Raw genomic sequence first — 144179 nt, forward strand, 5'->3', positions numbered from 1 at the left:
GTGTTCAGTAGCCATGTCATATCCTTTGTGTGCACCTACTGCTATTGTGCCAGCAGCCATTTTCCTATGGAATCAACATTTTTAGATGATATGTTGTTAGAATGACGCTATGAAGACATGGTAAATGTCACCCATGCGAAGCAGAGTCAGAGGGAGCCACAAAACGTGGGGAACACTGGCAGCATCTTAGGATATTGTTATCACAAAGCAATGTGAGCTTGACATTGCATTTTATCTTTTCAATTCATGTATTTCCATGTCTGACTATTCTGTGTCAGTTCTGCCTGGTCTTCTCAGCAGCAAGACAGCGAAGAAGGTAAGTAGTTTATTGAAGAAAGGCACTGGGATTTTTGGACAATAGGTTATGGTCTAGCTCCATGACTGGGACCCCCGTGTGCTGCTGCAGTATAAAAAAGAACCGACAGTAACAGATTACGATGAGCCAGCTCCATGGCTCTGCCTCTGTTCACCCATCTCACATTTGATTAGTCTCTGCTTGACATCAGGCCGGGAGCAATAAGCTCTGATCAGAACAGTGGATGAGGCAACAAGCCCGAGAGCTCCATGTGTCACTCCAGAACCAGACACTGTCTCACTGGATTCCTTCATAAAACAACTGAGGCACATGTGTGGATGCCAGATTTGTCTTTCAGGTCTACCTACCCCACCCACCAAGGTAAGGAATAAAAGGCAGGACTACCTGCAGGAAAACATTGCAGTAGCAATGAACTTTGAAGAAGAGAAGGATATACAGAAAAGTCAATTATTGGTTCAGATGAAAGTGAGAGACATTATAGAAACACCGTCACCAGAATTTACTCATAAGGTTTGGGGTGGTTTATGTTGGGGTTTTGGTTGGGTTTTTTTTTTGTTTGGTTGGGTTGTGGTTTTTTTAAGGCTTCTTTTCCACTTTCTTTAAAGGACTCTGGAAACTCTGCACAGATACTGCTGTGTGAAGAGGTGGCAGAGTCAGTCTGTGTTGATTTGCTCAGTGAGGTTGGGCCAAAAGTGCATTCCCAAACTTTTGCTTGACTTCAGTATGAACTGAAATTTTACATCACTGTTGAGAACTGATTGACCATCAAAGTGGAATAACGTATCTCACTGGAGCCTGGGAAAGTTTTGAGAAGTAGAAGGAGAAAGGAAGCTTCTCCTAGAAAAGATGTATCTCCTCTAAGTACGCTTTCCCTGGAGCCCAGGGGAAGCCAGCCTGTCCCAGCTCCTAGTCTGGTCCTCCTCTAAAGCCATTCACTTGGGTCATAGATTCTTCTGCCTTAGGCCCGCTCTTCTCCACAGCTGTATTGGTACTGGGGAGGTGCTGATGGATCTGCAGTGTGTCAAACCCAACCTGACCCTCCACTAGTTTATACCCACTCACAAAACCATTCTGATGCCAGTTTCTCCCGTAAAAAGAAACTTGACGGAGTTCATGGCAGCTGAGATGTTCTGGGGGAGAAGAATCTGCCCGTTAAACTTCCTATGAAACAAGAAGCAGACCAAGAATTTAGGTCTTGCTACTTTTATTTTTGAAAAAATATTTTTCTTTTTAACTTTATACTATGGAGAGCAGCAGCAAAACTTCTGAATAACTAATTTATCCGCTGTAAATTTCTCTAAAAGGTCATTACAGACTGTAAAGCTTAATGGCTTAAAGTGCCAGCCTTATATCACAGTGGTAAAGAACTCATTCTCTAGAGGTAGTATTTTTGAAGCTTTGCCATTTTTCTTCTATCAAAGGAAATGCTGTATTTTTAACACACTATTTTATTTTTTAAAAAAATAGCCTATATTTACGAAAATATTTAACATTCGTTTCACGCAAAATATAGTAACAGAATTGAGTGATTTATTTTTACAATGTAGAGGCAGAGAAGTTAAGTAGATCAAGCAGGAGTTTAGAAATAATTGAGGTCTATAGATCTCAGGTATGTATTTAAGTGGTCTTTTGAACTGCAGCCCATGTTCTCTGTGAACATAACTTTTTAGAGCACTTGTGATTTTCCTCCTTTACAGGACTGCTGAATTGCAGTATAAGGTCAGGCCTGTGGTCACTCTCTTCTGACACTAGCAAGGTAGGTGCAAGTGATTCTGAAATGGGTAATAACATAGAGATCTTTTGTAGTTAATCTAGTATAGAGCTGTGCAAATTGTCTTGGTTATTTGTGTGACTTCAAGAAATAAAACCCATGTGTCTAAACTGGCAGACAAAAGTCTCATCTGCTCAGAAATCTGACTTTGGAAACAGCTGCTAAATTCACCATGTGCAGCAGTGGTCTTTGGTATGGCCTGATACTGCCTTCACTGTGAGATTCAGACTGGCACATGACTTAATCACATCTCTTTTCTTTTTTGTGTGGATTTTTTTTTGTCTCCTGTCAGCTGAAAGATAAAATAAAACACATATTAACCTCCCTGATGAAGCTTTATAATTCCCATCATTGAAACATTAACCAACTCCTTAATTAAGAGAGACTGAAAGTAGAAGAATGCTTTTATGTCATTAGCTGGTTTTTGCTCCAGTCATCTGCCTCATTCAAGCATAGGATAATACGAAACCTCACGGGTCTGCTAAAGGCTTGACTTAAGTATATTGCAGACTTCCTTTGCAATTTAGTAAGAACAGCACATTGTTCTCAAGAAACTTCATTTTCTCTTGCTTGTGCTCAAGACTAGCAAAAGAAAAGTAAGAGCAGCTAGTGAGCAAGGAGCTCGAGTTAGACCCAGAGGTCTGAGCCCTAGCCCTTACTGCAGCACATATTTGTTTTTATTCCTGTGTGCCTCTTCCCTCCCAAACCAGGAATATCAGGAATTAGTATTAGACCAGAAGCTTTCCCAGGCAGAGCACAGCTGTTCTCTTTTACCTGTAGTTCCTGCAGTATTGAGCATGACGACTTCTCACTGCTGCCGAGACGGGGCGTGTGTAAGGTACCATAATTGAATGAATAACAGTGCACGTTAATGATAAACTAGCACCTCAGTGACAGTGTTGTCTGGTCCTCCTTCAGCAACGAGCTGCTTCAGCACTTTGTTCCAGAGAACGGAGGGTCAGGGAACTGAGTCTTATTCCCAGTTCTGCCACTGATCTGTGTCAAGTTTTCCCAGTCACTTGTTATGGCGCCCGTTACCTACGTGAGCACTTTTCAAAGGAGGGATCTAGCTGTTCCTCCCTAGTGTCAAGGTACTAAAAAATATGTGTGGTAAAATTCTTTGGATGACATTTCCAATCTACTGGGTGAAGTAGGCTCAAAAATTACTGAAACTTGCTTGCTTGCTTCTCTGAAATGACTCGCTGAACAGATATGATTGAAAACCATGCAGAACAATGCTTCACCACACGGTAAAAAAGTCATTTACCTAAAGTGAGGACCTTTACACTGGGGTTCATCCCTTCATCTTATTAAAGCTGTAAACCTAAAAATCCCCATAACTGTTACTGTAGGATTATAGCAGACTGTTCGAACTGCATGATGTGGCTTTGGGAATGGAATGTTTTGGGTTTTGTACTTTTCTACATTGTTTTTCTCCCCTTGTGTGATGCTCCCTCAAGCGCATGCACATGTGCAAATCTCTCCCTTGCTTTTTCCCTCCACCTCTTTCTTTTTCATCTCCAGTGACCACGCCTCTCTCAGCTCAAGTGTGAACATCACTTCTTAAGAATGATACCAAAGTCAACACCTGTTTCCTCAATTTCTTCATGTTATACCCTTGGCCTCCCAATAGTGACCTTGAGCTTCAGTTCATGCAGACAAACGCCCACTACTCGGTAAGTCTGTGTTCAGGTGAAACTGCATCACCCCTGTAGCAAACTCAGAATTAAGTCTCAAGAATTGCATACCAAGATCCTGAGATACTGGCTTTGCACCCAAAAGTCTCCTTGGCCACAGTGAGAAAGGAATGGGCTCAAGGACAAAAGTACTCTCAGAAATGTGTTGGTGTATGGTGTTCTCCAGGGTCAGTATTTTTCAAGTGCTGCTGTGTTCTTTCAGAAAAAAAAAAAAAAAATCGAGTTAGACCACGTTCCTGTGGGTGCAGCATGTGCCATACAGCAGAACTTAAAGACCAGAGAATTAACAGGGTTTGTGTGTTACAAAGCTGAAGGCATTTTTATCCTTATATGTGTGTACTCACAGAAAAACATACTGTACTAATGAAACACAACTTTGTGTTCCCAGTCATATTTACACTTGCAAAGAATGAACGTAGCTCAGTAAGTTCGTTGCCAAGCAAGCTTAGCTATGGAGTTTCTTTTTTGGTGGGGGAGAAGAGGAGATGTTTGTGGGGTTTTTCCCCACCTTGTTTTTAAATGATGTGTACAAGGTGTGCTTTAAAGAGAGAGGGTAGAGTTGCCAAAAAGCAAGTTTAATCACGGCTGTCTTGACATGGGTGAATGTGAGGATGGGGGATTGGGGAGGGGATAGTTCCCATGAGGTGATGTGCAGCATTTTGTCCCCTGAAATCTACCAAAAATTGTCTGTCTCCCCTCAAGAGGGGCCAGCCTGAACAAAAGTCCAAAAAAAAAGGCAACATGGGGGGACCTAAATAAAAGCTAATAGATGAGCTGAGCTAATATTAGTTTCCTGATATATAAAGCCAAATGGATTAATGGATCAGCTCATGCATTGCCTAAGGAAACAAAAAGAAAATCTTCAATACTTCTGTGCACATTGAGGACATGAACAATAAAGGTCTTTAGAAACTAAAAACCTAATTTGGGGGAATCAATTACTACTTCTTTTTTCTTATGCTTTTTTTTTTTATTTAAAGGAGGTTCACACAGAGGTAAAATTTGGGTAACACACAAGCCAGAAGTCATGCATCTCAGATACTACAATGATGGTCGATCTCAGTTTGCATCAGTCTTGCCGAGGCTCTTTTTAGCATTCCAGCTTCAGCTAATGGAAATCAAGCACATTATGGTAAATGTAGGAAGCAAGTACATTAATAGTGGGCACTGACATTCATTCAAATGGTAAACAATTCAGAACTGTTCCCAGTACGTACTAGATTATGTCTCATCTTACCTGCTGCTTCAGAGAGCAGCTTCTTTCACAGGTTTTTAAAGTGCAGAAGATTGTCTGCAACAGAGTTTTCTGCTTTGATAGGCAAAACTATTTACAAATGCTGCTTTGCTCACCATCAGTCCTATATACTTTTTTCTTTTTTTGGATTTGGTCGCAAGCACTTTCACTCCAGAGCTGCCACCATTGCAATGTCGATCTGTTCCTTACTGTAAAAAAAAAAAAAAGGAGGGCGGACGGGGCAAGTTTAGCGAAGGGGAGATGTGGGGAATAATCTAATGTAAAAGTAGAAAGAAAATTGAGATTATTTATACAGTAACACGTGTGTTAGAGTAATGCCTCCCTTCCTCAGCTATACGCTCCCCCATTTTCTCTCTCACACACGTATATACACACACACTTTAACTGTGCTTTTGTGTTTTGTCAGAATTAATGAGAAAAGTTCCCTTGCCCTAGGGGTAATTAGTGTCCTTGGAGTTAAATAAGCTAATACTTAGACACCTCTGGCACAGGCAATTATGTTTGTGTATTGAATAATTGATTCAAAGAGGGGGGGAAGGGGCTGCTAATCAGATCTGAGCATAATGAATTGATTTAATTAACAGGGGAATCTGAGGGTCCCTGGGAAATGTGTGCATTTATTCAGCAGCAGGAGAGAGTGCAAAGCACATAAATTGAGAGAGAGAGGGAGCGAGCGAGAGGCAGGCGGCAAGTGCTTTTGCTTTCAGTGATAGGTTCACATCTTTCCTCCCTCCCGCCCCCTTCCTTTGAATATAATTTTAGATTTAGAGTGAAATCAAGAGAAAAGCACTTTAGAAGCCTGGAAAGCTCTTGCAGTAGCAACAGCAAAGGGGGGAGACTTTGTGTGCTATCACACGCGATTAAATTAAGACAATTTTTGACAGCGCAGGTTGGGAAAGGACAGAGCTGGGGAACCGGCCCCCGATATCGTTCCTCCCTTACCTTTTTTCTCTTCCCCCCCCACTACCTTCTTCTTTTTTAATATCTAAACTGGCACTCGAGCTGCAGCGGCGGGGCCGGGGGCGAGGCGGCTGGTGCATCAGCCCAGCTCCGGCTCTCCGCCGCCCAGTGCGACCGTAGCCCCCCGCAGCCCCGCTCCAAACTCGCGTCCCGGGGCAGCGCCGGGGCGGCCGCGCCGCTGCCCCCCGCCGCCTCCTGCCTCGGCAGCGCCCCGCTCCCGGGCCCGGCCCGGCCCGGCCCGGCCCGGCCCGGCCCGGCGCGGCCCCTCGCCTCCCCCGGAGCCGCGCGGCGGCGGCTGGAGGGGGAGCGCCCCAAGGAGCCGGAGCGGCGGCGGCAGCGGCCGCCCTCGGCGCCCGGGACAATGGTGCTGGACAAGGAGGACGGTAGGTGGGAGCCGGGGGCGCGGGGCCCCGCCGCCAACTCCGCCCGGGCGCCCCGGCCGCGGGAGGCGGCGGGCGGGGAGGGAAGGGAAGGGAGCGAGGGACGGAGGGAGCTGCGCCGCGGCAGGGCGCTGCTGCCCGGCCTGTCCCGCATCGCCCCGCCGGTGCCGCGGGGAGCGGAGCCCCCCGGCCGCCTCCTCACAAAAGGGTCCCGGGGCCCGGCGAGTGCGCCCGGGACGGTGCCCCCCCACCGCCCCCCCTGAGGGCTGCCGCCGCCCCGCCGCGGTTTCAAGGCCGGGCGGTGCGGGATCTCGGGGTCTCTCCGCCCGGGCGTGCCGAGCCGGCGGCCCGCGCCCGAGCCCTTCCCTGCGGCGGTGACCGCGCTGGGGACACCGGCGGCGGCTTGCCCCGGCGGGTGCTGCGGCCAGCGGGGAAGTGCCTGACGCCTGCAGCCCTGTCACCGGGCCCGCGATCAGCTCGGGGGGCCTTAGCGTGTGTCACCACCGGGCCAACTTCGGTGGCATCCGAGGCTGTGGCGTGCCGAAAAGCCACCCCGCGCTCCCACTGCAGCCAGTGCTGCCTTACGTGATCGCGTAAATTGCCTTAAAATGTCTCTCTGTCGGGCTGGCGGGGGTGCTTTAACTCGGACAAGGGGATACCAGGCTAAAGAGGCAAGCGGGAGATGCTTTGCTTGGCTGTTTTTTTTCCCTTGTTTCTCTACCTCTTTTCCCTCCTCCCTCCCCTTTTCTTTTGATCTGGAGTTTCTGCTTCGGAAAGGTGAGAGTCCGCCTGCCACGACACCGCAGAGTCAGATGGGGCACGACGAGAAATCACGGGCTCGCTTGTGCGATCCGGCTGTGTGGGAGGGGGCCGAAGCGCTGACAACTAGAAGGTTAAATGCTCACTGCCCCGGAGAGGTGCGTGGGGAGCTCGCTCGCTGCAAACTCGTCACATGCTTCTGGGCCGAGAATCCCTCTCCCAGAGTCTTTTCTTCCTCTGGTTTCTTGAAGCCCTCTGAAGTAAACTGATGTAGTGTGATTAATGGGGTCTATAATGCTCCAGTCGAAAGCACGTGTGTTGGAGAACAGGGAAGGAACTTCTCTAACTGGTCAGCGAGAGATAACAGTAGAAAGACTTTTCTCATCCCTCACCCCCTGTGCACAAAGGTAAAAGGGTTAAGTAATGACAGAGGAATTAAGCAAGGTTAATTTCTTACTGGTGTACCTCTGTGGAACAAGGTTTGTGTTTCTCTCTGACCTCACTTTCGGGGGAGACATGCATTGCGAGAGTCCCCTGAATTTTGCTCGAATGTTGGAGGGAAAGGGAGGAAAGGCTTCTAACATCTCCATTAATACCCTTTAATAATAACAATAACTGGGTGATGACTTAATCCCAGCGACTCTCTGTCAGAGGGTGCCTGCCAACCTGTATCCGTTTCAATCTGATTGACGGGCTAACAGCAGGATGCTGCCTCCATCGCAGAAGCGAGAGGCACAGGTGAGCTGAGAGGAAAAACAGAGATCTGAAGAGGGTTTCCTAATAGGGGTATTTGGGCCCTTTCAAGTGTCGCAGACATACTCATTAAACACAAGGAGCTCGGGGCCAGCGTGATGGTGGTGTAAGGAAATGAAACTAGAACCATTGATTATCCAGACAGTTCTCAACAGCCTCATTGCAAGAGATCTTACGAGCTGCTGTATAAAAGGGAGTAATGGTGGTGATGGTAAAGAGGAAATCAGTGTGAGGTGCACTTAAAAAGGAGTAAAGTAGGAAACAAACCCCTGATGAGAGGGATGTGGAGATCAGAGCAACAAACTGCGGCAATGCCTGGGAAGCTCCGGTGCTGTTGATGTAGTTATGCTCGAGGAGAAATTATGCTCACTTTTAAAAGTGGAGAAATTTGGAACAGGAGGTGAGATTGAGAGAAGAAACTCTTTTTACAAAGAGGTTATTTTACTTTTGTACATTTCTTTCTGCCTGATTCAAATGGGCTCCACTTGCCTGCTCATCTGTGAATGTTAAAAGGGGATGCTGGACCTGCATAGGTTACAAATGGACTAAAATGGAAGCTTGTGCTAACTAAACGAATTCCTTTTGAAATCAAGCTTGAATGAGCTTGTTAATAAAAATGGATCTGTTTTACACCCATAAATGGCTCTTTTTTTTTTTTCCTTTCCAGAGTTCGGTCTGATTTCTACCATCTAAAAATCCTGACGTTGTGTCTAGTGTCCAGTTCTCCCCTTGATTTTAAGATGCTTTGCCATGCAGGTTTTTGTTTGGGTTTTTTTTGAGGGGTTTTCTTTTGAGGTCTCTGCCAGCAGTGGGGGTATTCATAGTTATTACTGCGTGGAGAAGGCAGGATTTCAGAAGCATTACCCCCCCAGTAGTCCTGGTGCATTGCAAGGAGGACACTTGCTCCCTAGTTACGTAGAGGTTGCAACGTGCTTCTTGCTTTTGCATCCCTGAAAGCTACTTGACAAGCTGGGCCATGGTCATGGCCCCAGAGGCAGCCGCTCGCTCTTCCAGCCCCCGGGTCGGGGCTGTAAAGGTGCCTTAGGGGCATGTGTTAGCCCTACTCTGACACCAGGATCACCTGTGAAGTCTGATAACTGCTATATGGCTTTGTGAGTGAAAAGCTTCCCTGGCAAACATGCTCCGTGGTGCCGAGAGTAGTAGAGAAGCAATAATACTTTTCCGTGGTCTTTACAGTTATTATTGAGGATGAAAGGGCAGGCTGAAAAAATAACAACAATAATAATGTTTTTGACTTGATGTATTGTGGCATCACGTCAAGTTATGTCAGGGAGGTAACATCATTTTGTGTGTTTGAAGCGACATAATATAACTTGACTGATACAACATGACTTGATATTAGAAAATACCATTTTACAGTGGAACTTTGGCAAATATCTTCCCGAAACAAATGTTAGGAAGTGAGAAAAGAGAGACGGGGGGGGGGGGTGAAGGGGGGGGGGAGAAGAGAAAGCTTAAGAGTGAAAAACTTCAAGACTTTCATTTTAGTCAGTTCCGCTGCGTAAATCACTGCTGAATTTGCTGTGGGCAAGCCAACCTACGCACCATGCAGCGCATTTATAAATTTCAGGATAATGAGAGTTAAGATATTTCTCAAATACATAAATGTTTTGATTGCAAAGACCAGATTTCTGCTTAAAAAAGTAAACTGACATCAGGTATCATGATTAATTCCAACAGATTGTGTTAATTGTAGTTGACTTTAATTGCTGTACAAATGTGTTGGGGGTTAGAAAACTTTTTTTATTGTTGGTGTGTGAAATGAGTAAGCAGATAAAGTGTTTAAAAATACCCGTTTGCAAGGGGAGTAATCCAGCCTCTATGACATGCTGAAGAAGTAGAGGTATAAAATTGATCTGATACTGTGTATTTTTTGGAAGTGTGTTATGTCTGCTAGTTTGCTCTGCCACAGAAGTCAGCTGCGATAGACAGTGGCTAACTTCATTTTTATCAAAAATCTGCCTTTCTTGTAATTACCAAATAGTGTAAGCTTAAATACACCATATATTTTGGGGTAAGTTTGTCCTTTTTGAAGGTGATAGGGTTGAAAAGTATGCAAACAGAAAGATGGAGCATTTTCAGAGTTCACCGTTTTCTAATGGAGGCCGATAGTATATTAGAAGTATTAAAATGCCTCAAATTTAGAAAGCTTGTGTTTTTGTTACTTTTTGCACTGATGCTTTTAACTATTAGACTTTAATCTTTTGGATAAAGTCATCTTCCTTTTTAGCTTGTGATACTTCTTAAAAGAAAATGATTATTTATGGTGGTTGCACTCTTACGCTAAAATACATATTCAACACCTGCAAACTAGTATCACTAGGAAACAGGAGTTGTTTGAACGACTAGATGAAAACAGTTCAATATAAAATGATGCATTTAACATCAAATATGCTCAAGGACTGTTAGGATTAAGTATTCTGAATGAAGGGGGAAGGAAAAGCCACTTCAGCTGGGGATAAGGAATCTAATTAAAAATCGGTATTAAGGATATATAACTTGAGCCCGCTATCATGCTTTTTAGAGTACCGTTGTATCGGTTGTAAAGGGGAGGAAGAAGTATCATTAAAGCAGGAATGAAATGTTTTCTCGGATTAAAAGACAGAGATGAGTGAAACGGTGCCGTTGATCTTGGTAGCGCAGCGTCCGATACCTCAATCCTTATGAGTGCCATCAGAGACTACAGATGACTTGTCTGAATAAGGACTGCGAGCTGCGAGAGGAAGGATGAAAGACGTGGGCCCCAAACTTGTCACTTTATATTTGGGCATTGACGGCACCTCAGAAAAGTGGAGCAAACCTGTAAGGGTTTGTACCGCGTTTGGTTTGTTAAATTCATTTTAATATCGACCTAGTGAAAATGGAGCTATATTCTCCAGAGTATTCCCTGAAACTAATACGTACGTGTGAAAACAAACCCAAAATGTTTGTACAGAAAATTAGTATCAAGTTTTAGGTCACAACAGATGTGTGAAATCTAGCTGTGGGTAGCAGGGCTGGCGTAACGCAGCCTGTGTCGCCAGCATCCACTGCAGTGCGCTTTGAGTCTCTGACCTACCAGAAGCTACTGCCTGGTTTTAACCAAAATCCCCGCTCTTACAGGAGCAAATCTGGTGTGACACCCCTGCTTTGGACCAACGCGTTGCTAAACACAAAGGGAATGGTGTTGGTTTAAGATGCAGCCTGGGAAGCTCCCTCCCGTCCTGGGCTTTCGCCTGCCGCCCTGTGGCTCAGTCCCCGGGAAGGAGAAGCCGGGGCTGGTCCCACCTGGGCAGCGGAGGGTCCGGGCTGGGCTGGGCTGGGCTGGGCTGGGCTGCAGGTGGTGCTGCTGAGCTGGGAAGGCTGCAGTCTGCCAGGAAACCCTGACAGGAGAATGAGAGGGGTCCCTGGGAAATAACGTGCATTTATTCAATAGCAAGTGTGCAAAGCTCACGAATTGAGAGACAGAGGCAGCAGCAGTCAGGCTTAGGTATTCTGCCCTCTCTGAATATAATTTTAGATTTAGATTCAGCTTAAATCCAAAGGGAAAGCACTTTATAAGGATGAAAACTGCGTAGTTGCAACAGCCAGTGTTACGAGCTATCAAATGCAATTACATTAAAATAGATTATACTGTGTAAATTGAGCCATTTAGAAGGTGAGAACCAAAGAAACAGCTCTGATCCCCCTTCTTTCTAAATTGCAGTTTTAGTTCCTTGCAATTCTGAGGCACAAAAGTAGGTGAGACTGCTTTTGTATCTGCAAAGTGCTTTATTTCTGAGTGTAATTCTAACTGAGTGCAATCTAGGTTAAAAGCTGGACAACTGGGTAATTAGAGCTCACTTGCTGCTAAAGGACGATCAGCTGTACCATAGCTCATTTGTGTTCCCAGAGACTTGTTCTCTTCTCCCCTGAGCGGAGGCTGCTGGAGAAGAAGCATCTGTCCCCGGACTTTTCTTGATTGCGGAGATGATGGTGCTGGACAAGGAGGACGGTAGGTGGGCTGAGATTGTGTAAGCCTGTGCTCGGTGTCTTCTCTGTGCTGCTAACGTGGAAACAAATAGTTTTGAAACAGATGTGCGCTGTGCGTATCAGAGTGCTCTGCTTTCAGCTTCTGATATTTTTCTTTTGTGTTGCTAAAAGCGTGCTTGCTCTTTATTTTTTTTTAATCTCTTCTCTGGCGTGATCGAACCAGTCAAGAAGGGGTTACCCCAGGCTCTGTTTGCTGAAGGACATAGCAGAAACAGCTTGATTTTTGTTTTTTTTTTTAATATCTATTTAGATTTTTCTTTCTACAAGTTACTCTAATATATCCATTTTAGCCTGTTTATTTTAACAGCTTTTATTGTAAATCTAATTTTGAGATTTTCTTTCCATTTCATGTAATTTGGGTCTCTTTAATGTGCGCCTGTATCTATTTCTCGCTGCTTTTCTTCATAGCTATAAACATAATGACAATAAGCTAATAAGCTGCTCTGGCAAAAAAAAGCACTGGCTTATTCTAAGAATTTTCTCCCTTCTCTAAATGGCAGAAGTGGAGGTTCATTTGGGAGGTAATTTAATGAATGAAGCTGAAGGAGAGCTTGACTTATTTTAGCACTTCACATATACTTATTTTTTTAAAGCTGACGAGTCCTTATCAAGGATTACTAAGGGGTACAAATTGATGTACAGAATAATAGACCGTGTTAGATAGTAGTTTGAATGACCTGATGCCTTCTTTTGCACGTTGCCTACCAGGGCGTGCAACTTAACTGCTCAGTCACCAGTAGTTTCTAGGACACATGTGGTAAGTCTAATCACAACTTTTTAATGAGTTTTTTTCTAAGGCTGCTTTGTGGCTTAGATCTTCCCTCATAGCGTGTACACTGAAAGCAAAGATTAAAACTGAGGCAAAGCAGAAGGTTTCTGTAGCCGTCCAGGTGGACTTCCATCGATGGCACTGCCTCTTGCCAAAGACCTCCACCTTGGCAGCACTTTGTGTATTGAAAGTAGGAACTACATCTTAACTTTTAACGCACATTTGTAGCTATTATCTCATTGTTTCATTTATAAATGAAAATAACCTTTATAAATGGATGAAGTGTGCTGTGTAACGGGTGTGTTTCTGGATTCTCTGATCTAAATTTTTTTTCAGAAATCTCTTTAAGTGTTAAAAAAAAGAAAAATAAAGTCACAAGCAGTTGTCATTTGGAAGTAGAAGAAATTACTGAATATTTGCAAGACTGTAGACAGGAAACAGCTTTTCACAGGGAGCCAAAGAGCTTGAAGAAATTGGAAGTCGAGCATTTTGGCAGTAGCATTGATTTTACTTGAATATATGTATTGCTTTTTGAAATATTTATGAGAAAAATAACTTGTAATTCAAAGTCACTTGCTTTACTGTGTCAGACTGGTGCTAATCATGTATTGTGAATAGTACTGAAAGCTGCCCAATGCTAATAAGTTGGAGCAATATGATTTTTGTTCCCCAACCCATATATGTCTTCTGGTATTTTAAAACTGAGTTAATACTGTAGTAGAGAATAATTAGGAAAGAAGACTTGACTATTGAAAATAATGGATGGATGTTCACTTTTAACCAAAGGTCTTCTACTGAAGTTTCTCTTCTCTATCCCTTCCTTGCCTCCCCAAAAAGGGTGAGGGGGGAAATACTACCCAGTATTTTAAATCTAGCATTTCGAGATCTTTATCTCATTATCAGTTTGATTTCTAAAATTATCAATCTGGTGTATTCATGTGCGTAGGATTTGAATCTAGTTTCTGAGATGGGATATGGGTTTTTGTTTCATTCTGATGTGAAGCACTTGGGACAATGAAAAAATGTGAATGGACTTTTCACAAAGATTTTACACCTTTGATATATGAGACCAAGCAGAAATGCATCATTATCAATGCCCTCTTGTATGCAGATTTGAGCAAATTTTGACTAAGAGGTGACCAATGTGGGGTCAGTGCCCGTGTATAAGTTGTCTTGCCCTTCTGAATTTATTCTGTGCTAATTAAATTGGCATCCGAAAACTGTGAAATAATCTTATTCAGGGAAAAAAATTGTTAAAATCTCAGGCTTCATTTCTGTTGAGACTTCATAAGTTTTGTTAACACAGTAGAACTTTAAAAAAAAAAGAAGTAGATGTGAAGCATCTGTTACACATCTTCTAGATCAGCTTTGCAGTTGACTGGACTGTGGATAAAAGACACGCTAAGTGGTTGAGTATTGCTTATGCTGGGAAAACAAATGAAGCTAACAGGGTTTCAAAGGCTTTGAAGCAGTGTTGCTCTCAGAGGTGTTCAGTTGTTTTCTTTGGCAATATAAGTTGAAGCAAGCTAGTTTACTTTATTAGAGGCATAAGGCTACTCTTGTAACCTTCGTCTGACTAAGATGAATTTGGCTGACTGACCTTTCTTTCTGGACCACACGTGTTGTGCTGGGTTTGGGGTTTTCTGTTTTTTTCCCTGCTTTAGGACTCATCTCTTTTAAAGGACAGCAGCATTTTCCATATTTTGTTAAATCTTCCTTTTCAGTTTGTGTTTCCCTATAGAACTATGTTCTGCTATGATGGAGAATGCAAATCAAGTAGAATAGCCCAAATTAATTCTTCACATTGGCGGCAGTATGATTGCCTGCATGGAATCAATAATGCATCATGGAGGGATCAAATTTTGGAGTATAATGTGTGAATAACGCTTGACACAAAACAAAAATTCAGTCATCATAATAGCAATTAGGAAAAAGCTGCAGCTTATCCCAGCTGTAATCTCTGCTAACAATGAAGCACAGACTGGTAATCAGCATGTATGGTATGAAATGCACTAATAGAAATCACGGCTCTTTGTTATGTGTATGGGGGGTGAAAGTTTCCTTTTAGCTAACTTGTACTGTATTAACTAGACATAGTACCCTCCAACCAAATTATTGAGTTTGTGCACTTGTAAAAACACTGATCAGCTGTGTGTTCGTCCTGATGTTTGCATAGACAGTAGCACCCCAAATCACGGATCCTTTGTGTTTCCAAGCAGAACTCTGATTAAACAGACTGCAAGAGTAGGCCAAGTAAATAATATATCGGAGGAGTCCATTAAACATGTACCCGTATACAAACCTTGGGGTTTATTTTTAAAAAAATTCTATAGTTTCTTTAAAAATGAAAAGAAAAATACAGATACTCAGTGGTTGTGTGCATTGGGGTTGGAGAATGGGTCTTATGTTGATGGGAGGTATTTAGGGCAATGAATATTAGGTAATTTGAAACTGGATTAGTAGCAGCAGTTGGGTTCCCTGTTGTGTAAGAGCCCATCTTACTCTGCACAGAAGGAAAGAAAAGCAGCATTTGGAGTTAGAAAAGCAGTGAAATTGATTGTATAATGGTAGTTAGAGGAATGGTGCCACAACGCCCTAGCCAGGACAGCAGAGCTGTGGGCTGACTTCACAAATGAATATGCCAGCTGCCATATGGGGGTACCTGTAGATAGGTGGATGGATATGGAGAGGTATCTACCTCCAGCAAGATAGGTCTTGACAGTCTGCTTCTGTTGATAAAAATCATGATACGCACAAAAATAAGGCACGTCCAGGTTGTACACAAGCCTAATACGAAATAGTGTCAAAGAGGCAGAAGAGCTGTTCTACGTGCTGCTGGTATCTTTCGTTTTCTTTTTAACCTCAGATATACCTATTGAAGAATCACACAAAGAGAGAGGAGGGGACATGGCAGGGTGGCTTTTTCCTCTCATGACGTGGAATTGAACTTTTCTGTTGCCTGATATTCCTGAAGCTGGCTTTTTTTTCTCCTATGCCCCTCTACCTTGGACCTTCTCTGTGGTCCATCGTTGTCTAACTTCCCATTTATAAAGAAACACTACACGTCTTCCCAGATGTCAGCTTATTCAAAGAATGCTTGATTCAAGTCACCAAAGACTCTATATTTACATATTTAGGGTTACCTGTTGTTTTTTTGAGGGGCTTGATCTTGACACACGTGGTCTTGGTGTAATTTCAGAGGTTTGGTCTGGCTTTAGTTCATGACACTGTGTCCTTTTGTGACTCAAATGTACAGCAGTGGATTAATATATTTATGAAGAGGAGGCAGAAGGTTGTAAAAGCAGGAATCTGAATCAGGCCAGAGCACACTTGGCAGCAGAATAAACCCTGAGACTCGGTTTGGCCAGAAAGGACCAAAAGACAAAAAAATTTGGAATGTTTTTCCAAAGCTGCCCAAGTGTGGAGCTAGAGGTAGTCTTCCTAGAGGTGCCTCCCATTCCTGGAAATGGCAAATACGGAGGCATGAGAGCACCATGAGATAGTAAATTGCCTAAACCTTTTCAAGAAACGGAAGGTACTGTGGTTGGAGCACTGATAGCCTAGATCTGTATTTAATGCAAACTCATCCTATGGGAAGAAGAGGGGTGAGAGGAGTTAGCACACCTAATAGGAGCACACTACTCTGTATAGGTGTATTCCTGCCAGGCAATCAGATAGTTCTTGGTGTTTGCTCAGGCTAGATGGCTGAAGGATCTGGGTAGGCATCTGTGTAGGGTGTCATCGTTCTTCGTTCCCAGATGCCGATGAGATGTGATAGTTGTCTGTTTGACATAACAGCATTCAAACACAGAGTAGGAACATTTTTCGGCTTGGGTAATAGGGCAAAAGAAGCAGCTGGTTCTTGGAAATTAGTTTGCTCTAATTTTGGTTTAATACAGTAGAAGGGATGCTTGGTACCCTGGCAGCGGACCATAATTTGTCTTCTTTGGAGTTAGTGTTAAATTTTATTATCTTTAATAGATACAATGTGAACATGTCAGCCTGTTTGTCATAGCCATTCCGAAAATGCTCTCTTATGGTAGAATCTTCGGAAAATTTCCTTTTAAGAGCAGTGCATTATTAATAAAGTAATCCATTAGGTCTGGTGATAAAGGGTCACAGCGGAGTCTGAAATACGTTTCTTAAATGGTTAAGAAATTTATCATGGTTGGAGGATTAATTGATTTCATTTGGAGGCTTTCTTAAGGTTTTCAGGCTTCGTGTTTAGAGATGGTTTTACTCTCTTTGCAAATGTGCTTGTTGCTCAAAGTTTTGCTTCGCTGTCATCAGCATGAACTATTACATTTCTGCTAAAGGCAAACTGTTCTTTTAGCATTATGACTGATTGCATCTGTGAGGAGTCTTACTTAGGCAAAGAATATGAAAGTTTATGGCAAATAAGGTATTTTACTTGAAATCAATTCAAAATCAGAATAATGGTATCAAGCATTAAGTGTTGCAGTGTAAGAATAAAAAAGGCACTGCAGATGCTGCTAAATCCTAACTATAAAACTCTAATGGGTCTATATCTTTTTAAAATTGGACAGAACTGTCATCATTTAGAATACATAGACATTGTTTTAAACCGTATAGAAATCACTGCCCCCAACTTCAATAATGTGCGTAACTGTTGCCAGGGAATGATTTATTCAGTGAATGTAGCTCCTATTCACTGAAGACTTGGGGGTGGAGGGAAGGGTAATTTAAAATGAAAGTTGTTCCCTATTAGATTAACATAATTAAACCTATAGATGGCCTGAGAACAATTCACTGCGGCTACTGTTTTTTAATTCTTAGTGTGTAAGTGTGCGTGTGTGTTTTCTCTGTCCTACAACAGGATGACTCCCGAGCTCGTTTTCAAGCACGATGTTGGGTGCTATCTGTGCAAACAGATGCTCAACTCTCCTTTCCAGTGAATGTTCTTGCAAACTAGTTTCTTCATATATTGCACATCAAAGCAGATAATGGATGCCGTTGTCCAAATTTAGAGGGTTTTTTGATTTCATTGAACGTTTCTGAATTCTTTATGCCCGCGTTCAGAGTTCCTTGCATGCTAATCAAACTCTGAAAAGTGATTCGGGCAGTGAAAGTAATATTTGCCTTCTTTTTAAACTATTGATTTCAACAGTTCTATTTTTTCTTAAAGAAAAAGTAGATGATTGTTTGCATATTCATGACTGAACTGCAGAGAACTTGGACCAGAATTAAACAATTAACCCTCTCACCAATGTAAACATCCACTTGAGTGGAAGCCAGGGATGTTCCTATTCGGTTTATTATGGATCTGAGATATAGAAATGTATTCCGGAGGACTGTGTTTCTAATAAATAAAAAGGCATAATGAGAATGTAACTGGGAAGGAAGACAAAAGCAGCCATGCTTTAAATTGTTAATGATGGTGCCAGTGGCTGCAGCTTTACCACAGCTGTTTAAATTGATCAGCCAGTGAAAATGTTTTGTTTTGGCATTTTCCCTGCATGTGCAACTCTTTCGAAGGGACTTCTGGAAGCTTTTCAAAGGGGAATCATGATCTTTTTTTAAACCAGGCTTAGAACACTAGAGTTTCCAGTATTTGGGGATCCAATATTTAAGGATGCAGTTCAGTTTTTCTTTTGTAAAGTTTTTGGCTGACAAGCCATTTCTTCCCCTAGATTTTCTTTACTATTCCTCTTTTTTTTTTTCCTTCCCCCTCCAAAAATATCGCAAATTACTTGCTACTCATAAGAGATGAGGCAACAGCACACTTCCTAGCTGTCCTTTTTTCCCCATCTCCTCTATTTTCCCGGCGCTACTGAGCTTGATCAGAAAAGCAGAAAGGTGCTATGTCAATTTGCTATGCATCTTTTGGTCAAGCATCCAGTGTGAAATTGTTCTGTAAAATGTACTTTTTCAGAGGGAACTTGCTACTAATTTATTTCCTGGTTGGCTCTACCTCGCAGCTGATGTGAGTTGACCAATACCTCTTTAATGCTTGTATCATTTCCTTCTGTTCCAGAGAGATGGGTACACATTTCAAAAGGATGCAATCCCTTCGAGTCGAGTAGGTAGGGGAAGGTTGTACTTTCTGTATATTGATGAGTGATGTGGTAGAGATCTAGGGTGGAGGACTGGCCTGAGCCAGTGAGCCTTGGTGTGTTTTGCAGGACACTCCAGCCTTGGGTTCCCACCTGAAAGAGCTTGTGAGCAGACCTACCTGGGACCTTGTGTAACGCCTTTTCCTGGCACTCCTGGTGGCAGGTGACTCGTGGATAGGCCATGCCTTAGATAACATTGAGCAACCTGGTTTCTGCCTAATGTACTTGCAGTGGGGGTGGGTATTGAACATTATTCAGAATCCATTATATGTTTATCTTTATACTCCTTTGTGGAAAATTATTTCTGTAAGTACCCTGTTATGGTTATGAAAGCCTGAACCAAGCATCAGTCTCAAACCCTTTGACCTGTCTGCACAGAATGGAGATCTGTTTTGAAAAGGACTCCTTCATATCTGTTTTTACTCCATGCCCTTCCATTCATTTGCCTATACAAAGCAATAAAGGATAAAACTAAAGTAACATAAATTGGTCTGTCTTCCTGAATCCATGTCTCGCTAATGTACCCAGATTAACTCAACTGTAAATTGTCTCCTTTGGATGTCGTGTCTTGCTAAAAGTTTCCTATATGATTCATGATTTGGATTGCTTTTAACAGCTATTGGCTAAGCAATATGGTAAATGTACAAGGTGATGCAATTGGCATTAGTGAGAGGATGCACAGGAGCATGTAATGCAGTCAATACTACATTAACTACTGATGCCCAATTACAGAAACTGGAAGAGTGGCTTTTAGGAGCATTAGGACTTGCAGAAGAGCTGAGATCACCTGCCGCTCCTTGCCTAAAAGCTTCACCCTTTATGCGCTGGGATCAAAGCAAACATTTAGTTGCTATTTTGTCATGTACAACAACGAAGGTATTTTTCCCCCCATTTTTTTTTCCAAAAAGTGTCACACTGATGCTTTTAGCACATGTAAAATCCTATCTCCATATTTCAAGAATCTCCTTCCATCTCCTGGGGCAAGACTTTATTTGAATAAAAACTCTTTAACCACCCCTGTATTTACTGTTTCGCTGAAGCTTACTACTTTAGCCATTTTTTCTTTTAAAGAAATACTAAGTGCAATTTAGAGTGTCCTATTTCAGCGTGTCAGACAAGGCTCCCCTTCGCTCCCCCCAGCTCCTTCTCTTTTCTAATCTGTATATGATTGTTTGTGACCTCAGCTGGCTTGAAGTCTCTAGAAAGAGTGTTTTAAAATACAAGCAGATACCACATAAAACAGGATATTTGAGTGTGTGACCTCTCTGCAGTCCACGTTCAGATTAAGCACACATTTTTTCCACCATTGCTTTTAAAACCCATTTGCAGTAGATGGCAAAGGACCACATTACACTAAAAGACGGTGCATACTTTTAGATTGAGCTGAGTGTGATCACAGCTTCTAAATCCATTTTAAAAATAATGAGCAATGTCACTGCTGCATGGCAAAACTAGCAACCCCCAAAGTTCCTCTGGACTTGGAGCGAGATGGGAAATTAAGCAGCTCTAAGAACACTGAAATATTTTAATATAAAAGACAGGTGGCAGGTGGCTTATTGCTCTTGTGGCAGCGTTTGTCTTTACTTCCAGCTATGATACTTGGCATATCACTGCTGGTTTTAATCCTCAAAGCATTTTGCTGGTATTAAGGAATTTGTGCACCCCAAGTTAGCATTCCCTGGAACTAAGGCCTGGGTATCTGGGGGAAAGTGCCTGACCCCCCTCCAAGGTGTGGGTGGGCTTCTGTGCACGTTGTCCCAGATTTGTTCAGTTCTGCTTTTTCTCTGCGCAGCCCTTGCTGCCCTGGCCAGCAAAAGAGGAGGGTGGGATCTGCAATGCCATCTCTTGTGTCACAGTGCTGGGCCTGGGTCCCACCTTGCCTGCTCCCCCGTGCTGAGTTTGGAGGTCAGAGCTCCACAAAAGAAGGCAGAAATAACTTCTGGATCTCCTGGGAAGGACGGAGCACTATTGCAACTGTTGCTCTCCTTGACTATTGTTGGGGCAGTTGTGTTGGTCCCCTCTCAATAGGCAATTTTATTTTTTTTTATGTCCCTGAGGTTCAGTCCAAGTATAATTGCAAACTGTTGAGGAAAAACCTCTCCTAGCCTATCTTTCTGCCATAATTATGAGCATCGGTCGTGTTCCCCTCCGATTCCTGCCACGATTATAAGTGTCGGTCGCATTCCCCTCTGCCGTTCCATGCGTGAGACAGAAAAATGAGGTAAGACTGTGCTGTAAAACATCCTGACAGTCTACAGCTGCTTCCTTAGCGACCCTTTTTTGGTAGATGGTGCCTTAACTTCTTAGCCCACTGGCGTGTTGGTGCTCCGTGCGGTTGCTCCAAGGTCCCATGGAGCTCTGCCCCATATGTGGTGACTGTCTCGGTGTTCAGCTGGCCCAGGGCTGTTTGCTGTGGCCAGGGTGGAGGGGCAGGGGCAGAGGAGGAGCGCTGTTATTTTTAAGAGTTGCTTTCAGTTCCTGAGCGGTGCTCTTTCGAGCATCGAGAAGGTAGCCTGCTGGTTTTCTTCTTGTGCTAACATGTTTAAAAGGTGGCACCAGCAGCGGAAGCGTGGGGGGAACTTGACTGAGCTCTGCCTTTAGTGCGGTTCAGTGCAGACAAGTATCCTGTGCTTGATGCACTTTCCAGGCTGTACAAACAATGCTTTAAATGTCTGAAGTACCCAGCAGGGCAAGTCAAAACGTCCTTGAGCAACTTTGTATTTAGTGTTTTCTCTTTTCCTTTGATCAGGAGGGAACAGATGTGTCTCTTATGTGAGTGTTTGCGCACACCCCCTGATGCACAAGCGTTCCCTTCCTCGTGCAGGGGCTGCAGTATTTGGGGTAGGCTCTTATTCCTCTTTGTTCTTTTTTATTACTGTTGTTTTTTCCAGGGAATATAACTTAGAACTTAGAGAGGTCAGACTAAACAGGGTTTTAACTTACTCTCGCTCATTCCCTTATCTCTCTTTAATTTGGAGAGAGTAAAAAAAAAAAAGATATAATAAGGCTCCCTTTTAAAAAATATATGCGTATGTATAATCGATTCATTGACTTGTCTTTTTGGGGGGTTTTAAGCATTCAGCCTAAGTGGGCTGCTCAGTGAAATTTGTACATTCATAAAATAGCTGATTGAAAAGCAATATTTCAGATAAATACAAGCCAGCGATCTATCAGCAGTTGTAATAAAAGCTAGGCTTCAGGCTGTGATTTTATTTTGAAATAATAAGAATTGCTTTATTCTTTTTACTTGAGTTACCATGGTAATTCTGTCGTGTAGCAGTGTTATATTGATTTAGAAAGTGGACAGTAATATTTCTTTTGTGTTATTCTGTTTCTAGGGGTTGATTTCTAATTTCCACTTGGAGATTACTTTTATAAATTTCTTAAGTCCTTCCACTTTTTTCTCTAGCAGTGTAATTTTCCTCTCACACATTGCTATTTTCTGAGCTTATTGGTTTGCTCTTATTTTAAATTAAACTTGCTGGTTTCAAATATTGAAATGACATCTTTGTCTGTGTCTGTACTTTGGTTTAGCAAAATATTACAGTCTGCTGTTTTATGCTTAATAATTTAAGGGAAGCTTTATGTCTGCCATCAGTGGTTGTTGGTAACTTATGACTAAACCAACACAGAGCTTAAACCTCTGACATTTTAATACTGTGTAATGGTGCTTCCACCCTGCACACCATTTCTTTTTTTTAATGTGCCTTGTGTGTGTGTATGCTAAAGAGAATGACAATTAAATTCTGAAGAGATCAGGAGGAGTTTTTGGGTGGAGCTGGCCCTTGGCCACTTTAGGTCTCCGTTGCACTTGAGAGAACCACTGGTTTTGTCCATCACGCAGGTACCCTCCCTGGTTACCCATCTTCCTCATGCAGTTAAGAAGCTTCATGTTTTCTGAAAGCAAAACTTGGACTTGCAGAAGTGTGCGCACATACCTGATGGCTGACACATAAAATAACAAACTGCTTTAGCTCTGTAGAGGGTTGTTATACCTTAGCTATGGAGCACTGCTCTTAGATTGCTGCTGCTTTAAGAAATGACGGTCTAAACAGGATGCGACTGTTCCTTGTGGCATCTCTTTCTTTTTTTGTGAATGAGAAATAATGCTTCTATTCCGAACCTGAGAGATGAGGAGAAACGAACCTCAAGCATCACTGTTCACAAGTGGTAGTTTAGATCCTGAAACCAAAGCCATGAATTCTGCTTTCAAACAGAAGTCGTTCAGCTTACCTTTTAGTATAGAGGGTGGGAAGGCTACTTTGTGAGCACTAAATACAAATGTCCTGATCTCATGAAAACGCCACTGAAAGGTTTTGTGGTGCAAGTATGTGATGGGAGCGGGGCTGAAGTTTTGTTCTGTTACCCTTTGGTTTCATTCTGTTTGGTTTCATGCTGTTGTGAAGCTCACAACAGTAAGAAAAGGAGTCCAGGAGCCCCAGATGATCTCTGCTGGGATTGCTAGACCAGCCTACAAGCAGGAATTACCATCAGCTGGAAATGGCAGAAGAAGAGGGGAAGGGTGGCATGAACATGCGGTGATTGATCTCAAAAGGCCTGAGGAATAAGGTAGCTGGAAAAAGGCAAGCGCAATCCTGGAATGTATTGAACAAGAAACTGCTACTAATGATCACTGTTAATAATGCTGGAGAGGGCACTGATAGACCTTGTCTATTGTGGGTAAACCATGGATCACTCATTCCGAGGGACAGTAAATCCATGTGGAAATAGGGGCAGAGAGGATGCTCGTGAAGACAGAGAGGTCCATGCTTCAACTTGTCTACCTTTGCAAAATGAAGGCTGACTGGTCTGCCCTGTATGAGGACATTGGGAAAGGGAACAGCCGAGAGGAAGGAAAACAGGCTTTTTACCCCAAAATATTGTATTGTCATTAGAACAAGTAGTCGTAAATGGCTAAGAATATTTCCAGGCTAGCAACTTGAAAGCTTCTGGGCTTCAGAAGAGTGGGTCTCTAGATCAGCCCTCCCCAGAGAACGGTGGAGGCACGAAGCTGAATTGTTTGGGTTAGAGAAAGAGATGGTATGATAGCCTCCGGCTGCAGGAGGTGGGACTCGCTAGTCCTTCTCAGTCATCAGTCCATGCTGAGGCATTTATGTCACAGTGTATGAAGCTCTGTCAGTGTTTCCATATAAAACCTATATTTTCATGAACATTCATTTATGGTGAAAGTCTGCACATAAGATCCTGCCTGAGGATACCTTTTTCTTTCCTATTAAAATTTTATAAACCCGTCACTTGGCTGGGACTTTTAGTTCTCTGTGGCAGTAAGATAGAAGGGGGGCTCTGATGGGGAAGCATAGAGGGTATAGTGTCGTTTTCTTCCCGAATGCTCCCTTTAAAAAAAAAGAAAGGCACATCTAGGGGGGAGCTCCTAGATGGGAATGGCAAAAGCCATGTCTGCAGGTTCCAAGCTTCTTTTCAATGATCTGAAAATGCATAAGCAGCTGCTGTTCCCAGGTCTCTCCCCTAGCTTTTCTGTATGCGTGTTGGTGTGCAGGTGTTGCCTGTGCTGTTCTGCTTGAAAGCAGTGATCCACAAACTTTAAAACCTTCAAATAGGTCTTGACCTATGAGGCTGTAATGACCCTTGGAGCCTTTACGGCCCATCGGGTGATGTCTGTTACACATTAGTCTGTAATAGCTCCAGAATAAATAACTTGATTTTTTTTTTTTAAGTCAGTAATTATATCTCTCCACAATGGAGTGCCATGGCTCTGCATGCTAAAATGCAGTTTTAAAGTAATGCAACAAGAGACTGTTTAACGTCTCTGACAGTCTTGGCACAGAGCACAAGTCTTCTGCTTGCTTTCTCCAGCATTTTCTTTCTCATTGCTTACTCATATTACAGCATATCCATGCTACCAGGAGCTGACATCTCACCCCAGATTCTCTGTGATACGGCAGACAAGTACCTGATACTACGGGTCTCCTCAAAATAATGCTTTGGTCTTTCCCTATCACACCTGCTTTTCAGGAAGAGCTTCAGCTGATAATTTGCACTCATCTTAGTAGGGCTCTGTGCTCAAGAGAGCAATCTTTCTGTGGTAGGAGAAAGGACTAGATGATTTAATAGCCTTTTTTAAATAAGCATTCTCTCTGTATCTGATCTTTCCACGGGATACAGTGCTGCCTGCTTCCTAAGTTGGGATTTGGGTTTGCAACCCCCTACCTAAAATATATTTTATTTCCCTAAGGTTCATTCAGTTCTAACTCTAGGATATATCTTCTGGGACTGAGTAATTGGCTAGGTCAGAAGTAATCTTTTTTTTCACTAGAGAGATGTTTACAAACTGATGCTGTAGTATCTCTTTAAAACCCACTGAGAATCTGATTAAAGGCCTGAGGATCTTCTGCAAAGATTGCCTGCTCCCAGTTGACTTGAAAGGGTCAGCACGCTGTCACAGTTTTGACGACTAAGAATTAACTTAAGGCTGATTCAAATGCTGCTCTCTGTGTATAGCATTGATTGGACTGCTTTCAGATGGCAAGAGGTAACTTTATACTGTAGCATGTGTGAACTCCATTTAGTTAAAGAGGAAAGCTGAATGAATATGGTTGCTTGTGGCACGGGAGCTCAAAGGTGAACGCGTTCTACCCCTTCTGCCCTGAATTAAATACTCTGGGGAGGGTGGGAGAGAAACATAATTCTCATGGTAACATACTTGGGATACTGACTGCTGCAGCTGTTCTTCACCAAGTGCAGCTCCTAAGTTTCACATGATCTTTTCTTCTTCTCATCCCCTACACGTGGTCCACCCTGTAGGCTTGACCTTAATGAGATGGGATTGCTTGTAGTGGAAATGGCAAGAGAGTGCTCTTTTGAATGGGGAAAAAAAGTAGAGCAAATAAAATTAGTCTGGTGCATCATTATCACTGCCCCTTTTTCACAAAATGGTAGTAGCACTAAGATTTTTAACCTGGTTTCATGTGAGCATCAGTGCTCAAAGGCATCGTGCATTAACGTGGGAAACAGCTGGTGTTGACTCGCACAAAGCTGTGGGGTTTGTGGTGCCATGCTTCCAGTTGCTATCCTTAGAGCAGCTTTTAAAAAGGCCCTGCTGAATGCAACCACCTGCCGTAATGATGTGCTCTGTGGGAAGAAGTACCAGGCTGCAAACTGGTGTATTCCAGCACTGTCAGTGCCTGCACCAAAGCAGGCAGTGCTGCTGCTCCTGCTGCAGCTGAGCCTGTCATGTGGAAGTTCTGCTGAGCACCTTATGGAAAGAAAATGGGCTGAGCTGAGGTGTGGTCCTGAGGACCTGCTTCTGCCTGCCAGCCTCTCCTCCAAGCCAGCGGTTGCCTCTAGCTGATGGAGCAACCAGGGGAGGTGCCTCATCAGCATTAAACCTTCAGCCAGGATGCAGGGACCAGCTGGTGTAAGTCAGTGAGCATCTTGATGCTTCAAAGCAAGGGTGAGGATTCCTGATTTCTTGCTTCCTGTAATATTTTGGTAAGATAAAGGCCCTCCTGGTGATACAGTCACAGCACCTAGGCCCTTCTTGGGGTTTCATAGATGCATCAGTGCTGTCTGCAAGTGAATGATCTCAAGGGTTTGATGCATCTATGTTAAACGGTTCAGATTTCCCTGGGCAATTTCTTGGGGATTCTTCCTAGTACTGTGTTGGAGTGAGTGCGATGTAGCTGTAGGCCGAGATCTTAGGCTAACCTAAAGCCTAAGTGGTTTTTTGCTTTCTCTTGCTTTTTGTGTCTTGCAACTGTTGTAATAAGTCTAGGAGGAAGAGATGCTGGAAATGCTAGCAGGCTCCGAGTTAGAGCAACCAGAGACGCCATGCTGCAGTCATGTCTTGCTCAGCTTCAATTGTGTCCAGCGCAATTTCTGTGTTCCCTGTGGGCAGTTACTGTGCAGTGCTCCTGCGTGGTGGCCACGTTTGCATCCAGAGTTACAATTTGCTTGTGGTCGCAGAAGAAAAATGTGCCCTGGTGGGATCCTGAGCAAGCCGAAGGAGATAGCAACTGCACCAGCCAAGGCAGAGGAAAGGAGAATGATTTTGATGTCTCCTGTAGGTGACCAAACATGAAGTCAGACAGTTTTCTATCTGCAAGACTTGAAAAATGACACCAGAGACTGACAGTCTCCTCCTCCCCCTGCCTCCCCTCCCAGGCTGGAGGAGCTGCTGCCTCGGGGTCACTGTAGTTTAGTTGTGGCAAGTTTCACTCTACACAACTGAATCAATTTTCTGTACAGTAAACAAAGCTCTGATTGCCTCTTGGGACAAATATTTTTACCATCTTTTGCCATTACAAACTTTTTATCAAATTAAACAGTGCATTGAACTAAGGAGCTGTTGATGTTGCAGTAGCCCCTGTGCTGTACTTGATGGATACTCAGTGTTTGCTTTTGCTTTTTTTCATCCTGTCTCTGCTTGGGCTGGTTGACTCCTTCCTCCTCACTGAGCAAGCTCCATGTGTTTAAGTCTCAAATGATGACTTGTTTCCCACCCCTCTCCCATCCCAAGGAACTGGATAAAAATTTGAGCTCAACAAAACCCTTGCCAAACCCTGATCTATACTCAAGGTTTCTCAGTGTGTGCTGTTCTCATTTAGCTTGTAAGCTTACAGCACTGACTCTCCAAAGAACACTCCTTGGTGATGCTTAAACAAAGGAAGCAAATATTTCTTGGTCTTGGCTTAAGTTTCCATTAGATATACAGAGCAAGCCAGTTGTGAAGGTTATTATGCTGGTTCCTGCTACAAGAGAGAGTCATGTGAGTTGTTACTACAGTACCAGCTGTGAACAGTGTGACAAGTCTCATTTTGTTTTAATTAAATTAATACTCTTCAAATGGTATTAACCTAGTTAAAATGTTGCTTATCAAAGCAAGATTAGTAAAGCAAGGCAGGTAAGCGCATATTACTGTTTGAAGTTGTATGAGAATGCAGAAGGAGGAGTTGATTCTGAACTTTCCTCACACCGCTTATCATATCAAGCGCTTGAGGCAACTTTAACATCTGAATGAGTTCATCATTAAAGGAGTAGTGTTGCTAGTAGAGCTGTGTTTACTCAGCATTTCCCTGCAAGCTCTCAGAGCGCTCCTTCCACTTAAGTGTTTACCCTTGAGTTTAGCGGAAATGCCTACCCAGTGAAGGAAAGGTCTTACGCATCCTGTGGATGCTGAATGACAGCATTTGCATGAAATAAATGCTGAAGATGCTTTTTATGTCCTGGAAAAAATCACTAAGACATCATGTAGGAAAAAAAACCAACAGGACTTGATCCTGCTTGTGTTTATATTTGTTTGGTACTATGCCATGTAAGGCAGTGTACTCACACAGAATAGCAAGAAATAATCTCTAAGTTAGTATGTTTGAATTAAGCATCCAAAAAAAGGTTGAGAAGGGCAATGAAAATAAAGTAACTTTCCCAAAATAGCAGCATTTTGGTAATCTGTGGTGGGATGAAATTCTGGTCTTCAGATCTCAGGCCTGAACACTCTATGCTGAATTGCAAAAAAACCCCCATGTAAGTTCGTGTGATTCTTGCTTCAGTGCCATACCCCAGGGCAGATCAGAATGGGTGCTGCCTGTCAGTCTGTTTCCAGTTTACTTGGAGAGTAAGATTTTGTGTTATACTGCATCAAATGCTAATCTGGCTAAGGCTTTCTGTATCGCTTATGCAATTTAATGTGTCATCCTCACCTTCTCCCTTGCTGGATTTACTGTGCTGTGTAATAGGTATTATGGCAAAGTCTCTTTCCTCTAAAATAGAGAGAAACACATGCTCTACTGGAAGACTGGTTGACAATGATGTTTTAAAAATATTAGCAAGGAGATATGCAATAAAGCACATAAGTATCTTTGGAAATGTTACAGTAAACTGGGTCTTTGTGTATGGAAGGAGATACTAGGTAGTCACCTAGTAAGGGAAGAGAAGAAGGGCATGCATGGGTTGGAAGGAGGACATACTGGGGTTTTTTTTGAGTTTCGGGTATTACTGGCTGTAAGTCGGAAGAACCGATACAAAGGTAAACAGAAGTTGTGTGGAACCTGCCATTTTAAAATGTACACAGAAAAATATTTCTAACTAGATAAGGGTTTGTCAACATTTTAGTCTTTATTTTACATGACTGATCAACTAGTATTTAGTCTCCTGGGTCTTGGGTGGTTTTGGCTGATTTTGCAGAGGGTGTCCCATACGAACAGGATCCGAAGAGCTGGCAAGTGTAGCATTGCTCCTCTTTGTGCCACAGTCCTGTGCAGAAGGCTCAAAAGGGCCATTTCGTGGCCAGTTCTGCTGAGGATAGCAGTGGGGTGCTTGCAACACTCAGCGCCTTCAGCCCTCGGTGGCCGTCCTGTGGGTTGTGCCGCAGAGGGAGCTGATGGTGTGCGCTGGCACAGAGCTGGGAGACAGGAGCCCTGGCTGCAAACCGTGGGCAGCTGAAGAGCCACCATGTGAGCTGCTGGGCAGCACCTGGTCAGGGTGTCTGATACCGTGACTGGCTCTGCCTCACCTGAGGCTCTTGGCGTGGAGGCTGTGCCTTGCTCCCACTTGAGACTGCATGGCCAAAAGGCATGGTTGGATGTGTGGAATGAAGAGAGGAAGAGCAGAGACCTTCTCAAGCGCTGTGGCAGAGCCCTCCTCCTGTCTGTCCCTGAGCTGGCTGTGGTGCAAACCCACCGTCTGTGCTTCACCTGGAGCTGCAGCCATTTGCCTTCTGTACCTGAGGAGCACGTCCAGTTTTATACCTCCATCTTCCCCACTTCTTCCAGACATCTGTGTGGCTCTGTGCTCATCCTGCCTCTTCAAAAGATAGAAATCTTAATTTCTCCCTCCATTTTTGAAGAACTGAGATTCTTGAGTCCTTGAATCATTTGACTTGCCCTCTGCTATGCTGCCTTTGCAGCATCCCTTTTATGTAACACCACTGCTTGCAGTATTCTGTAATACAGCCCCACTCCTCTCTCTAATAGACTGCTATGATGTCCATGACTTACATCCCTGAATTTTCATTACTGCTACAAAGACTTTTATGCACTTTAAAAGGGAACAGATGGATTCTTCCCTATTTTGGAAGAGATCATTCGTGCCTGTCCACCTTCTCAAGTTCACCTATTTTCATTATTTTAACTTAAAATGATCTGTGGAGCCTTCTGAGCTTTCAAAATTAAACTGAAGCCTGAATAAGATTTGAACTTAGATTTTCCTCATCTAATCTAAAGTAGATGATAGCTTCAAGGGAGGACCTAGAGAATAGTTCATTTTGGTTACAGTTCAAAACAGTAGTCAGTCTGTTCTTTCCCGCTGTGCTCTTTCAACATTGCTCCAAGGAATGTCACAAAGAGCCCTTCTGAGATTGAATTGGGACAAAGTCCTAATTGTTAAATTATCTTTTGCCCCCCCAAAACCTAAGGAAAATCATCTGAAGGATGTTAGTTGCATACAGAGTATTTCTGTCTCCATCCAGTGTTAAGTAGTCATTTTAGAAACCTTTTATGGTCTCTCCTTGGCAGTTCTCAATAGGCTTTTGCACTCAAACAATATGGGCTCTAGCAGGTGGCATTTTTGGCAAATGACCTCTTCTCAATACCAGGATGTTCAGAAGTTGGCCTTTCTCATCTTTTTCAGGGTTATTAAAACAGGAGGTAAAGGGCAAATGTACTACTAATAGGGTGAAGATGCACTAAGATCTTAGACTGGAAGAAAACCAAAATATTCGTTTCCAAAGAATTGGGTAACCAGGGAAGAGTGTGATGGAATAGTTGGGCATAATAACCAGCAGCACTTCTCTCCAGAAACAAATGACGCAAACTTACAAGAGTGGGTCTTCTGCTGTGGCAGAGGTTAATTATTCGAGTGGTTCTGCAACTTGCAGGCTTTTTTCTTCTGTGCTCCGCTCACATTTGCCTTTCTGACGTGAACTGCAGTAATATGTGCAATTTATGTGTCTCTGTCTGATTTTGGTTAATTGTAGTAGTAATTACTAATTTCCAACCCTTGACCCGCTTTTTTAATCACGTTTTTAAAATGATCTTTTTGTGCCATTTTAGAATTTGGTGTTTGGTTTTTAATTTAGATAAATTATGCTAAAGTGTTCTTGGGAGCGCTGCACGCTAAGGTCAAAAGCTTTATCTGAGCAGTGCCCATTTACTTTAACCTATTTTAATAATCATAGCTGCTTTCTTTAATGGGTAGCTTTTGTCGGAACTGTGCTAAATCTGTCCTGTTGAGACTGGGCTGCTGATGTAGCAGTAAAACACAGTGCTGCAGAGTGGCCCTGAGGCTTCGGGATCAGTGCCTGGGTCGGGGAGGTTCTGGGGCTGGGTTTCCCTCCCAGCACAGCTCACAGCACACCCAGCCCCATGGGTACCCTAACCTGCACCTCTGCAAAGCACCCAGAGACGGACCATGAGCCTGCGGTGCCTGGTGGCCACCTCAGGCCATATCTTCAGCATCCCGCCATCAGTGTAGCTGCACTTGCACCTCTCCAAACTTGTTTGAAAGCACTACCTTCCCATTTTCTCCATAAGTAATAGGCAAATGCCCATTGCTGCTGGTGGTGGCCAGGGTCCCTCATTACGCTGATTGCACCATGAGCGTGTGTGAGCTGTGGGAGAGCTCTTTGGGACGGACGGTAACATCAGCAGGGTGGGCACCTCCCTGCCATGCAGACTGCTGCGTCCTCTGAGCTGAGGAGGTCCCAAGGGGAGGTGGCACTTCATCCCATGGAAGACCAATGGCCAGACATCATCGTGAATGGCAAGGGCTCACTGTCAGCCTTCTTGTGGGAGAGCTCTCAACGTTTTTAGAAAGGATGCTTTTTTTTATTCCTCGCTCTGCCCAGACATAAAAAAGGGTATGTGTGTGTACAGGTAGAGAGGCGGTTTGCTTTGGCTGTTTGTGGCAAACCGTGCTAGATTTTACGCAGACCGGTTTTCCTACCTTTCTCTCCTCCTCCTCCTTTTGCTTTCAATGGGGAAAGTTTAACATGGTGTGATGGTTTCAAACTTGGAAACAGGTATTAAAGAGCAATTAGCTGGCTGGCCTCTCTGGATAAAACAGTGAAAGCTTGCCAAGGATCTTCTTGTCTTTAAACATTTGTACAAATCTCTTGTCAAATATAGAAGTAATTGCCTTTTCCCCCTTTTCTTCTTCCTCTCTCCTCAACCATTTTCAGTCCTGCATCTGGTTTAATATAATGGGTGTTTGCATGAATGGCTTAGTTAGCCAGGGTGGTAATAAAACACTTTAAATTTATTGTGACATTTGGATTTAATTAAAAAGTACACACTTAGAAAAGTAAAACATAATGTGTAGAGGGAGTCAGGAAGGTTTTTCTCCTTTTCTTCCAAAAAGCTAATTAGAGTTGTATTTTAAATTGTTTATGTGCTGCTAATCATTGTAATAAATCATTTATACTGAGAAAGACACACTCTAATGTGCTTGTGTAACTGTTTATGCTCTCAAGTTTCTATCATGAACAAATTGATCTGGAAGTGAATTTATTAACCACTAGGGAAGAAATCATTAGTGCTTTCTCTAAATATTCCCCAGGTACGCTTTTATTATAGTAGTTTACTGTTTTAACTAAAAGTAACGGTACAGGGCCTTGGTTGTAATTATGATGCAAATTGACTTTCCATCAGTTAGAAGGAGGGAAAACTGCCTTTTTGCTGGTGATATATATCTATGTCGTATATGCCAGAGAGCCTTGCAGCTTCCAAAGGGTTTTTGCTAAACAAAATGTAAACTTGTGTTTTCAGAGAAGTAGTTGCGGGGAGTTCATAGAAGTTTTAAATTAATCCAATGGAAAGTTTTACCTCTTTAATCTACCTGGCCTTTGCTAAAGGATTTTAGGACAAGGTAAGCGTAGCCTGTCACGTTAAATCTGGCAGCACACTTAGACTTATACAGCAACTTGGTGCTTTCAGAGTGCTGGAGACCACTCAAAATCTCTTGGAGATAACTGGTGTTGCCAGTTCCCTGTCACTGGTGAAGACACAGATGCAGAGATTTTCATGTGGAAAATCAGTAGCAGAACTGCAATTATAATCTGAGATTTTCTGGTTTGCGGTGCTGTTCTTAATCCAAACTTGGGAGCTGCTGGCATCCCAGCTCTTCCCAAGGGTTTTTAAGGTGGGCTTGTCCTGCGAGCCTGGAGGTGGTTGCAGTGCCACGTGTGAGGGTGTAGGGAGCTGCAGTCCGCGGGGATTTACAGCCCGCTGGCTGGGGCTGAGGAACAGCTTTCATATTTGGAGGTGTTGCTGAATTAGTTTTCAACACTTGTACTTTCCCCATGGTAGTAAATTGCTTTTCCCACCCTGCCCAATAAACTAAATCAGACCATCAAAAGCTCTGGTTAACGCTGGCAGGTTTTGTGGGTGTTTTTTAAATTTAGCTGCTATTATTTCAGTACTGAATTATTTATTTACAGGTCTAACAGGCCACGAGGCAGGGATACCCACAACATGTTGATTTATATAGTTGAGTAGATGGTTAGGCATTTTTATTTGAAGTCCTCAAAACTGTGAACTAGGTGTAACTTCATGGCGAGGTTTCGTTTTCTATGGGATACTCTTAATTTAAAAAAAACCTGACCAACCTCACAAAAAAACTCAACAACCAACGCACAAAACTAACCAGTGGGTTAACTAGCTAACTAATTTCTTGTAAAGCAGTCTGCAGCTCTTTCCAGCAGAGAAAGGAGAGTCAATATGAGTAAAATTGTTCTTTATAACACATATATTATTTGGAGGAAGTGACAAAAAGGAGCGCCAGGAGGATGCACGGGGAGTCCATGAGAGGCAGCTGCAGGACACGGTGGCACCAGGAGAGGAGCAGAGACAGGATTCAGCTGGGACCAGAAGCGAGGACTGAGCCTTCACGCAGGGAGTTTCCAAAATCTCTTGTTGTGGAAGCTGCAAACCGCAGTGCTGAACTGCCTCTGGGATTTCAGCTTGTTTCTCCTGCAAACCCTTACTCTGGCCGCGTGCATGCTCCCACCCTTCCCGTTTAAACGTTCGGAGTCGGTCCCCCCGTGAGCTGGCTCCGGCACTCAGTGGAGGTGTGTTGGCTGCTTAACAATTCACGTCAGCGTTTCCGTGGCTGAGAGCATTTGAAGGATTTGATGGCTGATGTGTGTGTGCACGTATGTGGGAAGACCTGCTTTTGCCTCGGGGAGTTAGGCACTGGAGTAGCTTTGGGCCTTAAGTATCTGCACTTTTATTTTCACTTTTTTTTTTTTTTTTTTAATATGGTCCTTAGCTGCTCATGGTTGAGTTAGTGTTATTTTTTCTCTTTAGCCTTAGGGAGGTTCAAAAGTGACGAACGCTTGTGTATCAGTCCCAGCCATATGCATGCTGTGCCACCAGCAACCTGTGGGCACGTGTGTGTATGTGCGAAGAATTTATTCATGCTTCAGTTACACAAATGCCACTGAAGTGGCTTTCCATTTCTAGATTTTCCCCCAAACAAACAGTTTTCTCTCACAAGATCAAGATGTTTATTCTCTGTCTCATTTTAGACAATATTTCTGATGTGTTGGTTTAAAATCCAGTAACATTATACACATTTTTGCTTGCAAAGTGTGATTTTTTTTTTGAGACTTCTAGCTATTCATTTTTCCAGAAACCTACTATACAGTGTTCTGCCACATTAGGTTTCCCTAATAATCCATGGGAGGATGTGATCAAGATCTATTACTGCCTCTTGATGCGGACGTCACCAAATTCTGTGAAGGAGCTGTAGTGGCAATTCGCTTTGCTGTTTGCAGGCATTTAAATCTGTATTTGGAAAGCCTTGCTGTACTACCCAGGCTTCAGAACTGTAAGGAATCAAAGGACATCTTGTGTCTTCTAGAAAATGTGGAATTTTTTCGTCGTCTTTAGATCCTTTTATGGCCATTTTCAGAGCGAAATAAGAGGCCTTCAGTCATTTCATATTCTGCTGAATCTGACACTTAGAAATGTAAACGTGTCTATCAGATTGCCATTAATTGAGAATAATAAATGTCCCTTTATATGCAGAGTCTTTATATAGAGGTGACTCCTGCTGTGATTCCTGAAGGCATTTTTCCTTCAAAGCACAAATATATCAGCACTTAAAGCAGCATTTGATATCCTCTTGCCATTCCTGCGGCCTGAGCTCTGCACTGCCGCGGCTTATTTTTCTTCTCTCGGCACTTTACAAGGTGTGCTGTATCCAAATGTGGACCTTCTCTGCCGAGGTGTCCATGAATTAATGGAACTGAAAAATAGCCAGTGGCAGTTTTACAGAAAGTCTCAGAATTGAGAACTGGCTTATCCTTCAGCAAACAGAAACAGAGGGATAGGGATCAACGCAGCCGTGTTATAGATGTCTTTAGTGGGAACAAAGTTGGTACCCATTTACCCCATTGGAGACGATGAGGACAAGTTGTTCTCTGCCACCACTTGCTGTGTAAGAACAGCTTTTGCCTGCAGTCTGCTCATGCAGTTCTGGGCTTGTATAAAAGTGTTAAAGCACCTTGAATGATACAAATTGTATTTGCAAGCTACTTAAATACGTAGCCTCGGAGAACCAGGTCTGTAGGTTTTTAAGTAGAGCTCTGTTGTAATTTCAAACTTTCTTAATAACCTTGGTGCATAGTGGCCTGGTAAGATTTAATATCTCCTGTTTAAGATTTGTTTTGCCTCCTTCCTTGTTAAAGATTCTTTGCAGCTGGGCAAGAAATTACCCACATTGACCCTTCTACTTGTAAGATTTTAAAGATGTTGGCATCCCAAAACAGGGGGACAGTGGCTTTTGTGTGATGTGGCAGGAGCTTGTCCTGTCTGTGCAAGAGTGGTTCTGGACTGCAGAAGCGTCAGGGGAAATTGCCGCTTCACAGGTTAGGAGGAAAATGAGGTAAACCCTGTTCATGACAAGTAAAACTGAGCAATGGTTTTAATATATTAAGGCTGTGTAAGAGGTGGGGGCACAGGATTGTTCCAGTTTGATCATGTGGTTTAATTCCCTTGGCTTAATTCTTCAGTGCCCTCAGAAGAGGGTAACGTGCAAGTACCCATGCCGATTCAGACCATAACAGGGTGACATACAGTGTTGCAGTGTATTGGTTCACATAAAGCTACCAAATGGAGCTGTGATGAACCCATCCATGAACTGCCTATCAAAGACTGATCATTGTCTGGTGTTTATAATGCAGAGCATCTGTCTTAAATGCGAACTTTCAAAATATGTCCCTGTGCGCTGATAATGTGATGCTAACTGTGGGATGCATATTTACCATTTTCTGTGCTCTATAACAAAAACACGAGCTCAGGGGTATATTGGTATGATAATACATTAACATAAAGTACACCTTTTTCCTGCAAAAATAGGCATTCCTCCCACCACAGCTGAAAGGCAGAGAGGATGTTGTCTGTGGAGGTTTGCATATTGTACTGCAAGTGTATTTTGACACTAGAAACAGAAGAAATGGGAAACTAGATATGTCTGGGGAGTAACTACTAATCTAAGTGTCAGGTTTGATACTGGCAGACTCTGTGGAACCAGTAGCTCAAATCTCCGGAGGGCTGGCGGAGCCCTTGACCTTCGTAGCAGGAGATGAACTGTTGTTATTGCTGAGGGTTAATCTCAGAGAGAGGGGTGGGCAAATCTTAAACACGGAAGTAGTGCCTGTTTTGCATAGATACAGGATGTCACAGAGCACTAATACACAGGAAGGATTTCCCCTGATTTTCTTGGCCGTTTAAACAGTGCTGTCTGCATGCTGTCTGTTGGCTTCACTTCTCTCTGGAGATGGCCATGTTTCATCCCTCAGTTGTCTATGGCTGCCATATGGGGGTCTCTAGGCAAAAGACATGCAGTGTCAGCACTGGGAGCATATTTTAAAAAAAACAAAAAAAAACAAAAACAAAACAAATTTTCTGATTGCTCAGGCTGTGGGAATAGTTTGTGGTGGAGCTCATTTAAAAAAAAAAAGTAAATATTTTGGAGGTACCCAATTTGTATGGTGGGTGACATCATATAAAGGTGACAAGTTTTTGCTTCCCAGAGGTCGGCGTGTCAGTTGTGAAATCAGCTGTAGGCCTTTGAACACAAGATAAGTGTCCATCACTTGAAGTTGGCCAGCTGTCCTATTGACAGACTGGAGAGAGCCTAGCAACTCCAGTGTCAGCCCAGTACCATCTTAGTGGCGGTACATACAGGGAGAGGCTGAGGGAATTGGGTTTTCCAGCCTGGAGAGGAGAAGGCAATGGGGAGATGTCACTGTCGGGGAGTTCAGAGACAACTGAGCCAAACTCTTCTCAGAGGGGAGCAGAGGCTCTCACCTGGGAGAGGAATTTGTGCCAGGCACTTCCATGGGAAAATAACCCCTGCCCCAGGCAGCTGTGGGCAGAGGCACGATGGGACGGGCATCACTGGGTGATACAGTGATGGTCCCGCTACAGCGCTGGGAGGAGAAACTGGCTCTCAGCTTCCTGGGCTGCATTGGCTTTCAGCACAGATCTGCCACTCCTCTTGTGTTGCTTGATGGACCTGTTTGGGACTGGGGCTGGATTTTAGCTGCGGTAGGTTTGGGAATGAAGTGAAAATAAGGCTGAACCTGCATAAAAAGTGAGAAGTCTCTGGAGAAGTCTTCTGCTGTTTAATTCTCCGAAAGCAGGGTGGCAATTGCACACCCGGCAGTTTCTGTGAAATTGCTGCTACAGATAACCAAAAATGGGATAGATTTTTTTACTTGAACTTCGGGGTGCCTGAAATGCAGACATCTGTTCTTTTTCACCCAATTCCTGTTTGTAAGCAGTTCAGTTAAGGACTCAAATGGATCTTGATTCACACGCTTCCATTAGGTATTAGATCCGGAGCAGAAGTTGTTTTTCCTTACCAGATTTTTGGTTCACTGTGAATTGGGAATAAGTACACTAGTGGTACGTAAAGATGAAGCAAACCAAATTAAGATTTCGATATACACATTACCACTACAAATACTGTTGGCACTCAAAAAAACCCAAAAAAGACCTCCTAGCACTTGAAGTAACAAATTACTCATCTTACGCTTTGCTGTGGTAGATCATGGCTTGCTTTAAAGTAACATTCTTTTTTTCCTGCGTTTAGATAATTTAGACACTTCTCTGAAAAGAGGTACCCCATGGAGTGCAGTAGAGTTGAGGTAGATTGGAGAAAAGGATTACATTTTGCATGTATGTGGAAGCAATGAATGTAGGCTGTAGATAAATGACATGGGTTTAGAGTGATCATTGCTGCTACAGCTTGATTATTTTTCTCAGGGACAGGTACTGGCACTCTCCTTCCTTTGAAGAACTACTGTAGTCATGTCTGCACCATATTTTATATAACATTTGTGCTGACTTCTGTTCTTCCACTTCCTATCTGCTTCCCTTTCTCACCCAAAAGTAGGGTGCTGTGATCGTGTAACTTCTGAGTCTTCAGTAGCAGCAACAGACTGCTACAACAGGTTATGACAAGGGCACCCTATGGCCTGTGAAAACACCCACATCATGTATTTTGTGCATATAAAAGCATCTGTTCCAGAGCTTTAAAAACATGGTTTGCAGAAAGGCTGACTGTGGTCTTGGGAGCAATCAGTGTTAGGAATAATGTAGGGTTGTTCAGGAGCTCTTTAGGTTAATAAGCAAATGTTTGTAGCTGTTCCCTCGATGAAAGGTGTACTGAGAGTGAGCTGGGATTGTTCCCTTGACCTGTGCAGCAGAGATGAGGAGGACATAGCAGGGCTGGAGATGTGTGCGGGGGAACCAAAGCTTGCTTCTTGTGTCCCAGCTAGATATCCAACCATATTTCTCAAGTACTGCATTCGCTTTATGAAAAGGCGAGGCAGGGAAAGAAGGAATCTAATATGATTTGGAAGTAATAAGGTGGACTTTGCAGCAGCCCTGCCCTTAATGACTTTTATTCTCACAAACCTGGTTTCCAGATATTTATAGTCTGTGAACTTTTTCTTGAAATATCAAAATATTTGTAGCTATTTTCTTTTGAGGGGGAATAAATTACCTGGTGTCATTTGACACTGGTGGGTATGTTTCTTTCTTCAATAAAGAGCAAATTTTCTTTAGATTCAGTTTCTTGAACTCCTAGGAAAATTGTATAGCATTGAAATGCTAGGAATTAATCTGAATAGCTAGTGTGAGGTAAAAATGCTCCCTCCGCTCTAATTGGCGTGGTCCGGTGAAAGCCAGCTCTCGGGCTGCCTCCCTCGCTAACTGCCCAGCCTCGTGGCACATTGGCAAAATTCCCCCATCCCTGGGGAACTATAATAGAACACTCCCTGAAGGGCTCAAAATCCTGAAGGGAAATTAGGATCTTTTTTTTAATGGGGTTTCTGGAGTGCTTATGTTCACCCAAAGGACTGTGGGCTATTAAATAGAGGGGGGTTTAAAGGTTTTTCTAATTGTCACACTTCCTCCCTCTCCCCCCCTTTTAAGTGGCTTTGGACAGTTTCAGAACTTTGATTTTAAATTTGTCTAATCTCTTGAGATATCTAGGTAGGCAAAACTATTGTAACTGAAAATGGCTCTGATTTTTTTTTTCCTTTCTTCCATTTTAATAGATATGTTTAGTCTACTTTAAAAGCTTTCTAGAGAACCTTTTATAACTGGCTAATTTAAGCTTGTCAGGTTTTAATTATAATCTCTCTATACACAAGTTAAGATGCTTAATGCTAGTGAAAAGTTCTGAATACAAAGCAAACCTGTGTCAAGTTGCAGAGCACTCTTACCGGTCTTAATTGCTTCTGCTCTGAACTTTAACCTTAACTCTCCCATCTGTCTTACACATTCCCTTCTCTCATCACAACCACTTTCTTTCTGTAGAGTGCTGAGGATCTGTCTTAATTCTGCAGGCTTTTTAGTCAGGCAAAATCCTGCCATCAGGCTGTGGATGTTCAGTTCCTTCTTTATCCCACTGCAGCATGATGTGCGTTCCTGGAGTGCAGCCCTGCTGCCCCGGCTAGAGCATGCCCTTACCCCTGCTAGGATGGGACTGCTCATGGAAGGTGGGGTACCTCAGCTATAGTAGCGCCTTGGACCCCAAATATCATGACAACTTCTGGTCTCGGTGAAAATCTCTTCCCAACAGCATCTGGAGTGGTTTTTGTTTGCAGTTTTATGGATGTTTTCTTCGGTAGTTTATTCCTTTTTTAGGACTGTTGTCTGCCTAATTTTCTAGCTATGACCCAGCCTTTGTGGCAAAGGTTAGTTGCGTCTTTTTCTTGGATAAGAACGAGTTTCATTCAAGCTTAGAAAATTAGCCTTGAAAAGACTCAGTCAGTGCAGATTCCGTCTGGAGAGTGCATTTAAAAGTTTGAATCCAAAATTGATTTGGAAGTACTCTAATCTAAAATAACCCTGATGTTAGCATTGTTGTCTGCAACTCCCGCTAGCCCTGCCGTTCCGGTTCAGCGCATTGGCACACAGTTCCCTGATGCTGTGAAATTGAGACTCATCTGGAGATACAGACTTTTCTAAAAAGGATTGCAGGGCACTTAAGACTCCTTATTTCATTAGTTCAGTGAAGGAGTTCTTTTCAGCAGTCAGGAATCTCATGATGAGGTGGATGAAAACTGAGCAAATCAAGCCGTAGGGACTCTCATGGAAATGGAGTGGAGGAAAAGCTGCTCAGTAAGTTTTTTGGCCCGGAAGTGCAGCATTTTTGGAGCTGAAGGTTAGTGGTTTAGGATTTCTTTTTAGTCTGAGGTTTCAGGCAAAGCATTAGTAGATACATACCCGGGCCAGACTTCAGGAGGTACATTTCAGGAGGCTTTTGGTTCTGCACACTGGGCTAGGTCATATGATATCTTTTTTTTCATTGTTTTTAACCAAGTGTAACCATTGCCATCTTCACGTATGGTGAGAATTAAATGGAGCATAAATAACTGAATTGAAGAGCAGACTTCCACTTTAAAGGGATCGGTTGCTGCATGGAGCAGAGATAATGATCCAGAGAAGCAGGATGCATTGAGGGAAAGAGTAAAGTGTGAGTACCATCCAAAGTGCAGGCAGCAGGTCGTAAATTCTTGTAGCGGTGGTGGTCTGAAATTCAAGGAATAGGATTAGAGAGCTACTGTAGGTTAATGAAAACAGCTCCCTTAGGATCAGCTTGAATTCAACTCAGTGGTCAACCATAAGAAGAGGAATGTCTTGTGCAATTCCAGCTTCTCATCCATATTCTGAATACTGCAATGCTCCTGAATGCTTAATAGAGTAGAATATGCTCTGTTATGGTGTATTTCATATGACTTCTAAGATGCTTTAATGCAAACTAAATGTCATGCTGACTTGCCCCAAACCCTTAGTGCTCACTTTATTCTGAAATACATGGTGAATTGCAGCAGAGTTTTCAAAGCCTTTCTGGAGCATTTCACAAAAGAAGAAACAAAAGAAAAAAAAAGTCTTGCAATTTTACTTGAGTCTTTCCTGTTGTCCAGGGTAATACTGATGAAATCCTGTCTCTATACGTCACCTCAAAGGAACTCATTATAGAATGAGTATACAACAGCTAATGCCAAGAAACCACTTTTAATTCTCATCAGCATAATTTCTTATAAGAAGGGTAGCGTTAATGGCCAGCTGTGTCTTGTGAGCCCTGACTTAATCAGTTGTGAATAACAAAAATTAGTTTGAGGCATACAGTTACTGGCCAACTGCAGCTATAACAAGTGTTTAACGAACAGTGTTGCACTGGGGTCTGCATACCTTTCCCTGTGAATGAAAGGGGAAATGGCCAAGAGCAGGACTTTCTCTGTCCTAATTGTAGTAGTGAAATGGGGTAGAGTAAAATCTGTCTGTGGAAGCAAACTGTGGCTAAGTAAGGCTTAAGCTAGACCTCAGTAAACAGAAGAATAAAAGCAATGAAAGTATTTAGCCTCCGCTTTCTCTGTCTTCTCTATCTTTGTGGCATTAAGAGAACAACAACTTTAGTTGATATTATTTGCAAGGTACAGCAAGTTCTTTCTGACAAACTTCACCCTGCCCTTTTTCTAGTCTTGAAATATTCATCTGCCTTTGTGAGAGCAGTCAAGTGAGAAGGGTGCTGTGCCGTCTGGGGTCAGTTGTGGGATGGGAAGGATCATTCCAATTTTTGGTGGCCTGTACTTTGTACAAACATCGAAGGTCTTCATTAAACTGCATTCAAGGCCAAGATATCCAGGGGCCTCCTGTATCTGAGCACCTGCATTACAGAAGTCATGGGCTTGTGTCTGGCCACCCTCAGATAGGAGCTGTAACTGAGCAGAATGCATTCATGTCCTCTTTCTGGCTCCTGCTAGAGAGGGCAAGCGACTGCTGGCTTACCATCCTGTTCAGACTCTCCTCTGCCTCCCAGCCACCTCCAGATGGGCAGAGGAGTTTGGAAGGGAGCAAAGGGAAAACCTTAGGATCTGGTAGTAGGACTTTCAAGGCAATTTCAGGCCCCTGAAGCTTGGCTAGGCATTCCTGTGTTGACTGCAGGTGCGGTCCAGATAAATCCAGTAAAGTTGCACTAGATGTGAGCCATTTTTGGTACCTCTTCTGAAACTTCTTCATGTACAGCTGAAACTTACCAAAGCAACTCCACAAATTCTGTGGCTTTCCTATGTTGCCAGCCTTTCAGGAGGTTGTATAGTATCATTCAAAACTTCAGGGCTTGCAAAAGGTTGGGGTATCATTTATATCCACATTCCGTTTCCTAAATCAGTAATTGTTTATTGGTTACTTGCACAGTGATCACCAATGCAAAACTGAGATGGAGAGTCTCCATGCCTGGAGACTTAACACAGGCACTTGGAACTGTGACCAACTCAGCCCCTCTCTTATAGGACAGGAGAAACACCGCTTTGCAATATTGGGGAGGGGGGAGAGAGGGAGACGGGATGCTCTCTTAACCTTGGTTTTAATTCGCTACTTTCATGAGACAAAATTCTAGTCTGCTCTATTTTTTTAAGTCAGCAAACTGATTATATTGTGAAAGATCAGTGTTTTCATGGGTGAGTAGTAATTACTGAGTAATGGCTTAAAACATTTCCTGAAGGAACATAAAGCTGTTTTTAAAAGTCAAGAGTACATTAAAAGGATTACCATGTAGATTTGATTTTTAGATAACACTAAAATGGATCCCAAATGGACTTATGAAAAAGGATGCTATCTCTTTAATGGAAAGTGCATGGTCTGACAGCTCAGCATGCAAATGGTCCTGCAAAGGACTGTGTGTTGTGTTTTTGCCTTTCAACAAGAAGAGAAGGAAGTAGCTCTTCTTGCCCTTCTCCTTTCAACTTTTAATAGCAGATGGATTGGTCTGGTTTTGCTATGAAAGGGAGAAGAGGCTAGGTCTTGGCGATAACTGCATCTTTCTGAATCACTAGGGAGGTGTTTTGCCCTTCTAGGTGGTCAGCAGCAATTGTATCCCTTACATGGATTGCATTAAGTAGATAGACTCCTTCTGCATTCTCTATAGGTGAATCTTTACTCGTCTCTTGGAAATGAAGAAAATATGCAAATAAATTATAGTCCTTGTATATTTATTTTACTAATCTTGTGCAGGGCATGAGCGTCAATGTTTGGCTTTGCAGTAAGTTTGGACAGGGGCAGAAGGGGCTGTTATTTTCATAGTCAAATAACTTGCTATCACTATGGTGTTTGCTATTTCAGAGTTGCTGGCACAACTTTCTGGTGATTTATGGTGTAAAATATGCTTTTGGCCTGAGTAGGATTTCTTCTAGAAACATTTAAGAGAGTATATTCGTATTTCATTAAACACAGAGCACCAGGATTCCAAATTCTTTTGTGGTATTGCACAAATTATTATAGGCTCCAAAAGTCTTGAGAAATTTCTATAAGCGTGTGAAAGCTTTAGATTGGATAGTCATCATTGCCTGCATTAAGGCCTGTGAGAGATTGCTTCATCAGTGTACACAGAGCAGAACATCAAATGGCCATTTGGCAGTGGGCACTGAAATTCTATTAAGGTTGCCGAAAGCTTAGGTTGACATTGTGTATGTCTGCAAAGAGGCAGAAGAAAAGATGATGATGATCGTGCAATGATATCATTCTATTCTCCTTAAAATATTCACATACATAGCATACCAAATCTGTCAGGGTGGTGTTAATGTTTCACTGCTAAACCTGAGCTCTGCTGCATCACACATCTTTGCATGTGTCTCAAAACCTCAGTAGTAATGCGTTAAACAGTGCGTTTTAACTGGGAGATGAGAATTGTGTAGCCTGGAAATAATTGACTTGAGCTTTTACTTCTCCAACACGCTGGCATTTTTAACTTGATATAGGGTTTTTCTATTGGATTTTCTTTCCTTTTTGGAAGAGGGAGGGACAAAATCCTCCCTGTACTTAACATTGGTACATAGCTTGTTCCTAAATGAGCTGAAAAGTGAGGGATGAGTTCTTACCTTTGTGACCATTTGACTCAGTGACTCTTTTTAGTGGTCACCTGCACATCAGTGGAATACTGAGGAATATGGGAAGAATTCCAGGTTAGTCATCCCTCATAATAATTTTCTCATCTATGGTGTTCTTATGCTGCTGGAAAGGTGGTTTGAGGGTAGTTTCTCCATTGACAGATTTTTTTTTCTGCTATAAACACTGAAGGAGGGAACTGGCCACCTAAAATCAGGACCTTTGCCAGACAGTAGGACACTAAATTGTGACTAATCGAGAAAACTTGATCAGAGTGTTCTCAGACTAGGTTGAAGGTGGAAGAAATCTGCATGTCTTTTTACTGTTCCCAGGGCTTCAGACAGTAAAAATGGATTTTACTGAAACACTACGTGTGCTAAGAATAAGCTTTGGACATACGCCAATTATGAAATATTAAAGCTCAAACAAGCATATTTTATGAGCACAGGGAAAATGTTGCTTACTGGAATGATTTATAGAAACTGTTTTGCAGCAACAATTACTATGGTTTGCATTCAATCCTGCTGCCATGTGCTCCTTTATAGCTACAGGTTGTCCTCTGGTAAAAGCAACTCTGTAATAGAGTCTTAAAGCAGGTACTGGAAGTCTTAAAACTTTTAGGGAAAATGTAAGCCTAGATTCTAACCCTAAACCTTGTGTCCTGAATCAGAACCTACCTTGGTACAGATTCAGATGATGCGAATGATTATTTTGGGTATCTTGGTCTATCTGAGCAAATGGCTCAAAAACAGGGTCTCTGCATGGGAGATTGCAGGGGGCGGGGGGAGGTGTGGGGTGTTAAGCCACTCATGAAGCTTTGGGTCACTTTTAGGCCGCTGAAACTGCCGGGGACACTAGACTCTAAAATATGTTTCTCTAAAGCTTGTTCTGAACTGTAGGGCCAAAAAAATTGCTGTGTTATTGGGAGGATGGCATAGTTAAAATAGAAGTACTGATCAAAATGTTGTTTCTCCTATTAACTGCCCTCTCCAACTACTTTTTTTGCCATGCTTGGGAAATTTGTTCACTAATGATTCAGAAGAAAGAATACCACAAATGAATTGCAAAAGCTACTGTAGAAATCACCTGCTGTATATTGCAGCATGAAACTGGAAATGAAAAAAGATTGTGGTTACTCAATGAATAATTTTGATGAATGGTCTAAGGCTTGTTCATAAGCATTTAGTTGCAAGTACTCGGTGTTCCAAATGTAATGTTTTAATTGGATACACAGATGACATGATGAGTTTCACCTTGCTGGCCATAATTCTTCAAATGAAATTCTTTGTGAAGATGCCCAAGACGACGTACTCTCGGTTCAATGGAAGTGCATAGTTTAACTCGTTTCTCAGGGTGTAATATTCATAGAAGGTGAATAATACAATAATGGGAACACAAAGTGAGTTTCTTTTTAAGGGAATGAAATTCACTGCATCTTTTTTTGGCAATGACTGGTCTTCATTTACTTAAATGGGTGATGCAGGGCTCTAATGCTTTTAAATGATATCAGATCCTCTGATAAAAGACATAAGACTGCAGCTTATTTATTGTGATGAGACAGGAGTTAATAAGATTACTCCTACTCTTCAGTTACTTTTTCATCTTTTGCAGCCAAATGCTGGGGTTTTTGTTAGCAGGCAAAAGGAAGTCAGCTCATTTAAAGAGTGTTGATGTTAGAAATAAACATTTTTTGCCTCAAATGGAACTCTGAAACCTAGTCTCAATTGCCCAACTGCCAAAACTCCAGTCTTTAAACCAGAATTGCTTTTAGCACTGGAATGCTTCATCCCTATAATAATCACATACATAAATTACAAAAAAAACCCCAACAAACAAACAAAAAACACTTAAAAAAAAAAAGAGAGAAGAAAGAAGTGGTGTCACATAAACCTGCAATAATTGTGGTCTTTGGCAGAGAGGTTGTTCAGCAATGTGGTAACTACTGTATCTGAAAGGCACTGCTCAAGCAAGAATTTCTGGTGGAGAATAAAAACATAATTCCAGTACTGTGTTGTGCAAGGTGCTGTACAACTGTATAGGAAGCACTGCTCTGGAGTGGTTGTCACAAACATTTCGTGGAGTACGTGTATTTTTTTGTGTGTGTACTTAACTGCTTTGTTATTGAACAAGCTTTTATGGTAAAAGTAGCTAGTCTGAGGAAAAGTTGGGTTTTAAAAAAAAATTAAAAACCCCAACAAAACAACACAAAAAACCCACCAAAAAACTTGCAGAGGGAAAGAGTTAAAGCCATCTGCCCAAAAGCATTGTGTAAAACATACACACAATGTTGGGGAAATAAGCCAATTATGTGTGCTTCACAGGAGGTGGGGGACTGACCTTTGTGTATAATTAGTTCTTTTATTTAAAGCAAAGATTTTGAATAGAATAACTAATTAGCTGTCATAAATGGCAAATTGAAGATTTTGGCCAGATTCCTCGGGGAGTGTGGGAGGACGTCCCTCCTCCCACCCCGTACTGTAAGCTCTGGCTCTCCTCATTAGGGTTGTTTTTAGTTCTATGCAGCGGTAATGAGGAGTGCAGTGGCGGCACTTCTCAGAGCCCCCTCTAATAAGGCCTGAAATGCAGGTGGAGAAGAACGGCCCTCAGCTCCTGCCGCTTTCACTCGGCACATGTGGGTGTAGCGGAGGGCTCGGGTGGGAGAGTGGGAGGCCAAGGGGTGCTGCGGGAAGTCAGAGGAGGGGGTCTGAAAAGTCCTGGTGATATCACCTGTGTTTTATGCTCTGGACTTAACTGTATAAAATACAGGCAAGCTGCAAAGCCTTGAGGCATATATCATTAGCCAGCAGTCCCGCATTACTCTTTCAGACCAATTAACCTTTAGAGTTGCATTAAAGAAATTAGGTGGTGAACTTCCATGCTTTCAGAGGGGACCAGTAGCTCTCTTGCAGACCAGAGCACTGTGGAGCTGTACACCATAGGACCATTGCAGATAACTGTTATTTAAAAGGTCTACCATTTAAAAAAAGTTCCCAGGCTCTCTTGGAAATGAGGCTTTATGAACAGTGCCCTTAGAGGAACCGCAGCTGATTGCCATGTGAATAGAAATATCAGTAAAATGGCTTAGAAAAATGTAGAGGTGTACTTTGTGGACACTTGTGTTATAAAGCCAGCTGAATAATTTTACAGGAAGACCCCGACTGAGAAGATACGGGCTGATTAAAGCTAGTTTGTCTGACTGTGAATAGAGGTAAAGTTTAGATTACTCACTACAATAACAGCCTCTTTAGACGCAGCCATAAATTTCAGTATGTCCAGAGGTGGTGCCTATAATTTTTTAATGTGCATTGGAGCACCGAGCAGTCAGAACAGGTTTTGTTTTGTATTTACCAGCAGCAAGTCTATTAAGTTGTAAAGGACAAAGAAGAGAGTGTAGGTAGCCAAAAATAGAAAGGCTTCATCTACTGTTTCTAAGAAAAGATAGCGATGGATGGCTAGCAACAGGAGAGGAGAGAGCAACTTGACAGTACTCTCAGAATTTGGTAATCAGTCAGCATTCCCTTTATGATCGTGTATTTAAACGGGTGAATGTCCAGCTGTTAATTTTCCAACCTCTGCAACAGTCCCTCTCATTTTCTAATCCTTGCCCGCAGATCGCACGTGGAATTTGTCGAAGGTGAGCCCTTTGTTTCTTAACAGTTAGACACCCCGATCAAATTGAACTAGGTGTCTTGGCATTTTTTGGTAAGTACTGGGGAAAAACCTACATAGAGAAATGAAGCAGCATCAGAGTCTTGCAGTGGGGAAATTTCGGAAAAGAAAGAGCAGCTCTCCAGGCGGCTTCTGCCTGCAAAGCCCAGCCTGCTTGGGGTTTGCTGGAAGGGTGGCAAGAGGAGGAGAGCGGGGTTTGGTGTTGGCTGTGTCCTCTCTCTGCAAGCCTCCAACCATAAAAGGGGTTAAGCTTCTGACATGCTGCTCTCTTGTTGCTTGGAAATGACACGGCAAGCATGCGAGGAACCCTTGCTGATCAAGTTTGGCAGTTTTTGAAATTTTGTTTCACGCCTTGCCTGCTGTGTCAACTCGCCAGCTAATTGCAGCTGCAACTTTCCGTAGTGGTGTGTGCTCCGTGCAGACCCGTTGGTTGGGATGTTGGAGGGAAGCCTCACAGACCAAAATGTAATTTCAAAACACTGAACCTGACCAGCAGAGGCTGACCTTGCTCGTTATTATCTGAGTGGGAATAGCAGCTTTGAACATCATATGATCTCTGAAATGGTACCTTTTTCATTAGAAAGCCCCCTGCTGAACACTGACCAAATACATAGCTTTTTTCTTGCTTAAGGTACTGTTTAAAAATATATATATCTGTTCCTTTGCTAGTTATTAGAAGAAAATCAAAGTGTTACATTCCCCTTATTCACAGAAGCCTCTCCTAAGACAATGGTGTGCTTGCAATAGCAGGGAACTGAGATGGCGGCGGTGAGCAAGGGCTGCCAGGGCCACAGATGGACCAAGAACCGCCACTACAGCCAGCCCACAGCCGTCTGGGCCTGCTTACCGCCGCAGGAGACCCTCCTAACCTGCCCACCCGCCCTTACTCATCAAACTAACCTCTCCTAATGGTCCAACCAGGGTTTTGTCCCTGCACAGCCGCCCTTGCACTTGACCGTGCTGCTGTTACAGTGGAACCCTTGCTCTGGGTGAGGGCAGCTGTAACTCCAAAAGAGCACTGGTTTCAAAAGTGCTCGAGGGCCTTGGGAAGTCCTGTCTGGCTGAAGATGTTGTATTTCTGAATCACAGAGATGATCTCAAACCCCTCCCATGCAACAGTTCCCTTGCGAGGGAGTTTAAGGGGCTGTGGTTATCCAGAATCTGCATTCTGAAATCTGCAGCACCTCCAGACGTAGGATCCTCAAGTTTACCTAGATGAACCCTGCAAAAAGAATTGTGTGATGACCATCCTTGTAAGAAATCCTCTTCTGCCTCTAAAAGTATGGAGCTCACATTTAGAGACCCTCTTTGGGGGAGCTGATAATGATTCACTGGTGTCTAGGGCTTCTATCTTAAAATATTATTTGTACATCTAGGTCTTAGTTTTCATAGGTGCAAACTATTTTCTTCCATCACTGGTACTGATCTTACACAGTTCGCGAATGCAAATGCATGTATGCGCCTTTCTCTGGCTCAGAATAAGGCAGTCTCTTCTCACAATGTGCCGTTTTCCTGGCATGGAGTTGGAGGGAGCGTGGGATGGAGGGTTCCAGTTTCTGAAAAAGAAATTACTCAAAAAAGTGAAGCTTCTCTTTGCTCCTAAAGTGTACTCTGCAAAAAAAAAAAGCACTGTGTCCAGAACCACAGGGCCTCTTCCCTCGTTCTCCTTACAAACTCTCACCAGGAGCACAGGACTTCTGCAGCCTGACCTCCAGCACCCGCAGTATATTCCACTGCTGACACTTCTCTGTCTCCTCCCTCTCTCCAAATGTGTGGGTGTTTCTCTGTGGCTGTGTACATAGAATTTCTCTCAGGAGCATTACAGGTTGCATACGTGGCAGGCAAACACAGATTTAAGTTTTCACTTAATCATTGCATATCACTGGTGTCAAAAGTTTGCTTGTATCAACTTTGCAAGCGGGTCTCGAGTGTGCCGCAGCAAAGAGCAGGAGGGCTCTTTAAGCCTTAACGAGTTTTTGAATGTTACTTGACCTGTCTCTGTGCTGCTGAGACCACTTTGATAACAAATGGATCAATACCTCGCTGTTTGCGTAGAGGTGTCTTAAGTGCTATTGTCGTCTGCTTGCAGCTCTGACAAAGCAATTATTACTGTAGGAGTGGTGGGTTTTACATGTGCTGAGCATTAGCCACCGTCAGGTCACCCTGGCTTTTAAGGAAAGTAGCAAATGTCACTTATTACAGTGGCACTGACTCGGTCCTCTCTGGTTAAGGGACTGTTAATAATTCCATTATCAAGCTGCCACTTTCTGGGACATCCAGCGCTTGCTGCAGAAATGGCAGCTTAACTTTGTGTAAGAGCATATAACCAGTGACACCTGCTGCTGTAGCCAGTGTCCCCTCTCATCTTCTCTGCACTGGTTAAGCCCACGCCATGCTTGTTACAGGCCCAGCGTTGTCATTTTTAGTGACTGACACTAGTAAAAGTAAAAATCAGTAACAAAGTAAAATCAAGGCTCCAGAGAAAATGGGATTCTGGCGTTTCAGTGAGCTCCTTTCTGCTTTCATCATCTCCTGTCCCCTTCCTCCCCCACAGCAAAATCCTTGTTTATTTTTCCATCTTACCTGTTGATTCCATAAAATCCTCCCCTGCCTCCCTCTTAAACCGAGAAGGGCGACAGGTCTCACACCAGTGTCAGTGCTTACCGTGGGAGGCACTATTGCTTGGAGGAGAGGAAAAAGCTGGAGACAGCAGTGTGAGGAAGGTGGCCACAGCAAGTCTCTCCCAGCCTAGTGGATTGAGCGCCCTGTCACCATCTCATACCCAGCTAGCTCATGCTTGCTTTGCAGTCCCAGCAGGGTTTTCCAGGGAGGAAAAAACTCCTGGTATTTTTATTACCTTCTCCAGTGGTACAACAGGAGGAGGAAAGCTCTGATTTGCTTGAGGACCATGGCTTCACTAGCAGCAAAGGGGTGCTGGTTGGGTTATTCTCAGCATTCCTCAAGGGCTTTTGAAAACTAGTTATTTTAGAGCAGCCCCTGGCCTGCTCTAGCTTTCACTGAGGCCTCTGTGACCAGTGGGGTTCACGAAAGAGGAAAAACAGTGGTGTGCCACATCTTCTTGTACCCACTGCTCTCCTTTCCCCATTAAGCTTGATCCAGATGTTGGACTAGGGGTACACAGAGTGGTGGCCCTTCTGATCTTGGTAATTGCCTGTGGCAGGTAATTAACAACACAAGGGTACTGGTAATGAGGGGAAAAAGCAAATGTTAACATTGCAGCCAGTTTATTCTGCTGCAAGATGTTAATTAAAAAAAGTCTGGTGTTTTTGTGTCAGCTCTACCCTTAGGAAAAAAGGGCTAAGTTCCCCCAAGTGTCACACTCCCACTCACCCTGCAACAGCAAATGAAGTTTACGTTCCTTTGACCATCGGCTTCTTGCAACATGAACTCCTTGTAATGAAACCAGCAGCAGTATTTGCTCACACATCTACCCATAGCTCACAGTGCTACCTCAAATGCAGGAAACCTATTCAGGCTGTTTGGTGTCTTCTAAACGAAATGCTTTGTTTGCGTTGCAGGTGTGCCGATGTTATCTGTGCAACCCAAAGGGAAGCAGAAGGGCTGTGCTGGCTGCAACCGCAAGATCAAGGACCGGTACCTGCTGAAGGCTCTGGACAAGTATTGGCATGAAGACTGTCTAAAGTGTGCCTGCTGTGACTGTCGTCTTGGAGAGGTTGGATCAACTCTTTACACAAAAGCAAATCTCATTCTTTGCCGCAGAGATTACCTGAGGTAAATAGAGGAACGTACTGTGGGCTCTTCCCGAAGCCTCTCGGTGTGTTGCCAGCTGCTTGTCTTTCTAAAACCTCTACTATGAAAACATGTACTTGTGCATGGTCAGCCCTGCCCAGAAGAGGCTGGCGTTTCTTCCTCTGTCTAAGCATGGCTTTCTGTTTGCACTGAATGTATTTTGTAGTCTGGGAGGTGGCATCCTGGTTTTAGGTCAAGGTAGAAGGAGGAGGGCATGACTTAACCCCTTATTATTATGAACCAACAAGAACAAACAGGGCTTGCTGAGAAAATTAGGAAACAACCGTTAATTCTTCTTGCATATCTTTGATGTTATACTCCTGCATATTGACTGAGATCTGACCAAACCTTTACCTTTTCTTTTTCAGTGATAGCTTTTAGATAGACTTCTAGTGCTTATATTGAGGAAGGTTCCTCCTGAGGGGCTCTTGTCTCTTCCACAAGTAAACAGAGCAAAACACTCCAAAATTACAGATCAACTTAAAAAAATTTTTCTTCATGAGGAAGTCTGCAGAGACTATCACTAACTCCGAGTTAGAACTACCCTGTCAGTGTGTGTTTGCAATACATAACAACACATGAGATTTGTTGCCTGGTTTGTATGGGGGTTTTGTACAAAATACTTTATATAAAGACAAATTAATTTTAATAAGACAGCAGGCCTAATGCAAACATTCTTATGAGGCTCACACTGCAAAAGACTCTGAGTTTTGCTTTGTTTTCCCTTTGGAAGAATGTACTTGATCTCCAGCTCATGTGTGTGTTTTCTTTTTTTTCCTAAAGCACTGATAGCATTTCCTATGCAACCTCAACCAGCAAACACATCTGAAGCAAAATCAAAACACGCTATTTTAAGATAGGGAGGTAAAATGCCATCTAACCTTGTGGTGTCCAAAGGCTGGCTAGATTAGTCTCAGTGATCAGATGCTTCGTGTGTTTCAATGTAAAACATATTCCTGGAAATCTTTAGTAAATACTTTCTTAGTAAACAGAATCACCGAATCACAGAATCAATCAGGTTGGAAGAGACCTCAGGGATCATCGAGTCCAACCGTTGCCCTGACACCACCCTGTCAACTAGACCATGGCACTAAGTGCCATGTCCAGTCTTTTCTTAAACACATCCAGAGGTGGTGACTCCACCACCTCCCTGGGCAGCCCATTTCAATGTCTAATAACCCTTTCTGAAAAGAAATTCTTCCTGATGTCCAACCTGAACCTCCCCTGGCCAAGCTTGAGGCTGTGCCCTCTTGTCCTATCGCTAGTTGCCCGGGAGAAGAGGCCAACTCCCACTTCACTACAACCTCCCTTCAGGTAGTTGTAGACTGCAATAAGGTCACCTTGGAGCCTCCTCTTCTCCAGGCTAAACAACCCCAGCTCCCTCAGCCGTTCCTCATAGGTCAGACCCTCCAGACCCTTCACCAGCTTGGTCGCCCTCCTCTGGACTCGCTCCAACACCTCAACATCTTTCTTGAAGTGCGAGGCCCAGAACTGAACACAGTACTCAAGATGCGGCCTCACCAGTGCTGAGTAGAGAGGGACGATCACTTGAAAAAACTTGAAAAACACTTGAAAAAAACAAGTTTCTCTTTCTAAAGGTAAGAGCTTAAGCACTGAGCCAAATAGAAGAAATAAGTCTATTAGCTGCCATATGGGAGCTGCCACCTTGCCTGTCAGCCCGGCAGTGTAGAAGAGCATCCTACCCACATGAGGATTTTCGCTCCTGTTTGAGCTGAAACTCTCCAGGGCACACATTAAATGTCTCAGCTGAAATTCTGCCACACAGGCAGCAGTCGCAGGTCCATTCTGGCTTGGGTGGGATGTGTCCCCAACACGTAAGTGAGGAGGAGCTTGGGTAAGGGTGGAACACATCTGAAGGGGGAAAGACAGGATAAGCAGCCTTTGGAAAGGTGGAAAGGGTGTGATGAGGAAAGAGTTAACTGTCTTCACTATCATGAAATAATTTTTGTACCTTGTCTTAAGTCTGAGTATTTACTAATGCCACAAGTCACTTGCTCTTGGAAGTATCCTTAACCCTGTATCTGCTAAGCTGAAGAGACTGAGCTCCAGAAGGTTCTTTAACACAGAGATTTCTAAGCCCAAATTAGCATTTTGGTTCTTCACTGACCCTCCTTCCCTTCAACTGTACTCTTTCTGCGTTGTGGACATAATTCTGATGTGTCAATGAAGAATATAGCAGCTCTTGATCTTCCCTTGTCAAGGACTGCATAATTTCCTTTCATCGTAGTATCACAATTGGGTCATGCTAAGTGCTAATCACAAGGATCCCCAAAATCTTTCAGGAGAGCTTCTTCCAGGAATAGTCTTCCTTCCAGAATGCATTGGCTGCATTTGTTTCTGGAGTGTTTCTTTATACTTGGTTATATTAAAGCACATATCTTGTTTGCACCCAGCTTGCCAATCCAGATCTCTACCTCAGTCATCATACTCTTCATTATTAATCACTTCTTTAGACTTTGTCCTTTGTGCACTTGATAAAGTGTTGTGTATGTTGTGTTTTGTTTTTTTTTAATCTGACCGGAAAGATAGATATTCAGTGTTATTCTACATGTTGCAGAACCCTACTAGAAGTACTTAGCTGGGCAGTGATTCCCATTTACATTTGATTTTTGAGACCTACGAGCTACCCCATGTTTTGTCCATTTAATGAGCACTGTATTGATTTTGGTTTGTTCTAGTTTCATAGCAAAAATAACGTGCGGTATCAAATCAGACACGTTAAAGTGCCGAAGGAGAGCAGTATTGATGCTGTTAAACTTAGAAGAACCTTTTATCCCTGCAATTGAAGAGTATTTTTTTCTTTCCTTGGATTATCCTGAGAATGCTTCTTTGAGGTGGAAAAGCTTAATCTGTGATCTTCTCGCTGGCCCTCAGATGGCACGATGTTCTGGGGCACACCAGAGGTCTGTGCTAGAGATGGGAAAGAAGCCAGGAGTTGCAGACCCCAGGAAACAGCCCACGTCCTGTCTTTGAGAAGAGAGGGCAATTCGTGACATGAAACATGGAAGGCAACATTTGGGGCTAGTGTTTGACCATGTCCACGCAGCTTCCGGCACAGCAGCAGTTAAGCGTGGTCTCTGAAGCAAACTTGTTCGGTGCCTGAAAGGGGTCCCATAGCCCCTCTGCCTCCATTTGTTGGGTTAGAATAATCCCCGCTCCACCAAGGGGGTAATCTGTCGCTATTTGTGCAGCACAGTTAAATTGTGGAGAGAAGGCTTATGTGGCCCAGGAAAGCAGGGCCAGACATTCTCCATGCTAAAGAAATTGTAGGTATTGTCTGTAAAAATAAGGGGCATCTGTCCGTATCGCAGTAGAGTACCAAACACTTCAACTGGCTGCACAATCTCCTCTAGGTCTCTGGCTGGTCTTAACCTCCTCGGATGATGGCTATGTGTACATACATTATGCTACTAGCTAATTTCAGGGGAGGCGGTTTACTGCTTCCTACTTTAAATATTTTTCCCCTATCTGAATTTAGTCCGTTACAGCAGCTTTGACCACTAGAAATATTTCTTACCTGGTTTTCATTGGGAAGAGCAATATACTTGTCATATCCCAGGAAATTTAGCCAGCTTTACATCTGCAATGTTTTCTGTTCTCGCTAATAAGTAAATTCAGGTTTACACTATTTTTGGGGGGGGGGTTCTGCTGTACTCCTGGGTTCTGTTCTCCTGATGCTAAGGAACCATTTCAGAGTCCTAGGATAAGAATAAGGGCATTGCTATGCAGTCTTGTATTTTATGGAAATTTAAAGCAATTTTTTTACTTTAAAACATTTTATATTGCCTTCTACACACAATATTTCTTTCTCAATTTTAACTATTAGTTCTATTAATAGAAGGAACTAAAGTTGCCATACCGTCTTCTCTACTGTCTGTTCACTCCTGGTAATTCGAGTTTTTCTTTTTGGAGAATTACCCATTCCCATCATTATATAATTCTTTCCCTTTAATGGTTCTAGAGCCTCTATCCACATCTTTTTTTTTCTTGTTCAACAATTCACAGTATTTGTTCTATTAGCCAAATTTTAGCAGATTTCATTCCTAAAAATAAGTTTTCATACTTCACACTGTCCTTGCACCAAAAAGGGAGTACTTTGTCTGGAGGACAGTCAAAGGAATTTATTGTTGGCCACTTCCTCTATGTGTCTTTGAGTAAGAACAAGGTGAATATTGCACTGATATTTAGTAGGTCAACCATCATGTGAAAAATTAAAAGCTAGACTGATTTTACACCCTTAAATGTAAATGTAGGTATCTTCTACATCTGAAGTCCAAAAGGAATATTGCTGTGTAATGACCAGGAGAAAAAAAAAATAGTGTTTCATCATCTCTTTATAGACCAATGTTTCTTTGAATTTGCTGTGAGCCAAGTGTGCAGTTTGGGAGTACGTGCTTCACTGCCTGGTGAGACGTGCTTTCCCCTCCCCTCGTGCGGTCTCCATCTAGGAGCATGCAGCAGGCTGGTTCCTGCCCGGGGCTGCAAAGACCCAGCCGCTACCACCCAGCATCAGGCTCCTGCGTGCCTCATCGCTGTGGAGGTAGCAGTGTATGGGTGCTTACCTGTAGACAGAAAGGACTCCTGGAATACTTTAGGCAGCTTAGAAATTCAGCAATGTGCAGGTCTGTGCCCCTGCTTGCTTCAGCCGTCCCGCAGGCAGGTGTCATTGAGCCAAGAGCCGAGTCGGCGAAGAGTGGCTCGGCCGTGCTGGAGCGGCTGCAGCCGCTGCAGGGATTGGGGTCGGGATGACTTTCTGGACTGGTGCCACTGGCGTGGAGCAGAGCGCTGGGACAGGAGTGCAGCTGGCTCCCACCCCGCTGCATCGGCGTCGCTTTGTCCGAGGTGCTGGCAGCACCGTGGGCTGCCGGCCACCTGCGCTGGTCCTCGGTGGGTTCTCAGAAGAAACCTTTCAAATGTATTTCAGGAGCTGCTAGCAGACCATAGCCCGATCATTTGTTTCAAAAGATAAACTGTCGTCATTGCTTGTGAAGGAACATTTGTTAACCTTCACATTTCATAAAACACTTTCTTGCTCATTTTTTAATCATGAAAGATGAAATTGGATCTCAAGTTGTTATCCTTGCGGTATCACCTCAGTCTCCAGCTGTGTCTAGATGTATCTTTCGATACATTTCGTCTGAGCAAATAGATTTACCATTTGTTTCATAATCATAGTTCCAGCATTCCTACCTCTAATTATTTTTGATAAGAAAATGCTATTGAAGAAACTGCTTTTGGGACAGAGAAGCTTAGCATGCAGCTCGGATGGCTCCTTGCACCCCCCACACAGCAGCATGTGTTTGTTCCTAGGCATAATTAAACATCCACCAAGCTCTGGTTCACACGGACTGTTCGAGTGTTGCATCAGGATTTCTCGGGAGGAACTGACAACTTAAATTCCACTGTGAAGTGCTGATGAAGAACGTGATTTTTTCCTTTGTACTCGGCATGGTGCCCTCACACGAGCAAAGGCGAGTCAGGCTCACTTTGACAGGTGCAGAACTGTCGCTTCTGTGTGTTTGATATGCTGGTGTTGGGAAAGTTTTTCATCGTTTAAACTGATTAGGGCCTTAATTAGACTCCAAAGAAAGCTCAAAACCTGCAAAAAATGGTGGTGAATCAGTAAGAGAGAGAACACTTTCCGGGAAGCCCTGATGCTGTTCTCAGTGAATTGCACAGAAATTCATTTCACCCAATTTCCCGTGTGTTTTGATCAATGTTCTGACCTCGGCACAGCGTCGGTGCTGCGACCCAGCCATGGCATCGGTGCCTCTGGCAGGCGGAGCAGCCCTGCGCACCCCGTCTGAGACACCCTGGCAGGACAGCCATCCCCTGGCACTGGTGCCCCTCAGCACTGTTTGTATCATGGAGGCTTGAGCTCCACCCTGGGCAGCTCCTAGTTCAAAGGAGTCAGCTACACTGTACTGGGGTTTCCCGGTACTGGGGTTTCCTGTTGTTGGACACTGGCTTTTGCTCTGCTCCGAATGCCCCAACAGGTTCATTCTGTCAGTGGATCGCTTTGGGAGCCCTTTAGATTAAGTGTTCTGTATCCAGCAAACGTGCAGGGTTTAATTTTGTTGTGGGATATGAAAAGCGGTCTTGCGCAAACACGGGCGCCCTGCTCTCTGGCACAGGAGGACGCAGGCAAATACCCTTCTTCTGGTGGCCTTCCCCAAGTCGGTAGCAAAGGCCCTAAGCCAAACAACTAAACTTGGACGTGTAAGCACAAGTCTTCAGGAACTGAGAAGTGCATGCCAAAACTAGCAGAATTTAAGTTAATCTACCAGAGACCTCACTAATACTCTGGATGTAGCTTCAGCTTGCGGAAGTTGCAACACCTTTGAAGCATCAAGGAGAGTCTTGAGGACTTTTTTCCACCAGAGGAGCATAGGTGCATGCCTGCACCAAGAGCATGCCCTGCCTGCTTTTCAAGGGACACGTTCAGCGTGGGGAGGAGAGGTATGAGTGCAGCGTGGCTGAACTAAAGGTATCTGCTCAGAGCCTAAAAACGTTGCAAAATTGAAGTGCTTGTTCTTGCATCGCAACAGGGAATGTCTTGCATGCTAGGTAGGATACCCTCACTTCCACACTTGGTATCCAGACAGATTAAGAAGGATTAATTAGGCTCTAAATACAATGTGTCTTGGCAACATTGCTGTGCTCGGTGATGTTAAAGCAGAGATTTTTTTCCTCCGTAGTAGCTGGTCCAGGAGTTTCTCACAGCTCATGCCTTTCAGGATAAACAAGCAATGCTTGATTTGTTCACTTGCTTTTTTCCCCTCCCCTTTTCTTTTTTTTCCTTCTCCACAACCTCCCAGGGGGGAAGAAAGCTTATGGGGAGCAGTTCTTCCCTGCTATGGTATACTAGCATGTCTCTAGCACTTTCAACCTTTCAGTTTTCTGACTGCTGTTTTTAAACTCCCCTAAGAGGACATTGTTGCACATGTGTTCAACAGTGTCAGAGACCACCAAGGTGGGTTTTAAGGTCGGCGGCTTCAGTTATACCATAAGGAAGGCTGGGGCAGGGTAGGAGGACTTGAACTTCTACCTTCTAAAAGTCCCAACCCCATTGTAAATATCTACTGAAAATATGGAGGGAGAGACCAAAGGACTAAAACTAAGTAAACATTCAGATGCGTTCTTCAACTGAGAACAGAAGCCCTTGAGCAACCTTGAAGTGTATGCCCAGTAATCTCTGAACTAGTGCAGTCACCCAGCCAGAGGGAGTTTTTGTACCTTGCTGGTTCAACTCCTCCCACTATGCTATCCATGAAAGCCAAACCCTTTGGCATGCAAGATGTAAATGCTTTGGGATTGAACTTGAAGGCTTCAGGAGAGGACAGCTTGACCAACTTCATTAGTATCAAAACACATTGCCTTTCCTTCAGCTGACGTGACTTCCCACTGCAGCACTGACAACGGTGTCCTGGAAAGGAGGGTGCACCAGCTAATAGGTATTTACCATGCTGAAACACCTATCACTAAGACTTTCTCTGAATAATACACAAAAGCTGATTACAGGGAAGTTGGGAACCTTGAGTCTGAAGTTGCTTTTAAGCTTATTATTTTTATGTTTTTAAGTGATGACAGGATTTCCCTACAATTAATCGCATATTCAGTACTCTGGTCAAATCAGACTTGTAGCTCAGTGTCTTTCTAATATCCACAGGTGGGAAAAGTACTGATTGCAAGCTGTTAAGAGCCATCCTCACTGGAAGACTAGTTGTTGGTTTGTTTCAAATGGTAGGGGCAAAACCTTTTCATGACAATGAGTTTCACGTATGTAAAGCAAGTCTTGTTCTACAGCAGGTCCTGATGGAGCTAGGAAATAAACAGCAACAGGCATATAGGGAAGGTGTGTGGGAAAGCCTGTTTCACCTACCAGCCGGAGACAATATGAGCATGAGGTTCAGTAGCTCTTCAAAAACTTATACATCCAGATAAAGTGGATATACAAATCTATAGAGAAATATGTAGCTGTACACAGTATCTAGAAATGTAGATATTTATCTGTAGATAAGTGTTTACTCCTCTTTCAAATCAGAATTATTACCTTTCAGTGTTGACAAAGCCTCTTGTTTTGGGGAATTATCAGTCTCAACTCAGCGGTTTAATTTTGAACTTGTCTTGTTGTTGGGTTTAAAAAAAAATCTGATTGACACTCCCAACCTATCCTTTCTGTACCACTCATTATTTATATGTGCCTGTCCTGGTTCCTCTTTTTTTTTGTCTCCTGTGAAGTCAACAGCTCTAAAATTTTCACTCTTGCTGTGGAGGGAATATTTTCTCTCTCAATTGCAAGCTGTTAGCTAGTTAGACACCAGGCTAGAGAGAGGAGAAGAAATGGGGACTTGTAGGCAATGACTAAAACAGATTGTTGTTTCTAGTGGTGACAGAAATAGGCAATCAGGTTCTCAGTTTAGCCACCCTGCACATTTTGGTCAGAGAAGGAAAAATCTGTTAAAAGGTGAACTTCTCATGTGTTCATATGAGAAGTTTCCTCCTGTTTTCCCTACAGTAAGGACCCTTTACCATTCTTTTTTTTTTTTCCCCCCCAAACTTGCAGGGTGCTGTTGACTTTACTGTAGTTTGAATTAACTTCAGGTGTATTCACAGAGCTGGTGCGGTCTGGATCATCGTGAAGACGACTACTCTTTAGCCCAGGCAAGACTACACAAAAAGCATCCTTCGATAGTTGCCTACTGCTTCCAGGAGCACTCCCTCTTTTCCCATTAATTCATTTGCATTCACTGCTGCTCCTGTATGCCAATTAGCTTTAATTTTGACTATACACACTGACATCAATGGCCAATGAGAACAGCGCATAGGAAGGTTTTTAGTGTGCCTATAATCTACAGAAAATTGTCCTTGGACAAACTCCTGCTTTTAGACTAGCTGACAACAATAGACGTGGTTAAGTTCAGGCTAAGAGCCATTAAACATAATTGCTACCACAGGGTAAAAGTTTAATTGTGCTAAATTTTAAATCTGCATAGTCTATGCTTATTTACAAGCTGGCTAGGTCTTCCTGTTACATAAGGGGGAATAAATCTGTACTTAAAAATTGTCGCCTTTTAACTTCAAAGGGACATGAAAAAAAAAGGGTTTTTTAGAAGCAGCAAAACAACTCCAAACTGAAACCGTTCTGTATTTCCAGCTTCTGTTATGCCAATGGCTCCAAGCTGGTAAGTAGATGCTGAGCATCTTCTGATAGATTTTTCTAATGCGTTTCAACTTTGTGTGCATGAATGTGCGAGAGAGTATTGCATCTCTTATGAAGGTGTCTGGGGGACAGAATGCCCATCAGTTTGTTCATGTGGGGTTATTTTAAGTTTAACCATGGATGGAGTTTGGGGTGGAAGATTTTCCTCCTGCTCCTTGTCTTCTCTCCCTCCTCCAATAATGTTAAGCTCCCCACCTCAGAAAGTTTCAGCTCAAGTCGCTTCTGGGTAAGTAGGTTTCAGAAGTGGCAGGTTTTTTTACAAGCAAACAAAAAAGGCAAAATCTGTGTTTGTTTTGCTTTTTCTTCCAGCAGATTAAAAAAAAAAAAATCATGTTCACTGAGCTACAAGTTACAGCATATTTTTAGAAGCATGGGGAATACATAGGGCTCTAAATCACTCACTGAAAAGCAGATTAAAATTAGAAAGTGGTAGAATAACTGTGAAATGTTCATCTGTTGGGAAAGGGAGGGTACGGAGGACTGTGAAACTTGATAGAAGAAAAAAAGATTAGCACGCTGACTAGCTGGAAGCTACATTTATGTAGACATTAGAAGGCAACAACGATTTCAGCTGGACAGAGCATAAGCTTCAGATCTTATGCAAACAGTCAAAGCTGTTTAACAATTGGTTTACCCCCAAAACCCCTGAAAGGAGACAGGTGAATACGATGCCAAATACATTTTTCATGTTTCTTAAGCTAACTGTTTAAATAGTTAAGTGAACATCTGTCCAAATTTCCCCATCATTTCCATTTAGAAAAGTCTCCCATTTGAAGGCTGAAGAAAAGCGCCTGCTTAACAATGCAAATGGTGCTGTCTGGGGCCCCTTTATTTTGTTTAATCTAGATTGAGCTCCACACAACTGTGATGCTAATGAATAATGGATATTTTATACTTGTGCATATAGCAGTGCTGGGCAGAGTGCAAATCTAGGATTAACCTCCCAGTTTCCCTGCCTAACGTATTGGGCTCATTTTTTGAGTTTGCTGTGACTTGGGTACTCTCAAAACGGATGCCTGGGTTTACAGAAAATGGCAAAGCCCCGGCAAAAGCTGTCAGGTTTTGCTATGCCCAAGTGAGGTACCACAGAAGGGGGGCAGCTGTGCTGGGGGAGGGAGGGATGTCTGTATTAATGGCTTGATTTGCGAGCGGGTGCTGAATGAGAGCCAGGGCGTTTCAGGGTGGAGACCTGTATGCTTTTCAGTGGCACATTTTTTCAGTCCTGTCTGCTGGTGTTAGGCAGCCAAGCACCCTACTCAGCTGCCTCCCTGCCTGCGGGAGCAGGAGCAAGCCAGAGGCAGCTTGCAGGGAGAAAGGGGCTGCCCCTTTACCAATTACTTGGTCTGAGTTTGCCAGTGCAAACTCTATAGCTGGGATTTTACCTTGCCTTTCAGCCCTCATACGATGGAGTTGTAGGGGAAGAAATTTTGGAAGAATTTTTCTGTCCTGCACAAGTGTTTCCATTTGGTTTGTGTTGTTGAACTTTCAGGGAAAATGTAGTACTGTTTCTTGATAGGAAGTCTTGGGGATTTCCAGCCAGGCCTAATGAAAGATCACTGATACCACTTCTAATGAATAATAAGGGTAGCCTTTTTTTTACAGCTGAAGAGCAAGCTGACTTTGGTAGCACAGCGCTGTGTGAGGGAGAGTTGCGTGGAGGTTTCTATAACATTTCTGGGTGTTTTAATTCACAATTACTGGCCAGCAATAATTAGTATTGATTAGCTTGGCAAATTGCAGGTTTAGAAATCGGTTATAGATTTTCCTGATGCTTCCTGTCTGCATGTTGTGGAATCAGCCAGAACCAATGGCTTGAAACAAACCACAAACCCAAATCCGTCTGCGGGCAGCGACGCGTTGCATGCGCAGAGCTCACAGTCAGCAGGAGCCATATGTCTTGAGGCTCATCGCCCCGAGAATATGATTTTTATCATCTCCTAAGCAAAGTAACTAACCACATGTGTATTGACCACAGTCTCCGGTGAAACTTGGTTTTGTCGGCCTGTTGATTCATGCGCCGGCTAGTTCATGTGCCTTCATCGTCGCAGTGGCGTGGTGCCCTTGGCACACACAGGGGTCTGCAGGGACATCTTGGAGAAGGGGGCCAGGGGAAGGATGCTGCAGCCTTCGTTGAGTCCCCTGGCGGGAGCTGTAACAGCAGCAGACATCTGGGGAGACAGATAGTGAAAGCCAAGATGAAAATGGCAAAGCTTCCAGTGCTGAAGGGCTGTCCTGGAGGACCAAGGAGCTGAAGTGGAACGGCTGAGCATGCTGTTTGGGGCTCAGTGGAAGAGCTTAGCTGGCTCCCAGGAGGGACATGGAGGCAGGAGGAGGGGGGCATGGCCAGGGAGGAGGGCTCGCTCTCCGAGATGCCTTGCAAAATGCTGTTGTACTCATCGCAAGAGAAATTGTGCTTTTTTGTTTTAAACAGCAGGTAAGTGAGGTTCTTCCTGAGCTATATTACAACGTTGCCTACTAGGGTTGGCAAAGTTTGCAGGTCTTCTGTGTCTTGCTGCGAGAGGCTGCTAGCCTATCCCTCCATTAGGTTGTGGCCAAGCACAGACAGGGCAAGCACACGCAGAGGAGGACAGACGGCTCTGAGCACCTGCCCCACCGCCGCAGAGAGGCAGACAGTTTTTGACTGAAATTTTGTGAGCCCCAAAATAGCACTCTAAGTGTTTAATGCTTTTCTCCATTAGACAGCAAATTAGCCCTGGGCTCGCAAACCAAATGAAGTTTCATCTCGACAATCGCAGCCTGCTCACCAGGCAGTTTCATCCCAAGTTCCCACACACTGGTTGGTCAGCGAAATGGAGACTGCAACTTCTATTTATTGGTGCAATACAGTATTTGATACTGCTAATTACACTTAATTAGTCCTTCCACCATTTAATTAAAATGGCTTCTAATGATTGTGCTTCTTTGGCAGGCTCTTTGGTACCACCGGGAATTGTGCTGCCTGCAGTAAACTGATCCCTGCCTTTGAGATGGTGATGAGGGCCAGAGATAATGTTTACCATTTGGACTGCTTTGCCTGTCAGCTCTGCAACCAGCGGTGAGGACACAGTTATTATACACACAAACACAAACTAATTTATACCTTTGCCTGCAATATAGGGGAAATGTTTGATCCACGCTACCTGTCTGGGGCTCACAGCCTGCTGGCATGACTCGGGCTGGTTTATTAGGCTGACCTGGGTGATGCATGTAAGTACCTGTAGCCCCTTTACTGCAAATCCCCTTGGAGCTGGTGGAGTTGGGGGGGGGCGGATCTGGCCACGATTGTACGCAGTGCAGCTGCTGCTGAATAAAACAAACCGCTTCAGCGTCCTTTCAGGATCTACCCTATTTGCAGAACACAACAGAGAATGGACCTCCTCTAGCAAACTGATGTTATTTTGCTTAAATCAGGTTTCTGACAGGCTCAAAACTGGGGACAGCAAAGAAGAAGGAGAAAGTGAAGGTACAGGAAGAAGAAAAAGACTCTATATAAGCCCTTTCCAACACTAGGAACAAGTCCTTTTAGTTGTTTTGTAATTAATAGGGCATCTTGGTGGTGTAATTCTGAGTGGAGCTTGTGTATTTCTGTTGGGTTTTACCCAGTGAAAAATGCACGTCAGGGAGGATAATAAAGGATCATGTACCAAGTTTTCCCTCAGGCTACCTGTAGCTAGCCGAATTTGGGAGGGCTGTGAAAAATCTTCCCAGCACCCAGTTTGTTGGTGATTGTAGGCAGAATGGAAGCCCACAGAGCCAGACATGATACAGTGTTGCCTTCTGATGCATCCATCCATCCTTGTCCAAGACAGGCCTGAAAGTGATTGTTGTTCTTACTGCTTGTTTAGTTGGGCTGTAGTGACTGCCCAGGGCCCAAGGGCTGTGCTGGTGTGCATGTTCTGGACTTGTGGTTGTGTTTCCCAAAGGTGAAACTAGGAAGCAATGCTTCATCCTGTGTGAAGGTGCGAGAGAGTGGTGGGAGAGAGATGACAAAACTCGTGGGAAGATGGAGAACCTAATTCTGTAAAGGTCAAGTTAAAAATTCATCATGCTCTTGCCCTAAAACATAAGTCACAGTGGGATCTCTAATGAAGCAGCCAGACTAGGTGCGTGTGTGGATTCCATCTTTCCCACTAAACTTAGGAAACCGTGCAAACTGGAGCCTGATTCTCCTTCCATGCCCTCTGACAGTGGCTTAGCTTGTGGGGATGAATGGGTTTGCGGCTGGTTGGTGCCAGTGTGCATGAGGAGAATCGGTCGAGCAGTTTGTAGCTCAGGTGGCTTTCCTCTGTCACATTATTGAAGGCAGAGGCGGTGTTTGTTGGAGGTAGAAAACTCCCGTTAATGTTGGTGGCGTCCACAGGCGCGGTGGCAGCGCTGAGGCGGCAGTGACATCTAGTGGCTCCCGGCCTTGGGCTCCTCTCTGGAAGCCACGCTACATCTCTCAGTTGCCCAGTCTTGTTTTGCCACTTTTGGATATGCTCCTGCAACAGCCGTGATTCCCCATTAGCAGCGTCTGCAGAGCTCATACGTTCCCTCCCCAACTTCACGCAACTGAAATTGCTGGTTGGTTGTGGGGTTTGTCTCCAGAGCTGGAAGCGCTGCAGGGTGCTGCCAGGCTCAGCCCTCAGGCTCAGCTTTCTCCCAAACTCCATTCCATACTAGGGCTAGAGCATCTCAAATGTCCATTCTGGCAGAGGCAAGTGATGCCTCTGGGCTGAACAGGCATGAGTGCTGGGTTGGCCTTGGAGTCTGTAGGGTAAGTATTTGTCATCAGACCCCTACTTTACCCTAGCTTCCATCATGGAAAAGCCTAGTATGGCCTAGTTTTTATTTGCAGGAATTTCTTTTAAATTTCACCCTTTATTACTAAGGCTCCAAAGCACCTCTCTCCCTCACCACACTCGGTGAAAGTATGGTCCTACTATGCCCTTAAAATAACCTCCATGCACCGTCACTGCCTGGCAGTAAAGTGCAGGTAATCCCCCTCGTTCTGGCAGAGTCGCGCTTTGATGCATGAGGGATTTGCCCAGTTTGAGGGGGAGCTAAATGTTTCTGTGAGATGGGCTGAATAGACAGCATAGAGCTATGTTTACGTTGTTATCTTTGGCTCATATCAGAAGACTAGAAACCTTTATGACTTATCCTCTAGAGATTTTGTCCCGAAAGGGCAGAATGGAAGTGCTTCTGTAACAGATGACATTGGAAGCTTAACCAAGAACAGTGAGTTTAAATAACCTTAAAGTCAGAATTGCAGAGGTAGATACCAAAACTAGTTCTGAATCAGAAACCCCACCTGAAACCCTACCTCATTCTCCAGCTATGAAAAGATTTGATTACAGAATCATAGAATTGTTTTGGTTGGAAAAGACCTTTAAGATCATCGAGTCCAACCGTTAACCCAGCACTGCCAAGTCCACCACTAAACCATGTCCCTAAGCACCACATCTACACATCTTTTAAATACTTCCAGGGATGGTGACTCCACCACTTCCCTGGGCAGCCTGTTCCAATATTTGATAACCCTTTCGGTGAAGAAATTGTTCCTGATATCCAATCTAAATCTCCCCTGGCCCAGCTTGAGGCTGTTTCTTCTCATCCTATCACTTGTTATCTGGGAGAAGAGACTGACATCCACCTCACCGCAACCTCCTTTACCTTTTACCAAGGTAGTTGTAGAGAGTGATAAAGAGAAGAGATATGAAGACCTTTCTCTAGGTCTCTTCCAGCTTACTTGCCCTTCTATAGCTAGACTGTGTCTGTGCAGAGTGTTAAATTCATCGGAGGAAAATCTCTAATATTTTTGCTGAGTGTGCAGTGTTCTCATTAGCTTCATTCTCCAACACATCAGATTTGCAGCAAGTCCTACAATGCTACTCAGCCTACCATGTTTTCATAAGGTCAACATTGCTTGTTACAACGCTGAATAAAAGTTGGTCACCACTGTAACTGGCTAATAGATCAGTATCACAAGGGTTCAGGAAATCCAGCTGCTTGGGTTGCCCTGCTAAAATTTGGTTTTGTTCAGAAGAAAATAACTCTGTAGAAATGGCAGAGTAGGTTCAGTGCCTGTTTCTTGCTGTTGCTGGCTGGAACTCCATCAGCCAGACGGGCTCTGTGACAGACCTGCTCAGAGCATGGGGACTGGCGGTGTGGCCCCACGTCTTGCTCTGAAGAGAGCTGTGGGCTGGGACACGTGAAACTGTGTCTGAAGTTGCCCTATTAAATCCTCTGTCTCTAGTTGTGATGCATCAGCTGAAGAGATCCCAGTTTACTGCTGGGTTTGTAGGACTGTCAGGTAGAAAGAAAGAAAGAATCACCCTTCCAGTGAACCAATCCCTTCTCCCAAGACTTCACAGGGTCTCAGGGTACCCCTGCTGTGCATTTGAGCTTCCATGTGCTCGTACAACCCCCCAGCTCCCTAGTTCTCCAACTCCTCCTTTGGGTCCTCTACACCCAAACCAGGTTTGGCAAGAGACAGCTGTTGATGATGCTGGTGGCAAGAGTAATTTTTGCATTTCTCTTCCTGGAGGTTTATATTGTACTTAAGGTAGGGATAAGTAGCAAAAAGCAAGCAGCTGTGTCTGTATGAGTAAACCTACTGGTGGGGAAGGTGGTGTTAAGGAGAGTGTGTGCAGTACAGTTCTTAGCATAAAAGCTGTTAATTTAAACTGAGATTATTTTTAGCTTTTTAATATACAAAAAGGGTTGAATTTCAGAACTACCAAAGCATGTTTCACAGAAGGAAGAAAATGGAAGGTCTCCAGTGAAATCCTATAAAGTGAGAACCAATGCCCAGTTCTCCCTGTACCGACTTGGCAAATTAATCAGCTTATTTGCAGGTGTCCAGTTGGAGAGAACTTGTGCCCATGTCGGACCTATAAAGGAGCTCTAAAATGATCAGTCCTGTTCGTGTAGCAGAAAATACTCAGTTATATGGAGATGCAGTGCCTGAAGCTGCCTGAGTTACAAATCTAGAAAGCATTTTAGACAAGGAGTGGGCAATGTCCCTGCCAAAGCTCTGCCTGGGAGCAGAGGAAATGGGCATTTGAGGTCTGCTAAGTCTCCTGAGGATGGGGTCATCTCCACTGATTTTCCTTCAAAGCCCAGTAAATATTCAGCCTCACCAGAGGGTGGTACCTACCCATTCCTCTCAGTTCAGAGCTGCCCATCATTGCAGTGGCCAGGGTGCCTCTCTGCTTTAGGGACATGGCACTGATTTAAGACTCAGCACTTGGGACAGGGAGGTGCGGCCCTGTGCTCTGGTCTGTCATTGCTCCACTAGTGTGATGGACAAAAAACAGCCCCTGAATTGGGTGCAAAGAGCATTATTTATTATCTTAAGAAGTAAAGATTAGTTCCTGACTCTTGAGCAAGCAGGCAGGGAGAAGAAGCTATTGGCTGTCAATTCACACCTCTCAGATCTTATATGTGGAACTTTTTTGACCTCAGTGGTCAAATAAAATTGTTAAATATCACAAGCCTCTCTGTCAACTTCAATACAAACAGAACAATTTACATGGTATATAGAGAGCGGTGCCTTTCGCTCAATGAAGATAAAGGTTAGGAGCCCAGCCACCGGGAAATTTCTATTTATTGTTCCGCACTGTACACAAGGGGGTGAGGAAGGACTTAATAGCCAGTCCGTGCCTGGAAATTAGTGTAAATACTGCCGCACCCGAGGGAACCGTGGAAGTGTGGATACCAGCAAAAGCTTCAGTCTCTGTGTAATATCGCCCGTTTGGTTTCCCAGTTGTAGAGCCAAGACCTCTTGCCTGCTGCAGGGACAAATCCCTTTGCTACTCCCAGTCTCCTCCGGCCGCAGGCACGGGACCTGGCAGAGATCGGGACCTGCTTCATATAACCACAGCCCGGGAGTTGAGCACCAGGGAAAGGGTCGGAAAACCCCAGAGCCTGTGCGGGGAAGGGGAGCAGGGGGAGAAGCCCGTGGGCTTTCCTGGGGTCCCATGCCACTGGCAGAGCTGGAAATCAAACTCTGGTCCCCAGAGTCGCCTTCAGACCCAAACTGCCTCAGATTCCCCCTGTTCTAACCTCTGTTCATACTTACACCCCTTAATTCTTTTTATCTTCCAGATTCTGTGTGGGAGACAAATTTTTCCTGAAGAACAACATGATCTTATGTCAGATGGACTATGAGGAAGGGCAGCTGAACGGGAGCTTCGAGTCCCAGGTTCAATAACAAACCCTGCTTCGCTGAAGCTCTGTGGGATGGGCGCTCAGCCGCCTGTCAGCTTGCCTGCAATATTTTTTTAATTCTTGGTCCAGAGAGGACTATATACATTGTAGTACTTTTCCCCCCCAACACAAAGCAGTTACAATTTTAGATGTACAGTTGTGCCTGCTTAGCTGAGCACTGCATTGCCTGTATGTTTGTGAGTTTTTGGGGTCTGGGGGAGGGCTCTGTACAGTCTGTTTTCTGTATATAAACTGGAACATTTATTTTATGAAAAATGTAATGCAATTTTATTACTGGTGTGAATTAAAAATTATGAATGTTTCCTGGTCATCTTAGCTGTGGTTTGTGCCCCCTGCAGTGAACGCCTGTGTTTTCCTGTGCTTGATGTCAAGCAGGCTATTAGAAATACATACACAGATCCCTGGAAGCTGCATGAATAAAAAGAGGCAGGACTTCACATGCACAAACTGGGGGACGAAATGCTGCTGCAGAGTTAGATCTCTCCACTTGAACCATGCAGAGACTTGTCTCCAAACTCCTGCTGCGCTGTACAACGGGAGGAGACAAGCTGTGGGTGGGTGACGGCTGGGAAGCATCTGTGTCGCTGGCTGGGTCCCAGCGAGGCTGCTGTGTGGTGCCCAGTTGCTGGCTCAGAGAAGTCTCGCTTTTCACCTCTATGAATTTAGACAGAGCATTTCTGTGGCCAGGAGTGCTTGTTGGCCGGCTGATATGTCTCCAGTCTGGGCTGCGAGGAACAGGCTCCCTCCAGCCCTGCCAACAGGAGCCCAGGCATTGATCAGAATATTAATTTCAAGGCTTTGATAGGCAGTGGTGTTTTCCTGTGGGGCATCGCTTGTCCAGGTCCGAGCTGCTGCGAGAGCTGATGTCAGGGTTCGGACGCGAGCGGGTACTGACACAGCATCCCTTTCTGCAGCCCTTTTTGCTTACTCTGTGCCAGGTGCTTTGACCTCCCACGTAATGAAAGTGATCGGATTTGAAGCATCTCCCGTAGCAAAGCTCTGAACTGTGTTCCTGCTGTGATGCTTTGTGCAATGATTTTCAAGGTTACGCAATTCATGTGCAACCCACTGGACTGTACCAAACACATTTCTTTGTACGGCGAGTGTCACTTTAATACAGCGCACCAGTAGCTGTAAAGGATGGCTGCAATTCTATTTATTTGGCCATCTTGCTTTTTCTTAGATTTACCCAGTTTTCCTCTAATAAATAGACACCGAGTACTTTTTTCTGAGGTGACTTAAATCAGTTACTGCTCCTGGGCCATGCATGTGTTCTCTGAATTGCAAACGCCACATGCAGGGCAGCTTGGTGCTGCTCTGCCTGTTGCATGAAATGCTTCTATGTACATCTGTATTGAATAGTGGCTAAACAGAACCAAAATGCTACCAGGCACTTCGTATGCTTCAAAATACTACCTGTCATCTGAAGCTATCTCAAACGTGTGGGTTGATTGAGTGATTTGTCTTCATAAACAGATGTTTTGGGGTGGGAGACACATTATAAAATGTGTGGCCCCATCCCCTTTTATTCCCATAAAAATGGAATAGGAATTAAAAAGCCACCTATAGCTGCTTATGGATAGGTGGAGTTCTAATTGCTATTCCATTTTAGTGCCTTTTAAGGTTGGGGGGGGTGTTGTCTTTTGAGAAACTGTGGAGTTGATACTCTTTTTGTAGAGGCTATTGCAGGCGGCCTTACTGGGGCTGCTGAAGGAGCAGCTTGTTGCCAAAACGTTTTGATTCCTTGCTTTGAAATGGGCTGCCAGCCTGCCACCCCCTCCGCCTCTGCTCCAGGGCGATGGGTGCCCGCACACCCATGGGGTTGGCTGTAATTCAACACACAGCAGCAGCGTGTGGGTGTTGTCCCATGGTGAGGGTGGGAGCAGTAAAACCAAACCAAAACCCCTCAGCAAACAAGCTGGGGGTGGGAGGGTTGTTCAGATTTAGTTCAGATTCTTAAGTAGAGTTTTGGCACCAGTTTAAAAACCAAAAAGTCCTTCAGCAAATGGTGCTTAAACCTTCTAGAAAGCAATTTTCTTGGCTTAGGTGGTCTTTGTTCAGAAGAAAGGGAGGAAGAAAGTGTAACTTTTTGGAGCTGCCTGGCTAATGCCAGCTAATGGCTCCACAGCTGTCACAACTCTCATAGACGCTGGGAAAGCCGCAGAAATGTCGCCCAAGAGCCAAGAGTGTGCTGGAGGAGAGGGATGCTTGTGTGGGAAATCCCACTCTACTGTGGGATGAATAAAAATGGCACTTTGTTGGTGTGAGCTGTGTCCTGCTGTTTACGTGAGTGCCCACGCTGGCTCTGCATGGGAGGGGTATCAGCTGGGCATGTTTGGATGCATCTGGAGACAGGGGTGGTTTGGTGGGGTTTTTTTGATATGTAGCAATGCAACAGGCAGAGTCAGCAAACACTGGCAGAAGGATGGAGCAGAAGACAGACCAGGAACTTGGAGAAAAAAATGGGTCATGGACTGGTAAATGGGACAAAATAACAAGAAAGTTGAAACAGGTATGGTAAGGTCTTGTCTCTGTAGCTGCCATTATCTGGTCCTGGCAGCATGGCGACGTGGTGTAGAGGAAGCCTGGAGCCAAGGATGAAGCACGGTTAGCAAAGTTAGCTGAGAGCAGGTAGCACACGTGAGAGTAAGGAGCACACATAGGTCCAGCGGTCACAGGGGACGTTACCAGAACAACATGGGCCTCTCCTCCTGCGGGGGGTCAAACATTAGGGTCGTGAACGTGAGGGATTATGAAAGCCTGTTATAGCTAAACATGGTGCCTATGACAGACTGAACCCCCATGAAGAGCACCTATGCCCTCCAGGGCAAGGCAGGAACCGAGCCCTGCATGCCCCAGCTGGAGCGTGGAGGGAGGCTGAGCCGGCACCGGCCAGCACCGCGAAGGAACGACTTCCCTTCCAGTCATGCACACCAAATACAAGGTCCAGCAGCGTGCTGCTTGGATGCCAACATCTCTTCTGTTTGCTCAGTGGTCCCTGACGCGGGCCTGTCTGGATCCCTCCCTCCCTATTGCTGCAGCAACACAGACACACTCGCACCGTCCCGAAACACCCTCCTGTCCAGGGAAGGAAGGGTGGGGGTTAGTTACGCTTTGGGACATGACTCACGTGTGATGGCACTTTGGGCATCTCATTGCCTCTTTGCACTTCTCCTTGCTGTGAAACGTGGGCAGTGCTCCCCCGCCGGGGTGCAGGGCTTCATTTTCGATGGGCAGCCCTCTTGATCTGTCACCGTGGCTGTAGAGCTGATTCCTTATGCCTAATGAGGAATTTCATGATGCTGTTTCATGCAAAAGCCCAGGCTCATGGCTGGGTGGGTGAGAGGAAAGCCTGGGACAGGGCACAGCTTCTTGCTGTTGAATGGGGTGCATCATACATCCCGTTATCTTATATTTAAAAAAACAATACAAGGGAGAAATTGTGCAGCATCTGTATCCTCCTTTTCTGTGTCTGCACAGCGGACAAGGCCCGCCTGCCACACCCCATGCCCCAGAGAGTGTTGAAAGTGGGATTTCTTTAAACATAAAAATCCCAGGAGGACAACACAATTGTGAATTTTTGTCTGAACGCTGCAAATTTGCTTAATAGAAACAAGTGCTGGAGCACAGATCTGCTGTTGAATACTTACTTCCACTCTATGGAGCAGAGCATGGAAACGTTTTGATGGTGTTATAGTCATCACTTGGCATAAATATTCATTCAAGGAATCAGAGCAGAGTAAATAGCATTTTAGACTCTAATCATTTAGTATTAGCAGATAGCCTTTTTACTGCTAAAGATAACCACTGCTTAAACAGTTTAGTGACCACTGGCATACAGTATGACATTTAAGCTCGTGCCTCAGTCCCCACATTGAGGACACGGCAGCTGGTGACCCCTCTGCCCAAGCCTCCATCACTCCCTGTCCTGGTTTCGTGGGGATAAAATTTATAGAATCTTTTTGCTGTTACATTTTGTTTGAGTTTGTGGCCAGCTGTGGTAGGGTGATCAAGGTCATTAGCAGTGAAAGCCAGGGCAGCTGACCCAGGCTGGCCCACAGGTGTATTCTGTAACATTAACATCACGTTCACTATAAATGGGAAAGCTGCTGGGGATGGGGGGGCTCTTTGCTCTACTGTCCTCTTTCTCTTTCTTTTTCTCCCCTCTTCTCAATGGATGCTTTTCCTGGAGGGACTTGTCACCACTCTATGATCTGAGTATAATTTTGTGTCTTTTGTGTTAGTATCGATACTGGTTTTCTTATTTTATTAAATCTGTTTAAATTTCAACCCACGAGTCTCCCTCCTTTTCCCAATTCCCTTTCTCAGCTGGGGAGGGGTCTTGGGTGATAGAACAACTGGTTATTGTTTAGCCCTGGGTGCGGGCTAAAGGGAGACACTCCCAAAGTCAGCCCAGCTGCTGCCAGCTGCCAAAGACACGCAATTGGCTTTAACTCCTGAATTATCTGCCATTTGCCTCCTTGTCTTAGATCAAAGTGGTATTTTAAGTTCATACTACAAATGTTAAAATCTAGGATCTTTTCTCTCTTTTTTTTTTTTTTTCTGTAGTCAGGTCTAATGGCTGATCACAGCACAGTCTGGTTTTGAGATTAAAAACAAGCCAGTATTTAAAGGCAATCAAAATCTCAAGCTGCTTCTCCATTCATCTTTAATGCTGGTGTAATTGCTGCACAGATTCTGGCTCTTCCGCCAGTCTTAATTTTTTTTTGTTTTGTTGCGTGCCTCTGTCTTTCAGAGGGATGCCATACTTCCCTGAGCAGCATTAGCACTCTCGAGCACGCCGCTATCGACAATCCAGCTCGCCCAATTTCATATCTTGCCAAACAAGTTAATCTAATATTAACAGTGGTTTGTTACCTTGTTGTTAGCTTAATTTACTCTACAGAAAAATGCTGTATTTGCATTTCATCCCTCTGCCACGGGCTTGCGAACCGTGCTTCCCATTGCCAAGAAGGGATGGCTCACACAGTTGTGCATGAGTCTTGGTGTGGTGTTGCCCTGCAGAGGAGGGGGCCTTCACCCCAATCAGGCATCCTCGCTAATTGGCCAGGGTGGGGGGATGTGGGGAGTTGGAAGGAGGATCTCGAAAGCCATAGAGCAGGTCCTGGAAATGCAATATTCAGAGTAGCACAAATACGGCTGCTGCTCTTCCAGTAATAGAGCTGAGCCGTAGACAGTAGTTTTCCCCAGTGGCAAACATATACAGTAAATGGCTTTAGTATGGAAATCAGCAGGCGTATGGGCACAGCGGCAGACGTTTGCAGCACCAACAGGTTCCTTAGGCTTTTAGGGGGTGCTCCCAGGCCAGGACTTTCCGCCATCGTGGCGGGGTCCTGCACCTCACTTCCAAATTGCTGGGCGGCGGGGCACCAGCTTCAGGGGGAGCATCGGTTTGCACAGCTCCATTTAGGTATCTCAGCTTACAGGAACTGAATGACTCCGTCTGTCTGTCCATCTCACTCTGATTTTAATAGCAAAACCCTGAAGGATGCCAAGGACTACTCTGGCCAGGCTGAGGCGCCTGGCAGGGCGGCCGCTTCGTGATGCTGAAGAAGGTTTTTAGTGAAGGTCTGAGAGAAGGCAGGGCTGGAGGAGGAGGAGCAGTGGCTGGGAGCAGAGTTTGGTCCTGGAGAAGCAGCAGGAGCCGTGGATCAAAGCGGGGATCAGCTGTGGACAAAAGTACCAAATGTTGGTAGATTATTGTGAGCAATTTAGAGGGCAAGTGCCCAAAACAGATCAATTTTTGCCACAAAAGCACTCTGAAACATCTCAGAAGTAATATTAACATTAGTATAAGTGTGAATATAAATATATAAATATATTGCACTGACCACATCCCCGTGGCTTTGAGGCTGGTGCAAACTCCCACAGCCATCCCAGCAAAACCTCTCTGGCCGAGGCTTTGGGCAGTGGGGCAGCCTGCGGGGGATTATTTAAGTTGCTGCTGCAAGATTTGCCATTGCTTTTCCATCATCCCTTCTGATGGCCAACCCTCCCTTCACCCCAGGCCTGGAAATTTGCTCTCCCCTGTGCCTTTACCTGTGGGAGCAGCTGAGCACCAAAGCCGGGGGCTCCCGTGCCAGTGCCTGGTGCCAGATCTGCTCCCACCACACCTGGAGCACCGTCACCTCAACATGCAAGGACAAAAGCTGCCAAGCAGGCAAACAGGCTGGAAGTTGGAAAAGGAGCATGAATCAGAGCCAGGTACACCCCCCGCCACCATCTCTAAGCCATGAGCAATTTTCCCCCCCCCCCCCTCGCTGGTGATGGAGGGGAGACGGTGGGGGCTTTGGCTGTGCTGTAAAGTGAAGGTGCTCTGGCGAGGGGAGGCATGATGGTCCTCAGCAGAATATATGCACCTTCTTTACATCCTTGCTTTGAATCTCCATCCTCTTGAGAGGAAGAATTACGTGTTTGTCCATATCTCCTCTTTCCTTTAATTCTTTAAAAAAAATGCTCTAAATGCTAGCTTGGGGACAGAGATCCTTGCTGATAACATGTGATGGAGGGCTGCTTGCATCTGGAGCAGGTCACTAGTCATTCTGTGATATGCTATAGCTAGATACTTTGTTTTGCCTTTATGGTTTTAAAAACAGGGAAGTATTTCAGAAAATATAAAAGGAATATTTTTTGGCATCTTTTTATTTTTTAATAAATTGAAATAAAAAAATAAATCTGTGAATAGGCGGTTGCAGTACTACTTTTAATACATAACTTGTTTATTTGTCTAACCAGTAAATCATCTGCTTAGCAAGTGTCTTGTTTTTATCTTAGGACGTTCAGTTAATTTTATCTTAGGATGATCCAAGCCTGTGACCCAGGCTCAGGTTTGGCCCCCGGAGACTTGAGCGGTTGGGCTTGCAGAAATCTGCGGGCCATTAGAGTTGCCCTGTGGCCACGTCAGTGTTTCTCCATGAACCAGGTTGGACCCAGTAACGAGGCCAGCGCTGGGACGGCAGGTGTTGCCCCGTGGGTGCTGCTGGCTGGGTGCCTGCGGGCAGGCAGACGGGGCTCGCTGCTCCTTTTAGCCCTCACTGGTAATGCTGCTGGAAAGAGATGTTGCTAATGCAACCTGAGCTTTTATGGGCAATTTTACTAAGAAAATGACCTTGGGAATAGCTTTATTATTATTAAATAGAAACGGGTATTTACTTAAAGGTCTTGACACCCCTGGAGAAACCATAGAAAATTGTGGGTTTATTAAATGAAAACCTTGTTGTTCAAAACCAGCGTTTACTCCAGGGCTTACCCTGCAGCCCTGCATGCAGCCTGGCAGCAGATGCCTGCACATGGAGGGAGCACCAAGGCAGGGAAAGCTGAAAAAAGCACATATTTGTCTGTCATAATTTTTTTATTATTATTATTATTTCTTAAATTCTTATCAAACACAGCCCAGAGATGCAGTGAAGCGCCTTGTCTTGGTAGCATACATGGTGCAGCAGCAGGAGCCCCGGAGGGCTGAGGCAATGCCCTCCCTCAATGCTTCTGAGGAGGGGGAAAAGCGTCCCAAATGTCCCGATAGGAACACAAAGATTCAGGACACAACACCCTCCAGAGCAGGTCATCTTGCCTCTGCGCCCCGGGGGAGGCTCTGGGAAACCCCAGCCTTTGGCAAGAAAGAAATGTCAGAGTCAGGGCTGAGCCGTGACAACCCAGGGGCTGCTGCCGGCCATGCCGCACTGCATCCCCACACCCCGGTGGGGAGCAGCAGCCTCATAAATAATTCCTCAGTGTAATGGCTATGTTGTAAAACATAAATATTTAGTGCATGCATAATAGTTGTTTATTCATACTTAAATGTCAGCTGGTGAAAACATATTTAAAAGCCTCCCTTCCCAGCAAGGCACAACCCACCGGAGGAAGCAGGAGGCAAAGGCGGCTGTGAGAAGTTGTCCTGGTTTGGCCCAAACCAGGCCAATTAGTCTTAGAGAAACCAAGGCCACTGCTAAATTCCTCACTGCTTATGAGTGAAGAGCCAAAGGGGGGTCGCACCTGCAGGGGGGAGCAGACAGGGCAGGTGACCCAAGATTGACCAACGAGGTATTCCATCCCATACACGTCATTCTCACTTTCCTATTTATCACTAACCCACTGTCTCCTGGAGGTGGGGCCCAGGAGGGAGGGGCCCTCCTGTCTCCCACTGATTGGTACCAGCTTTGCCAATTCTCCAGTTAAAAGCCTGCAGGTGTGATGGCAGGGGAGCTACTGCATTTTCCCCTCTGCCCGTGCTGGGGAGAGCTACTGCATTTTCCCCTCTGCCCGTGCTGGGGAGAGCTACTGCATTTTCCCCTCTGCCCGTGCTGGGGGGAGCAACTCTGCCTGAGGAGGATTTCCAAGCTCTCGATCTTGGTTTTGTGTATATTTGTATATATTTGATTATTTCTATTATTACTATTATACTTTTTTTCATTACTATAGTTTATTAAAACTGTTTTAACTTTCCAACCCATAAGTCTCTCTCCCTTTTCCCTTTCCCTTTCCCTTAGCGGGGGGAGAGGGTTAACAGAGAGCATCTGCCACCTGGTTAATAGCCAGCCCAGCTTTAAACCGTGACAGAAGTCACACCTGTTCTTGCCACGCTGAAGCCCAGGGCTGGGGTGACACACCCCGATGCACCCTCTGGCTGCGCCACGTCCCCGCTCACTGGGGACCAGACCTGCGGAAGCCAGCACCATCCTGCTTTTAGTGGGACCTCTCCTGCCAACTGAGGGTTTTGTACTTGTGCTGAAGCTAAATTTGGCCAAAATTGTGCTGATTCTCCTGGTACATTTGCGTAACCCACGCGGCCGAGCCGCGGGGACACCAGTGGGGTGATCTGAGCGGGGGGGGCAGCAGGGACTTTGCAGGACAGGGCTGCTGCGATGGTGGATGCAGGGATGCAACCGTGGGTGCAGGCAGGGCGAGGTGGGAGCCCCTGCCCACTGCCTGCCAGCTCATGCTCACGAGTGCAAGCGTTCAACACTTGGGAAAGGGGAAAAAAAAAAACCCCAAAACAAAACAGAAAGAAATAAATTATCAGTAAAGCAACACAAACTTATGAAGGACAATTTTTTTCCTGCTGTCAATACACACAAAGAGGCAAAAATTGGAAGCTTTTGAGGAAAAGAAACGCGTCTGAACTTCTGAGCAAATGAGAAAGTACTGAAAAGCCCTGCATTGCCGAGCTCCTCTGAGGTAACTTCTGTGCTTGGAGAGAATATTTCAGAAGACATTTTATTCTTTAGAAGATGCCAAAAATGCAAGACTTGGCACTTTAACAAAACAGAAAAAGGAAAACACATAATCTTCTTAACTAGTAAGTCTTTGAGCCCAGGATCACATTGTTGCCATATAATAAAAAGGGATGTTATGCAGTAATTTGGGCAGTTAAGAATTCTGTGCATACTCAAAATCATGACATTTCAAGGACAATAAAGTTGGCTGGCTCGTGGCCATTGCCCATACGAAGAGAAAACAAAAAAAAAACGGATTGTCAGTTGGTTATTCATACCGCATTACAAAACAAGCCTCCCAACAGGCAAACACTCTTTATTGCTTGTGTTTTTTGCTCCAGAAATATATTTTTTTTAATTAAAAAAAAGAAAAAGTTCCTGCAGCATTCATCTTACAAATGTTAACCCCTTAAAAGACAATTTTGACATACTTTGCTGCTGGCTTTTCTGCTTTATAAATGTTCTACAGACAAGGAGAAAAATCAGAAAGAAAAATTTATTTTTCACATGGCACGAGCTGTCTGTTTCTTTATGCGGAAAAAAAAAAAAGAATCAAGGCATTCAAGACAGCTTTTATGCTATTAATCATATGGGATGCGATTAATCATGTGGGATGCTTTGATTTTTGGGGCGTCTGACTTGAAATACTGCCTAGGGAGTCGTTTTCCAGATAAAACATGTGAAATCCATGGGCATGTGCCAAGTGGTGCTGCTGAACCCGCAGCCAGGGTTGAGGATGGCCCCAGTTTTGTGAGGGGCTGCAGCGTGGAGCCGGCGGCACCGGCGTGCCGGGGAGGCGGAGGGGTGGGCAGGGAAGGGCACCCACCATGGGTACGGTGTTATTTTGGATTGTGGTGGTGTAACGCCACTTTTCCACGCCCTGCTGGGTCATACAGGCTCCCCTATGGCTGCATTGTTACAACAGTATGTTCTCGTGCACAAATGATGATTTGTTTTGCTTTTCCAGGTGCTTTACGCTGCTGGTTGGCGATGCCATTTGCCTGCGCTGCTGCCTTCACTTTCTGGAGGCCCTGCTTCAGCGAGTTTAGCCAGAAGCTGGGACAGCCAAGCTCTGAGCCACATATGGCTTAACCCCACACTTTTTTCCTTTCATGGCTCCTTACTTCCGTGATTTAATTTCTCCCCAAAGAACTTTATTCTGGCTTTTAAATAAAGAATGAGCTTTCTAATAAGTCATTGTCTTGCAGAGTCACTGTCCTTTTTAGGCACAGCTGAAGCGCTGTGATTATACCATTGCTGGATAAAATTATGAAGTATGAAATCCATCTACCTTGAGCTTGATCAAAGCCCTGACTACCCCTTTGTGAGCCTCACTGAAACGCCGGTGAAGGCGGAGAGCCTCCCCAGTGTGCGTGGCTATGTGCTCGACCCTCACTGGGGCATGCTCGGGGACCACGTGACCACGGCATGAAGGCAAGATGCTGTGGGGACGGTCTCCTCCCAGCCAGCGCGGCCACGGGCAGTGCCCTGCGGTGCAACTCGCCCCAAGCCACTGCCTGACCATCACTTCGGTTTTCACTTCCAGAAGGTGACCATGACCATGACCATGACCATGACCATGACCATGACCATGACCTCCCATGTGCTCCCGGTCCCTGGTGGGTCTCGTTGATGAGGTTTTATAAACATGAGAGTTATCAGCAGCACAGCTCACCCTGATGATCCTTGAACTGTATTTATTCATTTATTTCTAATGACATAGGCAGCCCAGGGAAATTAAATGGAAGCCTTCCTCGCTCATGGGGGGAAAGGCAGATTTCTGACACGCTGTTTCCCACAGGTCATTACCCTGTCTCTTTAATTGTCCCAGGTGGTTGTGCTGGACCAGCTGAGGGTTGTTTGCAGCAAGATGCTTGGGGCTATATCTTCTGCAAGTGGTGAGGGGCTTGGCCTGGGGAGTGATGCTGGGAGTGACTGGTGGGAACAGGTAAGGCAGGGGGATGTTTTGGGCTTTTCTGGGTTTTTTTTTTTTGGGCTGAAGAAAGTGCAGAAGGTGTCCTCAGTGTGCCTGGGGAACAGGGTGAGCCCTGTGGTGAGAGAGATGATAGGTATGTGCAGGTGCCATGTAATTCTGACCACTTGCTAAGAGCTGCAATGGTATGTGAGGGAAGAAATGCTAAATCATGGGTTCATTCAAATCCCCTCAATCAAAGGACAAAACTTTGGTGTATTACAGCTCTCCTTCCCTGAATTGACAGCTGTCTGTCACTTTTAACCCTTTAAAATGTGGCCAGTGGAAGATGATGGTGCTGGACCCTCCTGGCCATGCTCACTGCTGTGCCAAACCTCCCTGTGGCTCTGGTGAGCTGGGGTGAGCCCTCCTCACCTGCACTTCACCGTGCAGCCCCGTGGGAGGGAGCAGCACCCACTTTGGTCACAGGGCTCCCCCAAAACTGCCCCCCTCCTGGCAGGGGCTGTGGGACAGGGGCATGCACTTAGCAATGTTCTTCTGCTGGGGATTCCCCCCCATTTAAATAAGCCTCTCCTGAACACAGCGCAGGGGAGAGGCTTGGCCAACAACCTTTTATAAGCGTTTTGGGGCAATTGCTTGTTGTTTGTTTGTCGAAACGCACCAGGGTAGATCCTGGACCGACACAAATAGGCTCATCTCCAATCAAGTCACTGTGTTTTTCTCATCCTTCAAGCCCCGGGTCAGCTCCCTGCTCCTCCGTAGTAGCTCCTGCTTTCTGTGCCGCCGGTTTCCACCCACTGCCTCGCTCCCTCCTTGTGTTTCCCCCTCTCCTCCCAAGCACTCGAGCATCTTTATTCATGGTGTGATCTGCTCAACCTTCATTTTGTGTTTTAATCCACGTCGGTCTCTTCCCTGGCTCTGTCTATATCTGTTGTTGTCCATATTTACCTTGTTCTGATCGCACGTTCTCTGGGACAAAGCACAATGATGACATTTTGTGGATAATTAAATTTATATGGGTGCGGTCCAGCCAGCGGGATGACCCGCACCGTGTCGCGCAGGAGGGTATAAACTGCCCAGGATTTGCATGCAGAGCCCGTCATCTGCTGTGAATCACTCTGGGATGCTTTTGCATGAGAGAAGCTGTTTAAAAATAAATTGTATTGTATTAGACTAATGGAAGACAATAAATTCGGCTGGCCTTTTAACTTAAAATTCATCAGTGTCTGGAGCTGGAAGGGGAGAAGGAGCTGGAGGACATCGAGCCACTGGGCAATTAATGGCCAGGAGCTTGCCAGGCTGCTGCGATGCCCAGTTGTGTCCAAGCGCTTCAGTGGCATGACGACAGCATGAGCATTAAACCCCTCTTAAAAAAGCAAAAACTACAAAAAAAAAAATCCTCTTTTAAACACCAGTTAACAAGACATCCCTTAATCAAAATCTGTTCTAAGTTGTACAGTGCAGAAGGATTATTGCAAGATTAAAAACCTGTGAATTATTGAAGCCTTTCAACCCTGATGGTGTATGCTGTCCCCTGCACTACAGCATGGAGAGACCCTTTTTGGGTGTCATTTCCCCAAGATCGTAACGTGTCAGCCTCATGCTAATTTTGGCCAGCAGCGTGGGACAGGGATTGCAGAATCAAGCCCGAAGCTCCAGCAGACTTTCAGTGCGTGGTTTTGGGGAGATAGATAGCACACAGTGTGCACGACCCGTCTCTGTTCTGACTCGTGGCAGAGGACAGGGCTCCTGGGACAGTGTCGCCTCGCAGGGGTTGCAGTGGGGGCACAGCAGGGAATGAACTCGCGATGGGGACGATTCATGATCAGATCCCCCGGCTTGGGAAATCTGTAGGAAGCAGCACACCAGCTGTAAAGTCAGCTTTATGGTTATTTCTGGGCGTCACCACCTGCTCAGAGCACCAGCATCCTGCTCCCCCATCCCCTCATGTCCCCCAGCATATGCTCCCTTTGGTTTCCCGCTGTTAAACCACTGCAGACAGGCTGTGGCACCAGGTTGCTCCAGGAGAGCATCCCTGCGGTGTCACGGCTCCCTGATGCCAAGCCCAGGGCTGCAGTACAGGCTCCTCGCTTGCATTAACGTCCAGGGACTTTCCCCCTCACACCCCACATGTCAGTGATGACTCCTTGCCCCGGCACTGCTGTACATTTTGGGTGATTCTGGTAATTTCCATGGAGCGAGGCCTGATTGATACCCCTGTATGTGGGAGGAGAGGTGAGCACGAGATGTGGAGAGAAAGCAGCTTATTCACAGAGCAAATAATTCACAGAGCAAATAATTCACAGTGAATAATTTCTTCAACAAACACATCTATTTCTGAGCATCTGTGAAGGGGCTGTGCTTTTCCTGAATCTATTGGTGTCCAGAATTAATGGATTTTGCTTTTTTTGCTTTTGGTTTGGGCCGGGTGAGAGTGTACCAGCCGTGCTCGGGCTATCCTGGTGAACCATGACTGCTCACACCAATTCCCGACTCTGGTCAGGGTACCCTGGTGTTCTCCCTCTGCCCAGCCACAGCAAAGGTCCTAGAAACATCCCAGTTCCCTGAAAATATGGCAAGTGCAAGGACTTGTGTGGACAGGCTTAATATTCACCTAACACAGAAGATTGTGCAGGCAAATCTTGACCACTGATGGATGGTGAAGACAAAAGCCACCTAAGCAGGGCTGCTGCAGCCTCCTGTTTAAACTCACCTGAGTGTTTCAGAAAATGTCCTGGATATATTTGCCCAGTAATTTTTAACTTCATACGTTCAACGCGCTACAACTGGTGATTTTCTTTTGCGTCTTCAGTGATGCTCAGCCGGGCAGGAGGAGGAGGAGAGGGAAGCCAAGAATGTAATTTATGGGAGGAAAAGCTGCAGCAATCAGGTGTTTTGTCCTCTGTAAAGTACTCCTGCCACTTAAGTGCCCGCTTGTTGAATGGCACTTTCAGTTGATGTCATTTGCTGGCTTCGTGAGCAGCTGCTTCCAACAGCTCGCTCTGAGGGAAAGTGTATTTTAAAAAATGCATGTGTGTGATCTGGACTCTGCTGTAACGAGTCTCAAGGTCCTGGAAACTCAACTCCCTTATTGCTGGTAACGTGACTGAGCAGCGCTCCTGAAACCTGCCTCCCTCACACCCCCAAAACGTTGCATTTACAGCAGGAGATAGGGGCCATGGGTAAGATAAAGGCTATGATAAAGCTGCAGGTATGCTTGCTTTGAACTGTTGTTGTCCTTCCTCTCATATGGACCACTGGCGGGGCTGATCTGGCCTCAGTTAACTCTGCCCATCGATGCCCACCCCATCCCAAATCAAGGAGGTAACTTGGGCAGATGGTTATTCAGCAGCAAGGTGTGATGGGCAGCACCTACATGTACATATGGTAATGGCTGACTACACTAGGCGAGTAGAATAAACTCAGATTTTATTCCCGTTAGCAATAGCTCAAACCAGTACATCTTTCCCACGGCTGGTGATGGGCTGACACAGGAGCGGGCTCTGGGGCTGCCTGCCTGCCGCAGCTGCTGAGAGGGTGGATTTGTCCCCTCAGCATCCTTCTCCGAGCCTGCCTCCCCTCGCGTCACCTCTGCCCTGGGTTTTGCAGGGCTTTCTTGTAGAGTCGCTCCTGGAGACTTCTCTGTTGTAGACCAACACTCAGAAGTGTGGCCGCCCCTCCCCAGCGCCGTGGTGGCCCTCCCAGTGCCCGTGTGCAGTTAAGAGCCATACCCAGGGGTTGTGCTCAGCGCTGTGCAGCAGATAAATCTGTACCTGCGGAGCAGGGAGACACACGGGTATTGCTGCCCTGGTAAATCACGCTGCCCAGGAGTTCAGTAGATTAACTTTCTAGCCGTCCTAGGTCTTTTAAGGGGCTCTTCCTTTTTTATTATCCAATTAACTATATAGGCTAATAAGAAATTTTATTTTATATAAAACAGAGAAAATTTTTTTCACTGCCTGGAGTGACATAAATAGACCTTTTCACATATAGCTTCAGTGTCCTGGGACTGATTTGTGGATATATATTGCTGCTCAGAAAGGCTGTAATGTACAGGTGATTGTTTGGAAGACTTCAAATTACCACCACTCATCTATATGGATATATAAATAAAAAATGAAGCTTCTCAGGAGATTCTGCATAAACAATTTTCTTAGGAAGAAAAAGGATTCTCAATAAAAAAAAAACAACGCAGTGTTTTTTATATCTATGCCACTGCATAAAGTATGGGTAGATTATTTCAGTCCTTCATTTCTATTTCAGCGTTTCTGGTCCATTTCCTCTAACATTTTATCTTTTTTTTCTTCCATTGTATAAATCCTCATACATTCTGCTCCCAGAGGAACCGGCAGGTTTGGGGTCTGGAGGTAGTGGCAGCCCTGCCTGCCCATGCTGCTTCTGAGAAGAATAGGGATGGGGAGGATTAGCTCTGTCTACCTTAATGAAGTAGCACTTCAGCTCCTAAGTCCCTCTCACAGAAAAATACACACGCACAGAAAGAGGAATACTTTTGGAAGCTGCTTGTGATTTTATCACTTTGCTGCTGGGGAAGCCCACCCAGCAACAGCTCACAGGCACCTCTGCTGCTGGGACCTGCTAAGCTCTCAGCAATCAGACTTTCTGACTTTTTTTTAAAGCTGGATACCCTAAAGTCACTGTTTCACTTTGGAAGGCATTTATATAAAGTTTGTTGGCTCTCCCAGCTCACGGCAGAGCCATGGCTAACCCGAACTAGGGCGGTGGGACTTGAGCGGTGTGGTGGGTCTGCAGCAGCAGCCGGGGGCACGTCTGTAAGGGCACCCCCACAGCAACGCCAGAGCAGCACCCAGGGCTGTGCATCCACCCGCGAGGTTTCTCCAGCCTCTGTCAGTCTGTCCTTCAGGGGCAGCTGTAAGGGGGAGTCGTATCATAGCCCTTGAGGGACCTTTTCTGCCATGAATCTGTCCAGTTGCTTTGTTTTTGAGCTCATATGAACTCTCAGGCATCTGCAACACTTATTCCATGGTTTTGTGAGTTTTTTCAAAGTTACAAGCACATTAATACAAGTTTAGATGACTTTATGTGACCTGAAAGTAGATAATTTAGTGGTAGCTAACACTCCTTATCACCAGTCAGAAAACAAGTTGTTTCTAGTCCTTTTATTACAGCAAAATCTGCCTTCAGCTACTAGCGTGCATTTCCAATATAATTAAGGTGTTTAAAAATGAGCACAACTTGTGTGGAAGAAAAGGGATCTCTATACGAAAAGAACATGCTTTTAATTGAGATTAGTTGATCCATATTCCATCTAACAAATCCTGTCCAGCGGACGCCATCCCCTCGCAGCCGGGCGGGATTTATTGGCCTCGGTGCTCACAGGGTCCCTTGTGCTGCTGCTCTCGCAGGGAGCCGCGAGAGGAGCAAGGGCAGGACGGGCTGCTGTATATCTCCCATCTCCCGGCCGACAAATGATGATTCAGATTCACACCGAGATCTATAAAAGTCAGTGGTTTATTACTGTCTTGTATTTCTGTATTAACCACCTCATTATCATCCCAAATGGAGCATAAATCCACGGGTCTCCAGTTGCTCAAGCCTGCGTGCTAGCGCTCCCCAACCTCCTGCCGTGTAAATCTCAGCTCGGTAACGGGAGGGACCCTGCAGTTTCAGAGCTTGGGAGCAGGTGCATTTATAAAGGACAAGTTGCCTCTGCTCGGGGGCAGGCCAGGCAGTGCTCTGTATTTCTCTTATGTTCCCGGGTGACCCCATGGGCATGAAGCTGTTCTTGCCACCAAGCTGTGCGTCTTGCCCCTATGCGTTTGGGAGATGTGCTGATCCCTTGGAGAATGGTCTGCCTTTGGGGTTTGGGGCTTTTCCCATGGGAGGTGGTGGTTTTGTTTAGCCCTGCAGTTGCCGATGCCAGGCCAGTTTCCGAGTGGTTGGGGACCAGCCGGGGTGAGCCTCGCACATCCCGGATGCAGCGGCACACTGCCTGCTTTGAGCACTCGCCGTCTTGCTCTTGTGATGGAGAAAGCCTGAAATAACCAACTAGGCTGGACTAGGCTGGGTTAGATCACGTCACAAGCAGCCGCAGCTAGGAACAGGGACCTCTCCAGGATGCTCCCTGAGGTGCACACGGGATTTGCTGCTTTGGGAACACCTGAGGATGACCTGTCAACCCACCCCGTTGAAAAGAGCTTTTATGCCAGGTCCATAGTCCACCACGTGTCAGAGTCAGAAATAATTTCCAGAGGAGGCACATGGCCTTTCGAGCTTTGCCGTGGTCATGCGGTCTCACCCCTGGGAGCACGTGCCATTAGCAGGAGACAGCTTTTCCTGTAGTTCAAGGTTAACAAATGTGCTTTTAAGCATTGGTGAGGAATGTTACTCTTAACAATGAGGTATAATTTTCCTAAAATAAATGAGGAAAAAAATGCAACCTTTGGACCAAGCTCTCCCAAAGGCGGCAGCTCTGTTGGCCTCGGTAGGGTAACACGGGTGTGCAGCAGCCAGGACACTGGTCCTGCAAATGAGAGCTCGTGCATTTATTGCTCGGCTATAAACTTTGTAAGGGCAGGCTGGCTTATGCTCTGAACTGGGGCAGCTCAGGCAGGGTTAATGCAGTCTGGCATCACTGCTTCCTATTTCATTGCTGTCTGATGTCAAAACAACAGTTTCCCACATTTTACTAAATGAATCTTTTTTTCCATACTGTTTTCATTATCAAATAATAAACTACTAATTTAACATCTCCAAAGTACTTCAACTGAGCCACCTCAAATCTGATGCAACTCTTTAAAAAGTTATTTTTTTAAAAATACCCCTCTCCTCAATGAAGCAGTGTGCGGCCTTTCCAGTCAGGTTAGTGCTAGAGTAACCGAAACACTCACACCTGAGCAGGACCTTGGTTTGCTGTCCCTCCTTCTGCCCAGCTGCTCCGTGTTGGCATCATTACAACGTGATGTAATGGAAACCACATGTGGAGAACAAGACTGAAGGCTGAAGCTGCTGGTATTACAATTACCTGAATCTATATGATTCTGTATGTAAATAATGGACCAGGGCATGCTGCTTTTCTCAAAGAGCTTTTCTTTTTTATTTGTCTCGTTCATTTAGTGGGAGGAGACCACATGAATGATGGGAAAAGCAAAATTATTTTTGAAGTAAAATTATTTTCTGTTTCTGCGTAATACAGGGCACTTTTTGAGTTGCTGCCTCTTTTAAAATGCGCACATCACCACCGGCTATTTTTGCTGCAAGTTCCTGTCCAATGTGAAGTGATGAGCTTCCCAGAATTTGATAAATTACACCTCTCCTTCGCAAATTATTCTCCTTCAATCTTACACCACCTCTGCTTTTGACACGTGTGCTGGAGAAGGTGACGAGATTTTAAACCTCGTTTAACGCTTGTACCCAAGAGCTGCAGAGTTTTCTGGGTTTCTCAGAGGTTAGGCACACTTCTTGCACCCTGCATGTGTGGGGTTTTTTTTAAATTATTATTATTTTAATCACAATGGTGCTGCTCCTGAACTGATTCATACACCTAGGTCATGTATATTCTTTTAAGGACAGAAAAAAATATCAGCGATGGATAAATTAGGGACATAATGAAGAGCCTCTTTGATGCTATGCCCAATGCTGAGGCTGCCATGAGGAGGTGTGGCTTTTCTCCTCCTCCTCCTTCTCCTCCTCCATGAGCTGCTGAATGCCCCTCGTTGCCTTCCCTCCAGCACTGGGTTACTCCTCCTTTGCTCTTCATCCTTGAGTGCTGAAACATCACATGGTTGCACAAGGGCTTTTGTTCTGTGCCTCTTCTTTCCCTCCTTTGGATCTCTTCTCCTCATGGAAACACCCGTTTTTCATTTGGCATATTCTGGGCTGTTGGCTTCAGGCAGGTTTTCCCTCGTTAGCACCCTTTGAAGGTACATTGGTAAAATGTCACTGTTATATTTCATCATACGATGAGAACTATTAAGTGCACATTGTTATTCCTGGATTCGTACCTGCACCATCTCTCTTTGTCTCTCTAGAAGCCTCATATAAAGATCAAATATGATATTACAGATGATGGTTAGAGTGAGCAATGATCCCTTCCCCTCCTGCTCCTATTCTTTCTTTTTCTAAAAAAATTATTTTTACCCCTCCAATGGATCTTTTCCCCATCATTATACCAAGCAAAAGCAACCGGGACACTGGCAGTATGGTCCCTTGTGGCTTTGTCGGGATGTGATGGGGGAATTAAAGCCCTGGCAGAGCGGTTGGTGGTTATGGCCATCCACGGGTCATTTCAGGAGCCTGGCTGCGGGGAGGGCTGTGGGGCTGCCCCGGAGGCTCCACGCCAGCACGGGGAGAGGCGCAGCCAGGGTTCATGTACAGCAGCTTTTCGGGTCCGAAGCTGGGGTCTGTAGCACCGACTAGCACATGAAGGAGCGTTAAACCATTACTGCTCATCACCTGCTCAGGTTCTCCTTTAGCAGAGTAATCCTCTCTTGCGGTGGCTGGGATTGCTCGTGGTTTGGGTCACTCCTCTTGGTAGCTGCCAGCTGGGATTTTGTGTGGGGAGGACCTGATAATCCTGGTTTCGAGCCTCCTGAAGGTGCCCAATGCAGGAAACCTCTGCATTGTCCTTCTGCAGAACGTAACATTTAATTTGGATTTTATCCGCAGAGAACTGCGTCTTCTGCACCACTCCATTGCCTTTCCAGAATACCTTGAGCGCCTTGGCAAAACGGTCATCTTGGGAAGCCGACAAGCTTTCCTGAAAGGATTGTAAGTTACCAGCAAACAGGAGCACAAACTTAAGCACAGGTACACTTACTTGTGTGCGATAGAGGAGGCAGAGGGCACACACCCCTTGTGCAAGCAGGTGTTAAGAGGCATGTTTCCTTTTGAAACGTAGTACCAATGTCTTTCAGCTCCACACTTGGCCTTTTTATTTCTATGTGTGTTGCTGCAGTGAAATAAATGCAATTTAATTTGGGTTCTCCAGTTTAGCAGTTTGGTATCCAGGGTTCGCACACAGGGATACAGAGGTTTTCATTCGGGTAAAAACGTGCTCCCAGTGACCTAGCTTGGTTAATTTGGCCCTGAATAAGATCCGTTGGCAAAGGTGAGCCAGTTCAACTGCTGCCTGACTCTTTCGTGGGCCGAAATCTGAACTCCAAAGAAAGTGAAAGGTCTCCATGGCTGGACCATGCAGGCTGATCCAGAAATATGCCCACACCGGTGGTGGACACAGCTGGCTGCTGGCCGCTGACCAAGCCCCGACTCCCAAAATGTGGAGCCACTGGTTTGCTCAGTGGGAGGGAGAAAGGTGACCTTCTGCTGAAATCGCTGGGTAGTTTGTGGGGCTGTCAGAGTGGGGATCTGCTTTCTTGTTGGCTGCAAAATGGACCGTTCAGGAGCATCCCCAGCCCTCAATCCCAGAGAGGATCCTAAGTGTTAGCTTACACTCATTCCATGCAGTCTGCCGGGGAAAAAGACTGAGATAGTAAATACAGGTGGGTTTTATTCTTCTCATATTAAAAAAAGTATTTAGTCGGAGCAGAAGGCCAGTTGCCCTCAGCAAGAAAAAACTTCTGCAATGCACGTGCTGGACACGGGTGTATATGCTGCTCCTGCACCCCTGCAGACAGGTGATTGCGTGTGATGGCACCCTGTGCTGGAAATGCAGGGGAAGGATGCGAGGGGGTGCATTAACCTTTGGGAATTTGGAGCTTAACCAGGAGATATTATTTGAGAGGGTCTTTTGGAAATTCACGCTCACAGGTACAATCTCATACATTTCAAAGCCCTGGTCTGTCTGTTCTAATGTAATTTTAGGCTCCTGAGGCCAAGTCAGCACCAGGAGAGGGTGAGAAGAAAGGAATTTAATCAGAAATGAAGAAATTTCCCCAAACTTTCATTCAGTTTTGGGGTATACATTTGCTGGAGGGTCCCCACCGACATGCTCAGCATTGCTCGGGTCACTGTAGACTCCTCTAGACGACGGCAACTTACCCTGACTTTGGAGCTGTCACAAACAAAAGGCACTTAACAAATGCTTCTGAAATAAGAAAACCTCTGTACTCGTCTCCTCGTCATTCATTTTCAAATTGATAAGTTAAATACTGTACTCCAGCATAAACATTTCTCAGGGACAAAGTATAAACATTTCTAGTGGAGTGCACTTAATACAATTTTGTTTGCCAAGTGGCGCTGTCTCCTCCCAAGCTATGACTACAAGAGGGTTTTATTTAAATGGAGATATAAATTAATTGCACTCAGCACAGCCTCTCGTCCCAGCTCTCTCCTGCAGCCATACCCTTGGACTCTCTGAAGGAAAGGGCAGCAGGAGCTGCTGCAGCCCAGCCTTGCTGAAATGCCCACAGGACACCGCTGCAGCCACTCTCCTGCCTCCTGCCTCCCCAGCCTCCCCTAGATAAATTTTTTTTTCCATTAGAATAGACATGACTGGATTTGCTTTCGTTAGACGGATGCAGATGCAATCCCATAAAAGACCTTCCCAAGGCAAGGGTTAATGCAATGTTTTGTGACTTGGCTATACAGTGATGGGAGATACCAGCTCTTAGACAGATGGATTAGATTAATATATGTTAGATATTTTAAGGTCTCATTCAAGAGAAAAAAGCCTAATTTTAGACTTTGACTGAAAGCCCATCTTGGTAATAGCATGGCTAATTTCCTTTCAAAATTGGCAAAACTTAAGTTTCGACAATGTCTTAAACTGGGCCCAGCTACTAACAAGTCTGAGCTTTATGAGATCTGTCTGTCTTTCTGTCTGTCCCTTCTAGGTTAACGGTTGGACTTGATGATCTTAAAGGTCCTTTCCAACCAAAATGATTCTATGATTCTCCACTTGAATTCCCATTCAGGTTCAAATTATACAGAAAGTGGTGAAACCTGACTCTCCTCTAATTCATACTTGGTTATAGGCTTTGTTGATCCCTGAAATACTTTGGAAGAAAATCAGGAAAAGTGCCCCCCCCTTGTTGAATGGCAATCAATTTTGCATTCTACACTAGAATTTTGGTGTTTCACAAAGAAAGAACTGTGTGCTGTCACAGCCGCAGCCAGGCATGGTGCACACTGCGAAGCCTCTCTGCCTCCCTCACCCTTGAAGGAAGGTGGGCAGTCATAAGGTCATTAACTGTTTTGGGGTTTGGTTTGGTTTGTTTTCTGTGAGATGCTAAAATCGCTACATAGAGGATTTTGACAAAAAGGTTTCCTCCACAGAAATCTGATCTCATTATGAAAGCCAAGGAGAAGCTTGGGGCAGGGGATGGAGGCTGGGGATGGAGGCTTCAGCTCAAGCACTGGGGGGTCCCATGGACCCTGTCCCACTCGAGGCCCCTCTGAAGCTCTGCCCTAAGCCAGCCCCACTCTTCCCTACAAGGAGATGCAATTTGTCAAGTCTGCAGAAACAAACTTGTTCTCATAAAACATGCAGCAGTAGTTTTATGGTAGGAGAGGAGAGATGTACAGCCAGGGTCTTGCTGCTCATCAGAAAAATGGCAGCTACCTTTGTACGACTATTGCTTGCTTTCACTTTTTTTCACTCCTTTTTTTTTTTTACCTTTAAGATTAAAAACCTCCCAAAGAAGGCTTACAAGGTTTATGGCAGAGGTATACAAGAAGTGAATTAAAATTCCATAAATATATTTGCTGGCTAAAATTTATATACCCTGTATTCCTTGGGTATCTAATTAGACCCAAGAAGAAAAATAGCCCTGCAAAGTGACAGGTATTTTGTCCAAATAATTTTGTAAAAATTGAGCTAAATAATTGGCCATTTTATACTGCACACAATATAATTGTTCTTCTTGTACTGGGGAGCAGTTATAAAATTATCTGGTATCCCATTCAGTCTCATTGCCATGCTGAGTACCAAACAATTGTGAATGTAGTTGCTGGGCACGTAAATTCACGGCTTTCTGACAGCTATACCGTTATTGCCACTGCTAACTAACCTTCTGCATAAAAAATGCAATCCCTAGGAAAGAAGGAGCATTTATCTAAGTGCTGACATTGAAACATTCTGAATAACTCTTTGAATCATTTGTACTATTATGGGTAGAAAATGTAATTATTGTAATCAGCCTTGAGTCTGAGGCCATGTTTTGTTTTGTTTTTTTTTTTAAAAAAAAAAAAAAGAAGGGAGAAGGAGAGAGAGGGGGGGAAACCAGATCTGAACAACGAAAATGAACCTTGATAATGGAGCAGCCTTGAATTCCACTTCATTTATCACACTAATGGATGTCAAGATGACCTCAATCAAACATTTTGTTTTCCAGTTTTAAGCAATGGAAAATGCTTTCTTTTTTTTTTTTCTGGAAAAAAAAAGAAAGTTATTTAAATTGTTCCTAGTAATTACATTAGAGTAGAAGGTCAAAGTCAATATGAAATAATATCCACCAACCTTTTGATGAGACTAGTCCAGGCTATTTACTGACACAGTTCACATATCTCTATAATCCTAGTGCAAGCTTTGTGTTTCTCCTTCCCTATTCCTTATTTTTTTATACTTAAATAGAAATCACATTTCTTGGTGTTTTTATTAGTTCTCATTTGGAGCCTCAGTAGTATTTCATCTAATATTTTAAGTGAATGATCATGTGGTTTAAACACTATCATCTCCCCGACTAGTGTATTTCAGGATAGTATATAGCCATAAAAAAAGGTACAGAAACCTAAATAAAAAGAAGTTTATGACAACAGCAGTTCATTAAAATGTCTTGATTCACCTAGGCCAATCGTGTGAGGAACACAGCATGGGACCTGAGGTAAGTCCTGGGCAAAACATTGTGAACATGTGCCCTGTATCCAGATCTGAACATTTCAGTTCAGTTATATCTCTGTGATGGACAAAAAGCATCCAGATACCAACACTTCTGCTCCCCATGACTGCTAAAACTGTTGGTTGGATCCAAATTTAACCAGGGCCCAGAGTACCCCTGGTGGCTTGTCTTCTTCTGGGTCATACAACTTAATTCTAGACATTGAGTGAAAGTATCTGTCTCCCCCTCAGAAATGGGGTTACAAGCTGGGGTTTTTTTAAGTCACTGTGCAGTATAGTCCATAATCTGCACCTGTAACAGTTGAAAGAGACACTTGATGGATGTATTTTGACTCATTTAATTTGGCAGCACGTCATTGCTGTGGATCCAGAAAGTGTCTTGAGTCATTGAGGACCTGTTTCACAGGTTTCCAAACACGACTGTGAGGGGTAGCAATATGAATTGTTTAGAAGCTATGAATGAATCATTTCATTGAACACTGGCAGTTTTATTAAAAAAAAAGAAAAATAACAGAAAAATCATCAGTCTGAGGAGGAAACTGAGAAGGAACTATCTGTGAGCATTCACCAGTCTTGGACCCACCTGTAGCTGTGACGGGTACAAGCTTTGCCCTCTTACAGACTCTTCTGTCCATGGGATGAGGCAAATGCGGTTTCACTTCTGTAGGTGCCAAATAGTTTTTCACAGGCTGCTACAGGAGGTCCCTTTTTGTAATTTTTAACCATACTTTTAATATATAGCTGTCTTGGTGTGTTTACACGATGGTCAGAGAAGGAAGATATATGCCCTAAAAGAAGACACTGTTAGAAGATCCAGGCCTCGGTTTTGAGCCACACTTGCTAGAGCAGATTATGCAAATCCTGGATTTGGACACAAGAAGTAGCCCTAAACCCAGGTGTATGAACTTAAGAGATCTGCACGCTCTCTTGCACTATATAAATTGTATGTTTTCTGTTCTCTAATGCAAGATTATTTCCATCTTTTCTACTTTTAATGGGATAATGATGTTCTCTGTTGACATTTTCCACTACAGCTTGTAACATTATAAGAATATCTTGATTTTTAATTCTGGAAGTTTAAAGGGTGCTTACATTAGCGTCTTTGGACAGCACTTGCAAAAATACTACCGTTTATTTAAGAGACAGCATGCTTCTTTAGAAAAAGATATGATGTAGTAAATGATTTGTAACAAATCTGCAACAAACACCCCACCCCAGTAATAGCATCATGCAACAGACCTCCACGGGCTCTTGCTCACTTGAGTGTGAAGCTCTTGGAGTGGTCTGTGCCAAATAAACTTCTTTGAAATGGTCAGAAATCATCCGTATGGTAAAAGATCATCTCGCCTCTCTTTACCAATAATTCAGTATTTAGAAAAATACTTTGCAAAAAAATGTGAACCGTCTTTGTCCACGCAAGGGACCTTTCCAGAGGAAGGGCAGAGACCGGCTCACCCAAGTCCCCTGCCCTCCCCAGCTGGACAGAAAGTAGTTGGATGGCAGAAAAGAGCAGGAGCAAAAAGTTAAGATGCGCAATGCTTAAAAAGACACATAAAGAGAGGCAAAGCCAGACCTCAGTGTCTTTCCTGGGAATAGCAGTGCACTGTGTAGTAACCTCAGGCTAAAAGATAGACCAGTGAATCATAATAGGAAAAAAGAAGTGTGGACATTTTTAAGTTAAGCTTTTAAGAATAAATAAATCTGTAGAATGCGACATAAATCAGCTTGCCTCTTTCCCGCTCCCTTCCTCCCCCCATCCCCACTCACTAAAGCGATTGGAAACATTTGGGTCTGGGAAAAAAAAAGAGAAAGCTATAAGTGCTTTTTCTTTCTTTTTTTTGCCAAATCATGCAGAAGATGCTGGCAGCTGCAAAGATTCAATTATACACAATGCAAAAAATAATTTAAAAAAATAATGGCACTTGAAAAAAAATTGCCTCTCCAGAAATTGCGTGGAACAATAAATCTGTTAATTAGCTAATTAATATTCAATTGGGGTCAGTGGGCTTAATAGAACCTTTTTCTGAGACCCAAGAAATTTTCCAATCACAATGTTAAGTCTGCCCACTTTCATTATCATCTGAGCGCAGGCAGCCCTTATCTGGCTGCCAGGCGCCCAGGAACAATGCAACACCATTATCATCTCGGCGCAGCGGGTGAGGGTACCACCGTCGCACGTTGCAGGCTGTGAAGTAAAAATGCTTGAGCATTTAGGGTAATTGATATATGGGCTCTGCTGTATTGTTTAGGGCTGTTTGTTTGCTCTACTGGTATTTAAGGCAGCCGAGCATCAGAAGATTGATTTTCATTGGTTGCCATTTTTTATTTTTTTTTTTTTAACAAAATCGATGACAAGTTGTCAGTGCGGGACCCGGACCAATAGCATCCGGCAAGTCCTCCCCACGGTGCAAGGGCTGCCATCGTGCTGGCACGCAGCGAGGTGCCGGGGCAGTGCGTTCCCCTTGCCTTCCACTGGATCTTGTCCGGCAGAGACACTGCAGTAATGCTTGCCTTTGCGGGGTAGACATTTAAACCCACATCACTATAAAAAAGGACACATTTAAACCAGCATCACTATAAAAAAAAGGACAAAATGCAAGATCTATCTTATCAATGGGGGCAGTGCTGCTTTTATTTTTTTTTCCAAGGGACTGCCGTTTTCTGCTTTAAGACCTGCTGTTTGTTTCTTGATATCAAAGCATGGAAGAGGGGGTTGTTGGGTTTGGGTCCCCCCCTCTTTCCCCCAGGTTAAGAGAAAGCCGTAGATGACAACTTTTGGAGTTCACCGGACTGAATACCGTTGTTTATTGTATTCCACGCCATTTCATAAAACAGTTTGTGACCAAAATTACATTTGTTGTTTAGCTGGTAGTAAATCCTCCAGGTTAGCTTTGAAAGGCTGTCTAGGTCCAAGTGGTTTGACACAGACTCCTTAAATCACTGCCCCAGGCCCCTGACATCTACCACACTCTTCTGATTATTACGTTGTAAATGAAAAATACGGTTGGCATTAACTCTACAGAATGGGGACATGATCTACAGGACACGCCTGCCCTACACTTCTTCACCGTGCTTCACCTCCACGTGCTATTGTAAGTCACACCAAAGACGGTAAAAGTTACTTGAATACTTTGCAGTTGCCTAATTCAACTGTCTAAAGTTTCTCCAAAAACTTCTTCATCAAGGAGCAATTCTTTTTTTCCCCCATTTGCACGGTTCCCTCACCAGCCCTAGGTTTGTCTGGGGGATGATCTTGAAGAGCTGAAGAAAAGGGAAAGAGGTTTTTCACTGGAAATTTGGAGACTGGTAAATCCTTTTGGTTTTTTTTGCTTCTTTCTCCCTTTCCCTTTCTCACAAAGGATCCCTGCTGATGGTATTCAGGGGAGAATATAATTACTTAAAAACTGAGAATTTTGCAAGTATTTCCCAGGTGACGTGCCTGTCAGTTATTTGCATACTTAACTTGAAACTAGAGGCTCCTGGTTATGGATGGATGGTTATGGATCCACAAATCTGCTGGAAAAGACCATTTCAGGTGATTTCTTGCCAGTAAAGCTACAAGTTAAATGATTTACAGGTGTTGGCCTTTTGTAGTAGTGGTTCCTCTGCCTGGTGCACCCCGAGGAAGTTTTCTCCTGGAGCTGTTAGGAGGATGTGGGTGTTTCTTGGACAGGGAGATTTCTCAGGAGGTTGAGAAGGTGCTGTACACAGGGAGCACCATCGGCCCTTCCAAGCCATCAGCCAGATGCTTGTATTTTCACTTCAGCCTTGCTGTGGTGTTTTTAGTTAGCTTTTTCAGCCTGACTTCACAGGGTTCACATACTTTATTTTAGGGGCACGGGCTGGGGAGGGTGAAATCAATTTTTTTTTCTCCTTCAACTTTCTTGCAAGTCACTGTAGTTTTATATTTATTTCCTATGTGCAATTATTCTGATTAGATCCTGCTTGCCACCTCTCTGCTATAGCGTGCGCATACCCTAAACCTTAAAAGGAAAATAAAAGCTGCTATTTCTTATTTTCATAAATGAAAAGATGTTTCAAGTATTGGGAGACACTGAAAGAAATTCTGCAGTTTGAAGATACTTCAACTTAACTACTAATTGCAGAGGACCAGTGGGCGTAATTTTGGCACTATATTAGCTTTGCCACTCCATGAATAATTTGCATACAAAATGCTTTATTTTGGCAATCTATTAAAGAGCTATACAGTATTTGTGGCTTATCGCATTCACGCAGGAAGCAGGATCCTTGGCCATCTCGTTAAATTCTGTTGATGCATAACAATTTAAAGCATGGCACAAGCTGGTATGACATTTAAAGATGCCTTCACTTAATTATATTACACAAATATTGGGTTGTTTATCCTTGGGAATAAAGTCTTTTTGAAGTCAAAGTTGGCATGCGTATAAAGGAGTAAATTTTAACTGATCCCTCAAGTGGGCCTCCTAGCTGCAAATTGGGGTTCTTGCATTTTTTAAATTATTTCTGATAAGAAGCATTACTCTTTGAATACAGCCACTGGAGTTTGTTTGGTACTTCCTCCCCCTTCTTCTCCTCTAATGGAAAAGATGCTCTTTAGCAATAAATCGTCACATGAAACCAGCGGGGTAATTGTAGGCTGGGGGGAGAAATGGGACAAACAGCAGCGGTTATAACAGTTTGTGGCTGCAAAAAATCCTCACTTTTGTATTCAACAGGAGGAAAAAGTCATGTAACAGTGTCTACAGACAGCCTGCATAGAAGTGGTGGGGAAATGAGGGTAAAAGAAAAATTGACGCTTTTTAAAAATATCCCCAGAAGGATAATCAGCATGAAACAAACACTGGAGTTTCAGTTTCTCTGTAGATAATAAATCTAAAGGCTGCAAATCTAAAATTCCCATTGTTCACTTTAGTGGGGTGATCACATTTTCTTCAGTGGTAAAGATACTTTTATATATATCACACACAGAAGCTGAAGGGAAAAAGAGTGAGAACAGGCTGGGCAGAGGGATCTCCAGACCAGTAAAAGGCACATATGTGGAGATCCTAGATGAGGAAAATGAAACCATCCATTTGCCAGTGTTGGGAAGAAAGTGTGACCATTTTGCTCAGTAGATGATGTAATTAATAGAGAATAGATCAAAGTTTGGCTCACTGGACAGTAAAAGGGGAAGACTGGTGTGTGATGAAAACTCTGGATTGGAGCAGGAGCTTTCTTCCATTTCCTGCCACACTTCGACCAGAAAAAAAAGGAAAAAAAAAAAAAAGAAAAGAAAAAAAAAGAACAAACAACCCACACCCCAACCCCCCCCCCCAAAAAAAAACCAAACTAGGGACCAAATCCTGCCTAACCTTACTTGTAAAAAAATGAGACGACCTCCAGGTATAGACAGACCGTCACTTAGAGGGTTACTGCACATCAGTTGAGCTGCATTTAACAGCTTTGTGTCCCTTTCTAAACTTATTTTAGAAGCAAAATGTGGTGGCTTGAAATGCCTTTATGCTGTTGGGTTGGGTGATCAGAAACATTCAGCTCACCCAAATCTTGAGTAATGTGGGAAAAATATATGATGTTTCACTCTCACCAAAACCAGTCCTACAGAATGTACTCACTATACACAGCCAGAGTGCTTGTCTGGGTAGTTATAGCTAATATTCTCCTCTGGTTTAGCCTAGATATTCACTCACATAGAAAAACTAACTTTATATCTCATTTCTTAGCATACCCATTCAGCTATTTAGAGGGTTTTTAAAAAACTGGTATATATATTACTTTTAATTCTGTAGTTTCTCTTATTCAGCCGTAGTTCTGCCAGCTGCAGTTCACCTGGGAACTACTTTGCCCCTAAAGATAAAGCTCAAAAAGTTGAAAAGAAGGGCTGGTCCTGGCATGGTGGCCTCATCTCCTTCTTAATTGTACTTTGCAAAGCTGCATTGCTGTAAATACGTAACTTGAAAAACATGCAGACCCGGAGGAATTAGCACCGCTGCACCGGAGGCAAAGCTGCTCCTTTCACTCAAGAAGCTCCTTTCCTTCACTCAAGCTGTTCCTTTCACTCAAGCTTGGATCCTCAATCTACTTTTGGCTTTGCTGTTTCCCCCCCCCTCCTCCCTCCTAATTAATTAACTAATGAGCTGATTTGAAGTAATTTTATATATCATGGACTATTGATAAAAATCAGTGTTAAGTATATTAGCAATTAGGAAAGTAAGAGGATGTTAGGAATCCTTACGTCCAATTAAGTACTATGATTTAAGTTACTGTGCTCCCATTATCCTCCGTTTCAATCTATAAACTGTCCCTTATTGATGATGGATGTGTACAGACGCACTCCTGGAGAAGATACACCACGTCTTGGACTATCTGCCAGTGCAGTGGGACGGATCCGTGCACAGGAATCATGTCCTGAGCCCCAACCAGCCAGACTGAGGCACCTGAATGTCTTCAAACACACAAGCCTGCTTAGCCTAAATCCCATTGATTCTTGGTAAGATTTAAGAGCCCCAGCTTCATCCTCAGATCACTGCAGCTTCGTGAACGCTGGCACATCTGGTTACTGCTGGTGTCCACGGTCAAAAAATGTGGGGATGCACTCCAAAATGGGCAGATGTGGAGCAGGGTCTAAGTCCTGCCAATGTCCCCGAGTCAGTGTCCCACCTGACAGCCAGCAAGGCACTGCCCTGGGGTGCTCTGTAAATTAGCTAGGCACATCAACAGCTTTTAAAATCTGGCCTTGAATCTTTGGTCCTCAAAGTATTGTGGCAGCTGCCTTTAACTGGCTGCAGCATTTCCAACGACTGGAGTACGGGTGAACAACTCCCACTGGTGTAACTTTTTATCAGGAGCTGGACATCACCTGACTTTAAGGATCTGCACTGAAGGACTGGCTCAAATTACTGTCTGAAAATGTAAGTGAGTATTTTCAGCTGCTCATCTGCCCTATAGACTATCAGGAGACTAATCTGTTACTAAAAGGAAAAGGTCCTAATTTTTAGTCCCTCAAAAAAAAAGTAAAAAAAGTAAGTTCTGCACAGAAATATTCTTAAGTATCAGAGAGGAAAAGTCTGCTTAAAAGCGGTGCTTTGCAGCAGTGGAGTGAGGTTTCCCCCTGCAACTACTTCCAACGCAAATTAACCAGCATTCGTATCCACCCTGGCAAACAGCATGGTCTTCACTGTTTCTACCAAGCGCAGCCCTAATATTTGTCTTACACTTTCTATTCATTGTGAGATTTGGTTGAATAAATTTTAGCTTCATAATAAGCATCTCTCAGAGTTAATGGAGCAGCAGTGAGGCTGCTGAGCTCCAAGCCACGCCAGCAACTCCCGGGGAATCACTTGCAGGTGCCGGTACTTGGCAATGCCCGGGGCTTGCCGAACGCAGGCGGTGACGGCTGGCATAAAAAGTTTGGCCAGTGCATTAGAGGAACTGGGCACGCTGCAAAGCCACAGCTCGCAGATCTCCTGCCCCCAGTTTGACAGCAGTTCCCCCAGTTATGTCTGCAGTCAGGGCAAGTGCCTCATGCTGTAGTTGTAACACCCTGAAAAGCCGGCAGCTGCACGACGCCATGGGCTGCTGCACAGCCTGAGGACACAACCGGCATGGCTGGGGAGAGGAATGAAAACCTGCAGCATCAGCTCATGCTCATTAATTGTTCTTTGGGGTTTTTTTTTTTCCTTTTTTTTCCTTTTTTTTCCTTTTTTCTTTTTCCTTTTTTCCTTTTTTCTTTTTCCTTTTTTCCTTTTATATTTTCCTTTTTCCTTTTATATTTTCCTTTTTCCTCCTTTTTCCTCCTTTTTTTCTCTTTTTCTTTTTTCCTTTTTTCCTTTATATTTTCTTTTCTTCCTTTTTTCTTCCCTTTTTCTTCCTTTTTTCTCTTTTCCTTTTTTCTCTTTTCCTTTTTTCTCTTTTCCTTTTTTCTCTTTTCCTTTTTTCTCTTTTCCTTTTTTCTCTTCCTTTTTTTCCTCTTTTCCATTTTTTTCCTCTTTTCCTTTTTTCTTTATCACTTAATGTAAAATTGAGAGCACCAATTTTTGTAGCTACATCAATTTTTAGCCGTAAGAAGTTAGGAAGCACAAGCTGTAGGCACTGTAGTTATTTGTCACTGATGTGTGAGCCTGTAATCCCAGCCCTCACGGCCACACCTAGACGAAAGGCAGCTGCCCGGCCTTTTCAGGTTTTCAAGAGCAGCGGTGTAAGGCACATCCACGCCATGCTAGTGCAAGCCTTGGTCCTCACGGGATCTGCTCACTGCCTTGTCTCTGCGTTTTTCAAAGCATAAGTGCGTACGTGAGCAGACCCACAAGCTGGAGAGTCATCTGTCACGGTGGCCAGGACCAGAGCTGAACGGAGCGGGTGGGACAGGTGGGAGGTGTTGGGGGGGGACACAAGCACGGGGTGACTGCCAGACCACACGGCTTGTCTGATCTTGTGCTTTTGAGGGGCTTTTTCATTTCAGTGCATGATGCCTGATTTGCAGGTAGAATTTGGGCCTTTGGGCTAATTTTACTTAATCTTAAAAGATCTCCTGAGAGATTTTTAATGGGAACTCCGTATTAACTGTCCCTACAGCTGCACATCCAAAGATTATTTAAACTTGAATGTCTTCTTAGCCTTTATAATTGAAAATCATAAGCTATCATTTCCACCCTTTTCACCAACCCCTTGATTCTTCCTTCATCCCTACGCTGTTGCAGCTGCAGTCTCTCTCTTTGAGGCTGCCTGTCTCCTCCTCTTACAGTTTCTGAGTGGGACTTTCTGCAGCAAGACATGCTTGTGCTGTTCTTCTTTTTCTCATTTGTGGGAATCATCTGTCAGTTATGCCCAGAGGCCTCAGCCAAACTCTAAACATATAAAATGGGAACCATAGCTGAAATCCTGGTAGCAACTGGATGAGCCCAACCAAGCAGAAAAAAAAAAGCACAGAGAGGTTGAATGGCGTAAGCAAGGACAGATAGGAAGTAAGTAACTGCCCCAGAAATTACAAGTCCCCTGTGACCTTGGTTAATGTTCTGTTCTTTGATCTGCCCGTCTTCTGGTGACTGCTCCTACCTGGCACTGCAGAGGGATGGATGTGCTGTATGGAGCTGGGCTGCCCATGCACTTCTTGCCTGCTGTCAGGTATGCGCATGAGAAGTGTTTTACCCCTGATATTTGGCTGTTTCTCACGTGACAGAAACCTGCTGTGCTCTTTTTGCTAGTTATGATGCCTCACACTCCCTACGTACCTGGCCTGTTTAGTTATCGCACTGAAACATGCTCTAGCATTAGCTCGTTGTTGTTCACATGTACAGAGTAACTCCTCTGAGCAATATAGTCCATGACACCTGTGGTGGCATTGCTGGCATTAAATGACAGCATTTCATACAAGCACTGAATTAAATCCTGAGTGGATATAAATGACTTGCAGTTTTCAAGCCCTGTTTAGGTCTTTTTTTACCCACCAGTGCAGTCATATGATGGACCTCACAAGGCTGGCTGGAGTGCTCTTAGTCAGAAATCAGTATGATTTATAGTTTTCTTTTTCCTAGCATGATGGGTATCAGTCATAAAACCTGAACTCCTTTCTGATTAGCTGTGCATTGGATGAGTAGGACCTGTCCTACTCAACCAATGCGCCGTTTAATATGTAGAATGTTATATTTGAAAAGTTATTATTTAAATACCTTATTTATGTGTTTTGTCATAAAGTCTATGCAATAAATTGAAAAGCACAAATAATGGGAAGATTGTCCACGACACACATTAATTTCCTCATGTTTCTATCACGTTTGTAATGCAAAGTACCATTACTGGTTACTTCACCATTGTCATTAACACTGAGAATTAAAAGTAACTGATACATAAAATGTTATTATGCAATACCTGCATTTCCTTCTCATATCTTAGTTATCTCCATTATCACAAATGCTATGCTCCCTTCTACCAGCACCCATTAGCGAAATGTGCCGTGAGTGTTTTGTGACATGTTCCCACGTAGTATGGGACAGGGTTTAGCACCATCTAGGAGGGATGCAATGATATAACGTGAATGCTCGTAAGGCTATAAAGAGCATTGGGGTGCTGCTGCTGCTGTTACAATAAATGAGATCGCTGTTGATATGGCTTTCCACAAATTCTTATGACTTGTAAAAGATTATGTTGACCAGCCAATTATGTTATATTACTGCTGACTATGAAACAAGAATCTAATCTGAATCTCATTGATGCTAATGAACGTTTTTACACTGACTTCAAAAGACACTGTTGGATCAAGCAGCAAATTATTTTCCTCCAGGGTATTGAAATTTTGATCGTGTCCCACAAAACTAGAACCTCTCAGGTCTAATGAGCAGTGTGTAACTCTTGACCCGCTACAAGGAAAACGTAGAGGCTGACATTGATGAAACAAGGCGGATCTTTCCTTCCGCCAGCTATTTGACAGTTGCGACAAATTGTCTTCTGCCATGAGCTCCTACTAGAGACTCGGTTGTTGGTACAGAGGGCAGGGTCAGCGGTATAAACTTTCAGAGCTTCAAAAAAACCTCCAACCACAAGGTGTTTCTATAAAGCACATATTTCTGGCCTACTTGAATCCAGCTGTGTGACTTTCAGGTCAGGAAGAGGAATTACAATACAATCTTCGCTAACTTTTGATTCTCTACAAAAGGTCTTAACAAAATTGGATGAGTTTTATATGAATATGTTAGCAGGGTGTAGAATAACTCTTTGCTTGCCTTCTTCTCACTGAACTGGTAGGTAGCCTTTCTAGTGCGAATAGAGCCCTTTTTTTGTAACGAAAGACTTAAAAAAATATAAAAAATGAATGGAAAGAGAAGCACAGAGAGTTCTGCATCTTTTCATTGATCTGTTATTTTTTAGTAAATCACATGTAATCGTAGCACAAAATCCTTGAAACATGATGTGACAAAAATAATCAGAAATCAAGCTCAACCTGAAAATTAAAGGCATCAGCTCACACAGTTCATGAAAGAAAGAATATCTTTTAGATGGTCTAGTTAGCATATTGGAATCTATTTAGCAATGTAGTTAGCATACCACTGCATCTGGTGCAGTGCTGTGTTCCTTATTAATTTTCAATACGTTTATTTGCCTGCTTTGTACTTCAGATCTGCCGGGTGCTGCCAGATGTGCTATGCCACCTCCTCGGACTGAATCCAGGGTTTACCATCTACTTGCCTGTTACTGCAACTCTTGCAACACCTGCGCTTACTCCAGGTAGGGGCATAGGAAATGGGCATTAGGAGGGCAGGTCAACATCCAGTGTGAATACGTGAAGCAAAAACTAATTATAGCATATACTGTATGTGACAGAAATGAGTTATTGCCTAATTATGTCTCCTGTTTTCATTCAGATGAATTAACGTTTGTTGTAAGCCCTTGGGAAATCAGACACACTTTAAAGTTGTAATGAGTGCTATCATTATTGCTTGTGACAGTCATTGAAGTATAATTATCTGATCATCTATTTAAAAAAAAAAATCAAAACTTGTTATATATGAGTTCTGAGCTGGAAAATTACAGAACAGTCACCTTACGAGCTCAACCACTCGGCTATTTTCTGTAGTGGCACTGCCATCTCCTGGAAAAACAGAAGTTGTGCTTCCAAATTTTTCACCTTGAGATGAAACAAACTTTTTGAGAGCAAGAAGTTAAGTACAAAAGCCAACAACCCCTTAAATTTAAAGGGTTAAGAGTTGCTGAGATACCTGGTTTTAATGTTAGAAATGGCTGCACGGCTCTTTGTTATCAAAGGATTTTGCTGGGGAACAAGAATGGATGTGATGTTCGGAGTGTTGTGGGCTATTCCTATCAAAAGGAGATGGTGAGAGCAGATAGGTGCTCCAGCGGTCTGGTGCTTCTTTACAAAACATAAGTTCTCTAAACACATCATGAATTGCCCATCAAGAAATGGTGCAATATTACTTAACTTAATGCCCCCAGCAGTCAGTAACCCAGAAACAGATACTTTCAGATTATGGGATTTTAGCAGTAGAAAGGTTTGTATTGCAGTTTTCATCTGAAAGAAGATGGTATTGTATTTTTTTTGTCTGCTTTTTTGGCCTTTCCTGACCCACCCTGTGATAATTAGCATTGACCATCCTACCAACTTACTAAGCAGTGGTTCTGGCTGCTGCTGAAGGATTTCCACCAACTCCAAACACACCTCCCATGTCTCTAGGTGCTGTGTTAGTTTTGTTACTTACTTTGTTTTCTTACTGCTTCCTTAAATTATGGAACTGCATTCAATTACAAAAGATGAAATCCTTTCTCACTTGAACTTATCAGGTAACCTGTGAGACAGACCATGCATTTTACACACACACACACCCAGATTAGAATGCAATTCTAATTACTTTCAAATTTACCAGGCCTTGTTTTCAGGGTATTTTCATATTTCCAGTCAAAACCAAGGGTTTGGTTTTTTTTAACCCTAATTCCTCTTACAATTACTGTCTCTCTGCTGGGGAGAAGCTATGTCTGAACTACCCACACTTTATTATCCACACTCTGCTGTAATGGTGACCCATTACTCCCACACCAGCCTCAGCTGGTCCCACTCCCATCTCAGCAGTGCTGGAATACAGGTACGTTGGCTGCTCGGTCAGCCAGCCGCACACAGCTCCAGCTGAACGTTTCCCCCTCCCATCATGCTCCGTATGCTGCAGGAATGTCGGCTTCGTGGATATCTAGAAATTGCACAGCCTTTCACTAATACTTTGGCTTCAAATCTTTTTTTCTGCCTGTGATGTATGCAAGATACTGGAGCTGCTGCAAATGAAGCCCCTAGGACTCAGTTGCCCAGCCTGTGCATAGTGTCAAACTGCTCTCTGGAATAATCCTGTGGACAGTAGGATTGTGGAAAGTGGCACTCACTTTTTTGACTGTGGTCAAAACAAAAGTCATGTCTGGTCTGTTGAGACTTTTCCTTTTCCTTTTATTAGAAACACCTAAGCTCCTCTGCAAGATTTTTATATGATACCTTGTCATAGACTTGTTAAAATTTTTGTAACTTCAGACTGTCCTTCCTTTTTAAAATCATAAAATAGCACCAGGATTTTATTTTCTTTTAAATAAATTCAGTATAACCAGTTGATACTGCTACCAATATCTATGAGGAATTTTTTCCCAACTTACAAGAACACATTAAAGTTTCAAGTTTTCTCTTAGACAAGAAAACTTTTCCTGTAGTACTGTAGGATATGTCCGTGCCAAGGTTGGTTATGTGGCAGTCTCCTCCTGCAACTGGATCACCGAAGGATGAGGAACATTTGTATGTTTGCAAAGAGAAGAGAGGCACCAGACTTTTTTCCCTGCTCCGAACACATTTATTCCCTTCAGCCGTCAATACTTTTCTCTCATGCTTAGGGCAATGTTTGATACCAGTTTCGCAACAAGCTTACCTGGAGAGAACATCAGCAATGCAGAGTTTTTACCCAAGACAGACTGCAAAACCAAACTGCTTCTGCTTTTTCTAAGCATTTAGACAGGCATCTGCCAAGATCCCTCAGTCATGAGCTACTGCAAGCAGCATAGTTTGAACTGGCCTCGTAAACAGGGACAGTAATTCCTATGACAATCCAAAAATATATTTCTGAAGAGCTCAGATTTTTTTAGCAAGCTATTATCCTCCCAGCTCCTCTGTATTGAGTAGCCAATAGCAAATTTAAGAGGTTAAGAGTTGCTGAGATACCTGGTTTCAATGTTAGAAACAGCTGCATGGCTCTTTGTTATCAAAGGCCCCAAAGCAAAAACCCTAGCTAGAAGGATCTTCAGCTCTGAAAATCTGACAGTTTACGCTGCTGACCATTACAGCACTCCCTTTTCTCACCTCCCACAACACTTCTGACATACTGCCAAACCTACAAACACATTTTCTGTATCAGCAACAGAACCTCACCACATTCACAGTTCTGTGCGTCTCAGGTACAGGACCACTTACCTATTATTGCACTGTTTTTTGCCGCTAAAAGTGCATCCCACCTGCTGCCGTTGAATGGGTCAGTGTTACCTCCATGTTTAATTTCAATCTGGAAGCTTTAAACTTAGTGAAGGCTACGAGATGATGTCATTATTTCCTGATCCAATGGTTCAGCTTACACAAAGATATCACTTCTGTAAAACAAACTGATGGGAAATGGCACGCTTTTCAATATTCTCAGCATCAAATTTTTTCATATGGTGTCCTGGTTTCGCTGGGATAAAATCACACAATCAAATTTCTGTTAACGTTTTGTTTCAGTTCACGACCAGCCATGGCATGCAGGCTTCCATGGTGATCAAGGCCATTAGCAGTTTTGAGTTAGCCAGGTGCTAAAGCTATGAGGAGCGAAAGCCAGGGCAGCTGACCCCAGCTGGCCCACAGGTGTATTCTATACCATAAATGTCAGGTTCACTATAAATGGGAAAGTTTGGGGGGGATGGCCCTTATTCTCTGCTCCATTTCCTCAATGGTTGCTATCCCTGGAGGGTCTTGCCACCACTATATGGGGTAAGTATAATTTTGTGTTTTAGTATTGATATTGATTTTCTTATTAGAGCTGTTTCAATTTCAAATCACAAGTCTCCCTCCTTTTCCCAATTCCCTTTCTCAGCTGGGGAGGGGTCACTGCAACTGGTTATTGTTTAGCCCTGGGTGCAGGCTAAATGGAGACATATGGCAAATGTTTTTAATAAGCTGAAAGCTACAGTTTGAGACCACCAGCAGTTCTCAAATGAAGCTTGAGGTTTTCCTTAGCACTTCTGATGCTGTTTTGAACTTAAGCACTCATTGAAATGCTTCATCAGTGCTAATGCCACTCCAAAATTAATGATTTTTTTCTCAATACATAAATGTCTTTCTCAGAAGCTTCTTTTCTATCACATGTATTATGTACAGGCTGGTGTTGAAACAAAGTGTTTCAATCACAGCATCACCTCCATCCTCCTTTTCCTTAGCTCCTCTGCAGTCACTGCTACTTCACATCATGCTCAACAGAACTAGATATGTATTTATTCACCCTAACACAAAAAATAATGTAATAACACAATCTGCTCTCTTTGTTCATTAGCTGATCGCCTGCTGAAGGAGGCTACAAAAGGGCTGAGCTCAGGAGAAACTCTCTGGGCACAAAAAAATACCTTCCCTTGAAACTATAAGGCTGGTGCTTCTGGTCTGTCAGCTCAGGCTCCCCAGGTGCAGCAGTTGGGCAGATGTGAGAGGCACAGAGAGTGTTTACAGAGAAATGGGTACAGATTTTCTACTGGACACTGCCACAGCCATCCTGCAAGTGGGTCTCGATGGAGCAGACACCATATTGGTGGGGCTGAAACACAAGACTGTTCTGGCAATTGCATTATTCCTCAAACTGATACTGACATCAGTTGAGTTACAGGTATCTCCAAAACCAATGAGGCCTCTTTGCACTGGATGATGATTTGCCCCAGTCTACACAATCTTTCTCTTTTTTTTTTTTTCTTAGCAAACACTGTGTAGATGTACATGTGTTGTAGATGATTATCCTTCTTAGCAAACAACGATTAGATCCTCTGTGACATATCTCTCTCTGTCTTTAGTCAGGCAAAAACACACCAGCCTATGAGGCATGCACTGGTTGGCAAGCTGAGGCTTCAAAACAGTTGATTGATTTTCTTAGAAGCTCTTTCTTGCCTGTCTTCCAGTAAAGCCTTTTGCTAGAAGCAAAGACACTGAAAAGGGCAGCAGGTTTATAACAGACCTGCTTCCAGGTATTTCAGCCTGAAGCTGTGTTCTCCAGGTCATGGCACTAGCTGTGCTCCAGTTAGTTCAGTCTGAGGGATGGATCAAGCCATATGTCAACAGCTCGCACAAATCCAATGACTAAATGACTTTGCTGGTGCCATCTCTGTAACATCACCAGAGATGGGTCAGTCATATTTGCTCACAGGGATTGCCTTTTCTGTTTGTTTTGCCAGATTTTTTAATTTGTTGAGCTCATTGGGGAAGCTCTTCCCCAATTTTGAACTCTTTCACAATGACAGTTCAAAATCACATGTATTATCATAGAATTTCCATTTTCATTTCTTTCTCAAGGTAATTTCTTTTTTTTACTTCTTTCAACCCAGCTTTCAGCTGGGTTTCTGAATCTTGAGATCTGGAAAGCAAAGCTTTATGAACCTCACCTGGCTTGTAATGCTGGTACTCTCTTTTGCACTTTCTGAGTGAATTGATGCACTCCACAGACAGGGGTTTGTGTTGCTTCTCAGTTGGTAGCATTCATCTGTCTCAATATTCACATCTAAAGGATGTAAATCTATCTCTGGGCAAAGCACCCTATGCACCCTTTATTGTCAAGGAAGGAAAATATAGTGTCATCTATCACATCTGAAAGTAGACCTCCACCTATGATCAGGTGAATTTTACCTTAAAAGTGCTGACTTCCCACTGATCAATACAAACATGTCTCGGACACAAGTGTGTATGTCACAGGTATCTGAAGGTAGTGATGTGAATCCACTTCTCCAGTCTAATTCTCACACAACCCCCAGCTTTTCCACTGCCTTGTTCTCCTTGGCTTCCCACAGTAAAGGATGCTCCCTGTAACTGGCAATGTGGACTCAAAATAATTTTCACCTTTTGAACAGTGACAGTCCTGCAAGTCACACTGAGCAAGGAACACGCCTTTAGAGAGCACACTAGAAATGCTGATCCCAATTATCTCTGTACTGGAGTTCTGGTGACTTCAGTGAGAATTTACATGTACCCCAAGCATGCTGGGCTCCATCCAGGTGCACCTCCTGAAGACATGAGCTCGAGCTCATCATACATGTGACTATGCGTACAGCCACCAACAGAGGCAGGCTTTGGGAGGTTGGCACCATCTCCCACGTTCTCTAAGTGAGGCTTTGCATCATAGCCAGCCCAATAAACACTCCCTAAATTATCTGTACCTGAGCCACAATGAAACCGATTCAGGATGAAGAACTTTTATTTCTAAGGAAAATGAAAGTTTTGCCTGGTAATGGATAAAATTGTAGTTTAACGGGCCCTAAAGGTGGCTGGCACGTAGTAAATGGGCCATGTTCTCTGGTTCCTACCACACTAAATGCATCTTCTAGCTGAAAGAAAACAGTGATTATCAGAAAGTCAATTGTCATTCTGCCTCTTTAGAAAAATTCCCATTAAAGATAAAGCCAATTTTAATTAGATTAAGTATCCAATTACTGTAATTACATTTTTAAAAAATTCACATCATGAGGATGACCCTTTTTAAAAGGGTTACAAGAATAATTAGTGTATTCATATTAACCAAAATGTATTGGATAATATTTATACCCAGAAGGAAAAGTACATTACACATATTTCACCTTTGGGGAAAGCTTGCAAATGTTTTGGCAGTGGTATGAATATTTATAGGCAAGAGCATGCTTTAGCAAGATTATATGAGGAAGCATTTATATGCTCACAAATTTTTACCCAAGGGTAAAGTATACATAAAACGTAGTGCAGAGATTATGGATATGCAAAGTACGATTTAAGCGGGGAATTTATCAGTTTGTTTAATTAATTGGAGCAGAATACTACTTCCCTTATTTTTTTTTTTGTGACAGAAGGGTCCACAGAATTCAAGTCTGAGCTTTCTTTCTGCTGATCAATGACAGCAAGAAAGATGCAGGGAAAGGGTCTTCCCTCTGCAAGGCGTCACCTAGTCCACAGGTTAAACCATCCCCTATAATGTGTTCCTGATCACATTGTGCAAGCAATCCCATCTGTCACCTGATGTTACCTTATCAACTCACCCCAGAGTTGGAAAACATGCAGGCAGCCTCTAGTCAACACTGCTCATTTAGGGGCAAATCCTCCAATTCTCAGTACGGGGAAGACTTGAAGATATGCCAAACAGGTTTGCTCATGCACAGAAGACAAGAAACCACATCCTTGTTCCAGGCTACCCACAGAAGGCACAGAGGATGTGACCCATTTTTACTGCTTAGGTACAGCACTGGCTTAGCGTACTGCAAGGACGCTAGCTCTGCAAGCTCTGGTGCTGTGCACAAAATCCTCGCTGCAGACTAACGAGCGCAACACACCACAGAGGTCTGCCCAGCAACTACTACTGATGCAGCCTAACCATTGTTTTTTGTCTGCTTTACCACTAATTGACAGATTTGGGAATTACCAGGGCATTACATTCTTCCTCAGTAAAAAGCTCTCAGGTTTCCTACTGCTGTTTGCATTTACCTGATACTGAAGCATTTGGCCCTTTACTACTAAGATACTCCTCAATGAGAAGTATGCTTGCAGCATGCACATAGACACCTTCCTAAGTTAGGTGAGACAAGCTTTGATGGCACAGCTTTTGGCAAGACCTAGACATGAGGAGACTCTTGAGTCATTTGTTAGTTTGATTAAGTTAAGAAATTTGATCCTAATTTACATTTATATAAAAGATTGTTCATTTTTATAGAAATTTATATGTGCCCAGTTGAGAATGAGCAAAGACAGCCTTAAAATGATCCATTCAACTGCTTTCACATTAATTTTTTCTTCACTAAATTATCAGCAATCATACTCAAGCACTCATGCCTTCCTGTTTTTCAGAATTGTTGAATATTGTTGTATATAATCTGTGGTCTGGTATTCATTAAGGCATACACTGTGGCTCCAAGTTGCTCTTCATGCAGATCTTTACCTACACGTGTGAAAAGGGTTCTAGCTTCTAAAGATGACCTTCTCCTTAAAAAGGAAAAAGTTACAAAAGGTTGCAAATATTTGTACAAATGGATGGTTGCTTCGATGCTGATATTGCCAGCGTGGATAGTAGTGTGAACGTGTACGACTTCCACAACGCACACTGTTATTTCCTGTTTTTTGAGCTTTCTTGCAAAATAAAGTAGCCCAAGAACATCCTTAGGAAAAAAGCATTTAAAAAAGAAAAAATAAAAAGTTTGATTCATACAGGATAAATTGTCTTTAAAAACTTTTTCAACATTTGTCCCACGATAATGAGAAACTGGAAGAAATAAGCACAGGAAAGCAGACAGGCGGGTAAGTGAGAGAATATCAGGATTAAATAAATAAGAAGAAAATGAAATTAATTTCTAATGTTCTTTTTCAGAAGTTCAAAAAATATCATTTCTGGAGATTGCTATCGATACCTGCTGAATATCTATTACACTACCTGGAAGGTATTTTGCTATGTGTTGTTTCTGAATACTATAAAGGCCGTATTCCTATCAGTGTGGAATCATAAATCAAACACGATATTTACGAATACTAGCACTTGTGAAGGACATCATTCTGTGAAAATATCTCTTTACGTGATGGCAAACAAAATTCGAAGCAATTTAAATACAGTGAAGCCCACTTCACGAGGCTGACCTTTTTGAGGCCCATATGAGCAATCAGTACATTTGTGGTACTCAGACTGTGGTCTGAAAAACACATAATCAGATCAGAATGTATTTATGGTATTTTCCCTTTCCAGAAGGTAAAATCATCTAAAACATTCTCTTGATCTTTGTTAGGATCCTGTTTTCACAGTTGTTTTGTACGATTAGAAACGGCTTCTACAGCAAGCTGAACCAGAAGGATTTTACCTGCTACTCCCACAGGCAAAGGACTGGACCTGTCCTTTCTGTGAAGCCCAAGACTTGTACGCTAGGCTTCTCCTGCAGGAGTTCTGTATTTGGCTGTAGAAGAAAAATGGGTTTTATCAAGTCCTCCTTTTTCTTTTTTTTTTTTTTTTATACATAACTTGATGATTGAAGACTTCACAAAGAGTCACTACATCTATACAGTCTCTATGTACAATCCCAGTATTAAATTCCTTGCTTTGGCCTTGAACTGCTGTAGGCTTCTTGAGTAGCCATGGCCCAAGTGCCATGCTGGGATCAGAAAGCCAGTGATTCCACATGAAACGCTAGTTGTAGAGCATCGGTGCCCCCATTCCTCCTTGGCTTTGAATGCTGTGGGGGAAAATACTGAGAAAACTGCCATAAGCATTTACTTATTTCTTCCAGTGACCATCTTAGGAACAAGAGTGGAAAGGCAATCTGCTTCATCCAAACCTAATCACCAAGGAAGCCCCCAAATATCAGTGTTTTGAATCAACAGCCTTGATGACACCCAGAGCACTTACAATGGTGAAACCACCCTTTGACATCTGCAGGTAACACCTAAAAAGCCTCAGGTGGTGGTGCTGCTCTCCCAGTTGCTGTTTGACCTCCCTGCACATCCCAAGAATTACAATGGAAAGAGAAGTGATCCCCAGGAGTGCTGTGCCAGGCCAGTGGTGGTCTCCCTGTGGTCCCTGTTTTGCTTTTGGCTTAAGGACTGATGCTTTGGGTAACTTCAGGATCCTCAGCCGCTGAAGATGACTGTCCTAAGCAAAACTTAGGACTGTATGACTGTACTACGCTAAAAAGCTTTTTCTCTTCATGGTAGTACATCATTGCCAAAGAACAATATATTTTTCATGACAGATTGAGTGAATTATTTGTTGTTAGTGGACTGAGGACACATTTCTGATCAGGGAGATGCTCCTTTTGATGCCCCTACCTGCTAACTTTGCCACTGCAGGCATCAAGAGCTGCTGGCAAGTTTAGGAAAGAGGCCTAGACACTGAACCGATAGTTCCCACAATTCTTATTTCCAGGAGCAGAGCAGGGAGTCCCAGAAGTCCTACTGCGAGGTGCCTGAGAACTGGTGAATGAGTGGTGGGTGAAGGAGCTGTGGAAGGAGACGGCCAGCCAGCCAGGTTAGTCTGGTAATGGTTGGTGGGACCTGGTCAAGGGCTGCCGTCTCCCTAGGGCGGCACTGCTCAGTAAGAACGATTTCTGGAATCATCTGCCCCATTTCAGCTGTTCAGACAGCAGCTGTCTCTTTTGTAGTAATTTAAGAGTCTGTGGTATTCTGCCGCCGTAGGGGTCTGCAGCATCAGTCAAAGCAATTCTGATCTCAGCTCAAGTCTAATGAAGGGTAGCTCTTGCGTAAACTGAGTTAAATTCAGTAGTCACAGCCCAGACCCCATCGAAAACACTCTGATTCAACTACAGTAATACAGTGCAATACAAATATAATGGAAATACAAAACCGTATAATTTAATTTTACATGACTGGCAGCTTTTTGCTTAAGTCTGTGAAAATGAACCAGTGCAAACAATGAACTTCCTTCTCTACTTCGATCTTTTACTGTCAGTATAGTGGGAAGGTGGTTTCAGGATGACTTTGCATGGCAGCAACCTAAGCAAATGCATTGACAATATGCAAATTTCAAACTCTCTCTTGAAAATATATGCACATACATAATATTTAAATTTTTTAGTTGCAGTAAATTGAATTAATTTTAAATATCCTCTGGACTCTTTCTACATCCATCCCATGTGCTCAAAGGAGGGAAACAATCCCACATCGAGAACAGAAGTGAGCCATAGCCTCATCAGCTTTTTTAGCCAAGATGCTTTCTCATCCCTCCAGCAGCCTTACTGCCAGGTAAAGCCCTGGCCCCTTCCCAGGCTGGGGAGAGCACTGGTTACCACACTGCCACTACCGAAATGGGCCCTCAGCATGGCGGGACACCACAGAGCTTTCAGCACCCAGGGCCCACCTGCTCCATCCTGCCATCACTGCCACCAACTGGGACCAGTTGTGACCCCACTGAAACCCTTTGCAGGGGAGAAAAGGCACAACGTAGATTCCCCCCCGCAGTAAGTTTGCAGTGCTACAGCCAAGGGAGGACACAGAGTCTGAAAACACTTATGGTGGGATGGGGAGGAGGGGACCCGAATGCCCCCTACTGCCCTGGCCTGCGTTTCTGAGGTTAAGGGCCGTTTCCATCAGGGCACCACCCAGAACAGAGCCCGGGGTTCCCACACTTCTCCACCACCTTCCCCGCAGAGAGGCCGAGCTCCCCGTGGCCGCCGCCGCCCGCCGCCCACCGCCCGCCAGACGGCGCGGCCGCCTCAGGCCCCTGGCCGCGCCGCCGCACAGCGCATGCACGCGCCGCCCGCGCCTGCGCAGAGACTAACGGTGCCGTAAGGGGCCGGTAAGGGCCGCGCAAGGGCCGCCATGGCGTACTCGACGTGCTGCAGGGTGGCCATGGTCTCCTGCCTGGTGCTCTGTGTCTCCCTCCTCCTGCCGCGGACCTTCTTGTCTCGGGGCGGCGGGAGGCAGGAGCCCGGGGCTGCGCCGCTCGCAGCGCCCGCGCCGCCCGAGGGTAAGAGGCCGCTGCGGGCCCCACCGGCGCCGGCTCCGCTGAGGCGAGGGTGGGCAGCCCCTCGCCGCCAGCGCCCCGCGCCCCGGTACGCCGAGGCCCGTGTTTCGGCTGCTGCTAGTGGGCCGAGCGTAAAATGCGGGAGTGGCTGAGTGGTGAGTCCGGGGCGGGGCGGGCTGCCGCCGGCTCGGCAGGCGCTCTGCGGTGGGCCGCGCTGCCGCCCTGGGCCCGGCCCGTGAGCGCTCCGCCCCCGGGGTGCTGCTGCCGCCGGGCGGGCTGTGGGAGAGCGGGCCTTGGCTGCACGGGCGTCTGGAGGGTGCTCTGCCGCCTGGGATGGAAACGTAGCGTGGTTAATCCTTCCCGTGAGTGTTATCGGTAACACTCATGCGCTCTCCTTAATGACGGGTGGAGTGTCAAAGGCTGAACTTACTGTTCTCACTGTGGCTTACCTTTTTGTTTTCCCTTCAGAAAAAGATAGTGGAAAATCTTCCAGATTTCAGTTTATTTTTTTTTATGTGAGTGGGGTACCAAAGCTAGTGAAAAGAGACATACTCATGCCATTTTTTTGTTGTTGTGATACATCACTTTTTGTTTGAAAGCTTCATTGTTTTGTTATTTTCTGTATGGAATGCTTTTGTTGTTGCATTTGAAATAAAAGTTCATTTGAATCATCTTCATTGTTTAGTTTCCTACTCCAGTGTTTTAAACTTGGCTTTCATGCACCAGATTCTCATAATAGATGTGCCACATGAGGATTCATATAGACTCAGATCCCGTCCTTGCAATCCCTCGAGCTATGTCCTTCTTGCCTGCCCTCCCACTCTGCATGTCCCCTCTTAAGTTCTAGAGGCATGGGTTCATACAAGCGTCTCCCATTCTTCTTATGTCCATTGCCTTTTACTATAGATTTTTCTCCCCAAGGCACTTCACAAAAGTAACTACTATAATAGCCCCAGCTCTTGGCAGAGAAAGAGTTTTGCCCAGCGCTGCCCGCAAGCCAGAGGTGAGGCTGATGAACGCACAGAGAACTTAGAGGTTGTGCTGGATCCTGTCCCACAGGGACTCATGTTCAGTGACTTTTATCTTCTGCATCCTTCCAACAGCGTGGTTCTTATGTGGCCGTACGCTTCAGTGACATTGATTTCATCTGACCAGGGTTTTTTAAGGACATTCAGGCTGAAGTTACTGCTGAAACAATGTTATGTTGAACTGAAAAATATGACTTCTGTGCTACAGCTACCTTTTCCTGGTTGCTGTGTGTATTCTTGGTCTTTGAGAACTTGAATATAGGTTCATCAGCACTGTAGATTTACAGGTTTATAGTTTCATTCCATACTCTCTTTAACACTGAAAACCTGAATGGTAGCTGATTTTTTTTGGTAGCACATCAAGAGCGGACTGTGAGGGCATGGTGCTGGTGCCTGCAAAGGCAGAGCACAGTGAGGACTGTGGAGTCACCTGCCTGAAGCAGGGATGGGAGCAGATGCTCTGGGAGGTGGTACCTGTCTCTCCATTAGCTTCTGCCACTGTGCAGCTCCTGACTCGGATCCTGGTGTGATATCAGATGGTGGAGTTTGACAGTTTTCCTACAGCAGTGCAGTCTTAGGCAGTTGTCAGTTAATGTTCTGGTGCTTCTTTCTTTGGCTGCAGGATGGACTGGATTGAATTGATCTGACAGAAAAACTAGCTTAAAAAAAAAAACAAAACAAAACAACAAAAAACTTGCCCCCAAATTATTTTCAGTAACTTCTATCTGATGAATGATGTTCATACCTGTTCTAGCACAGCCTGCTTTAAGCAGTGCTGTCATAAGCTGACTAATCACAGCCACAGTTAAATGCTTCAAATAGGTAACATAAATACTCTTTCTATCATCAATAGGCAGCATAAATAGTCTTTCCATCAGCCTTCAGGAGATCACAGCTAGTGTGTGCCTGGTGCAGAGCGAGCACTCGGCATGCTCCTCTGTTGCACCCCAGCACCTGTCTTTGGCTGAGGATGTAATACCTCACCTCAGCTGATCCGTTTCAGATGAGAATTTATAGTCCGTATTTACGATTTGATAGCAAGAATTTCATTATACCTGCCCTGTAGACCAAACTTTATTTCACCTGAAGTTATTTTTTTATTGGCAGAATAAATCTTGATTGAACAGTTCAATTCATATCTCTGTCATTAATTGTCCTCTTCAGTGAACTGGTAACTGCATGTTACCTGATGGGAGTTTCAGGGACTTGAAGTAATCATGATATTCTTGAAGTTAATCAAGTGCTTATTGTAGTCTTGGGAGCAAAATGCCTCTGAATAAAACATTCTTAAAGTTTACCACCATTTGTCAGAACTCAATGTTATTTTGTACATATCAGTAAAAGAGCAAAAACTAAATGAATGCATACTGTTTGTCCAGTTCATCTTGCTGTTAAACTCTCTGCCAGAATCAGAAGTATTTATAAAATGATTTAGAAGGGCAAAATATAAATGACTGCATGTGTAAAAAATCTAAAACATGGGTCTTGTGATAGTGTATAATACTGAAATAGAGAGCGACCTCAACAATGAACTGAACGTGAATTTGTAGTGTTATAAAAAGGATTAATTACTCAGGCTTTCTGTAGGCAGAGGTGTTGGGGAAATTAGAAGGTGTTAAAGAGTAGCAGAATAAATGATATAGTGGTGTGAAAGAGAATTTAGATTAAATGTCAAGAAAACAGTTTCTTATACTGAACATGGAGGCTATGCAAGAAAAGCTAGAGGACACTTTCAGTCTAGAGAAGATCAAGTTACTTTATCATGGAGTCTGTGTGTCTTTCTGTGTTTCCCATTTGCAGCTTTAGAACCCTTTGGCCAATTCATCTCATTGGACAGAGAGAAAATAAATGTTTTATGAAAATACACTGCTGAGAGGGGCTAAAGATTGATTCAAGTGTCCTGAGACGAAGGCTTCAGTATGAATGCCTCTATTGGCATCTGCCAGAGTGGGAGGTCTTGCATATCCTACTTAGCAAAAGCTTTGCGTAGCACACACATCTTCTTCAAATACCAAGTCCAACAGAGCAGGGGAGAAAAATGTAGAAAAAAACGAGTTCTGGTTCTCAGAGAAGTGTATTTCATTTTTGATCTTTCTGACTGTCTGGAAAAGTGTTGGTTTTCTTTTCCAGTCACTACGATGAACATTTACCAGGAAAATGTAAATGGCACCTAAGCATCTGTAAACGTGGGAGTCAGAGTACAGTTTGAAGATAGGTTTGAGGACTGGAATTTGCATTGCTGAGGCAGGAGGATAGTTCTGTATCCCACTGTCACGTGCTTTTTCAGAGAAAGCTTTTGCAAAACAGCTAGCTGGTTTGTTCTTGGTCTGTGTGTTGTTGTTTGGTTGGGTTTGCGTGCACAGAAAGGAACAGTAAATTCCTTACTTGGAGAAAACACACTTAGTATTTCCAAACCAAAGTAGTGTACCCATAGTTTGGGGATGGAAATGAAGGAAAAAGGCAGGCTGCCTGCTGCAGAGCATGAGCAGAACTGTGGGTTCTATCCTCCTAAGGAGCAGCTTGGTTGAGATGTGAGGAGCAGTGAGAACAGCATTCTTTGCTTTGCTGTCAGCTTCACAAGTCACACGTGCTTCCTGAACTGCCATTTCCCACCTCTAACCCTCCTCTTACGCTTCCTGGGGTCTGAAGAACATGCACGTTTTATAAATGAAGACACATATCAGAAATCTCCTGAGGAATCAAGTGCAAACTTAATGTAGCAACAGCCCATATGTACTGTATGTCAACTGTATGTCAAACTTTTTTTTTGTATTATACGTGTACGTATGTATCCCAGCATTTTACAGCTGGTCAGATGTTGCAGAAAGGCATTATTTAGACTAATAGTTGCTGAATTGTACAATAACTTAAGTTTAAATAACTATAAATAGTCAAGCTGGGCTCAGTAGTAGTTCCTAAACCCCATTAGGAAGAACACATAACAGCTTTCTTGGAAAAAAGATACTTGGGTGGTCTGAATATGATCAGCTGGTTGGCTGTTGTATTAGGTGTGCTATAAATATACTTTTTAAGATTTGCTTTTCTCAGTTGAGTGTTACTATTGTTAAAAGATTTAAAAAACCACAGTAATTCTAATGTGATACTGCTATTAAGGACTTCATCTACATTCAGAAACCTACAGTCTCTTAAACAACACAAACATTAGTTGGGGCATAATTTCATTTTTGGACTTAAAGCTACGGAAGGGACAGGATAAGACAAAACACGTTCTGCTTGCCCTGTAGGTGGTTTGCAAAGTTGATTTGAAGCATTAAACTGACAAATTATCAAAAGTATTGGGTAAACCTTAGGTAAAAAGATTGCACAGCTGGGTAGGGTGTATTGGGTAAAGTTACCACATGCAGCAATCAGGTCTGCGTGAAGCTCTCAGGGTGTCGCAGGGGAATTGAGAAACGTTTCAAAAGGAGAGCAGCACTGTGATGCCCTTCAAAGCTAAATGGAGGTTGGTGCTCTTCCCTTCCCACAGCATGGAAGATGTCCTGTTGACGTATGCGCCATCAGCACTGGCAACTGGATGGTGCAGCAAACAAGGACCCAACATATGTCCTTCTGGGCTCATGTACAAGTGTCACTTGATTTTATTGTTGGAGAGTATGTTCTTGTCTCCATTTGAAAGTGGTTTGTTTCATCCCTGGAAATGTGGAATCCAGTCCCATCACCTACTAGTGTGCTAGGTTGTTGCATTTTTTTAATAGCACGAGGTATGTTGTTTAGTTGACAGTGGCACCCAAACTGCTACGCATTTCCATTTATGTACTGTGTATTTGACAGCTTTTTGCATATGGTGCTTTTAAGTTGCCTGTGCTGTCAATTTCCTCTATATTGTCAATTTCCTCTATATTTTGCATGGGTTCTTCACAATAAAAAGCTATGGAAAATAATATATTTTTTCTAAATAAGGAAATCATTACAAAATTTAAAAAATAAACAAGGAAGATTTAAAACTAGGAGCCATGAAATTCCCCTTTAAAATTATTTTGATAATGAAATGACTAGTGTGTGTCCCTTTGGCCTGATTATCTTTAATTGAATTGAATTTTTTTAAAGCACAAATGAGGCCTTGTGGATAATTTAGAAAGCTATTCCCTTTAAATACAGTTTCACCTTTGGCAATTATTTTCTGCTTTCTTCATCTCTTTTTTTTTTTGTTAAAGAATATTTGCATGAGTATAAGATGTTTTGTGAATGTTTATCTACCCTGCTGTTTCATGCCCACCTCAGAGATACAGCTCTCTACATGACATCCCACTTGTTTTCCCAGTGACCTATTGCTATAAGGCATTCCTGCTGGAGCAACGGGCCTTTCTTGTAAATAAGATGCTACGCTTTCCGTCGCAGACTTTCAATAATTCACTAAAATTAAAGTGCAGCTTCCTCAAAGTGAAGCCTGAGCTAATCTGAGAGCGGTTTTGGTCAGCGGTGGTATACCTGGGCAATTTGACTACAGTGCCCAAAGAGCGCATGCCATTGCCTAAAAGAAAAATGTGTTTTTAATAGTAGAACTTCACGAATTATTGCTATCACTTCCTAATGTGTATTTACTGTAATTTTCTCTGCTCAGGAATTTAGCTGCCTGTGATGGTGTTTCCCAGCAAGAGCAAATGTTAATTTAATTTAATTTTCTCCCGTTTTGCTTCTCTTAAAAATATTTGTAGCTGGGTACTTACAGAAGTAAAGTTAGTTATTTTCAGTGCTATTTGAAACCTGGTTTTCGTTTTCTTTGTGCAAGTGCGTGCAGCCTGCCCCAGCACCAGCGACCAGTGCCCAGGCTGCCAGGCTTTCCTGCTACATGTGCAAAGGAGGGGAGATGTGCAGCTGGTGTCAGGGGCTGAGGTGCAGCTCAGCTTGGCAGTCCTCATCTCTGGTGCTTCCACCCAATGCCTCCCACCACCAAACTCAGTGGCGGAGTAGCTGAGTAATCATTCAGTTCAGTCCCAAACGGTGGAAGGGAGTGGCAGGGGCAAGTCCAGGCTGGATATAGAGATAGAAAGCAGGATGTCAAATGCACGCAGGAGTCAAATAGTGAATTTCATGGCAAAATTGTTGAATTGATGGGAGCAAGAAAATAGAATAATGCGTGAGCTTACATTTATTGAGATTCCAGTGCCTTTCAGTTGAATGAAATCATCCACAGCACCATTTCAAGCGCTCTGCAGCCTTACTCTAGCATTCATGCATCCATTTATGCTCACTCCCCTTTCTTGTTTTAAATTACCTCTGCCTCTCTCAAGGCTAGAATCCATTTTTTTACCCTCTAAAATGCCAAAGACCATATGTCCCAAGCTATATTCAATCTCCTCCCTTACATTGCTTAACCCAACACCTTTTAAAGGAGAATGGCTTGAGGTGCCACGACTTTTCTTTATCTTTCATTACTCCTTTGGTAAAACTGGGTAAAATACTACTTCTTGTGGCACTAGCCAAAAGCCTAATCTAGGCAAACACTGCAGTCCTGTATCAGGATGTTCAATGGGTAGTGCTTTATGCATTAACATGCCTTTGCATAACATTGAAAGATCAGGCTCACAGCAGAAAAAACGATATGTTGTTGGGGTTTTTTTGAGCGGAGAACCAGAAGTAAGAGTTTGGGTTTTCATCCTGTTAGGGATGCTAATTCATAGGGTCTTTGGCAAGTACATAGCTGTTAAACTCCATGTTTTGTTAATTGCCCTGCCAGCTTTTTCTCTTCTTAAAACCAAGAGAGCAATTGTGCATACCTAACTCCTAGCACTGCATATAGTAAGTGACTGAGGATTGAGTTTACAGACTTACTACTTACAGTCCATCAAGTTACTTTATTCATCAGTGGTGGTGCATTTAAAAGTAGAGAAAATAGGTCAGCTGCACCTGCTGCAGTTTTAGGCTGCATGTAAAAGGGTGAAAAGTAATAGAAGAAAAACAATTGTTGTGTGGTTTTTTTGCAGGGAAGCTTGGTCGCTTTCCACCAAGGACGCATTACCAGGCCACTCCCGACAGCCGAGCTGCCCCTCATTTTCCAAGGTCTCACCTTGCTGAAGCAGTTGCCAAAGCCAAGGCAGGTGGAGGTGGTGGTGGAAGCACTGGTGGAACTGGGAGAGGTCTGGTGGGGCAGATTATCCCTATATATGGATTTGGCATCTTCTTATATATCCTGTACATTTTATTTAAGGTAAGACCAACATAAATTGAAAAGTCAGGGAAATAACAACTAAAAATACCTCAAAACAGAAATGGTAGTCCCATTTCTGTACCTGTTCCATTTCAGCCTCACTCAAAAAAAATTTTTGTGCTGGACCTTTGACTGATGGTTGAAAGATTGGTGTATCCTGTGGTTTTTGCCATTGCAAAGACTGTAGCTATGAATGCAGGGATGAGTTGCTGTGATCCTGTATTGGCCGCTGACCTCTTACAATTTTTTTAAGGATTTTTTTTCCCCCCGGAAAATGTGTATGTCTAGAACAATGTTAGATTAATTTTGAATATACACATAGTATTCTTTTCTGTTGTGTGTGACTACATATTATATACACTGTATATGTCATGTATTGTGTTATGCATTTAAACTGGGAGAGAGGCAGTTGTGTACCTTCTGGAACTAAAGCACCACGTTGTTGGAGAATTGGAGTTTGTAAGGTTGTATTGACCACGCTGGAACTACCCCAGCTGAGGAACTGGTTGAAAGCCAGTTTAAAAAAGCACAGCTCAATTTCCCTTCAGGTGTGTCACACTTGATTTGCACTTCTCATAGCTTTTTGTTACACAGACATGACTTGCACGTAGGTGATGACAGTCAGCTATGTGGGAGGATGGAGAAGTGGACTTGTGGAAGTGTTTTTTCCTTTGAGTGGGGGCTGAATGCAGACTGAGCAGTGTCCAAACAGTTGAGCCTACTCTGGACAGATGGAGGCAAGAATGAGGTGAATTGGGTGAACTGATCAACCACAGAGAAGATGAAAGAAATAAATAACCTGCAGCTTCTGTATGGAGCCAGCCAATATCTTTGCTGGAGTTACAGACTTGGTAAGGAATAATGGCAGAAAGCATTGCAAGAGGGACAAGTGGGGTCACATATAATCCCTTCAGAATCTGTCCTTTATTTCACAATAATTGCCCAGTGCACTGGGTTTTACCTCCTATATGCAGAGGAATTACAGGATCAGGCTGGAACAGATAAATATTCTAAAATGAAAAAGTTCTTTTTGATGAGTTATGCTTTTAGTATGCTTAAAAGTATCATTTGTTCCAAGTGTCTTTCAGGAGTTTTCAGCTGGCAAGATCTCTGAGGCATTTTTCATGGTTGTCTGTTTTTGCTGCTGGGCATGCTTTTCTGTGGTTACATTCTGGCATATTTTAGTTTTCTGTCCTTTTTACTGTTGCCTTTGGGGCTCATGTATTACTATTGCTGTAAGTCATAGAAGGGTCATCTTTTTTCACTCATCAGCTGGCTTCCAAGGGAAAAACTACTACTGGAGAGCGGAAATGCCCTACTGCTGCACCTGGAAACATGAAGAGGAAAATCAGTGAGTATGACTTCTGAGTTGTATGTCTGTGCAGCTGATGACTCTGTAAGAGGCACAGACCAACCGGGTTCTTCAAGTTCTGGGCATACTGTAAAGCTACTGTTCCCCCCCTGTAAAGAACAAGCCAGAAGCTTCTGTGTTGGTATGAGCAAGAGTTAAAGGGAATTACTGCAGCGTCACTTTCTAATCTCATTTGGCTAATGAGACTCTGCGATAGTAGCCTGATCCCAAGCCCCCCTGGAAGCAATGGCTTTTTGTGAGGTTCACTGAATTAACTGTACAGATTTGCTGAAAAGCTATGTAGCTAATGATTAAAAATGGATAATAGGATGTCCATCTATAATTATTCTATAATCTGTAATAGTGTAAAGATATTATTAAAAGCTAGCTTCATTTTTTTGAATTTGTGAATTCTTAGCCATCACCAGGCACTTCCCTACTTTTTCCCTTCCCTTTTTGCAATGCTCAGCGTTTTCGCGAGTGCAATAAAGAAAGAAACAGTATTCTGAAATGTTATTGTGATTCTACCTAAACATCAGTGGGATGGATTCAACTATTTGTAGACATTTATTAGATAAATTAATACGCTTACTATTGGAGATTGGATGAGTAGTTACCATAACAGCATTTAAATGTGTTGTGTTTAGCTGGCTAAATTGTAATAGGAAAGAAAAGTACTTAGGACTTTCTATAAAGTGCTAGCAGTAAGGTACTTCTCTTAACATAACTGTAATTATCTTGACATTAATGTGTATATTAGGAATACCTAATGTACTTAATGCTATAGATCGTATTTTCAGTGCACTTGTACTGCATTGTGCCTGGCAATTTTGTGCAATTTATTAGCAACAGTAATTGTATTTTTTCCTCTAATGCTTGGCAAGAGAAACTAACTTTGCAGTAAGTTAAATATTTACTGTCATTATAACCCAAAGAACTAGTGATGAAAATTATTCCTCTTTCTAGAGCTCTTCATTTGTATTGCTAAAGCATTAATGGCAAGCTGTAGCAGAGCAGGGACAAGTCACTGGACTAGGAACCTGAAGACTGAGTCACCACTTAACATAGTGACTTGGAGGGAGAAGCTTCCTTTCTCATTGCCAATTTCCCTTCCCCTATTTTTAAAGTCTCAGACATGCAAAATAATGACATCAGATACATTAAGTAACGACTTTCTCTGCAGAATAGAGATCTTTCCAAAAGCAGGATGTTTGTGGATGGCTTTCTCCATTCCTACTATGTTGGAGTTCCATTGTGCTTTTGTGCTGCTTAAATGGGTGTGCCTGTAGCAGCTGAATATTTAACTAACCCAGGCCGGTTTAATTTTATTCTGCAGTGGGAAACAATGAAGTCTCAGCTATAGGATTTTGAGTGTGAGCTACAAAAGCCAAACAAGGAGCTGAAGCATTTTTGTTAATGTCCATGCTGTTGCATCTTTACTGTTAACCCTTTCAGCTAAATTAAAGCCAGTACGGTGTTCCTGCACATATACATGTGTGTCTGCTATTGTACTATGGACACATTTTTTGAAAGAAGTGCACCCATGGGAATACAGGACCTTGCTCCCCAGACAGACACCATGTGGCTAGCTGTTGTGCATCCTCGTAAGCCTGGCAGACCGTTAGCACTCACTGCCTACTCTGGCACACCTGTGCGGAGTTGGATGCCACCAAGCCCACGAACTTTATTCTCTTTGATAAAGATGTAGTTTCTCAAACCTTAGACTCATTAGAAAATGCTCAAGTAACCTTTTGTCTCTGTTCCCAAGGACTTAACAGGGAAATTCCATGAGAACTCTTAATTCTGCAGTAGACAGTAAACAACTATGGTTTCCTTAGGTGGAGGGGGGAAAGTATTTTCTTTTCCCTGACTTAAACTTCCAGGGCATTTACAGTGGCCCACTCACTCTGCTTACTGGGAGGTTGCTCGGGAGCCTTTGAAAGAAGATGCTTTCTGTGTGTCCTATTACCATTTGCAATAGTCTTCACCTTCTTACACCAGGAAAAGTAGGTAGAACGCTTTAAGCTGCATGTTTTAGTTTCCTCACAGCCAGTTTGGTTTGGTATAGCGTATGCTACCTGTGATAATGGGACAGGGATACGTTTCCAAAGCTCCTGCTGACAGATTTTGGGATTTTGTTTGTTTTACAGCTGACTATGAGCTCACCCAACTCCAGGAAAAACTGAGGGAGACAGAAGAAGCTATGGAAAAATTAATCAACAGAGTAGGACCTAACTGTGACAGGTATGTTTCAAATGACAGCATTTTAAGGAGGGATTCTGCTCTGATTAGAAATTAGACTTTCTTACATTGGCAATATTAAAATAGCATTTTTATTACTATTTCAAATTGTAGAAATTTGATTTTTACACATCACGCTTTTTGTTCTGCATTTTTTTCAATGTCTATATTTAAAATAAATCATTTTTTCCAACTTCATTTTCCTTAAACAGAGGAGCAACTATCCCTACCCTCCCACTTTGTATAGTGCGTTATTTGGAAGATAATAACGGGTATGTATAAACAGAAAAAAAAGTCTACATTTAAAGTATATAAACAACCTGTCTTACATGACCAAAGTAATATTCTGACTGATTCCTAAAAGAGACCCATTTGTTTTATGTTATTTTGCAGTGCTATGGATTATGTTTCTAAATAGAAATGCTGTTATAATCTATGTAAATGCCTGTTAGAATATCCATAAAATATTTCTTTAAGGGCAGAATTGTATAATAATCTGATTACATAACTTAGTTCCACCCTGTAACCAGTAAATCCATGCATTTGCTTCTAAATAGAAAAGAAAAACAAGAGTTGCAAGATTAGGATTTAAAAGTTTGTTATGTTTATTAATGTTTGCTATAAATCTGAGATCGCTATTCTATATTATAAAGAAACACTAGAAACAAGTCTATGTTTTTCAAAAGGAGTGTAACACCACATCAATAGGACAATGCATAACTGCAGTGTTTGAAAATTTAAATACCATGAATATTAAGGTGACGTTTGCAAGCAAAAAAGGTAGCTGTTCAGGTCGTAATGCATGTTAACATTGTTTGGATCAGTCAATGCCTGTTTTAACCCATCCTGTAGGAACAATTCTGTGCCAAACTTGCACGTTGTGTTCCTTTACACTGCAAACCACATTCTCCTTGAGCGTGTAGTTTTGCCCACTTTGCACCGTGCCCTCTATTGTGGCTGCGCTCATCTCAGCAAGGCGAGGTGCCAGGCTTGCCTGTGTTAGGCTAGGTTCCAGTGGGAGAATCCCTAAGCTGCCCTGGCAGTGAAACAGAGGGATACTATTTAGTGAAACAGAGGGATACTATTTTGACTATTACTCATCTGTTTTGAAGAGCTAACACAATGCTCTACGCGTACCTTTAAGCTGCCAGAAATAGGCTTATGAGCTGCCCAGATATTGTGCTGACTCTCAGGATAGGATATTTTTTTTCTGAGGAAATGGGTTTAGGGTCCGATCCAATATTTGTTCCGCTCTGTGTTATTGGCGCAGAGCCATTATTTGGTAGAACTTCCCTTCTTTGTTAAACAAAACTATTTATATAGATGGATCTAAAGGCCTCAGAGGAAATAAGAATTGGAATCTAATAAAGAATTTTGTATGTAGTCTCTTTAAAGAGAGGGGGAAAAGCACTTCTAGATGGAGCAAATAGCTGTTTTTCAAATACGCAGACTTTGAAGCTTTCTTAATCTATGCTGTGATACTCATTAAGTTAGTAATACTGGATGAATGTCTTAAAAGAAAACGTATGGTTAGAAAGCGTAATTAGAGCACAGAGTACAGATGCTAGGCTTATTCAGTCTACATGTTGATGGATTTAAATAAAAAGGAAAGAGGAAGAGAGCAAAAATTACTTGAGCTTCATTTATTAATACACAGTTAACAGAAGTCCTTATGACAGAAAAATCAGAGAAAGAAATAACTGGTATCAAATTTAAACTGAAAGACCCCAAGTGAGACCATGGCCCATTATACCAGATGTGGCAAAGAGACTCCCAGCCTGCCAAGTGGAGTATTAGTAACCAAACCAAAGGACGTATTTTTGCATTGTCACAAAAAACGATGTATCACCGAAAAACACAGTGTTTGTAATAGTGCTGAGGTCTGAGCTCGTGCCTCAGTGCCCTCTCACTACACTTCAGGAGCGTTCTCCTCCCAGCTGAACTGCTCCAGGATTCATCCTGGCTTTCTCCTTATGGTGAAGATTCTTAGAATCCAAAGACATTCTAATTTTGTGTGTTTTCTTCAAAAAGACATTGCTTTTGAAATCTGGATGAGTTTGGAAGGACAGTTTATTCTCAAATAAGGCTGTACCGTAGAAAGCCTGTTTCAAGGAATAATGTATACTGTGCTATGTGATTTTATTTCGCTTTCTTCTGTAGCAGGTGTATGTGGTGTTTTCTTGCCGTGGCTTGTCCTGCTTATTTATTTTTCTTTCAAAAGCATTTGATTGAAGTGAGGATGGAAGACCTCCCAATACTATTAGCTGGTTTTCTCAGATGGGATAGCTAGTGTTATCCAGCCCTGTGCTGTAGAAGGTAGGCAGGCAGGAACTTGGATTTGCTCTTTCTTTATAAGTCTCGAAAACCAACCTCCAAACCAACCAAGGAGACCTCTTTCCAAACCAGCATAGCAGCTGGAATTGCTACAGCCCTAAGTACAGAAACCCCCTTGCAGAAATGCAAAACTTTAATAAAGTACAAGTACAGATACTTTTAATAAGGCCTAGCATGTATTAGCAAGGACTAGAAGCAAGGTAACAAAAGCAAGAGGAAGAAAGAACTACCTGGCCGGCTCCTCAGCAACGTAACCAAACCTAAACTGAGAGACGGACAAAGATAATGGTTACCTAATGCACACACTTAAATGGGTAGTACATAGTACCTAAGGATATAATGATTCACAGCTCTGAGAAAATCTAGCACTCTTCCCACCTCTTTTTTCAACAGGTTATAAATTTAAATTATGCAGTTTGTAATTTATCATTGTATCCTATCACTAAGGAGACTGCAGTATCTCCAGTTTCTAAATGTAGACCTTTATAGTGCGGTATCTCTCAGCAGAGATGAGGAGCCTTGCTGGGAATTTGATGATTCAGAAATAGAGACTTGATTGATGGTTATATAGGGCTCTGCATTAAAAGCATGCATATTGGGTTTTTTCCAGGCTTTTAGCAAGGTGTTTCAATGTTGGGACAGTGATATAATGGGTACAAAAGATTTCCCTACCTATTCTCGCAGATGTCTTTTACCCATATTCTTTTCACTACTGTCTGTGAAATTTGGTATTTTGAAACCACTTTAAATTGAAGAATACTTTTGTAAATATTTTTCTCAATGGGAGCATTGTACAATACTCTCTTGTAAAAAAAAAATCTCCATTTCTGGTAATTGGGTGGAAATAATGCAGCTCAATTATCTGTTTTTAAAGTCCTGTTTATCAGGCTGTCAATGGGGAAAACTTACGTTTTTACCATAAAGTGAGCAAATGTGATTGGGGGGGGGGGACAGGGGGAGGGGGAGACAGGTTGAGATTGAGAGAGAGAGAGAGGCTGTACTCTGTGGAGTGCTATTTTTGGGCTAAAGCTGCATTTTAATAGTGATTATTTTAAGATCACATAAGCAAAAAAATACTGGTTGACATGTCTGAGATACCCTATTAGATTAGGCATTTTCACTGCAGTCATGATAGCTCTTTAGGAAATGTTCTTATCTCAGTGTAAGAATAAGAAACCTTTACTTTACCTCTTAGTGAGCACTCTGGGAGTCTACAAAACGTAAGGATTGCCACTATGACAATAGCTGTGCTGGAGCTACAAACACACAGAGCAAAAATAATGAGCTTTTCTTACACTGTAAACCTTTTGCATCTGTTGTCCTCTTCGTAAGTGCATTATACCCTGGTAAATCTCCCATACGCAGGCAGCCAGATGTCTTATACATTGCCAGCATCCTACAGTAAGGCTTCCTAGAGGCCTTAAATGAAGCAGAAATAGTGCAGAGGCTTTGGTTTCTCCCTCTCTACAGGGAAATTTGTCTTTTAAGCAAGGTATCTGGAGGAGGAATAGTCTGAAATACTCCCAGAGACCTTGTGTTGCAGTAAGACAGCAGTGCTTTCTAATGGGAGTATCCAGCATATTAGGAATTTTCCTATATGAAATGTCACAGTGATGCAGCTGCACTGACTGATCCTATTACCTGAGCTAGCATATCTCCCCATTGTGCTAAACAGACAGGCCTCTCTGTCTTTATCCAAGTGATATATATTAAAATTACATACACTTTTGTCTGTCAAAGGAGGATTAGTTTGGCAGTTCTGTTACAGCTCCTGTCAAATGCAGCTAGCTGATGAAACCATTTCTTTTTGTGTGCCTGTCAATTCACACCTCAAATTCTACATCTGCATAACCCAGGCTTTTGAGAAGATGCTGTCTCACAGCTTCGCTTGTTCTGTGGAACAAACTGCCACCGCAACTTGAGGGGACTCAGTGCAACCTCCATATAGCGTTGTGACTGCATCAGCTTTGCAAACTGTGGGGCAACGTGCCGCTGAGGGGAAGCGCAGAGAAGGGATGTTTAGCCTTGTGATCTCCATCAAACAGTTTAATCTGGGTAGCCGCTAATGAAACCAGTAGGCCTGCTCCTGAGCAAAGTGCAGTTACAGACAACAGTGTGTGCAGCTGTGCACAAAATCTAGCCCAGGGTCAGCACTTTGATCACCATCGCACAAACCAGCAGTATGATGCTAGTCTCTGGCTTTAAACCAGTACTCTGCTGCCTTTAGTGGAGTAACTATCGTGTCACCATCATTCCCATATATGTAGAGTAGCACAACATACCTATTAAAGTGCTGCTCTATTCGCAACAGTTAGTGAGAGGGAAAACTGAAGATGGACACTACAAGTTTTTAAGTTTATGAGAATTCAGGTACCTGAAACAAGGTTTAGATAGATACTAATCACCTAAATCCAAAATCATTAGTCTATTTCCAGCTCCCCTCTTCCCATCTCACCCCTAAGATTCACTGAGCAGCTGTCTAATCTTGGAGATTATCTGTCTATCTGATGGTCTGGAGATCACCAGAGATCACGTCTGACCTCACGTACCGCCCACAGTTCAGCATTCTGCACAGACCAAGGGCCACCCTCTCTGAGTACTTAGGGGCGATAGGTCCTGTCCAAAACACAGCGGACTTCAAAAGAGCACCAGAGTAGTGCCTCAGTCCCCTGGGAGGCCTGAACTGGCACTTACACAGAGATCAAACACCTGATCAAGAACAACTTGAAACTCAAGATGAAACAAGCACAACAGTCAGAACCATTTTCACCCCTAAGTACACCCAGTGTCTTTCTTATTCTGACCTACTGAGTTAGTAGAGCTCAGGCCGCCACCCTCCAAATAATTCTTTTTTTGCCATAAGATTTTTAGGAGACTATTTTTTTTTCCAGAGAAAATAACATGTAATGATTACACAATCTTATCTGTTGGAAGCACTTTTGTTACAACAGTAAGTAATTGTATTATCTGAACAGTAGTAATTACTAGAATCAGCAGCGTAGAACCAGTCAAAATTGTAGTTTACTTTTAATCTGATAAAAATCTCAGTCCTCTCCCACTCTCCCTCTGATTCTAAAGGCAAGTTAAAGTTAAATGTAACACCTTCTTCTCATTTTTAAATTTTCCTTCCTGCTTCTCCCCTGCCCCCCACCAGGCAGCATTGTTGACTCTAGATATAAACATGCTCATCTGTCCAACTGACATTTCTTAATGAGGCCTTGCAAATTTAATACCTTTAATGGTCATAATTAGGGATCATTAGTCTCTTGAGACATTTTGATCAGTCTCACAAGTTGTTTTAAATGTAGCATAGGTTCTGAATTACATTTTCTTGTAAAGCTTCAAACAAGGCATGGCCCTCTAATTCTCACCTAACACTCTTCTAAAGGCCAGAAATTTCTGTAGTGCCTTTTGTACCTTAACTCTTGCTTGTGTGTCACTTTAATTTTGCTCTCACATTGGCTGTGCCTTCCTTCCCTTACCTGTTTAAGTTTGCAGGCTTCCTGGATAAATGGATAAACCTTTATACCAAGCCGAAGTGCAGACGACATGCAGATGTTGAATAGTGATCATACTGCAGCCAGCTTTCTTCAGACTGTGCTGCTGGGACGGACCAAACAGTTGGGTTCAAACTCTGTTAACAGTTTGTAATAATAGTGGACTGAATTCTGGTGTCTAATATTTTCTAGCAGGACTCAAAATGTTACAACAGACCAGGAAAAAAGGTTACTTCAGCAACTCCGAGAAATTACTAGAGTTATGAAAGAAGGAAAATTCATAGATGGCATCTCTCCTGAGAAGGAAGCTGAAGAAGCTCCTTACATGGAGGATTGGGAAGGTAAGCAAGAGCCTTTCTTACCATTACCCTGATGAGAAAAATTGAATAAAGATTACTTACAGTCCCAGATCCTTTCAAAATTTTTTGTTAACTTTATCCTTCCTTTTCAGAAGTCAGTGTTCAAAACTTTGCAAGAGGTCGTTTGTTTTCCCAGCCATAATAGAAAGAAAATAGATTTTGAGGCATCCAGCATTTCCTTTAGTGCAAACACTACACTATCTATCTGCTGCCACAAGTGGCATGTGAATATTCACATATGCTCCATCTGCTGCTGGGTCTTGGCTGCTGTGGGTTTATATCTTTCCCTTTCTTTGCTGGGCTAGATTTCATTCAGAATCATAAAACCCTTGGAAATCAGAAACAATATGTTTTGGATAACTTACAGTTTTTACTTTTGATTAGTTATTCTTTGCTCTGATGTTGTAAAAGTGAACTCCAGGAAGTCTGTCTTTTAAAAATGCTTTATTTTAATGCCCTTTCCATTCCTTGGTGTTTACTTGTTACATAAATGTGTTTTCAAGATGATATCCTAGTTGAGCTGCTCACTATCATAATTTTAAATGCAGACTTAATTCCTTGCTCTTTAAGAAGCTTTCAAAAATGATCCAAAACATAAAGCATAAACAGTGGCCTCGAGCTCTGTTTTCTTAAGTCAAGTTCCTGATGCATTTTCTAAATGAAATGCACAGTCATTGACATAGCTGTTTTTTCAACTTTATAAATAATGCTGTTTATAGCAAAAGTCTCAAAACATGAATCAGTCAATCTGTAGATAGGAACAAAAAAAAATTGATCTATTCAAAGGTCTAAGACATGCAATTTTCACCTGTTAGCTCCCATAGCCCTAAGCAAAGCTCAGATATTCACTCCTGAAAGTCAGGGTTGATATCCCGGCTCCCTAAAAGTAAGTGGAGTTTTCTCATCATCTCCCAGGAAGTCACATTTTGCACATTCTTGCCATGGATTTAATACTATGGCCTATACATGGCATTAAATAGATGACACACACACTGGTAGTGCTAAAAACAACTGTTCTAACAAACTTGTGCATCCATCACTGAAGTCAGTACTACTTTTAAATGCTGGTAACACTTCAAGCTGCGTATCACTTTATTCCTAAGGTTATCCAGAAGAGACCTATCCTGTCTATGATAATTCCGATTGCTTCAAGCGCAAACAGGACACAATCCTTGTAGATTATCCTGACCTAAGCCAGCCCTCTGCAGAAGAGCTGGCAGAAAAAATGGAGGACATGGAAGATGAGGAGCATCTGTGCAATGAAACCCTGCTAACTGATCTCACCGTGGGAAGTGGCGGTCATGACTTAATGCAGAAAAACTATGAGGTAACTGGCATCAGTGAAGAGGAGAGGGACCTTCATCACAGCCAAAGCATTGAGGAGTGCTGCTGTTGTTATGAGGATGATGATCCTGCTGTCATAGCGGAGAACGCTGGATTCTACTCTGAGAGCTGCAGCGAAGCAGAAGAGTCAGCCCAAGAGGACCTGTCTGTGGAGTCAGAAAATGAAAATGCACCACTGAAAAAGCAAAAAGCCAGTGATTCAGATGAAACAGGCACACTGAGAAAGCGCAACATGAAAGGACTTGAGCAGTAGAGACAATAGTGGATGTTATCTAGGTGGTGAAGGTAGAGGTCATAAACTGTCATTCGTGTGTTTTTTTTGTTTCCAGTGAGGACTTCTCTGTTCATCTCCTTGTACCAATTTAATTCCCATGATAGCAATCAATCATATCATCTACCTGAACTGGAAGCCAATGCCCTCTTTCATGCAGTCTTGTCATGGCTTACCATGATGTTCCCAACAGCGCTTTGTCCTTGCTTTTTGGGGACTGGTATCTTGGAGCAGATTATTCCATTCCGAGATTTGTGATTCTTTCCGATTCTGAACAGAGAGTCCTCATTTTTGCCCTTTGTCACCCTAGAGTTAACTAAATGTCTCTTCTTTCTCAAAAACCTCTGTTTGTGTGCTATATCAGTTATGAAAATTAATCAAACCCATATATATTTATGAGATTACCAGGAAGCTCGAGGAGAAAGTATGTCTTCTTTCTCTGATCAGCAGAACAGACCATAATCACAGATGTGACTCTTTCTCAACTGCGTCATTGCTGCTGTATGCCCAAGAAACTGTTGTCACTACAGTCCACAAAATTCATATGCTACACCAACGCACAGCCCATTTCCCATCTTATTCCATGCTGCAGGACCAGTCGCCTAATCTGTGTTGTGTTCCAGGACGAGCGTGAGCAAGACCGACGCGTTATGAGTTGTTCTTTGTCTTTGCCATAGCTGTGGTGAAACGTCTTGGTGAAAATCCCAGATGAGCACAGGAATCGGACCATACTTTGTGTTAGAGAAGAACATTAAAAATACCCCTGGGGATTAAAAAAAAACACCACACCTTTTTGTCCTTAAAAGTAGAGAAGAGAGTGAGGGTGAACCTCAGACTGAAAAGAAGCCCTGCCACCTCCAGGCCCCAAGGACCTCCCTTGGTGGCCTCCAACAGACTCCTCGTGTGGCACCAGCACAGCAGCCCAAAGGACGCCACGCCCTCTCCTCCCCTCTCCCTCGGGGCTCTGTGCAGAGGAGGTGGCACCTCCCCACGCTCTAGGGGCAGGTCTGGGGGGGAAGAAGGGCCTACGCAACACTTGGCAATCAGCAGTTCTTTTATGGAATGCTGGGAGACCTTGCGCAGGCTGGCTGTGCGTCCCTTTCCCACTGGCGGGATGTCTGGATGCTTCGCTCCCTCTCAGCCACTGTTGGGCACAGGGGGCTGCACCACTTGCAGTGAGCCAGATCAGTGGGGGGCCACTAAGGACCCCTGACCCTCCTGCAATGCTGTTGCCATCATCTTGTCCAGGGGAGCCCAGGCACAGGATGAGGAGAGGGCTGGAGCCCAGGCACACGAGGGGAGGTGGAGGGCAGACCCTGTGCCCAAGCAGCAGCAGAAGGGCACAGGGGAGTGATCCCCAGGAAAGGGGCCCTCAGCCCCCCCCGACCCTTCTCCTTTTCCCACATGAGGCCATCTTTGAGGCCACAGGCCCCCACCTCCCAGAACAGCCATATTTGGCTACATGCATCCCCATCAGAGTGGCCATCTGATGTCATGAGCTACCTCACTGCCATTTGTTCTGGACCCTATAAATACAGGGACCCCGGCAGCTGGCCCACAATTCGCTGAGCTTCGAGGCCATCAGGTTCCAAGAATGACTGGAAGAAAGGGGTCCCACAGCAGCAAGGCGAGTGTCTGCCCATGTTTGCATGGGAAGGCAGAGAGGTGGCTGCAGGATAGGCAGAGGAAGACGAGGCAGCATCAGACAGGGGGCACCGTCAGCTGCATGGTAGTGATGGCCATCCCTCATGTGGCTGGTGGTGCAGAGCCCATGGAGGCAGATCCATCAGAAGACCAGAAGAACAGATGGAAGTGACATCCACCTCCAACATGGCTCTCCTGACACCACTACACCATTCCAGGGCTCCCGTCCCTGATGCCATCAACAAGGCATTGTAGGAGCGCCTGGCCACCACCCTACCATTGGCCCAGCCTCCACAACAGGCATTAGCTGGGAAGCCCACCCTCCGTGCCTGGCCATTCTGTGGGCTCATCCATTCCATCTCCCGGCATCAACAATTATTGTGTTGATTGCCATGGGTGGGTTGAGCCCTTCTTTCCCATCCCCCACCCCCACACCTCCTGAAGGGGTGCCATCTCCTCTGCTCTGAGCCCCAAGAAAAGGGGAGGAGACCACCTGGCTTCTGCAAGGCTGCCGCATCAGCGTGACAGTTGTCGTCCCTCAGAGGGCCACTGAGGTCCCTGGGGCCTGGAAGTGGGGTTTCTTCAGTCTGAGGATGAGAAGGTTGCCCAATGGGTGGTTGAAGATGAAGCCAGACCCTCTGTGGCCACGCATGAAGAATAGCAACAGATCAAGCAAAGAAGTTAGACAGCTGTTCCTTTGGAGAAGCAGAAGACTGCAGTTCTGCCAGGAAGAAGGGCTGGCCTGCAGGGTCGGAAGGACAATCCAGGGAACTATAGGCCTGTCAGCCTGACCTCGGTGCCAGGCAAGGTGATGGAACAGATCATCCTGAGTGCCATTACAGGGCACATGCAGGACAATCGGGGCATCGGGGCCAGCCAACATGGATTCATGAAAGGCAGGTCCTGCTCGACCAACCTGGTCTCCTTCTATGACAAAGTGACCCGCTTAGTAGATGAGGGCAGGGCTGTGGATGTAGTCTATCTAGACTTCAGTAAGGCATTCGACACTGTCTCCCACAGCATCCTCCTGGACAAACTGGCTGCCCAGGGCTTGGATGGGTGGACTCTTAAATGGGTTAAAAACTGGCTGGATGGCCGAGCCCAGAGAGTGGTGGTGAATGGGGCAAAGTCCAGCTGGAGACCAGTCACTAGCGGTGTTCCCCAGGGCTCAGTTCTGGGGCCGGTGCTGTTCAATATCTTTATAGATGATCTAGACGTAGGGATTGAGTGCACCCTCAGTAATTTGCAGATGACACCAAGCTGGGTGGGAGTGTCGATCTGCTGGAGGGTAGGAAGGCCCTACAGAGGGATTTGGACAGGTTAGATAGATGGGCCGAGACCAACGGCATGAGGTTCAACAAGAACAAGTGCCAGGTCTTACACTTTGGCCACAACAACCCCATGCAGCTCTACAGGCTGGGGGAAGAGTGGTTAGAAAGCGGCCCGGTGGAAAGAGACCTGGGGTTGCTGATCGACAGCCGGCTAAACATGAGCCAGCAGTGTGCCCAGGTGGCCAAGAAGGCCAATGGCATCCTGGCCTCTATTAGGAATAGTGTAGCCAGCCGGTCTAGGGAAGTGATCGTCCCTCTGTACTCGGCACTGGTGAGGCCGCATCTTGAGTACTGTGTTCAGTTCTGGGCCCCACACTTCAAGAAAGATGTTGAGGTGTTGGAGCGAGTGCAGAGGAGGGCGACCAAGCTGGTGAAGGGTCTGGAGGGTCTGACCTACGAGGAACGGCTGAGGGAGCTGGGGTTGTTTAGCCTGGAGAAGAGGAGGCTCCAAGGTGATCTTATTGCAGTATACAACTACCTGAAGGGAGGTTGTAGTGAAGTGGGAGTTGGCCTCTTCTCCCGGGCAACTAGCGATAGGACAAGAGGGCATAGCCTCAAGCTTCGCCAGGGGAGGTTCAGGTTGGACATTAGGAAGAATTTCTTTACAGAAAGGGTTATTAGACATTGGAATGGGCTGCCCAGGGAGGTGGTGGAGTCACCATCTCTGGCTGTGTTTAAGAAAAGACTGGACATGGCACTTAGTGCCGTGGTCTAGTTGACAGGGTGGTGTAAGGGCAACGGTTGGACTCGATGATCCCTGAGGTCTCTTCCAACCTGGTTGATTCTGTGATTCTGTGATTAAGGTCCCTTCTATCTGCCTTGTTAGGAGTTCTTTTCAAGGTTGGGCAATAAACAATTAAAAAAAAAAAAACCAAGGAAGTAAGAGTAAAAATGCTTTTCTCTTCTCTTATTTGGTACTTTGGTGATTGCATCTGGACACCTCTGTCCCCTTCTGGTCTCCCCAGTCCAGGAAAGACCCTGATGTGTGGGGTGTGGGGCCAGCCCAGGGCCTTTGAAGTGGTGAGGGGCCAGGGCACACGGCACACAAGGGCAGGCTGATGGAACTGCTCTGGTCATGAGGGTGGTGAGACACTGGAGCAGGTTGCCCAGAGAAGGTGTGGATGCTCCATCCCTGGAAGTGTTCAAAGTCAGGTTGGCTGGGGCTTTGAGCAACCTGATCTAGTGAAAGATACCTGACAGCCTCACCTCTATGCCTGGGAAGATCATGGAACAGATAGTCCTAGAAGCTAGGAGTGAGCCCCAGATATCAGTACCTGGCTCCAGGATTGGTGCCTGCACCAAAACTTTGGGTTTTTAAACCATAGAAGAGCCTTTGAGAGACAAGGTATGCTGGGGCCTGATGGGATCCACCTGTCCCGATGGGGAAAACACATCTTTGGGCATAAGCTGGTGGGGCTGGTTGAGAGAATTAGAATCGATGTGGGGAGGGGATACCAACTGGATTGCAGTAGGTAAGCCAAGGGTTAGCATGGCTTCATCTGAGGGTGGCAATGCTAGTGGGAACATTTACACTGCTCCTAGGAGCATGGAGGGCTCAGGAGCATATCTGAAATGCTTGTACACCAACACACACAGTATGAGAAACAAACATGTCGAACTGGAAGCCTTGGTCAGCTCCCAGAGCTATGATATCATTGGTATTAGTGAGACTTGGTGGAATGAGTCCCATGATCAGTGTGCTGGGATGGAGGGCTAGGGGCTGTTCAGGAGGGATAGGCAGGGCAGGCACGGTGGAGGTGTCACACTGTATGTAAGGGAGATATTTGATTTTACAGCCCTTACAGTTAGTGATGATGTGGTTGAGAGCCTCTGGGTGAGGCGTAGGTGGATGGAAAACAAAGGAGCCGTTGTAATGGGTGTCTACTACCGATCACCCAGCCAGGATGTAAGCGCTAATGAGTTATTCTATAGGCAATTAGGAGAAATTTCAGGATTGATAGCCCTTGTCCTTATGGGAGATTTCAACTTCCCAGACAGCAACTGGGAACATCATACTGCTGAGACAAGCAGGTCTTGGAAATTCTTGAAGTTTGTAAGAGAGAACTTCATGTCACAGGTACTCAGTGAGCCAACTAGGAAAGATGCCCTCCTAGACTTGCTATTTGTGAATAGAGAAGGACTCATGGGGAATGAGATGGTAGGTGGCTGTCTTGGCCACAGTGATCATTAAACGGTTGAGTTTAAAATTTTCAGTGTAATGAGAAAAAAGGACAGCAGAGTTGCTACCCTGGACTTCAAGAGAGCAAACTTGAAGCTATCCAGGGAGCTATTTAGCAGAGTACCCTAGGAATCTGCTTTTGAGGGCTTAAGAGTCCACAGTGCTGGCCAGTCTTTAACAACCACCTTTTAGAAGCACAGGAGCAGGCAATTCCAATAAACTGGTAGTTTCAGTCACAAGAAAATAATTGTACGCTCTTAAGATACTAACAAAATTAAAAAGCTCCAATATTAGTCCTTTTTTGTACATGTTTTACAGTAACCCACTGTGAGAGGTTTGTTTCTTACAGACCTTGTTTCTTAGGGAAACTCCCTGTGTGATTTGTTAATTCTTGTGCACGGTCAGTTATCCAGTATTATCTCTTAAAATATGGGAAACTATTAGCAAAGTTTTGTTTTTCTAAACGCCCTATTTAGTTGCAGTAATGACATCATAGAATTTGATGGCACATTTAATAGAGAAGGTCAACTTCTTCACCAATAGATGTTTTAGATCCCCCTTTGAGTGTCCACAAGGCTTCATGGGATGTACATAAGAGCAAAATTTGGCCTCCTTTCCAAATCCTCTTTCTGAAGTATTCATGCCAATACTGCCCAATTTCTGGGATCCAGATGAGCCCACTTTTAAACACAGACAGACAAGAAGACATCAGGACTCTTGCAGAGACACCCAAGTGTTGCATTCTGGAGACACAGCAGAAGTTAGAAAGGAACTTTCAGTTATATCAGCAGGCTTTGCATTAGGCCCGAAATAGAACTAAATGGGTGAAAATGTCATCGTGAAGAAATCTGCACCTAAATCAAGCTGTTTAGGAGAGAAACAAAGGGTATGGGCAGGGTTCCTACCAATATAACGCAACATAAGCAGTGACCATCATAGTCTATCAATGAATACTGAAATCCATTACTTGCTTTAAGTGATGCAAAGCAGAGTGCCAATTCTCTGGCAAGAAATCACCCTCCTGTCATTCCCCAGCCCATACTGCTGCCTTGCCTGCACGCTGGACTTCCTCCACATCTGTAAATGGAGCTTGTTTGCACTGTTGTTTGCTTCTCTGTAACTGCACTCCTTGGATTGTATATTCCTTTTTCTGGGCCTAGGGCTCAGTATAGTGCAAGTGTAAGAAGAAAGTTTGATCTTCTTATATGCAATGCAAACACATGAAAAGTTCAAATAACTTGTAGAGCCACAGGTCCCAGTTTTTGCCTTCAGGAGGAGCTCTTTCTTCAGTATTAGGAGAGCTGTATCTTAATGGCTTCGGTTCTGCAATTTCTTTGCTAAGCTTCCATGCACGTCTTTGCAGCAGTGTCCTCTGGCTGGTGACAAGCACACAGGGTAGGAAACAGCACACAGGGAAAAACATACACTGTTACATAGCAGGATGACAGTAAGCATGTAATAGTTGCTTAGTGATACACCCATCTGTAATAAACCTGTTGTGTGTATTTTTCTTACGTGGTGGCTGCTTGCATAAATGCTAACAGGGGCTCTCATCCTCCAGATCCAGGCAGATATAAATGAAGAAAAAGAGAAAGGAAGATTATTTTCTGAGAAACAAGCATCTCTCTGATGGGCACTGTAAAAATAAACCTAGTTATACTGGCATCATTTATACCATGCTCCTAGCATCATGCTCTGCTATACTAGTGAAGCAGTTGCTCTTAGCATACATTTCCCAGATCCCTGGCATCCACAATACCCGAAGAAGAAAGCACACTGTTGTCAAGAAGCTTAAATTCACCATGCAGGTGGCAATAAATCATAGAGATTTTTTCTACCACTCCAGTAGAAAAAGAGGACTTCAGAAACGTGGCCTCTAGTGTGTAGGTGCTGAGCTTTGCAAGTACAATTCAGGGAGCCAGCTGTTAGGAATGCTGTACTGTAAGTCATAACTGCCACCCTGAGAATATGGAAAGGTGAATCCCTTTAGATATGTTCTCCAGTATCTTATTCAGAAACCTGTTCTGCACTTTAAAATTCACCAACAACCTTGAACTGCACAATGTGATGAATACCCCCACTGAAGATTACACAACTGGAATTGAAAGCCACCCTACTTCGAAATGAGAACATATACACAGGGATTTAACACACTTTAATTCACAGAAATTAACTCTATAGGTTTCACTGACTTAGCTTTCTGGAGCGTCCCCGTATGGAAAACCCTGTACATGTTTGAAACAAGAGAAAGTAACAGATGGGAAAAAAACAAAAATCAGGGAGCTTAAAACAAAACAAGGAAATTGCAGTAACACATATTACCAAGAAGCTGAAAAGTATCCACCACCTGCAAGAAAATATTTGAAGTTATGTCAAATAGGAATTCATCCTCATGGACTTGTGCTATGTAGTCCAAAAGACAATAATCAGTGCTTTTGAAAATAGGTTTTTTTTTAAAAAAAAAAAAAAAACAAAACAGAAACCAAATCAACAAAAAACCTTGCCATAGTGTCATTGAATTCAGACACAATCTTGAGACTCCACCATAGTTAAAGAGCTCTATTCCACAATCAGCTTTTTAAGATGACGTTGTTACAAATCTTGTAAGAGTAAGCATCACTGCTGTAGCCTTACTTTAAACCAGAAGTTAGAATTAACAGTACACAGCATTTTTATATTTTCAGCCTACATTATAAAACACTGAATCTCCAAATAAATACAGTTAGGAATGAAATATAGCCCCGTTGGTTTTTTACTCAGTAAAACTCAGTGGGCCTGTTTTAAATTATTTGCTGAGCAACTTTGTAGTTCCTGACACTTGCACGGCACCTTCGTGTTTGTCCTGGACCATCCTCATAAATTTAATATGCATGAAACTTGATTTCAGTGTAATTTCAATTGCCTGATGAGAAGTCTCTGTAGTAATGTGCTTTGGTTTTCCAGTATTCCAAACTGAAGTTTAATCTTCACAATGAAGTTCAAAACAGAGACCTTCTGCCTAAATGGTCACCCATGGCAATAGCTCGAACACAGGTTTAGGGACTAAGAACTTAGTTCTAGTCAGCTCTAAAAATAACTCTTTGTTTGTCTGTTTGCTCTTATAAACTGCAAATCACAGCTTCACTGCCATTAAAAGGATACTAATACTTACCTGCTGCTACTGGACTGCTGTAAGGCTTTACTAGCTGATGTGTAGCATCTTTGTGAAGAGTTCTTTTTAGTTTGTGGATGTTTGTTAAGGCTGATATTTACTAACCTGATCACAGGTTGGCCCCAAGATGGAAGATACTGCAATAAGCATAACAGTCTCAACAGAAAGCCCTGCAAAAAGGCAAGTGGTGCCATTTCGGTGAGAGAGGGCTGTATCTTTGGACCAGGTCCTAACACTGTGTCTCAGATGTAGTATGCAGCAGGGTATCATAGGATGTTTCATGGTACACACTACTCTGCCAGAAATAAGATTCCTGGTTGGAAAAAAAGCCCTCTGTCAATCCAGGCACATAGCACTAAAAGTTAATGATTTTGCCTAGAAATCCTGTTCTTTTCTTAGATGAAAAGTTTCTATTTTTCGTATCAAATATCAAATCTCCACATGTAAGGCAGCAGAAAAGGAGGCAGAGACTTTAGCAGAAAACACTGCTCTATTTGTGTTTAGCACTGGAAGTACTGACCTTCAGAAATAAACGTAGTGATGCACAAAAAAAGCAGTATCATATACCAAAACCCAAGGAAAGTGTATTATAACAGCTACGTTATGTTTTTCCAGCAGCACTATCAAGCAATGCTCACATGTCAACTGAGAAAATTGCTGGAAAAGGCAGCTGCCTCTTAACCAAATCAACTTGGTACACCTATTCAAGAACTATTTTCTGTGAGCTCAAACTACATCTTTGAAAATGTTTTTAAAATACCTTAAAAATACCATAATGTTTAAAGACTCATCAGGATCAATATAATTCTACTTCTAGCCACTGAGGACAGGAATTCTCCCTAAGGAAGAGAACAGGATGGTAATAATTGGGTTATCTTCTGATGTCCCCAGTCTGGAATGGAAACCTCCTGTTATGAAGTGCCAGAGCTCACAAACTTGTTTGAACACTGAACTTCATAGCATGAAGCAGCCCACTGTCACAAAACATACTCTGGTTTTGTGTACTTGTGAGATTTTCTGCACTGGCAAAATAAGCGATCTCATGACATAATTTTCCAAGACGTCAAGACTAAATGTCTGATAAAATTACACTTGCCTAGACAATAAGCATAGCCTTTAAAAAAAATATTCATAGGGAGTGAAAAAATTCCTGCTGTTATTTGGTAAGTCAACATAGGAAAGGTACATGATTTCTTACGTGATGCTCAAGAGAGCATAAGAGAATTAGGAAGTGCACTCTTGTTAGGACTTTGGAAATCCCATCACTTACTGTGTCCTGATCACACTGACAGATTCCTGCAGCCAAAGTCCAGCAGTCTGCAGAGGCCGAACTGTGTTCTGCTTGCACAGATGGAGCTGCAGGATCAGGAGCTTATTGCTTAAATGAGAGCTCAAACTTCAAGACAGACTTAAGGAAAGAAAATTTTGAACACATAATTTCCTTGTAATTTCACTCAATCTGTAAGCATTAAAATCAGCCAGATTTTAATGATAAAATCTATAAAAAATGTTTATAAATTACATTCTGTTACTTTGAGAGAGTTCACTTTATAAATTACTGATACTTCCAATGGCATTGGGCCAACTGGGATAACCTCAGTGAGAAGCCCCAGATACAGGGTCAAATGTGAGAAACAGACTGCGTTGTAAACATCCCATGTGAGTATAAAGGTAGTCATAAATCATGAGACTCATTGTTTTTAAATCAGATGTGCGTGACAGAGTCAAAGTCTGCAGTAACAGTTTTGAACAGCTGAGTCACATCCAAGAAAAAAAAACCCCGAAAGTACAAAAAGGCAATTTGCAGCACAATCACCAAGTGCCTCAGTTTGCTACATAAAAGCATAAATAGGCAGTTGCATTAACTGAACCACTGCAACGTGTTCAGGAATAATAGTTTTAAAATAACTGATGGTACAAACTAAAACACAACCAATGCCACATCACTGTGAGAAGGAAAAGCGTATCAGATGGTTTGTCCTTACTGTTGTTTCTGCATATTTAGTGATCAAAAATGACACAAGGTAAAAAATTCAAGCCTTGCTGAAATCATTGACAAGATTTCCATAGAATTCAACAGTGTCAAGAATTTATCCTAAGAGATTGGTTAGCTATTCAGTTTCTACATAGGAGGCATATATT

The 144179-nt window shown here is 43.8% G+C and overlaps 2 protein-coding genes across 4 annotated transcripts; both read left to right on the forward strand.

Moving 5' to 3' along the window:
• The first annotated feature begins 6291 nt into the window (after positions 1-6291).
• On the forward strand, positions 6292-69319 carry LMO1 (LIM domain only 1). Of its 2 annotated transcripts, none has more exons than XM_068398992.1 (4): positions 6292-6382; positions 51354-51567; positions 63759-63884; positions 68921-69319. In XM_068398992.1, the coding sequence occupies exons 1-4, from the start codon at positions 6361-6363 to the stop codon at positions 69024-69026; spliced, it is 468 nt and encodes a 155-aa protein (XP_068255093.1). In that variant the 5' UTR covers positions 6292-6360; the 3' UTR covers positions 69027-69319. The 2 variants fall into 2 exon arrangements, with proteins under 2 accessions (XP_068255093.1, XP_068255092.1); XM_068398991.1 differs by lacking the exon at positions 6292-6382 and adding an exon at positions 11815-11885.
• A 45673-nt stretch (positions 69320-114992) lies between these two features.
• RIC3 (RIC3 acetylcholine receptor chaperone) lies at positions 114993-134320 on the forward strand. Of its 2 annotated transcripts, XM_068398940.1 has the most exons (6): positions 114993-115141; positions 122112-122335; positions 123608-123686; positions 125837-125930; positions 131951-132099; positions 133221-134320. In XM_068398940.1, the coding sequence occupies exons 1-6, from the start codon at positions 114994-114996 to the stop codon at positions 133712-133714; spliced, it is 1188 nt and encodes a 395-aa protein (XP_068255041.1). In that variant the 5' UTR covers position 114993; the 3' UTR covers positions 133715-134320. The 2 variants fall into 2 exon arrangements, with proteins under 2 accessions (XP_068255041.1, XP_068255043.1); XM_068398942.1 differs by lacking the exons at positions 114993-115141; positions 122112-122335; positions 123608-123686 and adding an exon at positions 125615-125692.
• Positions 134321-144179: the final 9859 nt, after the last annotated feature.

This window comes from Nyctibius grandis, chromosome 4, assembly GCF_013368605.1.
Source record: "Nyctibius grandis isolate bNycGra1 chromosome 4, bNycGra1.pri, whole genome shotgun sequence".
NCBI lineage: Eukaryota > Metazoa > Chordata > Aves > Nyctibiiformes > Nyctibiidae > Nyctibius > Nyctibius grandis.

Excerpts from the sequence above, each read along its gene's own strand:
- LMO1 (XM_068398991.1), top strand. The coding sequence starts at position 11,861 with ATGATGGTGCTGGACAAGGAGGACG. Across the intron at positions 11,886-51,353 it reads GGTGCTGGACAAGGAGGACG|GTGTGCCGATGTTATCTGTG; the intron begins GTAGGTGGGCTG and ends TTTGCGTTGCAG. Across the intron at positions 63,885-68,920 it reads TGTCAGCTCTGCAACCAGCG|ATTCTGTGTGGGAGACAAAT; the intron begins GTGAGGACACAG and ends TTTATCTTCCAG.
- RIC3 (XM_068398940.1), top strand. The coding sequence starts at position 114,994 with ATGGCGTACTCGACGTGCTGCAGGGTGGCCATGGTCTCCTGCCTGGTG. Across the intron at positions 115,142-122,111 it reads AGCGCCCGCGCCGCCCGAGG|GGAAGCTTGGTCGCTTTCCA; the intron begins GTAAGAGGCCGC and ends GTTTTTTTGCAG. Across the intron at positions 125,931-131,950 it reads GTAGGACCTAACTGTGACAG|CAGGACTCAAAATGTTACAA; the intron begins GTATGTTTCAAA and ends AATATTTTCTAG.